This window comes from Argopecten irradians, chromosome 14 (assembly GCF_041381155.1).
Source record: "Argopecten irradians isolate NY chromosome 14, Ai_NY, whole genome shotgun sequence".
NCBI classification, from domain to species: Eukaryota; Metazoa; Mollusca; class Bivalvia; order Pectinida; family Pectinidae; genus Argopecten; species Argopecten irradians.
The window spans coordinates 38,878,836-38,995,370 of NC_091147.1; the positions used below are offsets into that span (position 1 = coordinate 38,878,836).

The 116,535-nt window shown below is 35.1% G+C and overlaps 7 protein-coding genes and 1 pseudogene across 9 annotated transcripts in view; 3 read left to right on the forward strand and 5 right to left on the reverse strand.

Moving 5' to 3' along the window:
* LOC138306955 (transcription intermediary factor 1-beta-like) overlaps positions 1 to 508 on the reverse strand; it is a 4,546-nt gene extending 4,038 nt beyond the window's left edge. The window contains exon 1 of the mRNA XM_069247551.1: positions 383 to 508. The gene's annotated coding sequence lies outside the window, so the exon portion shown is untranslated. The remainder of the gene's footprint in view (positions 1 to 382) is intronic.
* A 4,596-nt stretch (positions 509 to 5,104) lies between these two features.
* On the reverse strand, positions 5,105 to 8,587 carry LOC138306954 (transcription intermediary factor 1-beta-like). The gene is made up of 2 exons (XM_069247550.1): positions 8,510 to 8,587; positions 5,105 to 7,337 (listed from the first exon to the last, which is right to left on the reverse strand). The coding sequence occupies exon 2, from the start codon at positions 7,306 to 7,308 to the stop codon at positions 5,332 to 5,334; it is 1,977 nt and encodes a 658-aa protein (XP_069103651.1). The 5' UTR covers positions 7,309 to 7,337; positions 8,510 to 8,587; the 3' UTR covers positions 5,105 to 5,331.
* A 1,559-nt stretch (positions 8,588 to 10,146) lies between these two features.
* LOC138307192 (uncharacterized) lies at positions 10,147 to 11,859 on the reverse strand (annotated as a pseudogene).
* Positions 11,860 to 25,875: 14,016 nt separating this feature from the next.
* On the forward strand, positions 25,876 to 29,241 carry LOC138307524 (transcription intermediary factor 1-beta-like). Its single transcript, XM_069248319.1, is given in 3 exon segments — positions 25,876 to 25,934; positions 27,106 to 28,025; positions 28,028 to 29,241. Coding segments are annotated over 2 exon segments (1,977 nt in total). The 5' UTR covers positions 25,876 to 25,934; positions 27,106 to 27,134; the 3' UTR covers positions 29,114 to 29,241.
* A 12,543-nt stretch (positions 29,242 to 41,784) lies between these two features.
* LOC138307582 (renin receptor-like) lies at positions 41,785 to 52,208 on the forward strand. Of its 2 annotated transcripts, none has more exons than XM_069248385.1 (8): positions 41,785 to 41,915; positions 42,974 to 43,104; positions 43,615 to 43,755; positions 44,622 to 44,720; positions 45,345 to 45,533; positions 46,245 to 46,394; positions 47,324 to 47,437; positions 48,378 to 48,437. In XM_069248385.1, the coding sequence occupies exons 1-8, from the start codon at positions 41,858 to 41,860 to the stop codon at positions 48,420 to 48,422; spliced, it is 927 nt and encodes a 308-aa protein (XP_069104486.1). In that variant the 5' UTR covers positions 41,785 to 41,857; the 3' UTR covers positions 48,423 to 48,437. The 2 variants fall into 2 exon arrangements, with proteins under 2 accessions (XP_069104486.1, XP_069104484.1); XM_069248383.1 differs by lacking the exon at positions 48,378 to 48,437 and adding an exon at positions 48,677 to 52,208 and having other exon boundaries at positions 41,786 to 41,915.
* Positions 52,209 to 59,231: 7,023 nt separating this feature from the next.
* Positions 59,232 to 88,879, reverse strand: LOC138307910 (growth hormone-regulated TBC protein 1-A-like). Of its 2 annotated transcripts, XM_069248837.1 has the most exons (11): positions 88,755 to 88,868; positions 85,333 to 85,356; positions 73,013 to 73,167; positions 72,045 to 72,091; positions 68,000 to 68,111; positions 65,695 to 65,813; positions 64,231 to 64,327; positions 63,778 to 63,841; positions 62,662 to 62,770; positions 61,418 to 61,603; positions 59,232 to 59,610 (listed from the first exon to the last, which is right to left on the reverse strand). In XM_069248837.1, the coding sequence occupies exons 1-11, from the start codon at positions 88,790 to 88,792 to the stop codon at positions 59,530 to 59,532; spliced, it is 1,032 nt and encodes a 343-aa protein (XP_069104938.1). In that variant the 5' UTR covers positions 88,793 to 88,868; the 3' UTR covers positions 59,232 to 59,529. The 2 variants fall into 2 exon arrangements, with proteins under 2 accessions (XP_069104938.1, XP_069104939.1); XM_069248838.1 differs by lacking the exon at positions 85,333 to 85,356 and having other exon boundaries at positions 59,235 to 59,610; positions 88,755 to 88,879.
* Positions 88,880 to 101,958: 13,079 nt separating this feature from the next.
* LOC138308244 (general transcription factor IIF subunit 2-like) lies at positions 101,959 to 110,347 on the reverse strand. The gene is made up of 8 exons (XM_069249232.1): positions 110,241 to 110,347; positions 109,047 to 109,126; positions 106,959 to 107,125; positions 105,660 to 105,695; positions 104,465 to 104,549; positions 103,621 to 103,717; positions 102,901 to 103,044; positions 101,959 to 102,311 (listed from the first exon to the last, which is right to left on the reverse strand). Exons 1-8 carry the CDS (start codon positions 110,316 to 110,318, stop codon positions 102,189 to 102,191), a joined length of 810 nt encoding a protein of 269 aa, XP_069105333.1. The 5' UTR covers positions 110,319 to 110,347; the 3' UTR covers positions 101,959 to 102,188.
* LOC138307193 (replication factor C subunit 4-like) lies at positions 110,324 to 115,527 on the forward strand. The gene is made up of 5 exons (XM_069247826.1): positions 110,324 to 110,411; positions 110,497 to 110,640; positions 112,372 to 112,450; positions 114,280 to 114,359; positions 115,404 to 115,527. Exons 2-5 carry the CDS (start codon positions 110,516 to 110,518, stop codon positions 115,525 to 115,527), a joined length of 408 nt encoding a protein of 135 aa, XP_069103927.1. The 5' UTR covers positions 110,324 to 110,411; positions 110,497 to 110,515.
* Positions 115,528 to 116,535: the final 1,008 nt, after the last annotated feature.

The following is a 116,535-nucleotide window of genomic DNA, read 5'->3' on the forward strand; positions in this document are numbered from 1 at the left end:
GACTACATAAAAAAACAAATTTAACAACGCTTTCAAACTATCTCGTCCCCAAAACACATTTCCAAGATTTTGGAAGCAGACATTTGATTGATCCGAAGTTATATAATGGGATGTTTTCAGATCATTGACCTTGATCAAATGGAGTAATAATATCGTCTGTATTTGAATCAGATTGTATATTTTTGTCATTGTTTTTCTCTACTTTCGGTTTCTACTTCGTTAGCGTTACAGTACAGACTTGAGGATTAATTTCTCGATTGATGATGTCAATACACTATACTTAATGTTATACACAAGATAGCCCAGTGATTAAACTATGATATCTAGTTCTTCGAATGAAAAATCATGTATACACTGTGTATATGAACCGCACAATACTCACCACTCACAGTCACCAATCGGATCCCCTCGGAGAAATTTCCGGTAATCTTCGGAAATAAAAATATATTCCGAAGGTTCACGGAAATTATTACTCCGAGATGTCGCGATTGTCACAGTCACCACAGATCACTCCCACAGATACGGAATGTTACAAAGGGAAGTAACTATATATCTGAAATATGACCACAATAATTCGTCCGTGTTGTTGAAGACGAATGCAATGCATGACGAATTTTAAAAGTTGTTGCAAAAATATATTTCTTGCTTAGCTATTGCATCTATGTGTATACTGTTTGCATATATTTTAGTATAATAACTGTACTACATGAATAATTTTGTTTTATTGCGTTTTGCTAGGTTTATTGTGCGATTGGACACATTGTTTAGTGATTTTTTTTTATCATTTTCCGGATTTTCCTATAACATTGTAGGTTTGTAACATATTGGTTGAATATCTATAAAACAAGCAGGTTTGGAACAATTTCCAACTCGATTGCGGCTTAATTATTAATAGCTAAAATCAATTTACCTCTCTTTTTTTGCAAAGTTTTCTAAATATGCTATTTTCATTTTTCTTTGTTATAACATATACTATAGTGAAAATAATTGTGATCTAGGGACATATACGGTATCAGTAAACAAAAGAAATATGCAATAATTCAGAACATTTTGCCATTATGATAGGAATCCCCAATTTAAGGTATATAAAAAAAAATAATTGAGAACTAATTTTTGCAATTTGGGGCAAAAAATCATAATTTTATTTACAAATATTTGATTTATTTTTTCTGTTAAGCGCAGAAAATGGCATGTTCTGCAGAATAATTATTGATGTACTATCATACAGGTATATTTTTACAGTTAGAAAACTACATATGTATATTTAAATTTATAAAGCATGTGCCGTAAATTATTTTCATAAATTGTCCAAATATACTGTCTTCTGCCACCTGATGCTGTCAGCCCATTCGGCAAACCTCGGATGATTCCGGTAAAGCCCTGGAATGATGGATGTGCGTATAATTTTTCCCTTTATTTTGTATACATGATTGGGCAATATTTTTGGGATGATGTGTGTTGTTATGATTAGAAATTCAGCCGTATGAAGAGAAACACGCTCGTCTTTTATTAATATTTTTTAGTAACACGACATTAATATGTAGAGACATATGTCATGAGGCTTCACTAAGTTTTGAAAGTGGTTGGGAAAGAAGGTTCTTAGTTCACGTAAGGTTTTGTACATAGTGATTATTTGTTCGTATAGTTAGAAAGCTTTAAAGATTCTGTGTTGGCTGTTTAGGGGTAATTATATAGTAAAAGAAACTGTATGCAAAATCGAAATACATTATCTAATAGAATGATTTTTCTTTTCTATCGGTTTTCTATAGTAGTTCTGGGTTCATCGACTCAAGACCATTACACAAGTAATCCAGAGAACGGCTGAACAATCAGGAGCATCCCAAATAATATATTTGTAACTGAAAAGCAAATATTGTATGAAATGGTATTTATAGTATGCGCATCAGATCAGAAGAAAGGACATTACCACAGACTAACAGGTTAAAAACATTCAATAAAAAAATAAAGGATGGCGTTTTCTTTACACGTACATTTTGATTTTCGTGGATTTCGCGAAAAACGTCAAACATCAGTATACAGTATTAGAACCATATGACAAACAAAATCACTTTGTTATAAACATAAACGTTATACATATAATGATAGGAATGGATTCGTCGTTGTAAGAGTAATCGTTATAAAACTTCGGTATGAAATCGCGAAATTTTTTCAGCGCGAAAATGAGTTGATTTACAGTAAAATCCTACAGAAGTCGCGAATTTTGACTTAATCATTAATTAGCAGTCATATTTAGTTTCTCCATTTTCTTTTATTTAATAAGGATTCGCAATTACGTGATTTTGTGGAATATCAAAAGAAGTCCGCCTATGTTTAAATGTTCAAATTGTATTCATACGCACCGAATTGGGTCACGTTCTGTACACAAGTTATTGGGAAATAAACAGATCTGCCCCAACTCAGTTTATCGATACAGAAACAGTGGCAATTATAAGGGGAAAGAATAGAAAAACAGTAAAAACCAATCTCTCAATGGACTGATGAAGATCGCTAATTTAATTTAATTTTTACTTTAACAATATTTCCATTAATAATACATGTTCCGGATTTCTTAATATGAAGTTTCTCTTGATTGTCTTCGAAAATGTAAATAAAAGATAAATGACTTCATCTCTGGATGGATTTTCACATTTGACAAGACATATTCTTGCCGGAAATGAATTCAAGTTGTACCAAGCTAACCTTTGCACTTTGAATACTTACCACCACATAGTACAATAATTGCATTTTAACACATAACTAGCCCTGCCTTTTATAAATAAGACATATGATAACGCCATGTGACATCACATGTAGTATTAATTAGGATGTCATAATCAATATGTGACATCACATGTAGTATTAATTAGGATGTCATAATCAATATGTGACATCACATGTAGTATTAATTAGGATGTCTTATCAATATGTGACATCACATGTAGTATTAATTAGGATGTCATAATCAATATGTGACATCACATGTAGTATTAATTAGGATGTCATAATCAATGTGACATCACATGTAGTATTAATTAGGATGTCATAATCAATATGTGACATCACATGTAGTATTAATTAGGATGTCATAATCAATATGTGACGTCACATGTAGTATTAATTAGGATGTCATAATCAATATGTGACATCACATGTAGTATTAATTAGGATGTCATAATCAGTATGTGACATCACACGTATTATTAATTAGGATGTCATAATCAATATGTGACATCACACGTATTATTAATAAGGATGTCATAATCAATATGTGACATCACATGTAGTATTAATTAGGATGTCATAATCAATATGTGACATCACGTGTAGTATTAATTAGGATGTCATAATCAATATGTGACATCACGTGTAGTATTATTTAGGATGTCATAAAGTAATATCACTTGTAGTATTAATTAGGATGTCATAAAGTAATATCACTTGTAGTATTAATTAGGATGTCGTTATCAATATGTGACATCACATGTAGTATTAATTAGGATGTCATAAAGTAATATCACTTGTAGTATTAATTAGAATGTCGTTATCAATATGTGACATCACATGTAGTATTAATTAGGATGTCATAATCAATATGTTACAGCACATGTAGTATTAATTAGAATGTCGTTATCAATATGTGACATCACATGTAGTATTAATTAGGATGTCAAATAATCTGACATCACAGGTAGTAATAATTAGGATATCTTAATGTGACGTCACATGCAGTATTAATTAGGATGCCAAAATCAATATGAGACATCACGTGTAGTATTAATTAGGATGTCATAATCAATATGTGACATCACGTGTAGTATTAATTAGGATGTCATAATCAATATGTGACATCACATGTAGTATTAATTAGGATGTCATAATCAATATGTGACATCACATGTAGTATTAATTAGGATGTCACAATCAATATGTGACATCACATGTAGTATTAATTAGGATGTCATAATGTGACATCACGTGTAGTATTAATTAGGATGTCATTATCAATGTGTGACATCACATGTAGAATTAATTAGGATGTCATAATGTGATATCACATGTAGTATTAATAAGGATGTCATAATCAATATGTGACATCACGTGTAGTATTAATTAGGATGTCATAATGTGATATCACATGTAGTATTAATTAGGATGTCATAATCAATGTGACATCATGTGTAGTATTAATTAGGATGTCATAATCAATATGTGACATCACATGTAGTATTAATTAATCAGGATGTCATAATCAATATGTGACATCACATGTGACATCACATGTAGTATAAATTAGGATGCCATAATCAATATGTGACATCACATGTAGTATTAATTAGGATGTCATAATCAATATGTGACATCACATGTAGTATTAATTAGGATGTCATAATGTGACATCACATGTAGTATTTATTAGGATGTCATAATCAATATGTGACATCACATGTAGTATTAATTAGGATGTCATAATCAATATGTGACATCACATGTAGTATTAATTAGGATGTCATAATCAATATGCGACATCACATGTAGTATTAATTAGGATGTCATAATCAATATGTGACATCACATGTAGTATTAATTAGGATGTCATAATCAATATGTGACATCACATGTAGTATTAATTAGGATGTCATAATCAATATGTGACATCACATGAAGTATTAATTAGGATGTCATAATCAATATGTGACATCACATGTAGTATTAATTAGGATGTCATAATCAATATGTGACATCACATGTATTATTAATTAGGATGTCATAATCAATATGTGACATCACATGTAGTATTAATTGTGATATCATAATCAATATGTGACATCACATGTAGTATTAATTAGAATGTCGTAATCAATAGGTGACGTCACATGAAGTATTGATTAGGATGTCATGATCAATATGTGACATCACGTGTAGTATTGATTAGGATGTCATGATCAATATGTGACATTACGTGTAGTATTTATTTGGTATGACACTTGTTTAAAGAATTGTATATGGTATATCAATTTTTCCCACTTATGAAATAAATTTCGTACTAAATACTCACGTGTGTAAGATCTATATCTAACGTGAGGTGGTGAAAAATAAGAAAGGCTTGTTATATATCAATGAATATAACATCTTTAATTGATCTTACATAGTAACATTATATTTACATATAAAGTGGTTCTACTGTAATCCGGATATGAAACTTTAGAAATAAAAGATGAACAGACAAGCGTCAGTAATTATTTTTTTGGAGATGATGTTTAATACATTCTTTTCCTTGTTTGTTGTTTATTGCATTGTGATTTATAGTAATGTATCACAGTTTCCATTAATTTAGTACAGTTGAAATATACGAATGGAGTTACGATCATCCGCAGTACTACATTCGTTGGAAACCACAAACTTTTCACCATTTACAGCTATTGCACTTGGTTTTTCTATTCCATGTGTAGATGTCAACAGTACCCGGACACGTGTCCCGTCCCCAGACATTTGTACGACGTTTTGTGAATAAAAACCACACACGTAAATGTTTCCCTCACTGTCTATGTCTATTCCATTAGAACCTCTAACGACACCAACCTTCATCACGTCCGTGCGTCGTTTGTCTGGCGACAGTCTGGACACGGCGACTTGTCCGTTTTTGTTGCTAAAAGTACTGACGAGTATATCATCTGTCTCAGTATCATGTGCCAGGTTCCAGCATATTTTGTCATATTTGTGTAACATGTCAGTGTCTCCGTCCTGTGTTAGACTGTACACTTCTCCATCAGAGCCACTCACTACAAACTTCCCGTCTGTATGTGTGATACCACGTAATTCTTTGTCTATGTTGATGACAGATGACAGGGATAGTTTTTTGTCCTCCACTTTTACCACATGTACACCTTTACCTCGGACAGCGACTGCCACAGTAGTGTTGTTCACCAAACACATATCACAAGGATCTCCAGGAACGGTCAACTGATCCAGGTACTGTCCTTCGTCTGTAAACAGTTTCAGTCTCTTGTTTCTCCAGTCACTAACTACTATGTTGTTATCTGGAAGGTACACAATTCCACATATCCTAAGAGTCGATTTATCAGCTGGAATACGTACGTTGAACTTCCTTATCTCCTTCGCTTGGCGTTCTGACAGCGGTTGTGGAAGGAACCCAGGATCAACAGGAAAACGTCGCCGCAGTTTCTCAATCACAATCTTCCCCAACATCTGATCACCTTGAGTGCCAGGTTTAGGAACCTGATGCTGAATACAGACGGATGTATAGGGCTCCCTCATGTCTTTGATCAGGTCCTGACATGACTCGATCTCGGCCTGTCCCCTCTGATACATCATTATAACCTCCATGGGGTTGTTTTCCTCTACAGCTTTGACGGAGGACTTCATAGTATTTTGCATACCCTTCATCAGACGATCACATTGCCGTAACCACACCTCGATGTTCTCTTTCTCATCCTTATACTTTGTGACCAAATCATCCGTGACGGCTTTCTGACATTCATCTAGTTCTTCCTCGATCCTCTGGCGTAGATCTGTGATGCTCTTCAGAGCATTTTCTTGATTTTGAACTAAGGTATGGATCTGTTCTTCAAAGTCCTTCACTAACGACTTCATGGCTTCAGCACCTTTCTTCAGCATCTCTTTCATGTCTCTTAGTCGTGTCCCACTTTTTAACCTCTCTAAATATTCCTTGGCTGTCATCACCACTTCCTGTTCACACTGCCTGTGGTATTTGATCATGCATACATGGCACCCAAGACGTTGGTGCTTTTCACAATACCAAAGGATTTTTTCTTCATGTTGATCACATTTCGAAAGAGATTCCTCCGGTTTTGACCTGCTGATATCATACTCACTGATATCTAAGATATCACAGTCATTGTGTATGATGTCATGATGTTGTTCCTTACAGTTCTCACAAAAATGAGCGTTCATCATTTTACACCAAAATTTGGCTGGATTAGTCGGGTTACCTTTGGTTTGGCAAGGTTTGCAGTATGGTAATTCAGATGAACGTTCCTTTAGCTGGATCAAGTCCTGGATTACGACATTAGTCGGGAACTGTTCCGCCCATTTCTCCTTTGGATCAGCTTGATTGACAGGGGAGGTCGTCCTCCGACAGATTGGACAGGGAAATGATGTATCTGACATCCTCTTCCCAGATATTTCCTTGGCGATGTAAGTCCCAAGACATTCCTGACAGAAGCTGTGTAGACAAGGTAGGGACTTGGGTTGTTGGAGTCTATCAAGGCAGATTGGACACTCAAGTAAATGTAGGTCGAGTTCTGGAGGACGTCCGCCTTCAGCCATTGGAGTTATCGGTAGTGATCAAGGTCGATCTAAAAATTAATCATCATAAAGGTAATTAAATGTAATGAATTTGGTATCATGTTTGCTAAAAAAGAAAAAGTGCATTATACTATATTTGTATACATGTATATATTTAATTCATTCTATCATATAGCCAGTTAATTTCGAGGGTATGATGTTTTTACCATTTCACAGGACATTCATATGACTGCAAAAAGTATGCAAACAATTGTAGATTTGAGTTCTGCAAGTCCACATGATTCAGTACATATTTCTGTCACCAAATAACCATTTCATTATGTTTACTGAAATCTACAATTTTTTTTTTTGCATATTTTACCAAAATTTACAAACAACACAAGTTTCACAACATTGTAAGAGTCAACAAGTAATATCTAAGGTTAGGACAGGTGCATACATAGACTCTTTTTAGTAACAAGTTATGTCCAACTACACCTAAGAAGTGATATATAGGCATACAAAAAATCACACGTTTACACGGGGTCTTAAACTTTAAGTAAAACTAATATAACAAATTCAGCTAAGACTTGATATATGAATCACAACTACAGTTATTAATAAGCAGGAAGATAATTAAATTTGTAAATATTTTTCTCAATTTGACATAAAGACAGATCCATATGATCAATTCGTTAAATAAATGGAGGATCTGAAGACATCACATACAAATGTATGGGTTCACGTTCTGTACTTCAGATTAAATGCATTTTATACATAATTGTTACATTAAGTGAAAATGACATGTCGTCCCATTATACATATTACGTTAAGATTTGTTATGCTCTTTGGGCGAAATGACTACATGAAAAAAACAAATTTAACAACGCTTTCATACTATTTCGTCCCATGAAATACATTTCCAAGATTTTGGAAGCAGACATTTGATTGACCCGTAGTTATATAATGGGATGTTTTCAGATCATTGACCTTTATCCATTGGAGTAATGATATCGTCTGTATTTGAATCAGATTGTATATTTTTGTCATTGTTTTTCTCTACTTTCGGTTTCTACTTCGTTAGCGTTACAGTACAGACTTGAGGATTAATTTGTCGATTAATGATGTCAATACACTATACTTAATGTTATACACAAGATAGCCCAGTGATTAAACTATGATATCTAGTTCTTCGAATGAAAAATCCTGAATACACTGTGTACATGAACCGCACAATACTCACCACTCACAGTCACCACAGATCACTCCCATAGATACGGAACGTTACAAAGGGAAGTAACTATAGATCTAAAATATGATCACAATAATTCTTCCGTGTTGTTGTAGACGAATGCATTGCATGATGAATTTTTAAAGTTGTTGAAAAATATTTTCTTGCTTAGCTATTGCATCTATGTGTATACTGTTTGCATATGTTTTAAAATAATAACTGTACTACATGAATAATTTTGTTTTAATGCATTTTGCGAGGTTTATTGTACGATAGAACAAATTGTTGAGTGATTTTTTTCATCATTTTCCGGATTTTCCTATAACATTGTAGGTTTGTAACATATTGGTGGAATATCTCGAAAACGAGCAGGTCTGGAACACTTTCTAATTCGATTGCGGCTTAATTTTAAATAGCTTAAATCAATTTAACTTTTTTCTGCAAAATTTTGAAAATATGTAATTTTTATTTTTGTTTGGTATAACATATACAATTATATAGTGAAAATAATTTTGGTCTGAGGACATATATAACGTATCAATAAACACAAGAACAATGCAATAATTTAGATTGTTTTGCCATTGTGATAGAAATCCCCATTTTCAGGTATATTTAAGAAAAAGAATTTCCTTTTTTAGGCCAAAAATCATAATGTTTTGCAAATTTTTGTGGTATTTTTTTCTGTTCAGCGCATAAAATGGAATGTTCTGCAGAATAATCATAAATACAAATATATTTTTACAGTTAAATAACTATATTTAGATTTATAGTATGTGCCGTGAATAAAACATCACATGTAGAATGTTATAATCAATGTGTGACATCACGTGGAGTATTAATTAGGATGTCATAATCAATATGTGACATCACATGTAGTATTAATTAGGATGTCATAATCAATATGTGACATCACATGTAGTATTAATTAGGATGTCATAAAGTGACATCACGTGTAGCATTAATTAGGATTTGGTATTATGCAATTGTGTTGGTAGCCAAAAGGGAGCGCGTTGGCCTAGTGGTTTAACTGTTCCGACATATTACCACAAGCCCTCCACCTCTGAGTTGCAAGGCTGAATCCCACGTAGGATATATAGTTGCCAGGTACTGGCCGCTGGTAGGTGGTTTTTCTCATGGTACTCCTGCTTTCCTCCACCAATAGACCTGACACATCCTTAAATGACTTGGCTGTTAATGGGACGATATCTACAAAAGCGCACTACGGTATAACTAGAAACATTTCATTTCAGTTATAATTCAATTTGTCCATTAATGTAAACTATGTGATAAATATAACATTACACTCGTGGCTGTGGAATATGAAATGTTGGATAGTTGGGTATGCAACTTGTGTAAAGGCTCGTACGTGGTATATCAAATTATACCACTATACATTCCCACAAATGTAAGATCTATATCTAACATGAGGTTGAGAAAATTAACAAAGGCTTGTTATATATCCATCAATAGAACATCTTTAATTCAGCTTACATCAAGTGGCTCTACCGGATTCGTAGACGAAAGATTAGAAAATGAAAGATGAACAGACAAGCGTCATTAATTACTTTCTCATTTTAATCATCATACAAGTTATTTTTTGGGATGTGATGTTTAATGCATTTATGTAAAGTAACTTAGTTTCCATCAATTCAGCAAAGTTGAACGATACGAATGCAGCTTCGGGCATCCGCAGTATCACTGGCGTTGGCAACCACAAACCTTTCACCATTAACAGCTATTACCCTTTGATTCTGTGTTCCATCTGAAGATGTCAACAGTTCCCGGACACGTGTCCCATCCCCAGACATCTGTACGACGTTGTGTGAAAAACAAACCACACACGTAGATGTTCCCTTCCATGTCTACATCTATTCCAGCAGAACCTCTCACGACACCAACCTTCATCACGTCTGTGCGGCGTTTGTCTGTGTGAGTGGACACTGCGACTTGTCCCTTTTTGTTATCACCAGTACTTACAAGTATGTCTCCTGTCTCTGTATCATGTGCCAGCTTCCAGCATGTTGAGTCATATTTGTGTAACATGTCAGTGGCTCCGTCCTGTGTTAGACTGTACACTCCTCCTCCACCCCATCCTCGATACTCCAGGGCTTCCGATCACTAGCGATCTCTACACCCCTGGACTATCTCATAGTGAAATTGAAGGCAGTTCAGCCGAAAACATTTGACCAATCACAGGCCAGCAAAGATTTCCTTTGAAGACTACAGAGAGAGCGATGACCAATATCGAAGCCACACAGTCGACCACAGTGTACCGTTATACGCTCTTTTGATATACATCAAATGACTAAATTACCTGTTCTATTCTGTTGCCTCCAATTTTACTATGAGATAGTCCAGGGGTGTAGAGATCGTAAGTGATCGGAAGCCCCGGAATATCGAGGATGCCTCCACCCTCACTCACTACAAACCTCCCGTTTGTATGTGTGATACCACGTAATTCTTTGTCTATGTTGATGACAGAGATAGTTTTTTTGTCCTCCACTTTTACCACATGTACACCTTTATCAGAGACATTGACTGCCACTGTTGTCCACCAAACACATATCACTAGGGTTTCGTGGAACGGTCAAATGATCCAGGTACTATCCTACTTCTGTAAACAGTTTCAGTCTCTTGTTCTCCTAGTCACTAAGAACTATGTTGTTATCTGGAGATCATCATACGATCTGTAAGTAATCGTAACCCCTGGAGATCCTCATACGATCTGTAAGTGATCGTAACCCCTGGAGATCCTCATACGATCTGTAAGTGATCGTAACCCCTGGAGATCCTCATACGATATGTAAGTGATCGTAAACCTGGAGATCCTCATACGATCTGTAAGTGATCGTAACCCCTGGAGATCATCATACAATCTGTAAGTGATCGTAACCCCTAGAGATCCTCATACGATCTGTAAGTGATCGTAACCCCTGGAGATCCTCATACAATCTGTAAGTGATCGTAACCCCTGGAGATCCTCATACGATCTGTAAGTGATCGTAACCCCTGGAGATCCTCATACGATCTGTAAGTGATCGTAACCCCTGGAGATCCTCATACGATCTGTAAGTGATCGTAACCCCTGGAGATCCTCATACGATCTGTAAGTGATCGTAACCCTGGAGATCCTCATACGATCTGTAAGTGATCGTAACCCCTTGAGATCCTCATACGATCTGTAAGTGATCGTAACCCCTGGAGATCCTCATACGATCTGTAAGTGATCGTAACCCCTGGAGATCCTCATACGATATGTAAGTGATCGTAACCCTGGAGATCCTCATACGATCTGTAAGTGATCGTAATCCCTGGAGATCCTCATACGATCTGTAAGTGATCGTAACCCTGGAGATCCTCATACGATCTGTAAGTGATCGTAACCCCTGGAGATCCTCATACGATCTGTAAGTGATCGTAACCCCTGGAGATCCTCATACGATCTGTAAGTGATCGTAACCCCTGGAGATCCTCATACGATATGTAAGTGATCGTAGTAACCCTGGAGATCCTCATACGATCTGTAAGTGATCGTAACCCCTGGAGATCCTCATACGATATGTAAGTGATCGTAACCCTGGAGATCCTCATACGATATGTAAGTGATCGTAACCCCTGGAGATCCTCATACGATATGTAAGTGATCGTAATCCCTGGAGATCCTCAAACGATCTGTAAGTGATCGTAACCCCTAGAGATCCTCATACGATCTGTAAGTGATCGTAACCCCTGGAGATCCTCATACGATCTGTAAGTGATCGTAACCCCTGGAGATCATCATACGATCTGTTACAAATGATCGTAACCCCTGGAGATCATCATACGATCTGTGACTGGATATCGCCATACGATCTGCAAATGATCGTAACTCAGTCCTGGAGATCTATATCGAGGATGATGATAAAACTGTGCCTTATTTAGTTATCACTTTTGATATCGCCATTGCCATCAGAACTTTTCAATCTTTACTGACATCATCTGGTACTGATCCGTCATAATACCAGAGATTTACACTTGTAAATGTATTTAAATCTCTGATAATACATATTTTTGACAAGAAAAACGAACCGTGTTTTAATTGAATCAATCTATATCAGTGATCATCTATATATAGTATTATATACCACTGTTTTCAGTTAAATTATCGAAACATATTTTATCACAGTCAGATTAACACAAGGATTTATAAGTTGCCAGGCTTACCGTTTTCCTGAAGCGGGCCGTCATTTCATGAGATGTATTTTTGTTCTTTTGACTCGATAAGACAAGTATTTATTGAGAAAAATGTTTTTTTTATTCCCGGTTTATAATCGTCTCCCGTGATGTTTCGTAGTGTTTAAAATCCTTTAAAGAAGATTTAATATTTCTAAAAAAAAAGTATATAATACAGAATTTTCAGTTTAAAATATGAACTAACAATAACTGTACAGTACAAGTGAGAATGATTTGTCTATTCCTTGTTTTAAGGACGGAATATTAGAAAAAATTTGGTATTTCATTATTTTGTCTTGACAGACTGGTATGATTCCGGATGCTAACGGTTTTTATGTTCTGCATTTTAGTATCACCCTCCATGTGCAACTTCCGGTTATATACAAATGGACGATGGCGATTCATTCTATATGGCAAGATTCCCTGCTATTTTTAGATCGGTCTGTTGGCAATCAGGCTAAAACTAAGAATTTATCGACTATATTGACCTGACATTATGTTTATCTTAATTTAGGTCATCGCGCTTGCTAGAGTAATGTATACATTTGTAGACGTTTTAATTGCAGTTACATTTTATATCTATTGTAAAAGTACCGTATGTATTGTTACGCTTCATTTATAAATATATGTACATATGCAGTCCTGTCTTTATTAGCCTATATCAGTATATGTTCTTAAGTCATCAGAAGCATAGAATCCACTACAGTATGGACTAACGAGCTCTATACAGCTGTTCATAAAAAAATGTCAGAAGGATTTAAAACTGTTTTATTTTTCGTCTTTTCTTTAAGATGCTCCACCGCAGACTGAGCATAAACGATACTCATCATTTAAACGGTAATTGTTGTTTAATCGTGTATTTATATAGTGTTTAATTAACTCAAAAATAATATGAAATGATTTATTTTGCTTTTGATGCATGCGCAATCAGTACTTCATTCCATATATAGCAAAGTGACCCAGACCTTTTTCGGGATGCAATTAATTACTTTCAATATTTTTGTCTTGAAGTAAAATTAGAAGCTCAAACTTTTTAATGGTGGTAATGGTGTAAAGTAAGTAACTTTTGTAATTGAACCAGAAACTATTATTTGTTTTTTTTTTTTTGCAGAGAATGAAACTCGGCGGCGCAAAATTTACATACATGTGAATATATGTTTCTTGTATAGCATTGAATGCCACAATGTACCTACATAATCATAAATTGTATGTATTGTGTCGTTGCATATTATATGTACACGAATGTAGGATGAAAAAAAAACAAACAAACAAACAAAACTTGTATATGCCCAAAGTCCGTTTTTCTAATGCAACTAAAGATATTTATATTGACATATACTACGGATGTATGTAAGCTAACCTTTACACCCTAGTGCACTTGGAGTGCACTACATTTAAACTAGGATTTTACAATATTTAAACTACAGGTAAACTTGTAATGCACTACGCCCAGTCAGGTATGACCACTAATTATAAAACCCCTATACAAATAATGGGCAATGCCATTGAACAATGTGTTAGATACATGTACCCGTAATTTCGCCTATGGGTATTGATTTACCTGGTATCGCCTATGGAAACGGTTGCTTTAGTGATATATTTATAACTATCTGAGTGGTAGTTCAGTTATATTTGTATTACTCGATATAGCAATTGAATTCTCTATTGTTAATTCTCTTAGACTTATATAATTAAATGATTTAATGAGATTAATATTTATCATCATAATATGAACAATCTTACATTAAAGCTTTAAAAATAAATGTCGATGGGTCTAATAATTTACTGTCTTTTTAGTGATATGTTTTAAACCAGAGTTTATTTTTTGTTTAAACATATATTTCTAGACATACATGTACAATATCACCTCTTAATGTTTTGGATATATTTTGATAAAGATATATATACTTACATATATTTCATTTTGATTATTCATTGATTTAATAGTCAGTTTGGGTGATGTGTATAATATAGACATTAGATCTACTTGTATATTGAAATCACGCAAAAACGTTGTGACAGTGTACATGTATTAAATGATAAATTTACAGCGCTGGGAAGTGATGACTACATTAAAACCACGTGGAGTATCATATACAATTTATGTTGTCAAGAGACATTTTAATCATAGATCTGTTTTAGTGTTTATACAATATGCACATATTAAATAAAACGTTGTATCTTATACAGATCAATTAATTTTTTTTTTTTAATTTTCAACAGCAAATTTAGATTACACACTTCATATCATTATGACATGTACATTTTGTGTTCATTTTATGTAGATGTATGTACATGTAGTTGTTGTGTTTGATATGAGCAATGTATATATGTCATGTATACAATGTACATGGGGATACAGGTATACCTGCATAATTGATTTATATATAAAACAAATACTGTGAATTCTAGGCACACGGGTCAGTCGCCACCTGTGTGATGACACCTTACCTAAGATGATGATCAGTCAGTTTAAGGGTTAAACGTACCTCCACGAACAATTTAACTGTAAAGTATATTGTGTAGCATACTCAATAAACGTTTGACGTCATGGTTGGATTGTGAAAACATAATAAAAGGTGAGCAAAATGGATTTCGAAGAAAAAGGAGTTGTCAGTAACATATCTACACTCTGTATAATATCATTACCAATAGAAAAACACCAATCTTTCAACGTTTAAAAACACATTTCTACCACATTTTCATAAAAACGGCTACTGCCGTTGGAAAGAGCGATAATTTTCCTTTCAAAATCAAATCATCTTACATTTCTATACAAAGAGCCGGTGTAACGTTGAAAATGGACCCCCGTTGAAAACTAACCTCGAGTCATTTTTTCAACGTTGAAAAATGACCCCGAAAACCGTTGAAAACTGAACATTAAGCACACTTTTTACACGACCCGTTGAAAATAGACCCCGTTGAAAAGTGATCCCATCAGAACTCGTTCTTACACAACAACACAACACGACACCAAAACACCACGAAACCACACAGCATCACACAGCACATCAACACACCAACAACACAACAACACTACACAACAACACATCACACAACACAACAAAATAACACATCACACAACATAACATCACACGACACAACAACGCATCACACTAAACACAACATCACACAACACAAGACAACATTACACAACAACACGACACAACATCACAACAAAACAACACAACACACAACACAACTACACCACAACACACAACCACGCAACAACAACATCCAACAACAATACTTCACAACAAAACATCACACAACACAACATCACATCACACAACTAACACAAGAACAAATCACACAAACACGCAACAACAACACAACACCACAACAACATAACACGCGTCACAACACAGCACAACATAACAACAAAACATTACACAACAACACACAATACAACCACAATACACAACCACGCAACAACAATACAACACCACCCAACAACAACACAATAACACAACAGACAACAACAACACAACACAAAACACAGCCACACAGCATACAACTACACACAACACAACAACACACCAATAGCACACAACACAATAACATTACACACACACATAATAACACAACAACACAACGACACACAACACAACAGCACATCAACACAACAACAACACACAACCACAAAACAACACAACACACACACAACCATACGCAGAACACAGCATAACTGATCCATACGCAGATATATAATACATGTATTCTTGTATTGCAGGGAATAAATATATATTAACAATTACTGAATACCTGACAAACGTAAAATCGTCGAAAATATAATCATAAAAAAAATCATTAGTACAAACTTTTCAAAAGACCATCCGTTGATAGTTTGCTAAGGTCATTTTTCAACAGTCATTTTTCAACAGTCATTTTTCAACGTTGAAAACGGACCCCGAATGCCGTTGAAAATTGAACATGCCGTTGAAAATTGACGGTGCCTAGGGTCAATTCTCAACGCCAGGTCTGTTGAAAAATGACCGTTGAAAAATGACCTTGGCAAACTATCAACGGATGGTCTGTTGAAATAAAACTGTTGCACAAACCAGAAACATATATACATAGAGATTGGCAATTTCGCCAATTTTACGATAGGCAGATGTACCTCTCTATGTCCCCAGGGGCTTTTAGATAAACTCTTAAATAGTTAAATACAGCAGAATAACTTTGATATGTTATAAAAGTTAAGTAATTTTCAGATGGTTTGAGTACGATTTTGGAAAGAAAAAATAATATCTTAACTTATATGTTAATAAAACAAAATGCACTTCCGGTTTTGAATGCCTGATTTTCGAAAAACCAGGTAAAATTGCTCATTTTCATACTTTCAAAATTCATATTAAATAACATCAATTGGGAAAACTGATTACATCAAACCATGATATAATGTTTAAACTTTGTGTTGATGCAAAAGTATCATGTTTAAAAGAATACACTTAAATGTAGTTAGCCAAGGGAAAATGCCTATAAACTGGAGGTCCCTCTGCCTGTCAACATAGACAAAGAAGGAGTTTCCAATCTCTATGTATATATGATTCTGCACAAACATAATTCTCGAATTCTGTTATCGCCATTCCTAATATAAGCGACCCTTCTATGCTGGTATTTAAATTGCGTAATCACCTCGATTTGAATTGAAATTTGGTATTGTTATCATCGTATCAAATACCTCATTTAAATATTTTGTATGTTTATTATGGAGAATACAAAACTTTCATTTTTTCTATAGTTATTTTGTTCGCCCGTGTAGATAATGTTAATTTAATTGTTCTCAGACTGAGGAATTGCTATATGACACTGAGGTAACGTAGTAAATAAAAAGGAATTGTTATGTGGTATTCACTTCCGAGTACCAGTGGATAGTGTTACAAAACTATAATTATGGGATATTAGTAATTTGTTTCTTAATGATTTTTTTATGATTATATTTTCGACGATTTTACGTTTGTCAGATATTCAGTAATTTTTAATATATATTTATTCCCTGCAATACAAGAATGTTTTATATATCTGCGTATGGATCACTTATGTTGTGTTCTGCGTATGGTTGTGTTTTGTTGTTTTGTAGTTGTGTGTTTTTGTGTTGTGTGTTGTTTGTTTCTGGTGTTGTTGTGTGTTGTTTTGTTGTTGTGTGATGTTGTGTTGTTATGTTATGTGGTGTTGTGTTGTTGTGTTGTTGTGTTGTTGTGTGTGTGTTGGTTGTGTCATGTTATCGTGTTGTGTGGCATTGGTGTGTTGCTGTGTGCTGTGTGGCTGTGTTATGTGTTGCGATGTTGTGTGTGTGTGTTGTTGTTGTTCCGTGTTTGTGTAAAGCGTTGTTACGTGATGTTTTTGTGATGTGTTGTTGCGTTATGTTGTGTACTGTTGTGTTGTTGTCGGGTTTTGTGTTGCTTTGTATTGTTGTGTTGTTAGGTGTTGTTGTATTGTTGTTGTATGTTGTATTGTAGTTGTGTTGTGTGTTGTTGTGGTTGTGTGTTGTGTTATGTGTTGTTGTTTGATGCTTTGTTGTTATGTTGTGATGTGTTGTGAGGTGAGTTGTGTTTTTTGTGGTGTTGTGTGTTGTTGTTGGGTGTGGTGTTGTGTTGTTGTTGCGTGTTTGCGTGATGTGTATTTGTGTTAAGTTGTGTGATGTGCTGTTGTGTGATGTTGTGTTGTGTGATGTTGTGTTGTGTAGTGTTGTTGTTGGATTTTGTTGTATTGTTGTTGCGTGGTTGTGTGTTGTGGAATTGTTGTGCTGTGTGATGTTTTGTTGTGATGTTGTGTCGTATTGTTGTGTAATGCTGTCTTGTGTTGTGTGTTTTGTGATGCTGTGTTTAGTGTGATGCGTTGTTGTGTTGTGTGATGTTATGTTGTGTGATGTTATGTTGTTTGATGTTTTGTTGTGTGATGTTGTGTTATTTTGCTGTGTTTTGTTGTGTGATGTGATGTGTTGTTGTTGTGTGGTGTTGTGTTGTGTGTAGTGTTGTGTAGTGTTGTTGTGTTGTTGTTGTGTGTTGGTGTGCTGTGTGATGCTGTTTGGTTTCGTGGTGTTGTGGTGTCGTGTTGTGTTGTTGTGTAAAAACGAGTTCTTATGGGGTCACTTTTCAACGGGGTCTATTTTCAACGGGTCGGTGTAAAAAGTGCGCTGAAAGTTCAGTTTTCAACGTTTTTCGGGGTCATTTTTCAACGTTGAAAACTGACCCGAGGTCAGTTTTCAACGGGGGTCCATTTTCATGTTTACACCGGCTCTTTGTATAGAAATGTAAGATGATTTGATTTTGAAAGGAAAATTATCGCTCTTTCCAACGGCAGTAGCCGTTTTTATGAAAATGTGGTAGAAATGTGTTTTTAAACGTTGAAAGATTGGTGTTTTTCTATTGGTAATGATATTATACAGAGTGTAGATATGTTACTGACAACTCCTTTTTCTTCGAAATCCATTTTGCCCACCTTTTATTATGTTTTCACAATCCAACCATGACGTCAAACGTTTATTGAGTATGCTACAATATACTTTACAGTTAAATTGTTCGTGGAGGTACGTTTAACCCTTAAACTGACTGATCATCATCTTAGGTAAGGTGTCATCACACAGGTGGCGACTGACCCGTGTGCCTAGAATTCACAGTATTTGTTTTATATATAAATCAATTATGCAGGTATACCTGTATCCCCATGTACATTGTATACATGACATATATACATTGCTCATATCAAACACAACAACTACATGTACATACATCTACATAAAATGAACACAAAATGTACATGTCATAATGATATGAAGTGTGTAATCTAAATTTGCTGTTGAAAATTAAAAAAAAAAAAATTAATTGATCTGTATAAGATACAACGTTTTATTTAATATGTGCATATTGTATAAACACTAAAACAGATCTATGATTAAAATGTCTCTTGACAACATAAATTGTATATGATACTCCACGTGGTTTTAATGTAGTCATCACTTCCCAGCGCTGTAAATTTATCATTTAATACATGTACACTGTCACAACGTTTGCGTGATTTCAATATACAAGTAGATCTAATGTCTATATTATACACATCACCATAAAAAACTGACTATTTTAAATCAATGAATAATCAAAATGAAATAATATGTAAGTATATATATCTTTATCAAAATATATCCAAAACATTAAGAGGTGATATTGTACATGTATGTCTAGAAATATATGTTTAAACAAAAAATAAACTCTGGTTTAAAACATATCACTAAAAAGACAGTAAATTATTAGACCCATCGACATTTATTTTTAAAGCTTTAATGTAAGATTGTTCATATTATGATGATAAATATTAATCTCATTAAATCATTTAATTATATAAGTCTAAGAGAATTAACAATAGAGAATTCAATTGCTATATCGAGTAATACAAATATAACTGAACTACCACTCAGATAGTTATAAATATATCACTAAAGCAACCGTTTCCATAGGCGATACCAGGTAAATCAATACCCATAGGCGAAATTACAGGTACATGTATCTAACACATTGTTCAATGGCATTGCCCATTATTTGTATAGGGGTTTTATAATTAGTGGTCATACCTGACTGGGCGTAGTGCATTACAAGTTTACCTGTAGTTTAAATATTGTAAAATCCTAGTTTAAATGTAGTGCACTCCAAGTGCACTAGGGTGTAAAGGTTAGCTTACATACATCCGTAGTATATGTCAATATAAATATCTTTAGTTGCATTAGAAAAACGGACTTTGGGCATATACAAGTTTTGTTTGTTTGTTTGTTTTTTTTTTCATCCTACATTCGTGTACATATAATATGCAACGACACAATACATACAATTTATGATTATGTAGGTACATTGTGGCATTCAATGCTATACAAGAAACATATATTCACATGTATGTAAATTTGCGCCGCCGAGTTTCATTCTCTGCAAAAAAACCAAATAATAGTTTCTGGTTCAATTACAAAAGTTACTTACTTTACACCATTACCACCATTAAAAAGTTTGAGCTTCTAATTTTACTTCAAGACAAAAATATTGAAAGTAATTAATTGCATCCCGAAAAAGGTCTGGGTCACTTTGCTATATATGGAATGAAGTACTGATTGCGCATGCATCAAAAGCAAAATAAATCATTTCATATTATTTTTGAGTTAATTAAACACTATATAAATACACGATTAAACAACAATTACCGTTTAAATGATGAGTATCGTTTATGCTCAGTCTGCGGTGGAGCATCTTAAAGAAAAGACGAAAAAAAAACAGTTTTAAATCCTTCTGACATTTTTTATGAACAGCTGTATAGAGCTCGTTAGTCCATACTGTAGTGGATTCTATGCTTCTGATGACTTAAGAACATATACTGATATAGGCTAATAAAGACAGGACTGCATATGTACATATATTTATAAATGAAGCGTAACAATACATACGGTACTTTTACAATAGATATAAAATGTAACTGCAATTAAAACGTCTACAAATGTATACATTACTCTAGCAAGCGCGATGACCTAAATTAAGATAAACATAATGTCAGGTCAATATAGTCGATAAATTCTTAGTTTTAGCCTGATTGCCAACAGACCGATCTAAAAATAGCAGGGAATCTTGCCATATAGAATGAATCGCCATCGTCCATTTGTATATAACCGGAAGTTGCACATGGAGGGTGATACTAAAATGCAGAACATAAAAACCGTTAGCATCCGGAATCATACCAGTCTGTCAAGACAAAATAATGAAATACCAAATTTTTTCTAATATTCCGTCCTTAAAACAAGGAATAGACAAATCATTCTCACTTGTACTGTACAGTTATTGTTAGTTCATATTTTAAACTGAAAATTCTGTATTATATACTTTTTTTTTAGAAATATTAAATCTTCTTTAAAGGATTTTAAACACTACGAAACATCACGGGAGACGATTATAAACCGGGAATAAAAAAAACATTTTTCTCAATAAATACTTGTCTTTTCGAGTCAAAAGAACAAAAATACATCTCATGAAATGACGGCCCGCTTCAGGAAAACGGTAAGCCTGGCAACTTATAAATCCTTGTGTTAATCTGACTGTGATAAAATATGTTTCGATAATTTAACTGAAAACAGTGGTATATAATACTATATATAGATGATCACTGATATAGATTGATTCAATTAAAACACGGTTCGTTTTTCTTGTCAAAAATATGTATTATCAGAGATTTAAATACATTTACAAGTGTAAATCTCTGGTATTATGACGGATCAGTACCAGATGATGTCAGTAAAGATTGAAAAGTTCTGATGGCAATGGCGATATCAAAAGTGATAACTAAATAAGGCACAGTTTTATCATCCTCGATATAGATCTCCAGGACTGAGTTACGATCATTTGCAGATCGTATGGCGATATCCAGTCACAGATCGTATGATGATCTCCAGGGGTTACGATCATTTGTAACAGATCGTATGATGATCTCCAGGGGTTACGATCACTTACAGATCGTATGAGGATCTCCAGGGGTTACGATCACTTACAGATCGTATGAGGATCTCTAGGGGTTACGATCACTTACAGATCGTTTGAGGATCTCCAGGGATTACGATCACTTACATATCGTATGAGGATCTCCAGGGGTTACGATCACTTACATATCGTATGAGGATCTCCAGGGTTACGATCACTTACATATCGTATGAGGATCTCCAGGGGTTACGATCACTTACAGATCGTATGAGGATCTCCAGGGTTACGATCACTTACATATCGTATGAGGATCTCCAGGGGTTACGATCACTTACAGATCGTATGAGGATCTCCAGGGGTTACGATCACTTACAGATCGTATGAGGATCTCCAGGGGTTACGATCACTTACAGATCGTATGAGGATCTCCAGGGTTACGATCACTTACAGATCGTATGAGGATCTCCAGGGATTACGATCACTTACAGATCGTATGAGGATCTCCAGGGTTACGATCACTTACATATCGTATGAGGATCTCCAGGGGTTACGATCACTTACAGATCGTATGAGGATCTCCAGGGGTTACGATCACTTACAGATCGTATGAGGATCTCAAGGGGTTACGATCACTTACAGATCGTATGAGGATCTCCAGGGTTACGATCACTTACAGATCGTATGAAGGATCTCCAGGGGTTACGATCACTTACAGATCGTATGAGGATCTCCAGGGTTACGATCACTTACAGATCGTATGAGGATCTCCAGGGGTTACGATCACTTACAGATCGTATGAGGATCTCCAGGGGTTACGATCACTTACAGATTGTATGAGGATCTCCAGGGGTTACGATCACTTACAGATCGTATGAGGATCTCTAGGGGTTACGATCACTTACAGATTGTAATATGATGATCTCCAGGGGTTACGATCACTTACAGATCGTATGAGGATCTCCAGGTTTACGATCACTTACATATCGTATGAGGATCTCCAGGGGTTACGATCACTTACAGATCGTATGAGGATCTCCAGGGGTTACGATCACTTACAGATCGTATGAGGATCTCCAGGGGTTACGATTACTTACAGATCGTATGATGATCTCCAGATAACAACATAGTTCTTAGTGACTAGGAGAACAAGAGACTGAAACTTGTTTACAGAAGTAGGATAGTACCTGGATCATTTGACCGTTCCACGAAACCCTAGTGATATGTTGTTTTTGGTGGACAACTGGCAGTCAATGTCTCTGATAAAGGTGTACATGTGGTAAAAGTGGAGACAAAAAAACTATCTCTGTCCATCAACATAGACAAAGAATTACGTGGTATCACACATAACAAACGGGAGGTTTTAGTAGTGAGTGAGGGTGGAGGCATCCTCGATATTCCGGGGCTTCCGATCACTTACGATCTCTACACCCCTGGACTATCTCATAGTAAAATTGGAGGCAACAGAATAGGAACAGGTAATTTAGTCATTTGATGTATATCAAAAGAGCGTATAACGGTACACTGTGGTCGACTGTGTGGCTTCGATATTGGTCATCGCTCTCTCTGTAGTCTTCAAAGGAAATCTTTGCTGGCCTGTGATTGGTCAAATGTTTTCGGCTGAACTGCCTTCAATTTCACTATGAGATAGTCCAGGGGTGTAGAGATCGCTAGTGATCGGAAGCCCTGGAGTATCGAGGATGGGGTGGAGGAGGAGTGTACAGTCTAACACAGGACGGAGCCACTGACATGTTACACAAATATGACTCAACATGCTGGAAGCTGGCACATGATACAGAGACAGGAGACATACTTGTAAGTACTGGTGATAACAAAAAGGGACAAGTCGCAGTGTCCACTCACCAGACAAACGCCGCACAGACGTGATGAAGGTTGATGTCGTGAGAGGTTCTGCTGGAATAGATGTAGACATGGAGGGGAACATCTACGTGTGTGGTTGTTTTTCACACAACGTCGTACAGATGTCTGGGGATGGGACACGTGTCCGGGAACTGTTGACATCTTCAGATGGAATACAGAATCAAAGGGTAATAGCTGTTAATGGTGAAAGGTTTGTGGTTGCCAACGCCAGTGATACTGCGGATGCCCGAAGCTACATTCGTATCGTTCAACTTTGCTGAATTGATGGAAACTAAGTTACTTTACATAAATGCATTAAACATCACATCCCAAAAAATAACTTGTATGATGATTAAAATGAGAAAGTAATTAATGACGCTTGTCTGTTCATCTTTCATTTTCTAATCTTTCGTCTACGAATCCGGTAGAGCCACTTGATGTAAGCTGAATTAAAGATGTTCTATTGATGGATATATAACAAGCCTTTGTTAATTTTCTCCACCTCATGTTAGATATAGATCTTACATTTGTGGGTATGTATAGTGGTATAATTTGATATACCACGTACGAGCCTTTACACAAGTTGCATACCCAACTATCCAACATTTCATATTCCACAGCCACGAGTGTAATGTTATATTTATCACATAGTTTACATTAATGGACAAAATGAATTATAACTGAAATGAAATGTTTCTAGTTATACCGTAGTGCGCTTTTGTAGATATCGTCCCATTAACAGACAAGTCATTTAAGGATGTGTCAGGTATATTGGTGGAGGAAAGCAGGAGTACCATGAGAAAAACCACCTACCAGCGGCCAGTACCTGGCAACTATATATCCTACGTGGGATTCAGCCTTGCAACTCAGAGGTGGAGGGCTTGTGGTAATATGTCGGAACAGTTAAACCACTAGGCCAACGCGCTCCCTTTTGGCTACCAACACAATTGCATAATACCAAATCCTAATTAATGCTACACGTGATGTCACTTTATGACACATCCTAATTAATACTACATGTGATGTCACATATTGATTATGACATCCTAATTAATACTACATGTGATGTCACATATTGATTATGACATCCTAATTAATACTACACGTGATGTCACACATTGATTATAACATTCTACATGTGATGTTTTATTCACGGCACATACTATAAATCTAAATATAGTTATTTAACTGTAAAAATATATTTGTATTTATGATTATTCTGCAGAACATTCCATTTTTATGCGCTGAACAGAAAAAAATACCACAAAAATTTGCAAAACATTATGATTTTTGGCCTAAAAAAGGAAATTCTTTTTCTTAAATATACCTGAAAATGGGGATTTCTGTCACAATGGCAAAACAATCTAAATTATTGCATTGTTCTTGTGTTTATTGATACGTTATATATGTCCTCAGACCAAAATTATTTTCACTATATAATTGTATATGTTATACCAAACAAAAATAAAAATTACATATTTTCAAAATTTTGCAGAAAAAAGTTAAATTGATTTAAGCTATTTAAAATTAAGCCGCAATCGAATCAGAAAGTGTCCCAGACCTGCTCGTTTTCGAGATATTCCATCAATATGTTACAAACCTACAATGTTATAGGAAAATCCGGAAAATGATGAAAAAAATCACTCAACATTTTGTTCTATCGTAAAATAAACCTCGCAAAATGCATTAAAACAAAATTATTCATGTAGTACAGTTATTATTTTAAAACATATGCAAACAGTATACACATAGATGCAATAGCTAAGCAAGAAAATATTTTTCACCAACTTTAAAAAATTCATCATGCAATGCATTCGTCTACAACAACACGGAAGAATTATTGTGATCATATTTTAGATCTATAGTTACTTCCCTTTGTAACGTTCCGTATCTATGGGAGTGATCTGTGGTGACTGTGAGTGGTGAGTATTGTGCGGTTCATGTACACAGTGTATTCAGGATTTTTCATTCGAAGAACTAGATATCATAGTTTAATCACTGGGCTATCTTGTGTATAACATTAAGTATAGTGTATTGACATCATTAATCGACAAATTAATCCTCAAGTCTGTACTGTAACGCTAACGAAGTAGAAACCGAAAGTAGAGAAAAAACAATGACAAAAATATACAATCTGATTCAAATACAGACGATATCATAACTCCAATGGATAAAGGTCAATGATCTGAAAACATCCCATTATATAACTACGGGTCAATCAAATGTCTGCTTCCAAAATCTTGGAAATGTGTTTCGGGGGACGAGATAGTTTGAAAGCGTTGTTAAATTTGTTTTTTTATGTAGTCATTTCGCCCAAAGAGCATAACAAATCTTAACGTAATATGTATAATGGGACGACATGTCATTTTCACTTAATGTAACAATTATGTATAAAATGCATTTAATCTGAAGTACAGAACGTGAACCCATACATTTGTATGTGATGTCTTCAGATCCTCCATTTATTTAACGAATTGATCATATGGATCTGTCTTTATGTCAAATTGAGAAAAATATTTACAAATTTAATTATCTTCCTGCTTATTAATAACTGTAGTTGTGATTCATATATCAAGTCTTAGCTGAATTTGTTATATTAGTTTTACTTAAAGTTTAAGACCCCGTGTAAACGTGTGATTTTTTGTATGCCTATATATCACTTCTTAGGTGTAGTTGGACATAACTTGTTACTAAAAAGAGTCTATGTATGCACCTGTCCTAACCTTAGATATTACTGTTGACTCTTACAATGTTGTGAAACTTGTGTTGTTTGTAAATTTTGGTAAAATATGCAAAAAAAAAAATTGTAGATTTCAGTAAACATAATGAAATGGTTATTTGGTGACAGAAATATGTACTGAATCATGTGGACTTGCAGAACTCAAATCTACAATTGTTTGCATACTTTTTGCAGTCATATGAATGTCCTGTGAAATGGTAAAAACATCATACCCTCGAAATTAACTGGCTATATGATAGAATGAATTAAATATATACATGTATACAAATATAGTATAATGCACTTTTTCTTTTTTAGCAAACATGATACCAAATTCATTACATTTAATTACCTTTATGATGATTAATTTTTAGATCGACCTTGATCACTACCGATAACTCCAATGGCTGAAGGCGGACGTCCTCCAGAACTCGACCTACATTTACTTGAGTGTCCAATCTGCCTTGATAGACTCCAACAACCCAAGTCCCTACCTTGTCTACACAGCTTCTGTCAGGAATGTCTTGGGACTTACATCGCCAAGGAAATATCTGGGAAGAGGATGTCAGATACATCATTTCCCTGTCCAATCTGTCGGAGGACGACCTCCCCTGTCAATCAAGCTGATCCAAAGGAGAAATGGGCGGAACAGTTCCCGACTAATGTCGTAATCCAGGACTTGATCCAGCTAAAGGAACGTTCATCTGAATTACCATACTGCAAACCTTGCCAAACCAAAGGTAACCCGACTAATCCAGCCAAATTTTGGTGTAAAATGATGAACGCTCATTTTTGTGAGAACTGTAAGGAACAACATCATGACATCATACACAATGACTGTGATATCTTAGATATCAGTGAGTATGATATCAGTAGGTCAAAACCGGAGGAACTGGTCCCGAAGTGTGATCAACATGAAAAAAAAATCCGTTGGTATTGTGAGAAGCACCAACGTCTTGGGTGCCATGTATGCATGATCAAATACCACAGGCAGTGTGAACAGGAAGTGGTGATGACAGCCAAGGAATATTTAGAGAGGTTAAAAAGTGGGACACAACTAAGAGACACGAAAGAGATGCTGAAGAAAGGGGCTGAGGCCATGAAGTCGTTAGTGAAGGACTTTGAAGAACAGATCCATACCTTAGTTCAAAATCAAGAAAATGCTCTGAAGAGCATCACAGATCTACGCCAGAGGATCGAGGAAGAACTAGATGAATGTCAGAAAGCCGTCACGGATGATTTGGTCACAAAGTATAAGGATGAGAAAGAGAACATCGAGGTGTCGTTACGGCAATGTGATGTGATCGTCTGATGAAGGGTATGCTAAATACTATGAAGTCCTCCGTCAAAGCTGTAGAGGAAAACAACCCCATGGAGGTTATAATGATGTATCAGAGGGGACAGGCCGAGATCGAGTCATGTCAGGACCTGATCAAAGACATGAGGGAGCCCTATACATCCGTCAGTATTCAGCATCAGGTTCCTAAACCTGGCACTCATGGTGATCACATGTTGGGGAAGATTGTGATCGAGAAACAGGAGCGACGTTTCCCTGTTGATCCTGGGTTCCTTCCACTGCCACTGTCAGAACGCCAAGCGAAGGAGATAAGGAAGTTCAACGTACGTATTCCAGCTGATAAATCGACTGTTAGGATATGTGGAATTGTGTACCTTCCAGATAACAACATAGTAGTTAGTGACAGTACAAACAAGAGACTGAAACTGTTTACAGACGAAGGACAGTACCTGGATCAGTTGACCGTTCCTGGAAATCCCTTTGATATGTGTTTGGTGAACAACACTACTGTGGCAGTCGCTGTCTGTGGTAAAGGTGTACATGTGGTAAAAGTGGAGGACAAAAAACTATCTCTGTCATCTGTCATCAACATAGACAAACAATTACTTGGTATCACATATACAGACGGGAGGTTTGTAGTGAGTGATTATGATGGAGGAGTGTACAGTCTAACACAGGACGGAGCCACTGACATGTTACACAAATATGACACAACATGCTGGAACCTGGCACATGATACAGAGACAGGTGACATACTCGTCAGTACTTTTAGCAACACAAACGGACAAGTCGCTGTGTCCAGACTGTCGCCAGACAAACGCCGCACGGACGTGTTGAAGGTTGGTGTCGTGAGAGGTTCTAAAGGAATAGACGTAGACAGGGAGGGAAACATCTACGTGTGTGGTTTTCATTCACACAACGTCGTACAGATGTCTGGGGATGGGACACGTGTCCGGGAACTACTGACATCTACAGATGGAATACAGAAACCAAGGGCAATAGCTGTTAATGGCGCCAAGTTTGTGGTTTCCAACAGTGATACTGAGGATGATCGTAGCTTCATTCGTATCTTTCAACTCTGCTGAATTAATGGAAACTGTGTGATACATTACAATAAATTACAATAATATAACAACAAACAAGGAAATAATTAACTTTTAAAAATCACATTCGAAAAAATAAGTTGTGAGATGATTGAAATAAGACATTAATGACACTTTCTGTTCACTTTCACTTTATAAAGTTTCATCTCAGAATTCCAGTAGAACCACTTTAATTATGTTGACTGATGTTACTATTAAAGAATTAAAGATCCGTTTATATAATTTGATATACAACAAGGCTTTGTTAATGTTCACCACCTCACGTTAGATATAGATCTTCTTACACTCCTGGCTATGTAGTATGGAAATAATTTCTAAAATGGGATCATTTGATATACCACGTACAATTCTTTACACAAGTTACATACCCAATTATTCAACAACATTTATATGTTTCAAATATTACACAGCCACGAGTGTAATATTCTATTGATCACATCGCTAACATTAATGACTAAAGTTTCACCACAGTTTCCATTTATTTAAATGAATTAAATCATAAAATGAAATGTTTTCTAGCTTATACCGTACGTGTTTTTGTAGTACTTGGGGCACCAAACATGCAGATTGTGGAAATGCATCACTTAAACCCTTATATTAAACTTTTTTTTCTTTAAAAAAAAGTCCCACTATGTTTCATATGACATAACATTGAATATGTACATTAGTATCAATTGGGGATGTCCCATAATATACCATATTTGCATGTTTTATAATCTATAGCCGTCATTTCCTGACAGAGTAATGTCAAAGAATGAATTCGATGTCTATGCTTTGTAAAGTTGAACCAGTCAAACCATCGCTCCCAATCTCCATGCCATAAACACTAAGTAAACATAAATGGCATGTGTTATATTGGTGACAGAATATATGTACATGTGAAACCTGTGTACTTGCACATGTGATCCTGAAATCTACGATTTTTTGCATATTTTACTAAATTTAAAAACAACACATACAATCTATTAGTCAACTGTAAAAACTAAGGTTACGGTTCTAAGGTTTAAGTTCTATTCAAGTACACCTAAGAAGTGATATATAGGCATACAAAAAATAACAAGTTTAAACATGGGCCTAATTATAGACTACCGCAGAACCAAAAGATTCGCTATATACGATATATTGAGGTTTGCCACTGTCCAGGTTAAATGGAGTTTTCAAGTCCTGGTCACCTGTCACTGAAATTTTGAAGAATGGCTAGCATCTGGCATACCTGTGAATAAAAAAAGAAATAAAGATCTACCATCATGCTAAACTTTTAATGTGGGGTTCCATCTTATGTTGAATTCCGCGCCAAAAATTGACCAAAATATTCATGAAATTCCAATATGATTACCCTCCCCCCTGTCATGACACACACTTGACATAATTTTGATTTATCCTTTACATATTTTACATCTTCATGTATTGCCCAACCCACACATTAAACATTTGAAACTGATGCGCCCTGAATACCCAATCAGCAGGCTTATGACATTCACCTAATTTATATAAAATCTTGTGCCCAAAAGGGGACATATTGATTATGACATCCTAATTAATACTACATGTGATGTGATTATTGATTATGACGGTCCCTAATTAATATACATGTGATGTCACATATTGATTTATGACTATCCTAATTAATACTACAATGTGAAAATAAAATCACGTATATTGATTTGAACTAATTAAAACGATGGAAATCATTGATTATGAATCCTTTAATACTACATGTGATGTCACATATTGATTATGACATCCTAATTCGCGAAAATACTACATGTGATGTCACATATTGATTATGACATTAACTGGCTATAATAGAACATGTTGAATATATTGATTATGAATCCTAGAATTTACTTGTTTTTAGCAAACAGGATTTACCACGTTCATAATATTTAATTGCTTTTATTATTATTTATTTTTAGATCCACTTTAAACACTACCAATACGTACAATGGCTGAAGGCGGACGTCCTCCAGAACTTGACCTACATACTTACTTGAGTGTCCAATCTGCCTTGAAAGACTCCAACAACCCAAGATCCCTACCTTGTCTACACAGCTTCTGTCAGGAATGTCTTGGGACTTACATCGACAAGGAAATATCAGAGAAGAGGTGTCAGATACCTCATTTCCCTGTCCAATCTGTCGTGAGGACGACCTCCCCTGTCAATCAAGCTGAACCAAAGGAGAAATGGGCGGAACAGTTCCCGACTAATGTCGTGATCCAGGACCTGATCCAGCTAGAGGAACGTTCATCTGAATTACCATACTTGCAAACCCTGCCAGACCAAAGTACTACACTTGACAAAGCCAGCCAAGTTCTGTGCAAAATGATGAACACCTCATTTTTGTGAGAACTGTAAGGAACACTATCAAGACATCATACACAATGACTGTGATATCTTAGATATACAGTGAGTATGATATCAGCAGGTCATAACCGGAGGATCTCTTTCGAAATGTGATCAACATGAAGAAAAAATCCTTTGGTATTGTGAGAAAGTCACACGACCTTGGGTGCCATGTATGCATGATCAAATACCACAGGCAAGTAACAGGAAGTGTTGTAAGAGGGCGACAGCCAAGGAATATTTAGAGAGTTTAAAAAGTGGACAAAACTAAGAGACATGAAAGAGATGCTGAAGAAAGGGGCTGAGGCCATGAAGTCGTTATAATGAAGGACTTTGATGAACATCCAAACCTAATGGTTCAAAATCAAGAAAATGCTCTAAAGAGCATCACAGATCTACGCCAGAGGATCGATGAAGAACTAGATGAATGTCAGAAAGCCGTCACGGATGATTTGGTCACAAAGTATATAAGATGAGAAAGATAACATTTGACATCCTCGTTAATCGGCAATGTGATTCGTCTGATGAAGTGTATGCTAAATACCACATGAAGTCCTCCGTCAAAGCTGTAGAGGAAAACAACCCCATTGAGGCTATAATGATGTATCAGAGGGGACAGGCGCCGAGATCGAGTCATGTCAGGACCTGATCAAAGACATGAGGGAGCCCTATACATCCGTCTGATAACTTCAGCATCAGGATCCTAAACCTGGCACTCATGGTGATCACATGTTGGGGAAGATTGTGATTGAGAAACTTGGGCGACGTTTCCCTGTTGATCCTGGGTTCCTTCGACTGCCCATTTGTCAGAACGCCAATGAAGGAGATAAGGAAGTTCAACGTAAGTACGCATTTCCAGCTGATCATAACGCTGTTTGATACATGGGCTTGTGTACCCTCCAGAATAACTGACATCCTAAGTTAGATTCACCTATTGATTATGACATCCTAATTAATACCTAAGTGATCGTCACATATTGATTATGACATCCTAATTAATACTACACGTGATTCACATATTGATAATGACATCCTGAATTAATACTACACGTGATGTCACATATTGATTATGACATCCTAATTAATACTACACGTGATGTCACATATTGATAAAGGACATCCTAATAAATCCACACGTGATGTCACATATGATAACGACATCCGAGAATCAATATTTGATGTTCACATATGAGATCCAAATTAATACTACAACTGACGTGATGTCAAGCATATTGATTATGATATCCCTAATTAATACTACACGTGATGTCGCATATTGATTAGACATCCCGAATTAATAATACTACATGTGACAGGATCACATAGGTTGATTATGACAGTACCTAAATAATAGACTACACGTGATGTCATCATCTTGATTAACGACAATCCTCATCAATACTACACGTGATGTCACATATTGATGTAATGACAATAATCAATACTACTACAACGTGATGTCACATATTGATTATGACATCCTAATTAATACTTCACAGTGATGTCACATATTGATTATGACATCCTAATTAATACTACACGTGATGATGTCACATAGTGAAAACGGACATCCTAATCATACTACACGGATGTCCACATTGAAAACGACATCCAAATCAATACTACTACATGTGATGTACATTGACTACATCCTAAATTCGTACGATGATGTCACATTGATTATGACATCCTAATTAATACTACATGTGAAGTCACATATTGATAACGACATCCTAATTAAATACTAACACTGTGATATCACATTATGACACATCCTAATTAATACTACATGTTGATGTCACATATTGATTATGATATCCTAATTAATACTACATGTGATGTCACATATGGATTATGACATCCCCTAATTAATACTACATATGATGTCACATTATGACATCCTAATTTATACTACATGTGATGTCACATATTGATTATGACATCCTAATTAATACTACATGTGATGTCACATTATGACATCCTAATTAATACTACATTGATGTCACATTTGTTATCATCCTAATTAATACTACATATGATGTCACATTATATGACATACTAATTATACTACACGTGATATCACATTATGACATCCTAATTAATACTACATGTGATGTCACATATTGATTATGACGTCCTAATTAATACTACATGTGATGTCACACATTGATTATGACATCCTAATTAATACTACATGTGATGTCACATATTGATTATGACATCCTAATTAATACTACATGTGATGTCACATATTGATTATGACATCCTAATTAATACTACATGTGATGTCACATATTGATTATGACATCCTAATTAATACTACATGTGATGTCACATATTGATTATGACATCCTAATTAATACTACATGTGATGTCACATTATGACATCCTAATTAATACTACATGTGATGTCACCATAATTAATGACATCCTAATTAATACTACATATGTACACATTATGACATCCTAATTAATACTACATGTGATGTCACATTATTTACATCCTAATTAATACTACATGTGATGTCACATATTGATTATGACATGTCACTACATCCTAATTAATACTACATGTGATGTCACATTATGACATCCTAATTAATACTACATGTGATGTCACATTTATGACATCCTAATTAATACTACATGTGATGTCACATATATATGGATGTCCATTATGACATCCTAATTAATACTACATGTGATGTCACATATTTGATTATGACATCCTAATTAATACTACATGTGATGTCACTTATTGAGTGTCACATTATGACATCCTAATTAATACTACATGTGATGTCACATATTGATTATGACATCCTAATTAATACTACATGTGATGTCACATATTGATTATGACATCCTAATTAATACTACATGTGATGTCACATATTGATTATGACATCCTAATTAATACTACATGTGATGTCACATATTGATTATGACATCCTAATTAATACTACATGTGATGTCACATATTGATTATGACATCCTAATTAATACTACACTACATGTGATGTCACATATTGATTATGACATCCTAATTAATACTACATATGTGATGTCACATATTGATTATGACATCCTAATTAATACATGTGATGTCACATTGATTATGACATCCAAATTAATACTACATGTGATGTCACATATTGATTATGACATCCTATTAATACTACATGTGATGTCACATATTGATTATGACATCCTAATTAATACTACATGTGATGTCACATATTGATTATAATCCTAAGTTAATACTACATGTGATGTCACATATTGATTATGACATCCTAATTAATACTACATGTGATGTCACATATTGATTATGACATCCTAATTAATACTACACATGTGATGTCACATATTGATTATGACATCCTAATTAATACTACATGTGATGTCACACATTGATTATGACATCCTAATTAATACTACATGTGATGTCACATATTGATTATGACATCCTAATTAATACTACATGTGATGTCACATATTGATTATGACATCCTAATTAATACTACATGTGATGTCACATATTGATTTATGACATCCTAATTAATACTACATGTGATGTACATATTGATTATGACATCCTAATATTAATAATACTACATGTGATGTCACATATTGATTATGACATCCTAATTAATACTACATGTGATGTCACATATTGATTATGACATCCTAATTAATACTACATGTGATGTCACATATTGATTATGACATCCTAATTAATACTACATGTGATGTCACATATTGATTATGACATCCTAATTAATACTACATGTGATGTCACATATTGATTATGACATCCTAATTAATACTACATGTGATGTCACATATTGATTATGACATCCTAATTAATACTACATGTGATGTCACATATTGATTATAACATCTAATTAATACTACATGTGATGTCACATATTAATGACATCCTAATTATATACATGTGATGTCACATATTGATTATGACATCCTAATTAATACTACATTGATGTCACATATTGATTATGACATCCTAATTAATACTACATGTCACATATTGATTATGTCAAACATATTGATTATGACATCCTAATTAATACTACATGTGATGTCACATATTATTATGACATCCTAATAATATACATGTGATGTCACATATTGATTATGACATCTAATTAATACTATTGATTATGACATCCTAATTAATACTACATGTGATGTCACAAACAATGAACATCCAATTACTACATGTGATGTCACATATTGATTATGACATCCTAATTAATACTACATGTGATGTCACATATTGATTATTAATTAATACTTCATGTGACGTCATCTATTGATTATGTCAACCTAATTAATACTACATGTGATGTCACATATTGATTATGACATCCTAATAAATACGACATGTGATGTCACATTATGACATCCTAATAAATACTACATATGATGTCACATATTGATTACAACATACTAATTAATACTACATGTGATGTCAAACATTGATTATGACATCCTAATTAATACTACATGTGATGTCATATATTGATTATGACATCCTAATTAATACTACATGTGATGTCAACAAGAGTTTCCATATGTCTTATTTATAAATGGCCGTATGCCATTGCTGGACTGGAAAATGTTACTTTATGATAATAGGGGATAAAGTTCGAAAGTTTCTGGTAGTAAGGGGTTAATGGTCATTTGGCGAGTTTGGTACAATTTGAATTTTCTTCCACCAAGGATATTTCTTGTCACATTTGGTGACAATCCCATGCAGAACTCTATTACTAGTACCAATTTAAATGAATTAACTCAATTTCACGCTATTGGGCACTGCTTCTCCTACCCCAACGGTGTCAGAGCTAAGATTCAGACTCAGTTCCCTTTCCCCAAAGAACGCTTCTGACAAACTTTGATTACAATCCATGTAGAACTTATGACTAGTAGTGATTTCAAAGAAATGTTGACGGACGGACGAGGTTAGTCAACAATACATACAGTTAGTCAAGGATCAACCTAGACATGTTTCAGTTGAACCAAACTGGTGAAAGTTGAGAAGATCACAGTGTATGAACGGAAGTTTATAATATTTTTTAAAATTTCGTAGTTGCGAGTCTGTATATCGGTACTCGATCACTAGCTGAGACAATATGAAACGATGGATAGTGGATATTTTTGCCAATTTTATTTATTCTATAAGTTTTTTGTTGTTATCTTAAGTTATAAACGGCGTCATTGATAGCAATTGGAACTGTCAGTGACTACTTCTCTAACAGTGTCTCAACATATAACCACTACTTCTCTGACAGTGTCTCAACATATTACCACTACTTCTCTGACAGTGTCTCAAACATATTACCACTACTTCTCTCACAGTGTCTCAACATATTACCACTACTTCTCTGACACTGTCTCAACATATTACCACTACTTCTCTAACAATGTCTCAACATATTACCACTACTTCTCTAACAGTGTCTCAACATATTACCACTACTTATCTAACAATGTCTCAACATATTACCACTACTTCTCTGACAGTGTCTCAAACATATTACCACTACTTCTCTCACAGTGTCTCAACATATAACCACTACTTCTCTAACTGTGTCTCAACATATAACCACTACTTCTCTGACAGTGTCTCAAACATATTACCACTACTTCTCTCACAGTGTCTCAACATATAACCACTACTTCTCTAACTGTGTCTCAACATATAACCACTACTTCTCTGACAGTGTCTCAACATATTACCACTACTTCTCTGACAGTGTCTCAAACATATTACCACTACTTCTCTGACAGTTGTCTCAACATATTACCCACTACTTCTCTGACAGTGTCTCAACATATTACCACTACTTCTCTAACAATGTCTCAACATATTACCACTACTTCTCTAACGGTGTCTCAACATATTACCACTACTTCTCTAACGGTATCTCAACATATTTCTACTACTTCTCTAACAGTGTCTCAACATATTACCACTACTTCTCTAACGGTGTCTCAACATATTACCACTACTTCTCTAACAGTGTCTCAACATATCACCACTACTTCTCTAACAGTGTCTCAACATATCACCACTACTTCTCTAACAGTGTCTCAACATATTACCACTAAAAGTCGAGCGCAAATTAGTTACACCCTTGTTCACACAGAATGAACTACGTTCAGACTACAGGTAGACAAGGAGTGCACAAGATAGGTAGACATGCACGGATCAAATGCACAAGATTTAGACTACAGGTAGACAAGGAGTGAACAAGATTTAGCTACATGTGATAAGAAGAAACAGAATTTGTAACAAAATTAATTTAAGGGATATAGAAGATGAGTTTCACTTTATTTTGATTTGTCCATTTTATATTGATCTCAGGCGCCAATTAATTAAACAATATTATTACAGGAAAACGTCGATATTTAAAGTGATATAATTGCTTAGTATAGAAAATGTCAGAGAGTTATCAAATTTAGGGAAATACTTGTATCTAGCTTTTAAGAGACGATGATCGAAATATATATTTAAAGTTGATATTTCGTTTACATTTTTCAATGTCTAAACTACATTGTAAATATAATTGTAATCATAAATGCAATTAAATTAAATTAAATGTAATGTGTACATGTTTTGAACCTATAAGTCTAAGGGCTTTTGGTAAATAAAAGATTGATTGACAGATTTTCAGATTTTATACCGCTCTCAGACATACAAGTATATAACAGAAGGTTACTATACATAATGTTTTCTCTCATATACCTACTCGTGTAATACTGGCTGGTCTAGGGCAATACACTCATGCTATCCATGCAATAAAGCCTCGTGACGTCACAGCGTCAACATAATTACTATTTTTGGGGTACAATTTAACGATTTATTTTTAGAAACTAGGCTGGATTTACTTAAAAGAAAATATCAAGCAATTTTTCATGTATATAGAGTTGACTTGCAGTCAAATTTTCTTTCAAATTTATTTCAAAATGGCGGAAAATCATTGTAATGAAATTGCAATAAAACGTCGAGGTATGAGAAAAAAACATACTCTTTCATACGTGAATATGAAGGATGGGGATATTCTACCCTCGGGTCACATAATGTTGTAAAAACCTCGGCAAGCATCAGGTTGTACAAAATTTGTAACCCTCGGGTAGAATAACCCTAAATCCTAGCTACTGTTGTATTGGAAAAGATATCGCCTTCTGACTGACTTTCAGAAGGCGATATCTTTTCCGCTACAACAGTGGCTACATTTACCTATGTCCTTGATATCCAAATATGAAAGAGTCTTATAGTCATGCATGTATATAAAGGGCACATAGCGTGACAGTGTATTACAATATGTATTAGTGCACGTGATGTACATGCTCAATCAATAGTTTTTATCTTTCAAAAACTTACATACATTTTTCGAAAAGTTATGTTACATACAGTAAATAGGCCTCCATTTTGATAATACTATGATTTCTATAATAGTAATTTCAGATATGCATTTCTCTTAAACGTTTCATCATACAGTATACATTTTGTACATTCGATTCAAACATCAGTAAAACACCGATTCCAAGTTCTATATTACTTCAGGAATCAGTCCATCTTCCAGTTTCTATAGGTAAGTGCAAGTTTGAAGTTCTGAATTTTATTATTATTTGCCTATCCGTTGACTTAAATAATTTCACAAAATGTTTTTCAAATTCAAAATAATTTTTAAAATTAGAATTTATAGTTTGATGATTTCTCTATATCACTGAACCAACCAACCAACCCTTTTTTTTACAAATTGATCTTAAAAATTAAACTTTGCAAGGACGTATATGAATATAAATCCTTGATCTTTATTTTACGATAGATTTAAGTATGCTCTATTATATGTACTGTAATGTACATTTTTATATAGGACCAATTTGGGCGATCAGGGCCCAGATGTGCTCCCAGAGTCGTATAACTGACACCGTGAGAGTGTTTATATATCGGAGTTAGGGGCTTTATGATAAATAATTAATTAATAAGTGTTGCGTTGGTTTAGTGATTATCTTGATGACTAGTGCGCCCAATTTCGAATTATGGGGTGCCCAAAATGTATCAACACGGTGCCCAAACTTCTGTCAATTAGGAGTTTGTTAGGGATGTTTTCTGTTCTCGCGAGAACCTTAACAAGATGAGTGGTATAAAAGAGAGTGCGTATGAGAGGATGAGCGAGTCTGACGAGAGCCCGAGTCTGGATGATAGGCTGGATGTGATACCTCTGTATTCTTTACATATATTCTGTTTGGATTTTAATACACTATTGGAAATTTACAACTGTGTTGTTTCTTCACTGAAGTGGTAACCCAGCACAAGACGACCCGATCTATTTATCTTTTATGTGACGTGACAGACGACAGCCATCATGCTGTAGGAACTCAGTGATTTGAGAGGAAACACATATATATACATATAACACGGAGTCTGATCAACTTCTCGTAGTCAAATTTATCAATGTGGTAATTATCATCTTGTTTCCAGTCATGTCACTAGTTCCGGGTACCACAGTTTGTATTGGCATAGCCCATTACCCTTCCGGAGCAAAATATAAAGGTTTCTTAAAAACATTAATAACATCAGAAAATGCATACCGATGACCTAAAATAAGGTTACGACACCAAACATATGCAAGATTTCCTGCGTAATATATGAAAACATTTGAGAGTCAATTCGCTGTTTTGCCGTCTGGCGCAATGATAATCAACTACAGCGCGGTACTTATAGGACGACGGCGGGAAACATAATACGACCCGCTTTATGAAAATAAACATTTTATTTATTCTAATCAAATCGTTCAGAAGGTGATGATAAATATAGTATTAACGGAAAGCTAATAACTTTTGCAACTCTACAAAAGTATCGATCTTGTTTTACATTCCCATTTTAAAAATTAAAAGCCGTTTCGGAAAGGTAGTGGGCCTTTAAAGTATTATTACGATCTCGGCAACTATCAAACACGTACATACGTATGGACTAAAACACAACGAAAATCGTCGCAGTACATTTATTCTGGTAGTCCTACGTACATTAATAAACACCAATTTCTTCGAAAATATGTTTAACATTATGCATCCATTTGAATTCCATCATAGTATTTGTTTGTATAAGTTAAACATCAACTTATATACATGCGCATGTATATTGCTAGACAGATTATTAGTTGTGATCATTATGTGCCAGAACATAATTATTCTGTTTTTAAGCTCTATATAGTTATGGAATCTCCCTAATTCGCCATATACTATGTATCACACGTACTTTCATAATACCAATTAAGTATACGTTTGCATATAGCTGTAATATTTTCGTGACCCCCTACTTCTACGTACTGAATACGGTAATACTGCTAATACCGAGAGAATCATTTGTATATTTTTAATTAACTGAATATAGATACCGTAGGAAGAGGAATGATTCTTAAAAAAAATCTTAAAGGCTTGTAAACAGCAAACATAGCATTTCTTGAATGTTTTAATAATTTCAATTTCTTTTTTATGAAATCTCTCATTTTAATTCATCAATATAGAGTCTACTCCTAGATACGTGTATGAAAACGAATCTACTTTGTGAAAAAATAACAATCTTTGTTTTAGACTCTATTTGTGTTTACTTAAGCAAGGTTTCTCACTTATAAATAAAAGTTAGAACAAGGTAATTTACAAATGGAGATGAAAGCCTTGCTAAAATTAGCCAATTATTTCAAGCTGCATGGTTTAGAATAAATCAAGGACGTATATGAGAAGGATAAGTCACACTGGGTTTTGGGGGAGTACAACGTAGGAGCTTTTGTGTTTGTGCACTGACCGTGACGTTGGGCGACGACCGTTTTCCTTTGATATCTGCCGGCGCAGCCTTTGATGTAGCTTGCGGGTGCGAGGGTTACCGTCTTACTTTCTGAAGCGGGGCCGTCATTTCATGAGCTGTCGTACTTTTTAACGAAAATTTAAGACATACTTTCTAATTTTCCGTCCTTAAAGCAAGTTATAAACGTAAAATTTAATAAACTTTACATTGGTGTTTCGTTTGACTTGATAAGACAAGTATTTGTTGAGAAAAACGGTTTTTATTCCCGGTTCATAGGCGTCTCGTGTGGTGTTTAGTAGTGTAAAGAGACAGTCACGAATCCTTCTCACTTATAAATCCTTGGAATAAATGAATGAATTGACAATCTCTGAAGTAGGCCTATTTACACTTTGCCAACTCACAAACCCCGCCAGGCACGGCGGTGCACTAACCCGAGCATTACCAGTATACTTTGCGCGATAGATCTCTCGGACGTTTTCATAGAGAAAAGCAAAGACGCGATGAGTTCCGTTTGATCTGACGTCGTGTCACATGGTTATCCAAAATGGCGACTGACAGGAAACTTCCGCTATATCTTGCTGGAATATTTGGATTGATTATAGGTAAAGTATATAGATTAAGCATTGCTATTTTCACGATTTAGTATGAACAATATGAAAATAACACAGCCATTACCATTCAACGATTGATACATGGTCTGTTTGTTTGTTATTGGATGGCAGTTTCCGCTGATCGCCAATGAGGGAATGACCTTACCTGGCTAACAACACAAGAATTTCGCTAGAGAGAAATACATATCGTTGGCTCTTTCTCGCGAAATTAGACATTGGTTAATATGGGATCAGTTATGACTACCATCTAACTTATAATCTATATTTTGGATATTCCTTTGCACCGACCATTTTATAATAGATAACGAATATACGTACGCGTCGACAAAAGTCATTTTGTATTCTTCTGTACTGTCTTGGACTAACGTTAGATGTCAATATTATCAAACTTCAGATCTACCGCAATACGTTTCTGGACCCGAATGGATACATACGCATGTTCACCTAGGTCATGATCATGCGAAGTTCAAATAAATTGAAGCGATATCAATATGTTAACAAAAGAAATATAATCTAAATTTCTAAATTATGGCTGGATCAATATACCGGTATACTGGTATGTGCGTACCGGTGGCGGTTTTTTTGTAGCATATCGATATATACATACATATTTAAACATGCTGATACATATTTTAACATGCTGTATATCGCTGCATCGTTTTAAATTGTATAAACGCCCCCTTTGATTTAACAATGTTTAAGATTATGTGATGCCTCAAGCTCTAATATCAGCATTGTATCCCATATTACATGAACTTGTGAGTGTTTTACATGTGAATCATGGCATAATAATAATGCGTCCCAAAGGATGAAAAATGCATATATATATGCATGTTAAATTTTGTTTACTGTAACAGATTAATGTGTCATGAGTACAGAAAATATGGCTGACTTTTTTTCGTCCACAATTTACATTTTGGTTTATTAATATGTGCCCCCCCCCCCCTTGTTACAATTATTTAAGCGCTAATTACAGTGAATACAGTAGTTACTTTGTATACCATGGCCAGTTAATTCCAGATCATCATGATTTTTGTTTTTATTTACAGCTCATGCGGTCTCTCAGGAGTTGGTGGTGACACATGCCCCTAAGTATGTTCACTTTCAAGAACAGTCCGAACAGTTACAAACCAGTGATGTACCAAGAGTTATCTCCCATACCCTTGGAGTTCCAGCACAGGTCAGTATTCTCGTACTAGATAGTGTTAATGAAGATATTTTCATGAGAGCTTAATTTCTTGATTTTCTTGTATTAATCTTTCACTGTGTGTTGTTATTTTCATGAAAAATGCAATTTTAACAACAAAGTTTATACCCGTACAAAATATCACGTGCGGAGGAAATTTTCGCGATCAAGCGTCCTATGCATAATTAACGTAAATTTTCTCCTTGCGTTATTTTCCATATTTACAGTACTCGGGCATCCTGTTGACCTTTGACCTTTGGTAGATTCAGAAATCAGGTCATCATTTCTCAGAAAGCTGAAGTGATGACTCATTTAACATATTCATCAAGGAAGACACATTTAGGCACTTCTGGATCAAATGCAAGGGCAGTCCATTATTAAATTTTAGGGGTGAATTAGTTAAATTTTGGCCCACTTTTGATCATGAAGTTAACTTCAAAAGCCAACAATCATGAAATTCATTACCAGGTGTACATATATACAATTTGACTTTTTTTTCTTCAGGAGGTGTCTTGGAATGGCCTTAAGCAGGGCTCGTTGTTCAAACGGCCCAAAGCTAACGTGTTGATCTCAGTGACTGGATACGATGGCATCAAACAGAATCCACTCCCTCTCAAAAGTGTTGCCAAGTACCCCGTCACCAATGTAAGTATAACGATAACAGCTTTGGCTTAAATGGATAGTGCAAATGTGGTGATTTGATATTGTTCCTGGAGGTTAACCTTGTCAATAACCATATTTAAAATTAGACTCGAAGGATCCCATGTGTGAATCCTGATCTGGCCGTACATTTTTAGGCTCCTACTAGTTATTTATGCTGCAATATTATTGTAGCTCAAAAGATTTTTAGACAGATAATGGTGTCGTCTTTGGAGCTACAATTTGTGCTTATTACTGCTAATGAGGCAAAGTAATGATTATGCAAAAGACTTTTAGACAGATAATGGTGTCGTCTTTGGAGCTACAATTTGTGCTTATTACTGCTAATGAAGCAAAGTAATGATTATGCAAACCATTATCAAAATGTTTGTATGCATATTATTGTACTTGTTGTATATCACTTAACTGCTAGGAAATAAAACTGAAATGTACAAAGTAACAAATTCACAGCAAGACTTTATTTTTTTTCACATATAAATATGACGGTCTATTAGAAGCAAAATTATACGACAAGTCTACAAATTATGAATTTGACGTCTTGTGATTGGGTACGGTAGATTTTAAGAATGGTGGTTATGTTTGTTTTACACAAAAATAATACATAAGTACATGTATCCATAAAATAATTGGAAACCTACAAAAAAAATATAGAAAATAGTGCCCAAGTGATTTTCTGAGATGGTCGCCACTACGACACATAGGAACCGTTATATGTAAATACACCGTACTCGGCCGAAAGGTATAGAAGACCGGGTACATATATTGGTTCTACACTTATTTGTTTAAGTAATAATTTATTGGTTTGTACAATTAACCTGACTCATTTATAATTATAATTTTCTCTTTTGTAGGATGTAGCGAGTGTAGATATCGGGGAGTTGATGAACAATTTACAGAACGCCTTCTTCGACCAGACCCCTCTTCTCCTTGACGCTGGAGTGGACAACAGCGTAATTAATTAATATCTCTAACAGAATATATTATACAACTGATTTTAGTAAACAATGCAGTTAAATTTTTCAAAGAGAACTTGACAGCTGTGTGTTTTTACTGTGTATAACGGGTTGACTATCTAACGTACCTCATTGAGATAAAATGTTACAGGTTGACTATCTAACGTACCTCATTGAGATAAAATGTTACAGGTTGACTATCTAACGTACCTCATTGAGATGAAATGTTACAGGTTGACTATCTAACGTATCTCATTGAGATAAAATGTTACAGGTTGACTATCTAACATTACCCTATTCCTGATGATCATAACAGCATTTAGTTCCCGGTCATTTGGTACAAAATTCCCAATTGATAACTAAAAGAAATGAGAAAATTATGCTTATAATCTTAAAATTACATGTGTAATTGTTTTCATGCAATTAGCAGTAGTTAAGGTTTGACATGAATTAGCGCTTGAATGACAGCTTGAAAAGCGACAAGCGCTTAAATAAAATTACCACTGAAATAAGTACAATGTATGTTTATTGTATTTTAGAGTTAGTATCGTAGAGTCAGACTTTGTTAAGATTACAGGCTATTTTTGTAACTAAATAATTTGATGACTTTCTCTGTTGTAGTTTTTCGATGTACACTCGGACTTTGATGTATTCCGTAAGATCCCCAACACGATGCGCCATATGGCTGACCGTTTGATGGACGTAGACTCGGTCAGTCGGACCCTGGCCACTGGCACACTCAATACTTCTTCACCAACTCACCTAAAGCTGATGGGAGAGCTACAGATGATCCAGGATGTCTTTAACACTGTACACAAACTTACTCTATATTTGGATTATTATAACCAGGGTTACTTTGATGATTCTGTTAATCTATGGTGGCCCTGGCCATGTATATGTTAGCATTAGATGGCACTGATAGTGTATATTTTGAGAGAAATCATGGCCTTGACAATGTGTATTTTATAAAATATGATGGCCCTGACAATGTACATTTCGTGAAATACAGTGGCCCTGACAATGTTTATTTTGCAAATTATGATGGCTCTGACAATGTATATTTTGCAAAACATGATGGCCATGACAATGTATATTTTGTGAAATATCATGGCCCTGACAATGTATATTTTGTGATATTTCATACTGTGGGGAATATGTTAGTCCAGGCAGTCTCTATACAGGGGAATATGGTAGCACTGACAATATGGACTTTTCAGAATTGATAAAAGTTGAACCCCTGCTGTTGAAGTCGGAATGAAAAAAAAAATACTAAAAATTTCGTCCAATTTAGACAATTATTCATTAACTATAACAGGAATGTAAAGGACATCGAGAACATGCAAATATACATATGATAACTTTCATAGTTTAGTAATTTCTTGTGGCAAACATCTCTGCAACTTTATTTTAGTGCTTTTTTTTTCTCTGTTCATAAATTTTGTAGACATGTTCTTGAGTAAAACTGACCTTCCCGATTAGATTTGATGTTGATTCTAATTTTCATTCCACCATTGTTAACAGTTGTCCAACAAACCAGAGATGCTTTTGTCTAAATCTCCGGATCTTCTGTCCTTCAACATCGGTGGTCTGAGAGACGTTGCTGAGAAACACGGAGCTGGATCTTCGGAGGTGTCAGATGCTTCAAGCCTTGTAACAGATTTCATCCATAAGGTATGATCATGTATTTTCAAGTCTACAAGTTTGATAGAACCTTTTGATAAAAGGCTAATGGATGTTGATATATGATGTTACCAAGTACAAAATATCTCTGTCAATATCAGACGACAAATGACCAAGGAAGCATGGGTACTAAAAGGTGTAAAGCAGGTAAAAAGTTGTCATCTAAATTTAAAGTTTGACACTTTAGACAATGCTGTTGATTTACAATATGCTGTAGAGTGGTACAAGATCGCGAAATTTTGCCCTACACATAATGTTTTGTGACGTGTTGTATTTTAAGGATAAGACAAATAAAAGAGCTCAGTTAAATCTTGATCTAGAAAATAACGCCCACGCGCATGGTTTACCGTAAGAAATCATGAAGTTAACCACCCGCGATAATTTCCATGTTTACAATACCGGGAACCAGCTTCATCATTCAACTTTCCTTATCTTTAAGAGGCTCCTAACCATAAAATTGTCCATAGGAAAGCATTACAGAGATTAAGAAAGTCTCCTTTAGTTAACTTTAGACTTTATTTTCTTAACTGTAATGCTGTCAAATAGGGAATTTCATGTTTACAAGTCTCAGTGTTTGTTAAACTAGGGCCTGAGCATATATTTACTTAACACAAAATTTTATGTGCCCTTTTACTGTAAATTAACTTTCTTTCGCGGCTACTACTTATCGGGATTTCCATTTCAAAATATTTTTGCGGAGACTAAGTTTCGCAGATTTAAAATTGAATGAAGATATGTTTGAATTTAATTGTGCTAGAATTGCCCTAGAAATCAATTTTTGGATATAAACTTTTGGGAATTTACCTTGATCGCGAAATTCACGAAAATAAATTGCACGCGAGAGAAAGTTAGTTTACAGTATCCATATTTTGCTCTGCAGCTTTCTGTGATTGCTTTTACACAAGTTTTGATTTCTTCAGATTACCGACGACTTCCGTCACCTTTATAAAGACAATGTTATAGTGGAGGTATTGACCTTGACCCCACAAACTCCAGGTTACATAAGGAAGGTCCGCAGTCTCAAGGCCGCTGAGGTAAGTATTCATCAATATTATCAGAGCTTGATTGGGATTGATTTATTTTAAATCTTATTAACAGTCTGGGTCATTTAAGGTGGTGACAATATGAAGAGATGGAGGAAAGTCGCGATAGACTATTCGAAGACAACTGCTGACCTAGGCCGTTTTCGTTTATTCGGAACAACCGGTTTGACCGTTGGTTAAAGTAATTATTTCAAGTATAAGTCCTGACGGACCTGCAGTTTTTGATACAGGCCTGTGAGGGCTTTGCCAAGGCTCGTCTGAAAACAATGTAAAATCACCAGGTCCGTCTTTAATTAATAAATGAACAACGAGGTCCATCAGCCAAACCGTATAACCGAAAACGGCCCTACAGTCATTACGTAACTGTCCCAGATAGGATTCAACCTTGTCACACAAAGGTGGAAGGTTTATTGGAATTAGTTCAGACATCTTAACCACATGACTCCTTATGAGGAGAATAACTTTTGGAAATGATTTTTCATATCATATTCTAAAATTTAGCAAAGTTTCATGGTATGATTAAGAATATATCGTAAATTTTCAATTCTGCGGTTTTTAAACTCTAACAGACGATATTCCACATATGACCTTGTCCTATACGATAGACCTTATTAATGTTTTGACAGGTGACCGGTGACATTCTTTATATGAACTTGTCTTATGCAATAGGCTTTATTAATGTTTTGACAGGTGACTGGCGACATTCAGTATTAATGTTTTGACAGGTGACCGGCGACATTCAGTATTAATGTTTTGACAGGTGACCGGCCACATTCAGTATTAATGTTTTGACAGGTGACCGGCGACATTCAGTATTAATGTTTTGACAGGTGACCGGCCACATTCAGTATTAATGTTTTGACAGGTGACCGGCGACATTCCTGATATGAACTTATCCTATATACGATAGTCCTTCTTAATGTTTTGACAGGTGACCGGCGACATTCCCGATATGAACTTGTCCTATATACGATAGTCCTTCTTAATGTTTTGACAGGTGACCGGCGACATTCAGTATTAATGTTTTGACAGGTGACCGGCGACATTCAGTATTAATGTTTTGACAGGTGACCGGCGACATTCCCGATATGAACTTGTCCTATACGATTGACCTTCTTAATGTTTTAACAGGTGACCGGCGACATTCAGTATTAATGTTTTGACAGGTGACCGGCGACATTCCCGATATGAACTTGTCCTATACGATAGTCCTTCTTAATGTTTTGACAGGTGACCGGCGACATTCCCGATATGAACTTATCCAAGGATTACGATGAGGACTACTCAAGTATATTCAACATCATTCTGTGGTTCATGATCGTCCTGGCCATCGTTTTGTTCGCCGTCTGCTACGGCATGTGGAACATTGACCCCGGCAGGGATAGCATCATATACAGAATGACAACCACACGACTAAAGAAGGAGTAGATCTTCATAATACTGGTCTCCATTATCAAGTTTGTACAAGTTGTACAAATCGGCTTTACTTGTATGGTATGAACAAATCTTCTGTATTGGGCAACAGCTTTCCAGCAGAATGGTTATGATTGATACATATTTGATGTAATTTTATCGCAAAGGTCAAAGGTGAATGAATTATGATTCTCCAATTACACACATTTACCAATGACATAAAACTTGTTTGTGTATTATCATCCAACCTGTTATGTACAACTAGTACAAATAATTTAATATTACACATATTTTGTACAACTAGTACAAATAAGATAAAAGAACATTCAGTTTGATAATTGTTTCCACAAGATAGACTTCCATTATATATGTGTATGTATTAAGTTGAAGCATTCAAATGATGGTATTGTCAATTTTAAAATTTTCTTAAAAGATTATAAATTTAGAAAGAAATTAAAAAAATAACCCTTTTTTTCTTTTGTTTGATGGGTTAACGCTTTCAGACTTTATACAATTCATAATTTGATATAAATCTGTAAAACAAATAGTGTAAAACTTAACCATATGTGAGTGAGTAGAAATGTATAGAAGGTGTATCATTATGTATCTAGTCTTGTCTGATGAGGACAAAATTAATGGTGATTTCATGTCGTTACTATTTATTAATAGGAATATTTTAATTTTGATATGTTTATAATTCTGCTGATTATGTTAAGATTATGAAATATATATATATTGGTGTGAATGTTGTTGTATTTGTTTGATATTCCAGTCCCCTTACTCTATAAAAAAATCCACCCATGTAGTCACCAGACGTAAGTTGTCGTGTAATTAAGTTTTCATATTTTTGAATGAAAGGTAATTCACAACTGAGGAATTTCAAAATTGTCCTCGTTCTCAGCTTCAAAACAACTGATTCTAAATATGAAAATTCTATTTGTTTAGCCAAAAAAATAAAAAGGTGAGAAATTTTATATTTTAAATATCACAGGTTTGTAATGTTCATTTTATTGCAAGAACTACAATTTGCGAAAATAACCTTTTTTTTTTGCTCGTGTATACATATGAACTGTGGTAATATATTGATTGTTTAAAGGCCATAATTACGAGAACTTCAGTAAAGTAATAAAGTTTACAGAGTCTTCTATAATTCAATTACATTTTCGACAGCAAGAAGACAAGTCAAGTGTGGGAAATCGATGTTAAATGATCTATTTGTTAAATCTGTGAAATAATGACTACAGTTCTCATCTGCTGACTACATAGACATAGCTGATGATGTGATAGTATGAATGTGTGTACGTTGATATTATAGTCACTTCCGTAATTATTGGTCATTGTGTAATTATCATTGATTAACATTCCGTGGTTTTAATTATAACTAAAAATCTGTGGTGCATTTAGTATGCAAGACAAACATAAAATCCTGTTGATTTCAAAATGTAGATTCAAACTTATCTAGAACGTTTAACTTTTGAAAGCAATCTTGTGTAATGAAACGAGGATATGATTGTTGTATAGGTGTCTACAGATGTTATTCCGATGACAAAAGTTAGTTTGGTATACTGTGAGCTTGAGATATACTACAAGTTTGATATTCATTTTCTGTACAGAGTCCTGTGGTATTCAATGCTGGCTTCATTCACGAGCCAAAAATTGAAAAATAAAAATTTAAACATAAAAGAACATTTATGCTTGATAAGACATAACTTCCATATATTCAAGTGCTTCAACCTGTTTATGAATCGACAATTAAGATTTTCCAGACAGTTATGAATGTTGATCTCTATTTGTTATTATATATCATATGATTGTAATCAAAATTGCTTGAAGCGATGTGGTATTGTTTTAAAACCCATTTACATGTAATAAATACGAGGAAGGTCATTACGATGTGTGTATTATACTAGATCAACATGTTACATGTTATGTGCGTGTGTTGAACTTTTGTATATCATCAAGTCATTAATTAATAACCAAATTATGATTTTGATAATCATGCTTGAAAATGATATAACAAATCATGAAAAAAAATTGAATTTATTGCAAAAAAAGTTTTTCCATCGAATGAATGATTGTTAAGCATTGTTGTATCTTGATCAGATAGCTGAATAGTGTATAGTACATTATTTCGAGTGTTGTGTGGTGCCGTAATTTTACAAAGTTGCATTTTGGTGAAAATTGTCCATGATTTCCAACAATTCCATCATTCCTATGTTATAAACCAGGGCAGTATGTGATGAAAGAGATGTGTTGTTATTGTAACCAAGAACAAAGCTATTAGGTTGTTATAGATGTCTCACTTTTCCTCATATGATATTTTCATGTATTGTGCGTTATTGGTGGGTAGATTTATCATAAAAATAAACAAGTATACAAAAGAGGAAAGAAAGTGTATGTTGTTTTTAAACCAACTTAAGTCCTGTTAATTTTAATATTAACAATATGTTACCGTTCTGGCTTATTATCTGTTCCAAAAGGCCAGGTCAAGCTTATTCCAAAAGGCCAGGTCAAGCTTATTCCAAAAGGTAGAGTTAAGCTTATTCCAAAAGGCAAGGGCAAGCTTGTTTCAAAAAGCCAAGGCGAGCCTGTGTCATCCTATAGTGGTTAATAGGGTTGTAACGATTCATCGATATAATCGATCTGAAATTTCACGATACAATCCTATCGTCAGTTAGACTGTATCGCGATATGTCTAGCAATAGTAGTATGCACCCTATAATTGCTGAATAACCTCTCCTTACAAACAAAAATAGCAGCCCAGCTGAGAAATTTAGATTCAAAATAGGGCACAGAAACTGTTAAAAGTGTTTGTGCTTTGATTTAGATGTTTCAAGTTGTCAGAAAATGAACTCAGGTTAATCAAAGACAATTTTAAACTTGTCGGTAATATTAAAATATAAAATAAACATTTGCTTGAATTTTTGTATTATGTATCGCAATACCTCATGTATCGCAACACAATATCGCGATACGTATCATAACGTGAAATTCCCTACGATACTCAGCACTAGTGGTTAATTGGCAGTACGAAGTTTGGGATATTGCATGACTTTAAGGTAATATGAATGAAATCACTTTGAAAAATAACTCCGGAGATATTACCTCTGACTTCATCATTTTATTGAAATCATACTGTGCAAACAACACCTGTACCTGGTTATAACGAGATGATTACCTGTATACAAGGTTATAACTATTACCTGTACGATTTGTTCCTCATGTTATGACTTAAAAATCTGTGTAATCATGAAATACAATGCTATTGTAGAACAAACTTATAAATCTGTGTAATCATGAAATACAATGCTATTGTAGAACAATCTACTTATTAAAAAAATGTACATGAGCTTTTTGTTCAAAAACTTTTAAAAGATTGTTATCTTTGATAACAAAACAAAACACATTTTCCACATTAGAAATAACAGAAAGCTACAAGTATGTTTCTTGTTCAATGTAACTTCTCTGACCTCACGATTTCTAAATGCATCATATATATTTGAAAGGCAATACAATTTCATCGATAATCATTGTTAAAATGTGAGACTGCAATATGTTGGCTAACTTTGTTCATATTGGTCTCAATATCCAATATACATATTTAAGGACCAAGGGAAAATGAAAGTTAAAAAAAAACTACATGCATTAATCTATAGTACATGTACTAAACAAAAAGAGCAGTAAAAAACTTGGATTTTCAAAATACAAGTTGATGACTAGTAATGATTTAGAAACTTGACCAACAGATGGACACAATGCCATTCTCTGAACATCAAAATCAGGAGAGCTTAAAAAAAATTAGATGTAACTTAAAAACATGATATTAATGCAATGGTCATATATCAATTTACATGTATCTATGGCAAAACTGATAAATTGCAAATTAAAAGCGTACAGATAAAACTGACTGATTTCAATATACAACCACAACTGTAGTTATACTATCTGATTACTGTAAAATTAAAATCCACCACAAATGTTTCAAGCAGAAATTAACGAAATGTAATTTTATGGCAAACAATTATATAAAAATGGTTAACAACGTCTAAAATTTGTTCTAAAAGCACCATACGTTATCAAACTCTGTGTGCCAGCACGTTAACATTACATACTAATATAACTGTACCGCAGTCATTGGGTGATGAATTTTGATGAAAGTTTTAGACACGTTATGTTACTAATTCTTTGCCAGATTTTGTTCCCAGTTGCAGTTGACAAAGTAACAAATGAAGCTAAACCATCACTGGGATAACATATATATATACAATCTCACAAGTTATTGTTCATGGGATAGATATGCATCAATAGGTCCATAAAATATTATGTTTCAACAATTTCCCCGGAGTCTATCAAGAGCTTAAGAGATCAATGTATTCCATCTTTGTATCTTACAGAGTTATCTCCCTTGCGGGTAGGTATAGATTGTGATATCATTATTTCTGAAAGGTAAGATGTTACTCACGCAAGCACATGATGTCACAAACAATAACTACCAGCAAGGGCAGATAACTCTGTAATACGCAAATACAGAATAGAGCTCCTAGCAGACAAAGGTGACGGACTAACAACTTTATTTGGATATGAAAGCTGCAGATTTTAATCCAAGATAATATAGCACAAATATGCTATAATCTTCAAACTATAAATTCTCAATAACTAAGTATTTGGCCCCTATCGCGCTTGCTATAGATAAAATTGATTGTTTCATGTGTAGATATAATTACTATACAAGCAAATTGATCCCTGTTTTCAAAACTACCTGATGACATTATCTCGTAATCCGGACGGTTTAGGCTGGGAACGAAGGTGTCCGGATTAACGAGGGTCCATTGTACAGTCTCGCTAGAAAACTAAACAGACTTCATCATGATATGAAAGATAAAGTAGGGTTTCATCGATACTCCAGGGGTTACTATCACTGACGTTACATCCACCCCTGGACTATCTCATAGTAAAATAGGAGGCAACAGAACAGATAATTTAGGCCATTGATGTCAATTGAAATAATTGAATACTGTTACACTGTGATTGACTGTATGGCATCACTCTCTCTGTAGACTTCTTAAGAAGTCTTTGCAGGCCCTGATTGGTTCAGAATTTTTCTCCTGCGCTGCTTTCAGTTTTACTATTACATAGTCCCGGGGTAGATATAACTTATTTTAACCCCTAGAGTATTGAGGATGATTGGTATAATGGCGTAACAGAATACCTGAGCTATAAAGATATAGGATTGTCACCAGTAATAAATAAAGACAAATTGTTCAAATAATAAAAAAAACAGAAATACCTGCAAGACAAAACTGACACATGAAAATCAGACGCATTAGAATAAAACGAGACAGACATGGGTAATTATTCCATCATATTACAAAAATCATCACGATTATAAATTATGTTAATAAATGGAGATCTAAGCTAACATTGATCATATGCTTGTTCAAATTTTATAGATACAATTGTACCTAATCAATGTTCATAACTCTTTTAATTCCAAAAGTATCTCCTAGATCCAAGACAAACTTGACAACAAGCATTCAAAAACACTCAACCCAGTCACTAAGATACATGTAACTTATAATTCATTCACCCCTAAAACGACCCATATGAACTCTTCCAATTGAAACTTTGGAACAGTTCATTATGAATTGTAAGGGGGGTGAATGAGTTAATTTTTAGACAGTTTTTTTATTCGTGGTTGCTGTGAATCCACAAACATAAGAATTTTGTTCTTATGGTGTTTTTTTGCAGCCATTACTGATACAACAGTTATGGATGGATTTTTGAGGACTTTTTTAAATGATGTAAAGATTATACTCTTCCTAATTTGGTTTTATTTCGTATTAATTTGAAAACTATTTCAAAGACAGCAATGCCCCTTAAAGAAGAAATATTAAAGGCCCACTACCTTTCCGAAACGGCTTTTAATTTTTAAAATAGGAATGTAAAACAAGATCGATAATTTTGTAGAGTCGCAAAAAATTATTAACTTACCATTAATACTACATATTCATCACATTCTGAACGATTTGTTTAAAATAAATAAAATGTTTATTTTCATAACGCGGGTCGTATTATGTTCCCGCCGTCGTCCTAAATACCGCGCGGTAGTTGACTATCACTGCGCCAGACGGCAAAACAGCGAATTTACTCTCCACTGTTTTCATATATTACGCAGGAAATCTTGCATATGTTTGTTGTCGTAACCTTATTTTAGGTCATCGGTATGCATTTTCTGATGTTATTAATGTTTTTTAAGAAACCTTTATATTTTGCTCCGGAAAGGTAATGGGCCTTTAATACATTTATATTACCAACACAAAACAATGATTTACATGCACATGGCCACATTTCTTGAGATTTTGTTTCAAAATCCACCTTATTTTACTACCAGTTCTCTGTCACTAATTTACAACACGGAAATCATAAAACACCAGATTATATCTCCTAAACATAAGGAGTGGATATACCAGATTATCTCCCTTTAGTTTGAAATATAAACCTAGACATACAAAATTATCTTCCCTTAGTTTGAAACATAGAACCAGACATACTAGATTATCTCCCCATAGTTTAAATCATAGGACCAAACAAATTAGATTATCTCCATTATTTCTTGAAATATTGGACTTGACTTTTTATCCCCTTAGGTTGATACCTATATCCAGAAACCAGATTATCTCCCCCTAGTTTGATCCATAGAACCAAACAAACCTGATTATCTCCCTTAGTTCTGAACATAAAATCAGATATACTGGATTATCTCCCCCTATTCTAAACATAGAACTAGACATACTAGATTTCTACCATAGATTGAAGCAAAGTAACAAAAAAATCCTCAAATTATCTCCCTTATTTCTTGACATATTGGACTAGATATTATATCCCCTTTGATTGATACCTATATCAAGAAACCAGATTATCTCCCCCTAGTTTGTAGCTTAGAACCAGACAATACTATTAGTGTTAAGTGTTCAGTGGCCAGTCTACTATACTGGAATGACTAGCTGGAATGAAGCAGCAACATATGTATAAAATATAGATTTCTCTTTAAAATGTTATTATACGATATGCAACAAAAATTGATTATCCAAATGAGAATTATAAAAAAAAACAAAAAACCATATGGCAACAACATCTAATAAACTACATGTAATATATAAGCAAATCTGTATAAAGATAGTGATATTTGATACATAAAATCTCTGTGAATAAGACAAAAACTAAAAGTAAATTATTTCAAACATGTCGTCACTTCATTTTTTAAGGAACCTTTTATTGAAGCCTTAATCCTGGTTGAATTTTTTTTTAATTTTTAGTGACAGCATTAAATAGAATGTCTTTATAATAGATTTTCAAAAACAAATTAAACATTGCCACATTTCATTATGCTTAATATTCAGACATAAAAACATTATTGCAGTTTTAAAGGGTAACAATTCACATGGGACTAATTTTAATAGTTATCTAAATGACATAGAATTCCACTGGATCTTTTTCTAATGATAACTAACCCGTACTCTTAACTTTATTGAATATTCACCTGGGACAATTCTCTATCAATAATTTTCGTCATCATGATCCAATATTCACATGGGGACTATTTTCTAGTAATAATATAAAATATTCTTTTTTTTAATGTAAAATGCAAATTTTGTTTAAAAAAAAAATAAACACATAAATGAAACATTATTTTAAGTTTTAAACTTATATGTCAGTGTGCTTTTTGTTTTGAGAATATTTAATCCACAAAATAATAAGAAATAGATAAACATATCATATGTTCTTCTTTGGTCATATTGTTAAATTCTCATTCAAAATCACAAAATTATTGATATTCACATCAAACCATTTCCTAAAAATCTGTCTTCATCATTATTACAATATTAAGTCTAAGATTGATCTAATATTCACACAACACCAATTCCTAATGTTAACTACGCTTTGCATTTAACAGGGACTATTTTCTTCATAACTGCTGTTCTCAAAATAACCTGTAATTCACTAGGGACTAATTTTACATGGGACTTATTTTCAATGATAACTTAATTGTTTTTCCCAAAATTGTATATTATGATATACAATAACCATGGCACACTTCTATTTTATAAATAAAATATCAATCTCGATTAACTCATTCACCCTTGAACACATTTAGACTCTTCTAAATCAAACACTAGACAAGTCCATTATGAAATTTCAGGGGTGAATGAGTTATGTCTAAAAAAAACATTCAGCGAAATAAAAATAAATTAAAATAGCAATAAAAATCAAACAATGAATAAAATCTGGCAATATGGCTATCATCATGAGAACAAAATTTAGATCAGTATACATTATCAAACATTGATTGGTAACTGTAGAAGCTAGAGATCTGACTAAGGTATCAGCGTCACATTCGAGGTATAACATATTGAGACATTTAAGATACTGATGTGACACTATTTAATATAACTAATTCTACATCATTTTATAAATTATCAACACAAAACAGTACATTAATGATTCAACTTATGGACTTAATACATTATATATATTATTGATTTGATGTAAATCGTATTAACGTATTCGGTCCTCATGTCCCTATTAGCGCCCCTCGTCCCTCTTGAGGCCTCAATTACAATTGCCTGCGCATAAAAAAGGACCAAAACTACACAAAACTGTATAGGTTTGCTATCATTTTGTCTTATTTAGAACCGTTGTATTCTTTTTTCAAATTTTTAAATGCCCTGCACGGGTGCTTATTGGGGTCAATTACAGTAAGGCATGGAGGGTATTACATGTCTTGAGTGGCTATGTAATATGTAATTTATTTAACCAGTTCAAGAATTTGATATACCATGAGCCTTGAGTATGTAGCCACAATTGTAAGATTCTATTTATCACATAACTAGTTCATATGGAAATATTATATAGACAAAACATTTCAATTTCATTTCTATATAACAGTGGTGAAATCAGATAGGATTTGTTGTTTCCAACTATTGAGACAATCATTTAACATCATATTTTCATTATGACGTCATTGTTATTTGTGACGTCACAATAGTGCTATTCCACGTGTCTTACGATATGTATGACAATGGTCGTAACACGTGGCTGAACGGACCAGTTATGTGATAAAAAGACATTTTTATGATATGAAAGAACATTTCCAAAACATCATTAAATCATGACATCATTCTACATTGCTCATCATACCGGTATTACATAATTTTATACGACTGATATGACAACATTTCATATTCTTGATCCGACATTGGTTTGTATAGAGAGTATTCCTTGTTTCTTGATGAATACCAGTTATATTTCACCGAGTGAGGTGGAAACTTTAATATTTTTCACGAGTGCAAAGTGAGATGAAATATTCCTGGTAATCAACAAAAAAGAAGGAATATTCTATGTATTACATTTGTTTTCTCAATTCCATTTACAGAAGACCATCGCTACTTAGAGTCCTGCCAAAGGTTATTCCGCAATTTTATTTTGCAGAGTTATTTGCCCTTGTGATTATAACGTTGCATTTTTGTGAGCATAACGTCATATTTCTACACAAAAGTATTACATCATTTTCGCGCACAAACTAATAACCTAACAATCAAAATTATATTTTCACTGTCAATGCTGCATTCTGATTGGTCACCGTAAAACTTTATAATTCACAGCAAAAAATTGTAATAAATTAATATATTATTGACACATGACATATGTCAATAATATTAAACTATCACACTGCAGATGCATTTTACATCACTAATATGTAATTTTTTGGCTTAACTGATATGATATCCTTTCATGCAAGCAACATACTTCTTTCGGTAACATACTGACATTTTATAATTATATAATTATTGATGTTATCATTTCACATCATTCATAATTTCGTTTATGACCTCATTTTACATCATCGATGTAATTTTTTGACATAACCGTGATTTTATAATTATACACGAGCCATTACTGCATTACTGATGTAATTTCATCTATCACTAATATGACACAATTAAACAATAATGACACAACATTTTATATTCCTAATGTGACGTCATCTTATGGATCATTTGGATATGACATCATTTTACATTAATGGTATTGCATCATTTCAGATAACTGATATGACATCATTTTAGATAACAAATATGACATCATATTACATAACAGATATGACATCATTTTAGTTAACTGATATGACATCATTTTAGTTAACTGATATGACATCATTTTAGTTAACTGATATGACATCATACTAATGATAATGATATGATTAATGACATTTACTGTACTATTACATAACTGATATGACATCATTTTAGTTAACTGATATGACATCATATTACATAATTGATATGACATCATTTTAGATAACTGATATGACATCATTTTAGATAACTGATATGACATCATTTAAGTTAACTGATATGACATCATCTTAGATAACTGATATGACATCATATTACATAATTGATATGACATCATATCAAATAACTGATATGACATCATATCAAATAACTGATATGACATCATATCAAATAGCTGATATGACATCATATCAAATAACTGATATGACATCATTTTAGATAACTGATATGACCTAATTTTACGTAACTAATATGACATCATATTACATAACAGATGTGACATCATATTAAATAACCAATATGACTGATATGACATCATTTAACTCGCTCCATACACTCAGCTCTCAGAGCTTTTATTTTTGCCCGTGGAAATGGCCCAAGTTCTGTAAAGCACTTCTGAAAACATAAAACAAAAAAAACAACATTACAATTATTGATAAAACTAGAAATATCAGTGAGACATAAATCCCCTTCTAAGTATCAAAGCAGGATGCACCCTTGATACTCCAGGGGTTACTATCATCATCCTTATATTCACTCCTGGACAATGTCATAGTAAAACTGAAGGCTCTATGCTTTCACAACAAATTGATGAGATTTTTCAGTCTTTTGGTGTACATCAAAAGAATTGAATAATGATAAACTGTGGTTGGCTGTGTGGCTTTGAAGTTGTGCGTCACTATCCTTGTAATCTGCAAAAAAATCTCTGTAGGCCTGTGATTGGTCAACTTTGTTTTCTTCTGAACTGCCCTCAGTTCAGCTATGAGATAGTCCAGGGATGGATATAATGACAGTAATAGTAACCCCTGGGATATCAAGGGATGCAGCAGGACGAGACGGGGCAGGCATGGGTCACAAAATGTATTTCCCAATTTTTTGTGACAATACTCTTCAGCTCATATCATATCAGTTTATCATACATTTCCCTTTCATTCAAGAATGGCAATTTAAATGTCTAACTGGGCCAAACTCCTCAAATTCTAGGGTGATCATGTCATTATTTATGCAAAATCTATAGCGCCTCTCTAGAATGCCTCTGACCAAATTCATTCTGTATGTTATGATTAGTAGTGATTAAAAGGGAATAACCGATGGACAAATGGACGAGTAATGGACAAAGATTATGAATACTATTGTATTTGCTATCACTAGCGCCCCTCCCCCTATAAGTGCACTTCCCCTTTTCTGGAGACGGCGTTGAAGTTGTATAAATGCCCCCATCCCTTGGACTTAACAATCTTGTTGTATCCCAAATAACATGAACTTGTGAGTCTTTTACATGTGAATCTAGAAATAAGAAAGTGTCTAAAAGGTTAATAGGCATATGCAGGTTTACTGTAACAGATTATAATGTAAACTTTATTTATTTTACATCGATTGAGAAACAAGTTATACAACTTATATAAATCACTCTCGATGGCCTGGATGTAAGCCCGCGAGGGGTCTTAGTGTGGGAGGAAACCGGAGTGCTCGGAGAAAACCCACGTGATCGGGCAAGTGTTTCCTGACCTTTTCACGTCCGTGCCGGGGATCGAACCCCGGCCGGCTAGGTGAAAGGCGAGCGGCTTAACCACTACACCTAACAGATTAATGTGTTATGAGTACAGAAAGAGTTAAAATATGGCTGAATTTTTCATCCACAACTTACATTTTGGTTCACTAATAAGCCCCCCCCCCCTTTTGTTACAATTTTTTTGATGCCCTGATAATTACGGCGAATACAGTACCAACATTATGGCATAAAATACTACCTGTCATCAAGATTTCCATTAAAAACTGGCATAGTTAAGATAGGTATTTAAATGTTTGCATGTTATACATCATCCTCGATACTCAAGGGGTTTTGTTCACTTACGATCTATACACCCCTGGACTATCTCATAGTAAAATTGGAGGTAACAGAACAGGTAATTTAGTCCTTTGATGCACATCAAAAGAGCCTTAAAACGGTACACTGTGGTTGACTGTGTGGTTTGAAGTATGGTGTCGCTCTCCCTGTAGTCTTCAAACAAAATTTTTGAAGGCCTGTTATTGGTTCAGATGTGTTCCCCTGAGCTGCCTTTTAGTTTTACAATGAGATAGTCCAGGGGTATAGAGATTGTAAGTGATTGGAACCAATAGAGAATCGAGGATGGTTATCCATTTAACTGGATAGCAATGAAAATTATTCATTATTGTTTTTTTGTAGTACTTGAATTGTTACCTGTAAAAAGACGTGACAATCAACAATCTTTGGATTATTAACGATTTGTTTGAAGAAGTCCATTGTCTCGGTGAAGGTTTTACAGGCCAGGAATTGTTCCTTGTTTTGTATAATCAACATTGCAGCTACCCGTAACAGAATCTTATCCCCCTCGTAGAACAAACAGTCCCAGATCCTCAAGGTTGTCTGAAATCAATAAATGATAAATGCAATTACTGCAAACAGACATTCTTTTGTGGCTTACCCTTACCTACAATTACGCATTTTATAGACTTTTCCACATTTTGTTTTGACTAAAATTTTTACACATAAATAAATACACAAATGTGATTTTTCTTTTACGCACTATTGCGAAAAACTGTGGAAAAGGGAAAAGACCTACTTCTCTGAAAGTGCTTAATTTTTTTTATGCAATTGCATAGAAATGTGTAGAAATGTAACTATATTTCACGATTTCCATTTCATAACCGGTTTGCAAAGATAAACTTTTGCAGATTGAAACATTAAATGGACATCGTCACTCTCAATATAAGTAATGCTTACATCAATTAGTGGAGATAAATATTTGTGAATTTACTTGAAACGCAAAATTGTCTGAAGTAAATGGCATGTGAAAGAAAGTTGATTGACAGTATAATTTAATAGACACAAGAGATATGATTGTCCTGTGATGTAACAGTTAATGTAGTCTCTACACATTTATCACATACGTAATCTAACACAATCAATGAAGTGACATCAGGAAACAAAGACTTGATGACACATCCGGTTATAAGTAAAGCGGACAAAATGGCTGCTACTGCTGGATTTTTATGTTGAAATTGTTTGAAATGTAGTTTTTTGTAATTACCGTATTCGATCCAATAAAACCCATCCTTATAATTCCCCCTTCCCCTTTTTTGGGCTTCAATTTCACTAACCTTGAAATAAATGCAGACTGAAAATATGACAACTGTTGGATTCTTTACTAATTTCTTTTTGCAAATTGATTTATGGCTTACTTAGCAGAATAATTTTATGAAAGGCTAGTCCAAATTTGTTTCTATCAAGTCCCCCATTATTTGCTTTAAATTTCTAAGCATCCTGGGCTCTTACATGGCTCGAAAATGGTATGTGATAATTGTCACATACCTCTCACTTATTTTATATATTACGGAAAAATTAAGTCTCTTTTCACGATATAAAACTCTGAAATCTATAAAATTGTTAGAGCAATATTGATGTTGTGTTATTAGGACGGTTACCTCCACTGGCATGACATCAGCGAAGAGACACAGGAACCACTTGGTGGCGACCAGGCACCACTGTATGTCCATTCTCTTAAGGTGTGCGTGGATCTCCGGGGCTTTCCATCTGTAAAATTCGACATTTGGTGGAATTAATTAAACCTGGAGGTTAAAAGGTCAAATTATATGTAACAGTGACATAGGTTTGGAATCTGACCGAAGTGGAACACTATAAATCTTAAGTTTTCAGTACTACCAGTGCCTTATAGTGTAGGAAATGCAGTAAGGACAATATTTATTCAAACTCTGTTCCCCTTCCCCTAAGGATGCTTCTGGCCGAGTTTGTTACGATCAATGCAAAACTTAATGACAAGAAGTGCATTAAAGGATTTACCAATGTTTACCCCTATTGTCACATGGGTTCAGAGCCAAGATTTAAACAAACTTTGTATATTTCTGATCAAGTTTTGTCAAGCAGAACTCTATGACTTGTAGCAGTCACATTTTTTGTACACAGGGAAATGTCACATGCAGTACTCTGCTAATACATGTTTACACAGGAAAATGTCACATATTGTACGCTGCTAACATATTTTTACACAGGGAAATGTCACATGTTGTACGCTGTTAATACATGTTTACACAGGGAAATGTCACATACTGTACTCTGCTAACATATTTTTACACAGGGAAATTTCACATATGGTACTCAGCTAAAATATTTTTACACAGAGAAATGTCACATACTGTACTCTGCTAACACATTTTTACACAGGGAAATGTCACATGTTGTACGCTGCTAATACATGTTTACACAGGGAAATGTCACATACTGTAGTCCGCAAACATATTTTTACACAGGGAAATGTCATATAATGTACTCAGCTAACATATTTTTACACAGGGGACTGTCACATACTGTGCTCAGCTAACATATTTTTACACAGTGAAATTTCACATATGGTACTCAGCTAAAATATTTTTACACAGGGAAATGTCACATGCTGTACTCTGCTAACACATTTTTACACAGGGAAATGTCACATACTGTACTCTGCTAACATATTTTTACACAGGGAAATGTCACATACTGTACTCTGCTAACATATTTTTACACAGGGAACTGTCACTTACTTAATGATCTCTCCTAAAAGTTCTTGTTCTGCTTGTGTGGCTTTCATATCAGGGGCATAAAAATCTACAAAAGGATGGAATGTATTATGAATTTTAATATATGTTTCTGCATACAAAAAGAATTAAGGAAAGAAACAAGAGATCCAAAAGAGATCTTATCACTATGTAAATAAAATACATTAATTTTACTATGTATTATAGATACAGTTAAGATACTCCACCGCTGACAAACAGTATTTTTTCTTTATCAAAAACAGGGGCAGACAAATTAATATTTTTCTTCAATCATAAAAGATACTTTCTTTACATCATTATCACCATTAAAAATCATGAATTTCTACTTTTACTCGAGCATTGATGTCACTATTTTTTAATTTCATCAGGGTATAAAAAAAATTTGTGTGCAAACTGTGTGAATCCGCAAAGATGTTGCACCTTTTGAGAAAAACGTACCTGGTAGAATATCGTTCATCAGTGTGTCGAGTAACCAAAACACTTTCTCTTCATTTTTCACGATTAATAACAGCAATCCAGCAACAAAGTTTACACCCTACAAGTATACAAGTCTTCATTACATTGAAGGCTATACTTTTGATATACACAAAAATCTTACTACATGAAATTAAATAAACTTTTCATTTCATCATCTAAAACATGGTTTTGTAATGTGATCCATAGAGTCTTTTCAATCAGAAAATCAGGTCAAGGTCATTTGTATTTAAAAACTTTAGGAAATAAGGTCAAGGTCATTTATTTTAACAAACTTCTAGAAACCAGGCCAAGGCAATTTATTCACAAACTTCCAAGAAATATAGTCCAGGTCATTTATATCAACAAACTTAAGAAAATAAGATCAAGGTCATTTATTTTATATCAACAAACTTCAGTAAATAAGGTCATGGTCATTTATTTTAACAAACTTCTAGAAACCAGGCCAAGGCAATTTATTCACAAACTTAAAGAAATATAGTCAAGGTCATCTATATCAACAAACTTAAGAAAATATGATCAAGGTCATTTATTTTAACAAACTTTTGGAAATAAGGTCAAAGTCATTTATTTCAACAAACTTCAGCAGCACTTTTCACCAACCATGTCACATTAATGTCTCAGGTTTCTTGAGAGGTCATTGCATATGGATTTGAAGGCCTCAATTTTTTTTCATTTCACTCAAACTAACCTAGAATATATCAACAGTATACCATATTGGACCAAATAAATGCCTCTGTCCCTATAAGTGCCCTTCCACCTTTTTCGAAGCATCAATTTCTCTTAATGCAAACAGGAAATATGAAAACCAATCTGGTTTATATTCTCAGTGAATGTGAATGTGTATCTATCAGTAATAATTTTCAAGCTAATGTGTTAAAGTGAATAGTCAGGCAAAGAAAACCAGTCTAATTGGCCTTCCAAAAGTCCTTACATAACGTATCAAAACGACGGTCAAGTTCTTCTTACCTTGTCCAGTTTTTACCATTGAAATTATGGAAAAGCCCTGTGTAAATTTAGCACAGTTCTAAAAATTTTGCCCAACTCTTTGAAAGCGAGGCTGTGTGAAAATATCAACACGGACATTGCCAGCCGGGAGAATGTGTAAGGATTTCTATAATACAAATTAATTTCTTCGCATGCAGAACAATTTTGATGGCAAATTTCATTTTCTATTTCATAAGAAATTATACTGGATATCTTAACACCATTTTTACCGGCTTTGCCTTCCTTCGCCTGACTTTTCACTTTAATAATACAATTTTTTTTTTATATTTTTTTTTTTATTTTGAAATCATTTTCATTTTTCTTTCTTCATGTTTTTAACCATAAGGGTTGAATAAAGATTTTCAAGCCAGATTCAACTGAAAGTACAATCCTCATTTTTGTTGGGGGGGGGGGGGGGGGGAGGGAGGAGCTAACACTTACCTGACAGTATCCCTGGTCACTGTTTTTGTGGGAGAGAGCAATCAAGACATTAAATAAAGGTCCCCTCAAGTTCCCGTTGGCACTGAAATATATGTTGTCTGGGAAAGTTCTGTGAAGATCTATAATAAATGCAGAGACAACAAAACATAAATTTACTCTGTGATGCAATATTCATTAAACCATCTCATTCATCCCCGAAGACACATTCAGGTTCTTCTAAATCAAAGACTTAAGATCAGTCCATTATGAAATTTCAGGGGTGAGCACTTTCATATGATCAATATTCATGATATTTTTTCTGTTTGTTCATTTGTTTTTTTACAAAACAATTTTTATGAAGATTTAAAATTTTTTGCTGCAATCTCAATCTGCAGAAATTTTAAAAACATAATCAATTGGAGAACTTAGAAGTAAAAGCAATAAAGAGATTGAGGATACAACACTTTACATATCATAATCTATTTCATGTAAATGCTGGCAGTATCTACATATATGTTTGTTAATATCTGGTTAATGTGAATGTTTAGAAGTCACAATTTCAGGGTTTTATTTGTTTAATGTCCTTTTAACAGCTAGGTTCATGTATATAAGCACGTGCCAGGTTTCTTGGAGGAGGAAAGCCGGAGTACCTTGAGAAAAAAACCACCGACCAGTGGTTAGTACATGGCAACTGCCCCAAATGGGATTTCAGGAAAAGGTGAACATAGAAAATTGAACGCCATACAAAATGTTTAACACTATATATTCCGCGAGCTGTTAGAGTTAGTTAAGGGAACAACCAACTAAATTAAAAAAAAGACCTTCGAAATGGCCCCTGTGTATACAAAATTGAGCCCAGGATAGAATTTTAACTGGCAGCCACTGATTGGCTGGCTGATTGATGTAATTATGACTATTATTCATTAGCGTCTGCAGAGACAAATCGTCACAATCTGGCACAAAAATTGTATGAAATTAGTTGATTTTCTGACAGGCTCTAATAGGGAAAATTATTCCTAGATAACCATGATATGAATTTGGAAATTCATATTGAGATTTCGGTTCAAAATTTCAATTTTGATAATGAATAGGTAAAAATATTAGAATATCAGGATTTTTAGCGCAAAATGCGTCTGATTTCAATGAAGCTACCTGGTTAGAGTTTGAGCAGAAGGACCCAAACTTATTTTCCTTTCTAGTGTCATATGAGAACCTAGACTTTAATTATAGAACACAATAGCTAAATAATATTCCTTTGTTTTAATAATACAGTACAAAACAAAGTTTAACTCTGTGGTCTATGTAAAATTATTTAGTTGGTTGTTCTCTATAAGATATTAAGGGAACAATTGTCGTAACATGTAATTTAATCGTAAACTTTTACAACCTTTGTAATAAGTATGCTAATACGATAGGCCAATACAGCATTTACGATTCAAAACGACAATTTTGAGATTTAAACTTAAAAGTCATGGGTACCACATGCATCCTTTTATAATTTCGATCACAACAAATTTTGAAAATTTTGCAAGGCATCAGACCCCAACTGGTGACCCAATATCTGACCAGAGCTGAATGATTTATACACAGACATGCTTAGGTAATTACCTATCATCAAATTTATTATAGATCACATACTTGGACTTCTATATTGTCATAAATCTATTTATATAATAGTGTATACTGATCATGAGGCATATTTTATTACATTCATTTAGCAATTAACTGTTTACACACTGGTATATAGTCGATACAAATGCTATCTAATAGGGTGACAAATAAATAGAAAATCTTCTGTTAGGGTAAGTTAAACCCATGTCCTAATAGAAGAACCTGATTATATTCAAGTCCTTGCATGGGGATTCACAGGGAAAACTCTTCAGATTTTAAAATAATGGAATGTGACAATGAATACATGTGATTGAAATTCATTTCAAATTGAGCAGTATTTCAATATATCTGATATCATATGAAGTGACTCAACAGTACTTAACTGAACATATAGTACTTAACTGAACATATAGTATATGTGTTCTCTGACATCCTGACTTTAAGTTTGGTATGACTTTATTAAGTTATCGTTCTATTAACAGACAGAGTCATTTAAGGATGTGCCAGGTATGTTGGAGGTGAAAAGCCAGAGTAGCCAGAGAAAAACCACCGACTAGCAGACATATAGCAGTCAGTACCTGTCAACTGCCCCACATGGGATTCGAACTTGCAACACAGAGGTGAAGGGCTTTAGCAAAATGTCTGGGAAATCTTAACCACTGAGCCACTGTATTCCCCCCCCCCCCCCCAAACTAAGAGTTGGTATATAACTTACCAATAGTAATAGCCTCTACCGTGGAGTCATCATGCTGGCTTTTGAGGATGGTCTGGTACAGGCGAGGGTTAGAGGTCATACTTTCCTGTGCTCCACTCACACACATCCATACCTAGAACAGTGGTCGACGCATTTAGTAACTTAAACCCATTCACCCCTGAAGACACATTTAGATTCTTCTAGATCAAAGACTAGATCAGTCCATTATAAAATTTAAGGGGTGAATGAATTTAACTTTCTAGTTTACTGTTTAATACAACTAGAACTGGATGACCAATACCCCCTGCTGTACAAATTATTAATAACTCCAGTAATAGGGGATATTACAGAACCCTATACAGTTAACTCAACTCCCCTTTATGTTAGGGTTCTGTGTACCAAATTTTATCAAAATCGGTCAAGTAGTTTAGGAGGAGTTTACCGGACAAAGTTGTGTCTACAGTCAGACAGACAGATGGACAATCCGATTCGAGTACATCCTTTAACTTCCTTGTGGGGGTATAATCATATTTTTTTGTCAGGGCCAACAATATACATGTACCATAAACCATATTTTTGTTTTTTTTCTCGCAGCAACTCAATTTCGCAATTCATGACTGTATAATGTTTCATTCTTTCAATGTGATTCAGTTTCAGAATTTACAGTTCATAAGCTTAAAACTTTGTAGTTGACACTTTCTTCTGTGATTAATTTTCACAAATTCAGATTACCAATGAAGTATTCAGATGAATGAAAGACCTAGGGGAGCCTGCACATGCAATTTAAGACAGATCCTTCAGTACTTTCTGAGAAATAGCGGTAACAATCTTCAATTATCAAAATCCAAGATGGCGGCCTGTCGGCCATCTTGTTCAATAAACGGTCGGAAAATGCAATATGCACAACAAGGCCCCTAGGGGAACCTGCATGTGAAATTTGAGACAGATCCCTTTAGTACATTTTGAGAAATAGCGGTAACGAGAATTGTTAAAGGACAGAAGGACGGACGGACTGCGGACGAAAGGGGATTGGAAAAAGTTGTTAAATTGTGCACATCGTACCAAAATTATGTGGAGTATCTTTGGAAGTGCAAACAGATTAACATTTAATTTGTAGGTAAGTTTGTTAAGGTCATGTGATTGCAGTGTGGAATCATAATACATGTATACCCGAGTTGTTCATATTATGGTAAAAAAGCAAACAGAGAAAATTGGTTTCATTTTCTACAACGGTTCGTAATCATGTAGCTATGAGACGTGAACATGGAATTGATGGGTCTGAAACACAAGTATATCAGTCCATTCAATTATATGTCACAGATTTATCCAAAATATGTCTTTCGAGGCAGCTGCGTTCTATAATTGAATCAGTATTACACAATGATGGGAACAAATCAATAACATACACCAGAGACCATCTGATCAGTTAATTACACGTTATATCAATGATGTACCTATCCCCCGGGGTTCAGCAGATGTACGCGTTAATTAAACAGGTCAACGATACGCCAATCAAGTAAATAAACCATAAAGGCATTAATTTTCGTGTAGATAATATTATTTGTAATTTCGCACTTTGACATGACATAGTCACGAAAAATTGTTATGTGATCAACAGGTACTTATTATAAGTACCGTATTTGACCCAATAAGCGCCCCTTCCCTATTATGCATACTTATTTTAGATTATGCTATATTAGCATGTAACTATGTCAATTTTTATTATTTGCTATATTAGCATATATGTATACAAGGCATATGCCTTTTAATGACGTATTAACTATGCATGAGATTTATGCATCCTGTGATAATTTTAAGTATATTTTCTGTGATATTTTTGTAATTGTTTATAAATTTGCTTAATTTGTCTGCTATTTTAACTAACAAATGATATTATGTTTTACTAACAGGAGGACCCTGTGGTAGATAAGCCTTTGGCTTAACATGTAAATCCATCCTCAATAAATAAAGTTTATTACTATTATTATTATTACAAGCTAACCGATACTTACATTATATATATAATTGGCTTCTTAGGTAAAATATGTTTTTCGTTTAAATATCAAATACAGTGTATATAATAATGACAATAAAAAAGCCAACCGAATTTTATAACATATATATTAATATCGATGCTGCTATCGTTTTTGCGATGAGATGAGATGAGGAGGTTTTGCAGAGTTATCTCTGTTTTCCCTGTCAACACCAAAATAAAACTTGTATTGTAAGATAGTGACCGGGCATTCTGTTTATCATGTAACTTTTTCATTATACATACAGAAGATGTTATTCAAAACGAAAGCAAATTGTCTGTTATTTACACGATTTCGCTTAAAGCGGAACGCTTCTTTGATGATCAATAAAAGTTGCATTCACTAAACCGAATGAGTGTGTACTCCTTTTTACTACCGTGGGAAATATGTAAGCGACGTCATTCCGATGATTGTGACGTCACTGTTTGGCGGGACTGACTGCCGTTTCATTCACTCCTACTAAAAGTGACGTCACTGGAATGTTGGGGATCAAGTCAACAAATTTAGAAATTGAATCAAACGAAAGAAATTAAACATTTATTTACTGACATCGTAATATTTTCCTATTGCAACTATTACAGGAAATTCTTATTATCCGATATCGGGTTTTGTGCCCGACTAATGTCAATATTACAGCTGAAAATGCATTGTTTCTTGATATTATTCCGCTCCTTTTGTTGATTTTAAATTCGTAAAATGAACTTAACCCGCGAAGGGCGTCAGAACGCTTGTTTTCAACGTGAATAAACACCGTAGTGATAAAGACCTTCCGAGTGAAAATTTGCATCAGGGAAATTGGGACAAAAAAGATGATTTTCTCCAAAAGTAAGTAAGTTACACTACATTAATTTTGCTGGAACACTTAAAAAATCGTTCTGATTTCAGAACAATTGGAATTATGAAGATATCTCTTACAGTATTTTTATTATTATTATTATATATAATGTAAGTTAATTATTCCCTATAAGCACCCGTCCCCAAGATAAAGGCCTCAATTTTAATTTGACTTAAAATATAGAATGAAACTATGAAAACTGTGTAGGTTTTTATTTGATTTCTTCTGTCAATTAATTAGAGGTTTACTCTTGTGCAGTGATTTTGTGAAAGATAAGCCCAAGATTGGTCCTTTTAAGTCCCCTTCATTTTTCATTTTTTTATCCATCCTGGGTACTTATTCGGTAGAATACGGTAACATATACATTTGGTACTGTTATACCAGGTTTACTTTTATAGCTGGATCACAAAAGTCTCAAGTATTTTAAAAATAATTTCCTTATTTTGAATAAAATTCAAAAAAATGACAAAACTATGACTTTTTGATACCGATTAGAATTTGTGAATTTGTACGGTTGTTGTTTGGGTTTTGCAAATTTTACACAATGATTTCTCTGCATTTATTTCAATTCAGAGTAAAAAAAAAAATGTTTTACATGGATTTAACACTAATAGGACACACATGTAATCCAAACACACAAAATGTAGGTATGGACTATTACATCTATCTTGTTACAAAGTTTGACAAAAATTGGATAGTATTTCTGATTTGGTAAGGTTACTGCAAACAATCCAAGCATGACAGAGCAACAAAATTAATAGAGATGGTCAAATAATGCCACTTTTTTGGAAATTGTGTTGGTTGGTCGATTAAGCGTAACCTTTTACAGGTAATTGAAAGACAGCTTGCCCTATAATGCATATGTGTTGGACATGTAAATACTGTATGTTTTAACCTCCAAACGGGTTTGGTTTTTATTAGTTTAAAGTCCGAATTAACAACAATGGTCATGTTAGTTGGTGGAGGAAAGCCAGAGTACCCGGTGAAAAACCACTGACCAGCGGTCAGTACCTGGCAACTGCCCCACATGGGATTAGTACTCTCGACACAGAGGTGGAGGGCTTGTGTTAATATGTCGCGACATCTAAACCACTTTGCCACCACGGAACTCACCTCCAAAAGTAAATACAGTCATTCATATACTCGACATTCAGGAGAAACATATTAAATGTTTCAGAAAAGGAGATGGCATATTTACCATTGGACGGTGTTCATTAGGGATGCCCTTCCGACAGTATCTCTTTACTGGAAAAAAAAAGAAAATCATATTTAATTTTAGCTACATGATTATTGTCCAGAAAATTACAAAAAAGGTATACTTTTTTTGTGTTTTTTGAAATAAGATTTAAAGATGCTCCACCGTCGACAAATGCTATTTTTCTCTATTATCAAAAGCAGGAGCAGATGCATTTTTGTATTAGTTAGACACATATACACATGATTATAATTACAACAGTTATTGTTCAAATGTTGGGTACCGTTTATGCTCTGTTGGCAGTGGTGGATACTGTATTCGACCCAATAAGCGTGTATGTCAGTAAAAGCGCCCCTCATTATTTTTGAGGCCTTGATTTCAATTGGCCAGGCATAAATAAAGACCAAAACTACCCAAAACTGTTTAGATTTGCAATAATTTTGTCTTATCAGCCTCTTTTCATTTTTTCAAATTTTGAAACGCCCTGGGCACTTGTTAAGTCGAATACGGTAATCATCTGAAATGAAATAAACATCTGTAGAAGATTCCATAAATATGTCCGACAAATGTACTACCATATTCGCCGTTATGAGCGCCCAACGGCGCTTATAAAATTGTAACAAAGAGGCTGCTTATTAGGGAACCAGAATATAAGTTCTGGACGAAAATACTCTGAACAAATCAGTCATATTTATCTCTTACCATACTCATGGCACATTAATCTGTCACGGTAAACAGACATATATGTGCTTTCTTTCCTTGGAGACACATTATTACGTTGTGATTCAAATGTGAAAGACTGTATAACATGTTTAATCCATCGGATGGGTGGCATTTATATAACTTCAAAATGGGAAGTGGTGCTTATAGGGGGAGGGGAGCTAATTACAATGAATACGGTATTAGTACTTATGTGGTTGTTGTTATGACAGACAGGATGAATTAGAAAAATAAACAAATTGTTGTTATACCTTTCCTGGATTTTGAGACTCTGTTTTTCTTGTTAACGACACCAGACCATTGAGCTGACCGATGGGCAAGCACGGCCAGATAGCGAGACATGAATTCATCATAGGAGGAATGGTCAAAGTCTCCGTCTCTCTTAAATCCATAGCCGTCCACTTTACTGTAATCAAAAACGATAAATTAGGGCCAAATCACTCAAACTGATTAATGTGGATAAAATTACACCAAATTGGTTAAATATGTTTCATTCTCAGCACATATTACTTTTTGTTTTACTTGGAAAAATACTACTTTCATTGAAATGTAGCATAAAGTATCATACACTCTTAATTGTCGGCAAAATTTTATGTATGATGGCAAATACACTAATTCTAACAAAAAATAATCTTAGAAAGTTGATACACTCTAAACATTTTAGCACAAATCTTGAGACAGGTAGCAAACCATTTCATCCTTTACACAACTCTTGTGAGCGGTAACATACACCCTTTACACTTCCTATACAAATCTGGTGTGAGGTACATGTAGTATACATCCCTAACTCTTTAACATAAATCCAGCTTTAGGTAGCATACACCCTTAAGTCTAGTCAAAAGTCTTTTGTAAAGAACATCTGTCCCTATCTGTACAGATACAAATCATTGGTTAAGTAACATATGCACCTAACTCTAAATTGTGTCAGGTGACGGAGACAATGTTGCTCTAAACTGAAACCATGTTAGGTAGCTTACACCCTTAACTCTAAATTGAAATCTAGTGATAGGTAGCTTACACCATTAACCTAGTACTAGGTAGCATACACCCTGAATTCTAAATTGAAATCTAGTGATAGGTTGCATACACCATTAACCTAGTGCTAAGTAGCATACACCCTTAACTCTAAATTGAAATCTAGTGATAGGTTGCATACACCATTAACCTAGTACTAGGTAGCATACACCCTTAATTCTAAATTGAAATCTAGTGATAGGTTGCATACACCATTAACCTAGTGCTAGCTATATAGGTAGCATACACCCTTAACTCTAAATTGAAATCTAGTGATAGGTAGCATACACTCTTAACTCTAAATTGAAACCTAGTGATCGGTAGCATACACTCTCACATCTTAATTGAAATCTAGTGATAGATAGCGTACACTCTTAACTCTAAATTGAAATTTAATGCAAGGTAGCATACACCCTTAACTCTAAATTAAAATTTAATGATAGGTAATATACACCATTAACTGTAAATTAAAATCTAGTGATAGGTAGCATACACCATTAACTGTAAATTAAAATCTAGTGATAGATAGCGTACACCATTAACTGTAAATTGAAATCTAGTGCTAGGTAGCATACACCCTTAACTCTAAATGGAAACCTAGTGATAGGTAGCATACACCCTTAACTCTAAATTGAAATCTAGTGATAGGTAGCATACACCCTTAACTCTAAATTGAAATCTAGTGATAAGTAGCATACACCCTTAACTAACATGTAAAACAGGTAAAATTCATTACCAGTTCAGGTAGTTAATTATATGGGTTTTTTTTCCAGCAGGAAGCAGGGATAATAACCTTGTTTCTATAGAAACAGCAGCCCAGACGTCTATATACAATCATTATTACATGTATTTTTCGTCCCAGTCAGCAATGTTATTACAATAGTTATGACTCACATTTGACACCATATGTTCCAAACAGCTTTGATTAAAATCGACTTTGGCCATGTCTATTCTTGTTCCCTCTACAGGTAAAGCCCTAACAGCAGTAAGTACCATATTCGACCCAATAAGCACCCATGTCCCTATAAGCGCCCCTCCCCCTTTTTGAGGCCTCGATTTCAATTACCCAGGCATAAATAAAGACCAAAACTACACAAAACTGTATAGATTTGGAATAATTTCGTTTTATAAGCACCTTATCATTTTTTCAAGTTCTTAAACGCCCTGGGTACTTATTGGGTTGAATACGGTATTTCTGTACAAAGTCAACATTATTTGTAAGTAATCAGAAAAATGTACCACAGGATAGAAGAAAACTATTACCTATTGGAAAGTAATTCCTCCATTTTTAATACTACTTCAGTTATTTGATGGTCAGCTGTCTGAATACATGAAGGTCAGCAGTCTGAATACTGCATAGTTGCTAATATTCGAAAGGGTTTTGATTTCGCCAAATTCGTGGTTCTATCCAAAACCTCGAAATTTAATATCTCGTGAAATGTACCAAAATCATGGTTTAAAGTATTATAGAGTCTGTCATGAGAATGGGACTTTGAATGGCTAGAAAGAAATTTTCCAAAAATAAATCACCTCAAATGAGTGCAAAACAGTAAATAGCAAAATTTTACACCCGTTGATTAAACAACTATACAGTACATGAAGGTCAGCGGTCAGAATACATGAAGGTCAGCGGTCAGAATACATGAAGGTCAGCGGTCAGAATACATGAAGGTCAGTGGTCAGAATACATGAAGGTCAGCGGTCAGAATACATGAAGGTCAGCGGTCAGAATACATGAAGGTCAGTGGTCAGAATACATGAAGGTCAGCGGTCAGAATACATGAAGGTCAGTGGTCAGAATACATGAAGGTCAGCGGTCAGAATACATGAAGGTCAGCGGTCAGAATACATAAAGGTCACACAGGTCTGAATCCGTTTTTTTTATACATAAGACTGGTGTAGATTGATCATATAATTTATAGTTTCTTCATTCCAGGTTTTTATGGAAAGCATTTTATATAATAACCCATAAGGAAAATGTTACGGCGGCCTCCCGCAAAAAACCATGTACATGTACTTCGGTACAAGATTTATTACATAAAAATGCATGTGTTCGTGTCAGATGTCTTTTAATCATGTTGTTATAGACTTATAGCGCTGATCAATATGCTGTAAATATTCCAGTTGTGAATATCAGAAAAATAAATTACAGTCAATTTATTAAAGATGCTCCACCGCTGACAGAGTATAAACGATACTCACCATTTGAACTCTAATTGGTGTTTAATCGCGTATGTATGTACACATGTATCTAATTAACACAAATAATAAATTTGATTTTGGTGCATACGTATTCAGTACTTCATTGCATATTGAACTAGTGCCACGGATTTTTTCGGGATGCAATTATTTTTTTATATCTTTATCTTGAAGTAAAATTAGAAGCTCAAACTTTTCGATGGTGGTAATGATGTAAAGTAAGTAACTTTTGTAATACTAAGTCGTCTGCTCTTGTTTTTGATAGAGAAAAAAATACCACTTGTCAGCGGTGGAGCATCTTCAAAAATGCTGAAATCAAGAAATTGAAGTATATTTTATTCTCTTACCGATTAACTAGTACTTAAGATCGGGATTAAGTCGATATTTTGTAAGTTACAAATGATGTATCTTATACCGACAAAGATACCACAAGTGCCGAGATATCGGGAAAAATGTCGAGGTGAAAAAAACACCCAGATATCCGATACCGCTGCAGCCTGCTGCAACAATGCACCATCATCCTTTGTGCCGAAAGCTTGCCATTTTTATCACATTTGCAGGAAAAAAAACTTAAGCATACAAAAAACTGTATACGTGCGTAAAAAAGATAAATTCAAATATAAAGAGGCGATAAGTTATAATGCAATGTTTTCAAATGGACACGCATCGAGCACGAAGCCATCGTGTTGTCACAGACGTAATCTGTTGCTCACAGTACGTCACTTCCGGTAAAAAGGGGAATTCCCTAAAATTGAAAATTCTAAAGGTATGTTTTTGAACGGAGATTACTTTTACGCCTTTTATATGTAAAATGACGCACCGGAAAAATTTTTGCTTCATGTTATAGTATTTGTTACGGTTAATTAATTATTTTATTTAAGGTTTGCTTCCACATTACACTACCTCTTTAACTCTAAATTGAAATCTAGTGATAGGTAACATACACCCTTAACTCTAAATTGAAATCTAGTGATAGGTAGCATACACTCTTAACTCTAAATTGAAACCTAGTGATCGGTAGCATACACTCTCACATCTTAATTGAAATCTAGTGATAGATAGCGTACACTCTTAACTCTAAATTGAAATTTAATGCAAGGTAGCATACACCCTTAACTCTAAATTAAAATCTAGTGATAGGTAGCATACACCATTAACTGTAAATTGAAATCTAGTGATAGGTAGCATACACCCTTAACTCCAAATTGAAATCTAGTGCTAGGTAGCATACACCCTTAACTCTAAATGGAAACCTAGTGATAGGTAGCATACACCCTTAACTCTAAATTGAAATCTAGTGATAGGTAGCATACACCCTTAACTCTAAATTGAAATCTAGTGATAAGTAGCATACACCCTTAACTAACATGTAAAACAGGTAAAATTCATTACCAGTTCAGGTAGTTAATTATATGGGTTTTTTTTCCAGCAGGAAGCAGGGATAATAACCTTGTTTCTATAGAAACAGCAGCCCAGACGTCTATATACAATCATTATTACATGTATTTTTCGTCCCAGTCAGCAATGTTATTACAATAGTTATGACTCACATTTGACACCATATGTTCCAAACAGCTTTGATTAAAATCGACTTTGGCCATGTCTATTCTTGTTCCCTCTACAGGTAAAGCCCTAACAGCAGTAAGTACCATATTCGACCCAATAAGCACCCATGTCCCTATAAGCGCCCCTCCCCCTTTTTGAGGCCTCGATTTCAATTACCCAGGCATAAATAAAGACCAAAACTACACAAAACTGTATAGATTTGGAATAATTTCGTTTTATAAGCACCTTATCATTTTTTCAAGTTCTTAAACGCCCTGGGTACTTATTGGGTTGAATACGGTATTTCTGTACAAAGTCAACATTATTTGTAAGTAATCAGAAAAATGTACCACAGGATAGAAGAAAACTATTACCTATTGGAAAGTAATTCCTCCATTTTTAATACTACTTCAGTTATTTGATGGTCAGCTGTCTGAATACATGAAGGTCAGCAGTCTGAATACTGCATAGTTGCTAATATTCGAAAGGGTTTTGATTTCGCCAAATTCGTGGTTCTATCCAAAACCTCGAAATTTAATATCTCGTGAAATGTACCAAAATCATGGTTTAAAGTATTATAGAGTCTGTCATGAGAATGGGACTTTGAATGGCTAGAAAGAAATTTTCCAAAAATAAATCACCTCAAATGAGTGCAAAACAGTAAATAGCAAAATTTTACACCCGTTGATTAAACAACTATACAGTACATGAAGGTCAGCGGTCAGAATACATGAAGGTCAGCGGTCAGAATACATGAAGGTCAGCGGTCAGAATACATGAAGGTCAGTGGTCAGAATACATGAAGGTCAGCGGTCAGAATACATGAAGGTCAGCGGTCAGAATACATGAAGGTCAGTGGTCAGAATACATGAAGGTCAGCGGTCAGAATACATGAAGGTCAGTGGTCAGAATACATGAAGGTCAGCGGTCAGAATACATGAAGGTCAGCGGTCAGAATACATAAAGGTCACACAGGTCTGAATCCGTTTTTTTTATACATAAGACTGGTGTAGATTGATCATATAATTTATAGTTTCTTCATTCCAGGTTTTTATGGAAAGCATTTTATATAATAACCCATAAGGAAAATGTTTCAAGGGCTTGAAAAAAAACGATCATAGAAAAGTGATTCCTCCATTTCTAATGCTACTATTCTTCATTTATTTGATGGTCAGCTGCTTGAATACATGTCAAGGTCAGCGGTCTGAATAAATGAAGGTCAGTGGTCTAAATAAATAAGGTCAGCAGTCTGAATACATATATGAACGTCAGCGTTCTGAATATATGAAGGTCAGCGGTCTGAATACACGGAGGTCAGCGGTCTGAATACATGGAGGTCAGCGGTCCGAATACATGGAGGTCAGCGGTCTGAATACATGGAGGTCAGTGGTCAGAATACATGAAGGTCACAGGTCTGAATCCGTTTATTTATATCTAAGGCTGGTGTAGACTTGATCATAAAATTCATGGCTTCGTCATTCCCCGTTCTCTTGCAAAGCAACTTTTTGAAGCGATAAATTTTCTGTAAATATAATAACCCATAAAATGAGAGAAAATTAATTACACATGTTAATAAATAAATTAAAGATCATAACTCATTAATTTCTTTGCTTGTCTTTGATAGAGAGTTAAGCAGTAGCTTCAATGAATTTCAGCCTGGGGATTGTTTGCCTGTATTTAGCTTTCAACTCCCAAGGTTTCTATAAGAATAAGAAAATAGGCCAGTCGTGGTTTTCAGCATTAAAACTATTGATCAATATCACCAGTATGACGTTTCTTCATACCTATAATATTATACCTATAATGGACATCTATTATAAAGATAAGACAAACAAAAGTGATTTATTGTGTACATAAAATATCGCAAAATATTCAACGCATTATTTTTTTCCCCATCTATAACAACAAAACTCCATTAGACACTATAAAATCATGACAAACCCAATGGCTGTTAGGTGCATGTGAAGTTTGATATATATCTCAATATGTGTATATGCATTAGAAAAAATACCTATCCTTAAATATGCTCCAACGCTGACAGAGGCTCATAAATGATATTCATCATTTGAACAATAATTGGTGTTTAATCGTGTATATATAAGCCTAATTAACACAAAAAATAACATAAAATAATTTATTTTGCCTTTGGTGCATGAGATATAGTGCCACAGAATTTTTTCGGGATGCAATTAATTATTTTTCATATTTTTAACTTTAAGTAAAATTAGAAACTCTAACTTTTGAATGGTGGTAATGGTGTAAAGTAAGTGACTTTTTTAACTGACGAAAAATACAAAATCTCTGCTCCTGTTTTTGATAGTGAAAAAGTACCATTTCTCAGCGATGGAGCATCTTTAATTGAATACGGATAGATCATAAATTAAACCAAAATCATGATATCAGATATAATGTGTATCATACCTTATACCAAGACACTGTACAGTCAGTTATTTTCATGGACGAAAATTTTCGCGATTTGATCTAAAAAGACCAGAAAAAATCATATGTTAGCGATTTTAAATTTTCATGATATGAATTTCTGGGTAAATATAATTCTGTAGCGAGGGAAATAAATTTATATGTTAACTGTATATGTCTAGGAAAGCTAACTAGTCAAGCTGTTTTGTCCGTATGTGTATTGTGTACCTGTGGTGTGACCTTTGTATGTCTCTATACTGTGGTAGTGTTTGTGTCGTGCATTCATTTCTCGTGCATTCATTTCTCGTGAGGTGTCCTAAATGTGTGTCTGTGTTTTCTCTGTTGCGATTGGCTGTCTAGACTCGGGTATGGGGATAAATTCAGGGTAGAGTGTGTATACGGGGCAGTCCTTCAGTTCCTGCGTGCTGCCAGCTCTGCTAGGTGACTATTTTATCTTTGGTTTTGGTAATTTAGGAACGGGTAGGGATGAAAACGTCCATAGGAAATTAGGTACAGGAATGAGAGGCTGGTTATGATATTTGTGTGGTTGTATGTGTGATGTATGTTCTGAACAGTTACTGTTACATTCGTAACAAATAGTTCACTGTTATATAAACATATTAGTTTGTTCTTCCTCCTAACCAACAGACAAGCAATAATACCCATCTAACCTGGGTTGCTATACACAAGGGGCGAGTCGGGCGTAGTTTAACATCACTTCAAACTGGGCCTGTCTCGCTCCTGTTACAATTCAACCATTTTTCAATATTTCACGGATCAGTTTTTTGCGATCATAGCAATGTTCCACGAAAAATATCATTACCACAAAAATAACCGGCCATATGGTACAATCCAACATTTGATGATAAAAATAGGCAACAGTGACCTTGACCTGTAACCCTGAAACTTGATATTGTACAAACTAGTTGGATGTTTTATTGCATTTGCCAATTTTTTTTTTATATACTGGGCCCATAAAAAATTGAAGCAAATCAGGGAGTGCTTAATAGAAACAAATTTGAACTAGCCTTTCATAAAATTATTCTACAATAGTAAGCATTAAATTAATTTGGAAACAAGAGATCCAAGAGGGATCTTGGCGCCCACCAAAGAATGATCTATGTCTGACAATGGAAAGAGGGATCTTTTCCCTGCTTTTCAAACTTTTTCAAACATACTACAATGAAATTTAAGACAGATCACTTCATTACTTTCTGAGAGACAGCGGTGAAATCCAAGATGGCGGCCGGTAATGGCCATCATATTGACCGATCAGTCCCAAAACAACTATGGCCCAAGAGGAACATATGCATGGAATTTAAGAGATAGCCCTTCAGTAATTGCTGACAAAGGGCGATAACTATCAAAATCCAAGATGGCAGCGGGTCAGCCATTTTGTTGACCTATCAGTTTTAAAATGCAATGTGCACAACTAGGGCCCGAGGGACACCTACTTGTGTTATGGTATTTGAGACAGATCCCTTCAGAACTTTCTTAGAAATAGTAGTACAGACTTTAACTATAAAAATTCAAAATGGCTGCCTGGCGGCCATCTTGTAAAGCGATCAGTCCCAAAATGCAATATGCACAACAAGGGCTCTAGGAGAACCTCCTGATGAAATTTGAGACATATCCCTGCAGTACTTTCTGAGAAATTGCGATAACAAACTTAACTATCAAAATCAAAGATGGCTGCCTGACAGCTATTTTGTTCACCGATCAGTCCCAAAATACATTATGCACAACTAGGGCCCTAGGGGAACCCACAAATGAAATTTGAGACAGATCCCTTCAGTACTTTCTGTGAAATAGCGATAAGAAACTTTAAACATCAAAATCCAAGATGGCTGCCTGTCGGCCATCTTGTTGACCGATCGGTCCTAAAACCAAATATGCACAACTTAGGCCCTAGGGGAACCTACATTTGAAATTTGAGACAGATCCCTTCAGTACTTTTCGAGAAATAGTGATAACAAACTTGAACTATCAAAATCCAAGATGGCTGCCTGGCGGCCATCTTGTTTGCCGATTGGTCCCAACATGCAATGTGCACAACTAGGGCCCTTTGGAAACTTATAAATGAAATTTGAGAAAGATCTTTTCATTGCTTTCTGCGAAATAGCGATAACAAGAATTGTTAACAGACAGATGACGAACCACGGACCATGGGCGAAAGGTGATTGGAATAGCCCACCATCTGATGATGGTGGGCTAAAAAATCAGTTAGGAAACCAACACAGTTTTTATAATTTTAGTCTGTATTTAATTTGAAGTAAAATTGAAGTCTAAAAAAGGTGGAGGGGCACTTATTGGGTTGAATACAGTAATTCTGAACTAACAGAACCATCCTAGTTCCAACTGTTGAGAACATTTAATTTGTAAATCAAAATATAGAGGGCTCACATATGGACCAAATAAGCTGCGAAATATGGTGTACACTTTGACGTGTATAGAATCAATCTTAAATGTAAAATACTAAAAGAAAATCATCGTAATTTTGGGAAATTTTGAAAAACACATTTGGTTTGTGGCTACAACCAACAACACTTTATACATATAGATCAAACCAGAATATTGCTGAGGTTTTTTTTTAAAAGAACAAGTATATTTCAAATTTGATTCAAGTTAAAACCAACACCAGAAGCATTAAAATGTATATCTCAAAATTGATTGCAAATGTTGCAATAAAATTTCCATTTAACAGATAGCACAATATACTACTCATAATAATGTGTATGAAAAGAATGATAAAATGGCATAAGTTCGTACTTTGATTTTTCTAGTGAAAACAATGAATCATAGTATGAAGTCAAAAGCTATGAAATATTTTTATATATGAATTACTTACACCGTCCAAATTACTGACATGATATGTGTAAATAATCAATGGAATGCTGGCACAATATATCCCCCATTGATTTTTACATACCATTCACAGTATATTGGTGCACAGACTGCAATTTTCACCAGCAATATACCAAATGATATAATTCACACCAGCTATATACCAAATGATATAATTCTCACTGGCTATATACCAAATGATATAATTCTCACCAGCTATATAACAAATGATATAATTCTCACCAAATGATATAATTCTCACCAGCTATATACCAAATGATATAATTCTCACCAGCTATATACCAAATGATATAATTCTCACCAGCTATATACCAAATGATATAATTCTCACCAGCTATATACCAAATGATATAATTCTCACCAGCTATATACCAAATGATATAATTCTCACCAGCTATATACCAAATGATATAATTCTCACCAGCTATATACCAAATGATATAATTCTCACCACATCTATACCAAATGATATAATTCTCACCAGCTATATACCAAATGATATAATTCTCACCAGCTATATACCAAATGATATAATTCTCACCAGCTATATACCAAATGATATAATTCTCACCAGCTATATACCAAATGATATAATTCTCACCAGCTATATACCAAATGATATAATTCTCACCAGCTATATACCAAATGATATAATTCACACCAGCTATATACCAAATGATATAATTCTCACTGGCTATATACCAAATGATATAATTCTCACCAGCTATATACCAAATGATATAATTCTCACCAGCTATATACCAAATGATATAATTCTCACCAGCTATATACCAAATGATATAATTCACACCAGCTATATACCAAATGATATAATTCTCACTGGCTATATACCAAATGATATAATTCTCACCAGCTATATACCAAATGATATAATTCTCACCAGATCTATACCAAATGATATAATTCTCACCAGCTATATACCAAATGATATAATTCTCACCAGATCTATACCAAATGATATAATTCTCACCAGCTATATACCAAATGATATAATTCTCACCAGCTATATACCAAATGATATAATTCTCACCAGCTATATACCAAATGATATAATTCTCACTGGCTATATACCAAATGATATAATTCTCACCAGCTATATACCAAATGATATAATTCTCACCGGCTATATACCAAATGATATAATTCTCACCAGCTATATAACAAATGATATAATTATCACCGGCTATGATATAATTCTCACCAGATCTATACCAAATGATATAATTCTCACCAGATCTATACCAAATGATATAATTCTCACCAGCTATATACCAAATGATATAATTCTCACCAGATCTATACCAAATGATATAATTCTCACCAGATCTATATACCAAATGATATAATTCTCACCGCTATATAACAAATGATATAATTCTCACCGGCTATATACCAAATGATATAATTCTCACCAGATCTATACAAAATGATATAATTCTCACCAGATCTATACCAAATGATATAATTCTCACCAGCTATATAACAAATGATATAATTCTCAATATACCAAATGATATAATTCTCACCAGATCTATACAAATGATATAATTCTCACCAGATCTATACAAATGATATAATTCTCACCAGCATATACCAAATGATATAATTCTCACCAGCTATATAACAAATGATATAATTCTCACCAGCTATATACCAAATGATATAATTCTCACCAGATCTATACCAAATGATATAATTCTCACCAGATCTATACCAAATGATATAATTCTCACCAGATCTATACCAAATGATATAATTCTCACCAGCTATATAACAAATGATATAATTCTCACCAGCTATATAACAAATTATATCATTCTCACCGGCTATGTAACAAATAATATAATTCTCACCAGATCTATACAAAATGATATCATTCTCACCAGATCTATACCAAATGATATAATTCTCATCGGCTATATAACAAATGATATATTTCACACCAGGTATATACCAAATGATAGATGTATGTGAAAAGTGAAAGATTGCTGCAATCAAAAGTTAATAGGCATGTAAAATAAAGTTTGAAAGTCAATGAAAGTACTTACATAAATTAATTAACAGAATGAGATACAAGTTTTATAGAATTTACTCTGCATTATACTTAATTATCTAGGGATTAAAATGGGAACTAGCTATAAGGAGATGATATTTCCAAGGTTTTCCAGGAAAAGTCTTGTAAGGATTTGGACAAGGTGAACCTGTAATTAGTCCAATTACCCAGTAAGGATAATTCAGATTGTTGTGGAGGTGGGAAGTGGGGGAAGAATACCGTACAGTTTACCGTAACTGTACTATCGATACACATTATAATTGTGTGGTTTTATGGTAAAGGTATATAGTTTCCGTGCGATATATGACAACATGTTCCCAGAATTCTGTCTTACCCCATCTAATGAAAGCTGAATATAAACGTTGAAGGAAAGGAGATACCATCTAACCCGTACACTACTAAATGTAATTTCAGTGCAATCATGGGGAAAATGCAAAATAAACAATAAGGACTCACTCTGAATGTTCATCGGTCATATTCCTGTCAATCAAAATCATACATGAGTACATTTGTATTTAAAACACCATACTAACAAACATGAAATCTACCAGGATATATAAGCCCTTTACCTAGGCTGCTGGAAGGGAAAGTCTGTGTCACTGTATAGTCGGTTAATTTTGTAGGTCAAAACTTTCGTGTGTTGATCTAAAAACAAGAATATCAAATTTATGCGGTTTGAATTTTTTGTGACCTGGCTTTAAGGGTGTATACGATAATTTGTTTTATGTCTTATTATCAGTCTAGGTTAATATTTAAGGATGAGCCAGGTTCAAAAGTTGGAAGTCAGAGTACCTCGAGAAAAATCACTGACCTACACAATCAGCACTTGAAAATGATATTACATGTACTGTAGTAATTGTGCATCCACCAAAAGCATACATTATCTTTTGTGTTAGTTAGGCATATATTTACACAATTAAATGTAAATTACTGTTCAAATGACGCTCTAACGGAGCATATTTAAGATTTCCAAAATAAATGAAACTATAAACTTTGAAATTAGTTATTTCACATTAATTGTGAAACAAATTTTATAACTCATACAAATCACTTTCAATGGCCTGGTTGTAAGCATGTGAAGGCTTTAGAGAGGAAGGAAACCAGAGTGCCTGAAGAAAACCTGCTGATGATTAGACTGAAGAACCCCGACCTTTTCACATCCAGACCACTGCCGGCTAGGTGAAAAGCAAGTTACTTGGGCCTCACTGATGGCAGAATTGGTGCCTTACCACCTTATAAGAGACAGAACCATTTAACTGCTGCTACTGCAAAAGTATGCTTTAAGCAGGCAAAGTGACATTCAAGACTTTACAGTCACACATGCAAAGAGTGCTTTATATGTATCTATATTTAGGTAGCCACTATCCATTTTCCATAACAATGTAAAAGAAAGTGGAGGTGACGTATCGTTGTGTTGTGCATTCATGGCTTGCATTGCAATTGTCTGTGAATTTTCTTTGATTGCAGCCCGAAGCTTGCCTTGAATGTGATCAGAGGTTGACAGTTTGATTCCCAGCAGAACAGGAAGAATGGAAACACTTGCATTCCATCAATACTGCAAAGGTTCTATAGCCACTTCAAAATGAACTTGTGAATGATCATGTGCATGAAAGTTTTTCTAGGTATTTTTTTAAAGACTTCTAATCCCACACAACATATTTCATCTAAGAGATAATAACTGGAGGGGGAGATTAATCGAGACTGTGAAAACGAAATAACAATCCGAGGGATAATTCATGAACGTCCAACCTGAGGCTTGAAGTGCAATGGACATTCATGAATTCCCCCTGCAAGCTGATAGTTGAAATTTTATTGTAACCTCTTCATAGGTAAAGAATTAGTCTTTTTCTCCCATACACAAAAGCAAAAGTTGAGATAATAGTCTAAAAGAAGCATTTTTACTGCAGTATGGTTCCGTTGATTCCATGTCAATATTGATGACATCATCAACAATGCATACCACGGTTACACTGCATGACACCAATACCACTTCTGATTGCTCAAAAATGCAAATTAAAAATTAGCTGACAATTTTGTAGATCAAGTTCCAGAAACTTTAATCCAGGACATAAGAACTTTAATCTCTATTTATTACTAATTAGGACAATTTCTCAGATTCAGAAAAATCCTTGGGCTTCAGGACCCTGTTTTTTTATGTTCTTAGTCCTTCTAAAGCCAGAGAGCCGGCCCATGTACAAATTAATTCAAACCCCCAAAAATTAGCAATTTTTCTCACTGTCCCCTACATTCTTGATACTCCAGGGGTTATTATCACTATAGTTAACGTTATATCTATTTCATAGCAAATCTAATGGCAGTTCAAGCGAAAAAAATATGCAAGACCAATCATGTATGCCTGCAGATACCTGTCCTGTTAAGATTACAGCATCAATGATGTCCAACTTCAAGGCAACACAGTTAACCATGTGTAACATTATTCCAGTCGACTGATTTACATCAAAGGACCAAACACCTGTCTCATCTATGGTTACACATAGAGCCTTCAGTTTTGCTATGAAATATTTCAGGGTAGGATATATAACGACAGTTATATAGCAACCCCTGGTATATCAAGATTGTGTCCCCTGTCTATGATATGGCATTCTTCATTTTTAATTAACCTGTGTGAAATTAAGTACCATAAAACTAGTTGTAGATTATCAAATTCAATTATGTAGCGGAATTTGACTGGGTCCATCATCAATGACTAGGTAGCTCAGCGATAGAGCATTCGGCTACTGTTCAGTGGTCCCAAGTTCGAATCCTGGTCTGGCTGCTACTTGTACATTTTTTCCTCTCCTGTGTAGAAGAACAGGGAAAATACACATTCCTGTCGAGTGCCCCGACCAGGAATCGAACCCAGGTCTCCGGCGTGGAAATCTACGGCTCTACCGACTGAGCCAAAGAAGCATGCTCCGTCAGCTGAGTGACAGAGACTGTATTCAACACTATGTACAAGTCACACCGACCCGCTCCTTTTACACCTATTACAAACTTGGCACCCAAATTATAAAGAGTGTATATACGAATGTTTTTGAAGGGGAAGACTTTGAAAAAGAAGCGGTGGGGGGAGTGTAGTGAATTGAACTGGGTCGATAATCAGTGACCAGGTAGCTCAGTGGTAGAGCATTCAGCTTGTGTTCGGAGGTCTCGGGTTCGAATCCCGGTCTGGCCCATACATTTACTCCTCTCCTGTTACAAACGTAACACCAAAAAAAAAATTAAATTATAAAGAGTCTGGTATGTCTTTGAAGGTGAAAACTTTTGAAAAAGGAGGGGGGAGTGTTCATAAGTGCTTGAATTGAACAGGATCAATAATCGGTGACCAGGTAGCTCAGCATTCAGCTAGTGTTCGGAGGTCTCGGGTTCGAATCCTAATCCCTGGTACAAATATAGTAAGTCATAGATATCGGACTAGCAGTTGTAGTTAAACTATACATTTATGACAATCATTATGCATGTGGCTACCTAAAATTTAAAATGTCCTACGTTCGATCCTCTTGTCCCAGTATCCATCCTACACATTTTCCCCACGCCCTGAAGGTTACTGTATACATATCCGCCGGATAAACCTCTTGTTACAGGCTTAGAGATTCCCTTTGTCCATTGTTCTTCTATTGATTCGATTGTATAACATTTAATACAAGTTTAGTTATGTTTTGAAATAAATAATATTAATTTCTCCTTCCTTACTTTGTTACTGGCTACAGCTATTCATTGATACCTATCGCATCAAACTCCTTGCTAGAAATCACCGACACTGAAGGCTAACAGTCGATAAGGCGCCATCGGAGATTGTAAATTTGGAGATTGCACAATTATCGGTATGTGTCAGCCATTACTATATAAACTAATTAAGGTGAAAAACAAAAGCTCACCTCTGTATCACGTTGTCAAGAGAAGATTTGCCTGCCATGCCCAGCTGATGGTGACATTACCCGAAACTCCGACCCTCTCTTCCACTCTCGTCATCTGCTGCAGCTGATCGATAAGTAACTCACGCCACCTATATTGATAAAACTCCTATCAGGGGAGGAAACTCTAGTTGTATACACTAGGCCGCTAATTTTCGCCAAATATACATTAGCTACATGTATATATACGTGTTGTGCATGTATTCGTACATTTACATATATAATATATCATGTACACGCACAGGCACATGTTTTTCGTTAATTAAGATAGGCGTACATAACAATGTTTATCATTTAAAGATGCTCCACCGCTGACAAATGGTCTATTTTTTCACTATGAAAAACAGGAGCAGACGATTTAGCATTTTTCTCCAGTTACAAAAGTTACTTACTTTACACAATTCCCACCATTGAAAAGTTTGAGCTTATAATTTTACTACAAGTTAAAAATATGAAAAATAATTAATTGCATCCCGAAAAAATTCCGTGACACTATATCCTATATGGAATGAAGTACTGATTGCGCATGCACCAAAGGCGAAATAAATTATTTTATATTATTTTTTGTGTTAATTAGGCACATATATACACGATTAAACACCAATTATTGTTCAAATGATTAACATCATTTATGCTCTGTCGCCGGTGGAGCATCTTTAATATATATCTGATATTATTGTCTGTTAGTACATTGTACATTGTATGACATGTAATTATAAAGTGCCGTTTTTATAATTTGACTACTGAGTGATACAATGTACAATGTATATAAACACATTATTTCTTTATTTAACTCGTCGTGGAAATGAAAACTTTGGGCCCAGTTTCATGGAAATTTCTAAATTTAAGGAATCCCTTAACTTAAATTCTACTTAAAAAAAGCATTACGGATTTTAAAGAAGGCTCTTTCATATGGAAAATTTTAAGTTAAGGAATTCCTTGAAGTTAAGGAATGTTCATGAATTTGGGCCCTGGTGAATCATCCTTAAACTAAGCTGTTTTTATAACGGACGTAGAAGACGTTACATTAATCCTTGGTTTTTTTATATGAAATGTATATAAAACAGCTGTTTTTATAAAGGACGTAGAAGACGTTACTTTAATCCTTGGTTTTTTATATGAAATGTATAACATAATCTCATATGAAATGAACACTCGTGTAATATAAGATCCTATATACATGTAAAATGTACATGTAACGGTTACTGTATGTACTCAAAGTACTGGTGTGTGCACGTGTTTAAATACTGCTTATATGATACTTTCCACGAGGAATGAATAAAAATAAGATATTTACTACAGTGTAAAACAGTAAATTTATACATGTAGCATGAAAACATCAACATTTTAGTTAGTATACTAGCTATTTAAAGTTTTTTTTGTCTTGATCCTGTGTAGTGTATTGTAAACCTCAACTCTATCTTGTACATACAATGTACATGTAGTTTGAATTACGTTTATTCCACTGGGATATAAGAATTAGTTACAGTTTATATAATTATGGACTCAACAGAGTGCCCTAAGACCATTTTAGACGTTTTAGGAATCTAGATCAAAAATCGGTAAAAATCATACTCTACATAGTAGGCCTACTATCACGTATATAGTACAATGTACTATGTAGACTACATAGTAGGCCTACTATCACGTATATAGTACAATGTACTATGTAGACTACATAGTAGGCCTACTATCACGTATATAGTACAATGTACTATGTAGAGTATGATGTTTACCGATTTTTTTTTATCTTGACCGATACATCTCTAAAAATGGTCTTAGGGTACTCTGTTGGGTCCATATGATTATATAAACTGCATCTAATTCTTATATCCCTGTAGTTTATTCGAGTTGATGTATTGAAATTGACTCATTACACATTGACAATTCGGGTTTATGATATTTATGATAAATGGTATTATGGAGACATTAAATATCGATACAGTATTAACATAGATTACACAGGAAAGCTAGCATTTTATTAAGGATTGATTATCAATTTTGTTGCTTGCATTGACTGATGAAGAAAGTTAATCTCGTGCAAATGTTACATGAACTGCGAAGTGAAAATGTAAATATTCTGTTGTAATCTCACCTTAGGCCATCGATACCGAATTTCTTATGTTATTTATAATCTTTATGATACTGTTGTGTTTGATTTCGTAAAGGTAATGAACATTTAAGCATTTTTTTTATTTTTATTTTTTTTGTAAACTCAAAGTTCTGTTTTAAGAAGTTATAGAATGTCCTCCTTCGATAATTGCATTGGTTGAATGATGTAAATATGTTTCTCAATTCACTGTACTTTGTAAAGAGACTGTGAATAAGGTTTGGAGTTTGTCGTTATCGCGTCTCAAGCTGTTTCCGGACCGACCTCTACTTACCATGAAGTATTACTGAATTTCCATTACTTACCCTGCAGATTTACATGTGTCACTGCAAACACTTACGTTAATCATAATGTACAATGTGTGTTCCAGGGATACGTTTGTATTTGATGTATACATATGTTTTCTCTATACATTGTAAATGTGAAAGTTTGAAAGTTTGAAACTTGGCGCTTGTCATCCTCAATACTCCAGGGGCTCCGATCACTTACGATCTCTACACCCCTGGACTATCTAGTAGTAAAAACTGAAAGCAACAGAACAGAACAGGTAATTTAGTTCTTTGATGCTCATCAAAAGAGCTGTATAACGGTAGACTGTGGTTGACTGTGTGAATTTGAAGTTGGACGTCGCTTTCTCCAAAGGATTTTTTTTCTGGCCTGAGTAAGAATTTTCCCTCTGAGCCTATGAGATAGTCCAGGGATGTAGAGATCGTAAGTGATCGGAACCCCTGGAATGTATCGAGGATGAGGATGTTGTAAATGCGACTCAAACAGGTATTAAAGACAATCTGAATCTTCTGTTGGAATTTTAGTTATTTTTCAAGTTTCCATGAGAAAGTGTCATGATGGATTTCCAAGCCCGACTGAGGACATTTTGTGTGTCATTTTTGTTGAAACGTGCCTGCTATCTTCTTATTGACGGCTCTTTGTATAGTTGTAGAGGGTTATTTTTCGGAAAAAAATATATCGATCTTTCCAACGGTATTAACCGTTTTTATGAAGAAATGCTCAAGCTAGGTGGGGTAGAAGTTTTGTGTTGGGAAGCTTTCCACTCAAGTCTCTTTACGTGTATATTACAATGTAGAGTAGGATTTTTACCGATTTTTGATCTAGACTACTAAAACGTCTAAAATGGTTTAAGGGCACTTTGGTGGGTCCATAATTATATAACTGTAACTAATTCTCAGATCCCTGTGTTCCGTTGTTTTCATTATCCAGTCGACAACAAAGAAAAGAAATGATGACAGCGAGAATCCCTGCCGACCTCCAATCTTCACTTGGAAACTGTTCGACAGCTGACCAACATGGGAAATTCTGCCGCTCGATCATACCCTGTTACACATGTAGGTGCATCTGATGAGTGGAATAATCTTATTCGGATCTCCGTGTCAAACGCCTTCTCAGAGGCTATGAGTTTGAAGTAGAGGAGGAGTTCCACTCCATCGACTGCTCCAACTAAATGATACGCAGGCTAGCAGAGCAATCCGGTCTGCTCAGGATAAGTTCTTATGGAAACCTGTCCGTTGATCTCGAAGCTTGGGATCAACAGTTTCTTTAATTCTCCCTAGTACCACTCTCTTGAGCACCTCTTCCGGCACTGACAGGGACATTGTGGCTCTTTAATTCGCTACTGCATTTCACTAGGTCCACTTTCTTTGGAAGCTTGGTGTTTTACGCCGTCCGTGTACTGAACCAGAATCTTCTATTTCTTCTAGATCTTGCTCAAGAGGTTGTGTAGTGCACGACGTTTCCACGTCTGCTTTGATGGATTCAGCAGTATCTCCTCCAGTCCTTCAGTTTTCCCGTTCCTCCGTTTCTGTTTCTAATCTCGATAGCTTGCCAAAATTGATGATCAGCTGGTCTTCTGCTTCTATAATATCTGGTTACCTTACAGTACATACCTTATAGAGGACCAGTCTCTATGGTTACCTCTCAGTTCATACCTTATAGAGGACCAGTCTCTATGGTTACCTCTCAGTTCATACCTTATAGAGGACCAGTCTCTATGGTTACCTTTCAGTTCATACCTTATAGAGGACTAGTCTCTATGGTTACCTCTCAGTTCATACCTTATAGAGGACCAGTCTCTATGGTTACCTTTCAGTTCATACCTTATATAGAGGACCAGTCTCTATGGTCACCTCTCAGTACATGCCTTATAGAGGACCAGTCTCTATGGTTACCTCTCAGTACATTACTTATACGGGACCAATCTCTATGGTTACCTCTCAGTTCATACCTTATAGAGGACCAGTCTCTATGGTCACCTCTCAGTACATTACTTATACGGGACCAGTCTCTATGGTTACCTCTCAGTACATAACTTATAGAGGACCAGTCTCTATGGTTACCTCTCAGTGCATAACTTATAGAGGACCAGTCTCTATGGTAACCTCACAGTTCATACCTTATAGAAGACCTGTATCTATGTTACCTCTCAGTTAATACCTTATAGAGGACCTGTCTCTATGGTTACCTCTCAGTACACACCTTATAGAGGACCAGTCTTTATGGTTACCTCTCAGTACATACCTTTTAGAGGACCAGTCGCTATGGTTACCTCTCAGTTCATACTTTATACAGGACCTGTCTCTATGGTCACCTCTCAGTTCGTACCTTATAGAGGACGAGTCTCTATGGTTACCTCTCAGTTCATACCTTATAGAGGACCTGTCTCTATGGTTACCTATCATTTCATACTTTATAGAGGACCAGTCTATGGTTTCCTCTCAGTTCATACCTTATGGCGGACCAGTCTCTATGGTTACCTCTCAGTACATACATTAAAGAGGACCAGTCTCTATGGTTACCTCTCAGTACATACATTATAGAGGACAAATCTCTATGGTTACCTCTCAGTACATACCTTATAGAGGACCAGTCTCTATGGTTACCTCTCAGTTCGTACCTTATAGAGGACCTGTCTCTAGAGGTCACCTCTCAGTTCATACCTTATAGAGGACCTGTCTCTATGGTTACCTCTCAGTACATGCCTTATAGAGGACCTGTCTCTATGGTCACCTCTCAGTTCATACCTTATAGAGGACCTGTATCTATGGTGACCTCTCAGTTCATACCTTATAGAGGACCAGTATCTATGGTGACCTCTCAGTTCATACCTTATAGAGGACCAGTCTCAATGGTTACCTCTCAGTACATACCTTATAGAGGACCTGTCTCTCTGGTTACCTCTCAGTTCATACCTTATAGAGGACTAGTCTCAATGGTTACCTCTCAGTACATACCTTATAGAGGACCTGTCTCTCTGGTTACCTCTCAGTTCATACCTTATAGAGGACCAGTCTCTATTGTTACCTCTCAGTACATACCTTATAGAGGACCTGTCTCTATTGTTACTTCTCAGTACATACCTTATAGAGGACCTGTCTCTCTGGTTACCTCTCAGTACATACCTTATAGAGGACCTGTCTCTCTGGTTACCTCTCAGTTCATACCTTATAGAGGACCAGTCTCTATTGTTACCTCTCAGTACATACCTTATAGTGGACCTGTCTCTATTGTTACTTCTCAGTTCATACCTTATAGAGGACCAGTCTCTATTGTTACCTCTCAGTACATACCTTATAGAGGACCTGTCTCTATTGTTACTTCTCAGTACATACCTTATAGAGGACCTGTCTCTATGGTTACCTTTCAGTTCATACCTTATAGAGGACTAGTCTCTATGGTTACCTCTCAGTTCATACCTTATAGAGGACCAGTCTCTATGGTTACCTTTCAGTTCATACCTTATATAGAGGACCAGTCTCTATGGTCACCTCTCAGTACATGCCTTATAGAGGACCAGTCTCTATGGTTACCTCTCAGTACATTACTTATACGGGACCAATCTCTATGGTTACCTCTCAGTTCATACCTTATAGAGGACCAGTCTCTATGGTCACCTCTCAGTACATTACTTATACGGGACCAGTCTCTATGGTTACCTCTCAGTACATACTTATAGAGGACCATCTCTATGGTTACCTCTCAGTGCATACTTATAGAGGACCAGTCTCTATGGTACCTCTCAGTTCATACCTTATAGAGACCTGTATCTATGTACCTCTCAGTTAATACCTTATAGAGGACCTGTCTCTATGGTTACCTCTCAGTACATACCTTATAGAGGACCAGTCTCTATGGTTACCTCTCAGTTCATACCTTATAGAGGACCTGTCTCTATGGTTACCTCTCAGTTCATACCTTATAGAGGACCTGTATCTATGGTGACCTCTCAGTTCATACCTTATAGAGGACCAGTCTCTATGGTTACCTCTCAGTTCATACCTTATAGAGGACCTGTCTCTATGGTTATCATTTCATACTTATAGACATCTAGTTATAGAGGACCAGTCTCTATGGTTACCTCTCAGTACATACCTCTATAGAGTACTCTCAGTCTCTATGGTTACATGGTTACCTCTCAGTACATACCTTATAGAGGACCAGTCTCTATGGTTACCTCTCAGTTCATACCTTATAGAGGACCTGTCTCTATGGTTCACCTCTCAGTTCATACCTTATAGAGGACCTGTCTCTATGGTTACCTCTCAGTACATCCTTATAGAGGACCTGTCTCTATGGTACCTCTCAGTTCATACCTTATAGAGGACCTGTCTCTATGGTACCTCTCAGTTCATACCTTATAGAGGACCAGATCTATGGTGACCTCTCAGTTCATACCTTATAGAGGACCAGTCTCATGGTTACCTCTCAGTACATACCTTATAGAGGACCTGTCTCTCTGTTACCTCTCAGTCATACCTTATAGAGGACCTAGTCTCTATTGTTACCTCTCAGTACATACCTTATAGAGGACCTGTCTCTATTGTTACTTCTCAGTACATACCTTATAGAGGACCTGTCTCTCTGGTTACCTCTCAGTTCATACCTTATAGAGGACCAGTCTCTATTGTTACCTCTCAGTACATACCTTATAGAGGACCTGTCTCTATTGTTACTTTCTAGTACATACCTTATAGAGGACCTGCTTCTCTCTGTCTACTATAGAGGACAGTCTCTATGTTACCTCTCAGTACATACCTTATAGAGGACCGTCTCTATGTTATCTCAGTCTCTATTGTTACCTCTCAGTACATACCTTATAGAGGACTGTCTCTTGTTACTCTCAGTACATACCTTATAGAGGATACCTCTCAGTCATACCTTATAGAGGACCAGTCTCTATTGTCTCTGTATACCATCTCTCAGTTCATACCTATGAGACATCTCTAGTTACTCTCAGTACATACCTTATAGAGGACCTGTCTCTATTGTTACTTCTCAGTACATACCTATAGAGGACTGTCTCTCTGGTTACCTCTCAGTTCATACCTTAAGGGACCAGTCTCTATGTTACCTCTCAGTACATACCTTATAGAGGACCAGTCTCTATGGTTACCTCTCAGTTCATACCTTATAGAGGACCTGTCTCTCTGGTTACCTCTCAGTTCATACCTTATAGAGGACCTGTCTCTCTGGTTACCTCTCAGTTCATACCTTATAGAGGACCAGTCTCTATGGTTACCTCTCAGTTCATACCTTATACTGGACCAATCTCTATGGTTACCTCTCAGTTCATACCTTATAGAGGACCTGTCTCTATGGTTACCTCTCAGTTCATACCTTATAGAGGACCAGTCTCTATGGTTACCTCTCAGTTCATACCTTATAGAGGACCTGTCTCTCTGGTTACCTCTCAGTTCATACCTTATAGTGGACCTGTCTCTATGGTTACCTCACAGTTCATACCTTATAGAGGACCTGTCTCTCTGGTTACCTCTCAGTTCATACCTTATAGAGGACCAGTCTCTATGGTTACCTCTCAGTTCATACTTATAGAGGACCTGTCTCTATGGTTACCTCTCAGTACATCCTTATAGTGGACCTGTCTCTATGGTTACCTCTCAGTACATACCTTATAGAGGACCAGTCTCTCTGGTTACCTCTCAGTACATACCTTATAGAGGACCTGTCTCTATGGTTACCTCTCAGTACATACCTTATAGAGGACCAGTCTCTATGGTTACCTCTCAGTTCATACCTTATAGAGGACCTGTCTCTCTGGTTACCTCTCAGTACATACCTTATAGAGGACCTGTCTCTATGGTCACCTCTCAGTTCATACCTTATAGAGGACCTGTCTCTCTGGTTACCTCTCAGTTCATACCTTATAGAGGACCTGTCTCTCTGGTTACCTCTCAGTACATACCTTATAGAGGACCTGTCTCTCTGGTTACCTCTCAGTTCATACCTTATAGAGGACCAGTCTCTATGGTTACCTCTCAGTACATACCTTATAGAGGACCTGTCTCTCTTTGGTTACCTCTCAGTTCATACCTTATAGAGGACCTGTCTCTCTGGTTACCTCTCAGTTCATACTTTGGGAAGATATCTATTAGGTATCAGGCTCAATTTGTTTCATTTTCATAAGGGACAGTTTGTTCTTGGTGAAGGAGTAATTAACAATTTGTGATTATGTCCTTGATACTCCAGGGGTTACTATCACTGACATTATATACACCCCTGGACTGTGTGGCTTTGAAGTTGGGTGTCACTCTTTCTGTAATCTTCAAAGGAAGTCTCTGCAGGCTTGTAATTGGTCAGGTTTTTTCTGCTGAACTGTCTTATTTTTTTTTTAATTAGATAGTCCAGGGGTGGATGTAACATCATTGATAGTAACCCCTGGCATATTGAGAATGGGATAAACACATAATGTATGTAATATAACTAGATAAAGTATGAAAACCTGAGGCCGGATGATCAACATAACGACAAAAATTAAGGCAGCGTCAAGAAGGATGTCACAAAGAAGAAAGTCTGAACAATGTGTGACACAAAACAAATGTAGAAGATTATGTTCTCCTGATTGTTTCATGAGGAACTATGTAGATTACTGCCAGAGCGACAAAACTGCTGAAAATATAACAAAAATATGAAACATGTTTTTTTACTTTTAATTACCTCACGATGAATGCACCAAATTCTCAATTAGAGCACTAACAGTTTCAAGTGTTCAAAATACATGCATTCGCTATATCAAACCTAATATAAATGATACAAAACATACAATATCCATACTTATCATTATTCATACAAATATTCAATCTTTCATACTAAAACATAAATCTCACAAAATATACAATATCCATACTTATCATTATTCATACAAGATATTCAATCTTTCATACTAAAACATAAATCTCACAAAACATACAATATCCATACTATTAAATCATTATTCATACAAGATATTCAATCTTTTGTACTAAAAGGTTAAGTCAAACCTTTAGAGGTTACAAATGCCTTCAAGAATGTTTAACGAGAAAGCCTTATATACTACTACATGAGTTACTGGTATATATATAATACCATTCAGTATTTCAATTTTATAAAATCATACAAAACATACAATATCCATGCTAAACATAAGTCTCACACAACAAACAATATCCATACGAATCATGAATCATACAAAATATTCAACCTTTCAAGTCTGTCATTCATCATTCAAAATCATTTTACCTTACAAAGTCATCATAAATCATACGAAACACCTCATCTCACTTTCATGATGTTCCATTTAAATCTTCAAATTCAAATTTTGATACAAACCAATTAACAAAAACATCAACGTTAATTCTTGAGTCAAACCTATAGAGGTTACAAATGCCTTCAAGAATGTTTAACTAGAAAGACTTATATACTATTACATGAGTTACTGGTATATATATATAATACCATTCAGTATTTCAATTTTATAAAATCAGTGTATGAAACCCTATTAGAATCTTTGTCACATAAAACCATTGTTTTCTGTATCGCCATACAAATTCATGTAGTACACTGCTACAGGCATGATAAATCAACCAACACACAGTCGGATAAGACAGGTAAATCTTACCAATACTGTACTGACAGAGTGTCAGATAAGTCAGGTTAATCTTACCAATTCTGAACTGACAGTGTGTCAGATAGGACAGGTAAATCTTACCAATACTGAACTGACAGTGTGTCAGATAGGACAGGTAAATCTTGCCAATACTGTACTGACAGTGTGGCAGATAAGAGAGGTAAATCTCTCCAATACTATACTGACAGTGAGTCAGATAAAACAGGTTAATCTTACCAATACTATACTGACAGTTTGTCAAATAGGACAGGTAAATCTTACCAATTCTGTAATGACAGTGTGTCAGATAGGACAGGTAAATCTTATCAATACTGTACTGACAGTGTGTCAGATAGGATAGGTAAATCTTATCAATACTGTATTCAGAGTGTGTCAGATAGGACAGGTAAATCTTACCAATACTGTACTGACAGTGCGTCAGATAGGACAGGTAAATCTTATCAATAGTGTACTGACAGTGTGCCAGATATGACAGGTAAATCTTACCAATACTGTACTGACAGTGTGCTAGATAAGACAGGTAAATCTTACCAATACTGTACTGACAGTGCATCAGATAGGACAGGTAAATCTTACCAATACTTTACTGGCAATGTCACATAAGACAGGTAAATCTTACCAATACTATACCAACAGTGTGTCAGATAGGACAGGTAAATCTTACCAATAGTGCAATGTCACATAAGACAGGTAAATCTTATCAATAGTGTACTGACAGTGCATCAGATAGGACAGGTAAATCTTACCAATAGTGTACTGACAGTGCGTCAGATAAGACAGGTAAATCTTACCAATACTGTACTGACAGTGTGTCAGATAGGACAGGTAAATCTTACCAATCTGTACTGACAGTGTGGCAGATAGGACAGGTAAATCCTATCAATAGTGTACTGACAGTGTGTCAGATAAGACAGGTAAATCTTACCAATACTTTACTGGCAATGTCACATAACACAGATAAATCCTACCAATACTGTTCTGACAGTGTCACAGATAGGACAGGTAAATCTTACAAATACTGTATTCACAGTGTGTCAGATAGGACAGGTAAATCTTACCAATACTGTACTGACAGTGCGTCAGATAGGACAGGTAAATCTTACCAATACTGTATTCAGAGTGTGTCAGATAGGACAGGAAAATCTTACCAATAATGTATTCACAGTGAGTCAGATAGGACAGGTAAATCTTACCAATACTGTACTGACAGTGTGTCAGAAAGGACAGGTAAATCTTATCAATACTGTATTCACAGTGTGTCAGATAGGACAGGTAAATCTTACCAATACTGTACTGACAGTGTGTCAGATAGGACAGGTAAATCTTATCAATACTGTATTCACAGTGTGTCAGATAGGACAGGTAAATCTTACCAATACTGTACTGACAGTGTGTCAGATAAGACAGGTAAATCTTACCAATAGTGAACTGACAGTGTGCCAGATAGGACAGGTAAATCTTACCAATACTGTATTCACAGTGTGTCAGATAGGACAGGTATATCTTACCAATTCTGTATTCACAGTGTGTCAGATAGGACAGGTAAATCTTACCAATACTGTACTGACAGTGTGTCAGATAGGACAGGTAAATCTTATCAATACTGTATTCACAGTGTGTCAGATAGGACAGGTAAATCTTACCAATACTGTACTGACAGTGTGTGAGATAAAACAGGTAAATCTTACCAATAGTGTACTGACAGTGTGTCAGATAGGACAGGTAAATCTTACCAATACTGTACTGACAGTGTGTCAGATAGGACAGGTAAATCTTATCAATACTGTATTCATAGTGTGTCAGATAGGACAGGTAAATCTTACCAATACTGTACTGACAGTGTGTCAGATAAGACAGGTAAATCTTACCAATAGTGTACTGACAGTGTGCCAGATAGGACAGGTAAATCTTACCAATACTGTACTGACAGTGTGTCAGATAAGACAGGTAAATCTTACCAATAGTGTACTGACAGTGTGCCAGATAGGACAGGTAAATCTTACCAATAGTGTACTGACAGTGTGTCAGAAAGGACAGGTAAATCTTACCAATACTGTACTGACAGTGTGTCAGATAGGACAGGTAAATCTTACCAATAGTGTACTGACAGTGTGTCAGAAAGGACAGGTAAATCTTATCAATACTGTACTGACAGTGTGCCAGATAGGACAGGTAAATCTTACCAATACTGTACTGACAGTGTGTCAGAAAGGACAGGTAAATCTTATCAATACTGTATTCACAGTGTGTCAGATAAGACAGGTAAATCTTACCAATACTGTACTGACAGTGTGTCAGATAGGACAGGTAAATCTTACCAATACTGTATTCACAGTGTGTCAGATAGGACAGGTATATCTTACCAATTCTGTATTCACAGTGTGTCAGATAGGACAGGTAAATCTTACCAATACTGTACTGACAGTGTGTCAGATAGGACAGGTAAATCTTATCAATACTGTATTCACAGTGTGTCAGATAGGACAGGTAAATCTTACCAATACTGTACTGACAGTGTGTGAGATAAAACAGGTAAATCTTACCAATAGTGTACTGAAAGTGTGTCAGATAGGACAGGTAAATCTTACCAATACTGTACTGACAGTGTGTCAGATAGGACAGGTAAATCTTATCAATACTGTATTCATAGTGTGTCAGATAGGACAGGTAAATCTTACCAATAGTGTACTGACAGTGTGTCAGATAAGACAGGTAAATCTTACCAATAGTGTACTGACAGTGTGCCAGATAGGACAGGTAAATCTTACCAATACTGAACTGACAGTGTGTCAGATAGGACAGGTAAATCTTACCAATACTGTACTGACAGTGTGTCAGATAGGACAGGTAAATCTTACCAATACTGAACTGACAGTGTGCCAGATAAGACAGGTAAATCTTACCAATACTGTACTGACAGTGTGTCAGATAGGACAGGTAAATCTTACCAATACTGTACTGACAGTGTGTCAGATAGGACAGGTAAATCTTACCAATACTGAACTGACAGTGTGCCAGATAGGACAGGTAAATCTTACCAATACTGTACTGACAGTGTGTCAGATAAGACAGGTAAATCTTACCAATACTGTACTGACAGTGCATCAGATAAGACAGGTAAATCTTACCAATACTGTACTGACAGTGCGTCAGATAGGACAGGTAAATCTTACCAATACTGTACTGACAGTGCGTCAGATAAGACAGGTAAGTAATCTCACCAAAAATGTCCTAATAAATTGTGGCATAAAACAATAATATGTGTTAAATGAAGTGGCTCAGATATGGCAGCCAAAGAAAGATCCATGTACTTTGTTATCAACAAATGAGAAAATACTATCAATGATAGCGTGTTCAGCTTGCAGTTTTGTTGTCAGCCATCCGAGGGTGTTGGTTCTTTATAATGTCTGTACTCGGGTTTCAGCTCCCACATGTTCCGATGTGGTGCCTTCATGTTGTATGTACATATCTCTTTCAGTATCTCTTTCAGGTAGGTCTAAACGAAAACAAACAAAAAACAACAAATTATGTAAAAACTTTCTTTAGTATCTCTTTCTAAACAAAAACAAACAAATGAGATAAGTCTACACAAAAACAACCAGACACTTTAGACACAAATTATTTGAAATATAACAATATCAAAGAAATACCCCGGTAGATTATTTCTTGAATTTAACCTTAAGAATAACATTTCTGAAATGTGAATGCATTCAAATAATTGTTTAGACATTTTGATATTTTTTATCTACATGTTTAATTCATCATGTATCACAAACATGAGAATATCAAAGAAATGTACAATGTATATAATGTCAAGAAGTCAACCCTAGGAATGTCATTTCTGAAACATGAATCCATTCAACTAGGTCTTTAGATAATAAGCTTAAGACAATAAGATAGTTGCCAGGCTCAGATTTCTCGAAACAAAAGGGCAGACTTTAGTCAAAACTTAAGTTTTGCTCCTTATGTAACTTAAAAAAAACCTTAAGAATTAAGTCAGTTTGGGACTTAAGTTTGCTTCGAGAAATTGGGGCCTGGTTATTAAATAATGGGGTAAAACTTGGTGAGCCGAAAAACAAACTTACAATTGGCTGTTTAGTCAAAGTCACCAGATCTTTTACATTGTAATACTGATGTTTTTCAAACGCATTGAAGAGCATGTCCATAACTTTGTCTTTGTCTGCTCGCAACCTCTTCCCTTCGTTCTTCACCTTTTCATCATGTATCAACTGTAAGGGGAGATAACTTGTTATACAACATCACAGCTAATAGAAAACGATAATACTTTGTCAGGGTTGTGATTAAAGAAATTGTGATAATTAACATTTTCGGTGATTTGCAGTGACAGGTATATACATGTTAATCTACAACACATTAAAATTTTGGTTACAGACAGGTTTACGTACATTGAATTTGTGGTTAATGACAGGTATACATACATTGAATTTGAGGTTATTGACTGTATACATACATACATTGAATTTGTGGTTACTGACAGGTATTCATACATTGAATTTGTGGTTACTGACAGGTATACATACATTGAATTTGTGGTTACTGACAGGTATACATACATTGAATTTGTGGTTACTGACAGGTATACATACATTGAATTTGTGGTTACTGACAGGTATTCATACATTGAATTTGTGGTTACTGACAGGTATTCATACATTGAATTTGTGGTTACTGACAGGTATACATACATTGAATTTGTGGTTAATGACAGGTATACATACATTGAATTTGTGGTTAATGACAGGTATACATACATTGAATTTGTGGTTACTGACAGGTATACATACATTGAATTTGTGGTTACTGACGGGCTTGTAGGACGTGACGACAGTGTCAATCTGTATGACTTCCCTCTTTGGACGGTTGGTCGTCTCTGTGAGTGATCTGAAAATATAAAACATTACAAGTACAGATCAGCACATGTTCACATTAAAAAATTAAATTGATCTTTCTTGTGAAATAACCTTTCAGTGAATGATTTCATGTTTCTTGTATAATTACATTTCAAAAAAGAATTACATGTTTCTACAGAAATTGCATTTCAGAAAAGAAAATGCATGCATTCTGAGAATTTCTCTTTTTAAAGAATCATACTTCATAGAAGAATCATACATTACTGCTCAGAAAAGTAATATCATTTTCATCTTTCTGCTGATTTCAGATAAGACATTTTTTTTTCAGAGAAGAATTTTATGCTTCATATTTCAAATCAAATTAAACCCATTTTTCCATTCTTAATCAGATACTGTACTTGCCATAATTAGCGCCCCTCCCCTTTTCTGTGAAGGAGTTGAAGTTGTATAAACGCCCCCATCCCATGGATTTAAAAATGTTTTTACATGTGATGCCTCTAGAATCAGCATTATATCCTATATTACATGAACTTGTGAGTCTTTTACACATGAATCATGACATAATAATGTGTCTCATTGGTTAAAAGGCTTATGCATATTTACATATTTACTGTAACAGATTAATGTGTCATGAATATAGAATGAGTTCAAATATTGCTGATTTTTTTCGTCCACAACTTACATTTTGGTTCATTAAGAATCGCCCCCTATGTTATAATTTTTTAAGCGCCCAGGGCGTTAATTACAGCGAATACAGTATTCATAAATTCTACGTTACCGTTTCAAATCCAGGTATTTATTATCTTTGATCAAAGGTGTACATTCAGCCCGTTGGATTACTCTGCCCTCCAGTGCAATTTTCTCTGCAAGACAAATTCTACGTTTTATTTTGTGACAAAAAAACATGTTCTCTTGTATAATAACAGTTCATCATCATATTCATCATTCATTTTATGTTTTTTAAGTTTTTTGACAAAAAAAAAAAATTCTCTTCAATAGTTCATTATCATCATTCATCTTTAACTCCATAAATCTAAACTATACCGTTTAATTGAAATACATAATTTTATGTGATTTAAAGATGTATTGGAAACCATGTTCATATACAATGTATCATTATCATACTTAAAAAAAATACCGTATTTCTGGACAATAAGTCGCACCTGAGTATAAGTTGCAAAAGCCTTTTTACGTTTTTTTACACTTCAGTTTTCGAACATATATAAGTCGCACTTGTAAATAATTAAGTCGCACCTAAAAGTTGGGCCCCATGTACCCACGTAACCCTCTGTATATACGATCGATCTCTAATGAAATATGGTAATTATTATTGATCAATTAGAACAACTAAAACTGTTTGTAAACTTGTACTGTAAATAAATAAGTAAACACCCCTTCCCCTTTGTGAGGCCACAATTTCACCTACATTGACTTAAAGGCCCACTACCTTTCCGAAGCAAAATTTAAAGGTTTCTTAAAAACATTAATAACAAAAGAAAATATATATAGATGGCTTAAGATGAGGTTACAACACCAAACATATGCAAGATTTCCTGTCTAATGTACGATAAAAGTGGAGATTCATTTCGCTGTTTTGCCGTCTGGCGCAGTGATAGTCAACTACCGCGCGGCATTTAGGACGACGGCGGGAAACATAAAACGACCCGCGTTATGAAAATTAACATTTTATTTATTCTAATTAAACAGTTCTGAAGGTGATGATAAGTGTGCTAGTAAACGTATAGTTAATAACTTCTGCGACTCTACATCTGATTAGCCTATATTTGCGCATATTAAGCACCCATTCATTTTTTTCCCCGACCTCGGTGCTTATTGGTTCAAATACCATAATTTAATATGTATATATATATTGAAACTGTAATCTTATATAATACAATATTGTTATTTTGCATAAATATATAGAAACCTTTAAAATTTACCCTATCATTAAACAAGAACAGATAACAAAATACCTGAGGGCATGGATTCTGATGTCCCTGCTTCACCTTCTAAAACAAAAAACAAAATTTGTCAGAATATAAACAGGAGTTATCTACTTTGACTACATATTTTCCAGTTATGGAATACTAATGTTACTCTTAACACATTCATCCCTGAAGACCTGCGTAAAGTGCACACCCCAAGTTTTTACTTGAAAATATACAGGGAAAAAAGTGCACACTGCACACACAAAATTAGCTGCAATATTGTAGCTCAAAAGACTTTTAGACAGAAAATGGTGTCGTCTTTAGAGCTACAATTGGTGCCTATTACTGCTAATGGAGCAAAGTAATAATTATGCAAACCATTATAAAACGTTTGTTGGCATTTTATCGTACTTGTTTGATATCGCCAACCTATTAGGCAATAAAACTGAACCACATAAAATATCAAATTCTCATCGAGGCATTATTTTTTTTCATAATACATATGGAGGTCTTTCTGAAGGGTATTTATACGGCAAGTCCACAAGTTGTGAATTTGACGTCTTGTGAGCGGTACGGTTGATATTAAGAATGGTAGTTATGTTTATTTGGGAGAAAAATAATATGTAAATGCATGTATACGCATAAAATAATTGGAAACCTACAAAAAAGTATAGAAAACTGTGCCCGAGTGATTTTCGGAGGCAGTGCTCCACTACGACACATAGGGACCAATTTGTACCTGGCCGAAAGGTATAGTAGGCCGGGTACGTATATTCGTTCTAACACAAAATATGTTATATCAGGGTATGATTGAAAATGTTGCGATATAAATCAAAGGGATATAATCATAGTTGTAATCTTGCACTTTAAAAATTTGTATTAATTCTATTCTTTGTAACAAAAGATGTCAACACTTAATGCAAGTCGTCCCTCATCAATGTTTCTGTTATCATCAACACGACTCATTGGAAAATCTCGGTATTGATTGATCTTATAAAATAAATTAAACAGCTAATCAAAATAGCTCAAGCTTGACCTTTATTAGATTCTGTCCAGATGTTAATATTCTTGAGAGTTTTAATTTTGCTAAATTTTTATATTCATTTAACTTCACAAAATAAATGCCTGTGGAATTTATCAAAATAATGGGTTTACACTTCAGCTTATCGTGTAAATTAAGCTTTAAAAAGTGACGAAGATAATTCATGAAAATGAACCCTCACAAATAATTTTCAAAGAGTAGATCATGAAAATTTACACCCACAAAATGCCACAACGGTACAGTATTGGTAAACACATTTGGACAATAAACTAAAAGTCTGTGTAAAACTAACAGTGCTTTACCTTTGGTGGTAGGCAATGGTACTTGTGAAAACACAACAAGGTTCTGGTTTCCGAGTCCTGTTAGCTTCATTTTGTGTTCTTTGGGACATGGCTGTTCGCCTGGCTCCTTCTGAGCGGCTAAACTGTCGTTTAGTGTGAATACAACATTTGGTTTCTGATCAGGAAATCTGCAAAAAGGAAAATGCTAATTCAGGAATATAACACATGTTTATAATGTCACTGTTTACAAGCTGAGCCCTGAAGACAACAATGAACTTTTCTTTTACACAATTTACTCTTAGAGATTAGAATATTTCATGCTTTTGCTAATAGGAGGCTACAATCATACAATGTAATGTAAAAGGTGCACATGTCAGGTGTGAATTATAGAATCTCAGCACATTAAGTCAAATATGACTGATTTTATTGCTGCACCTTAGAAATGCTTTAAGTCATTGCTCAGTTATTATGTACCAAAATGCCCCCTTTAAGCCATGCCCCTGGATCAGAGTTCCATCAGTATGATATCTAAACGACATTGTTAGTAATAGGCAGGGCCATGTAGGTGGTAAACCAGTAAATAACTAATTTTCTTTCATACCTACTGGTGTAATACTGGCTGGTCTAGGGCAATACACTCATGCCGTCTGAGGCTGTATTGCATGGCTATCCAAAAATTGCTATGCTTAGTTTCAGAGAAGAAGTTGTTTATATGGAAATAGCCAAATTGACCCCTTTTGGCCCCGCCCCTCAGGACCCTGGAGGGTCAGCCCCATTATTTGTACAATTTTGAATCCCCACCCTATAAGGATGCTACCATTGCAGTATGGATGCTATCCCATGCTTAGTTTCAGAAAAGAAGTCGTTTATATGGAAATAGCCAAATTGACCCCTTTTGGCCCCGCCCCTAAGGACCCCGGGGGGTCAGCCCCATCATTTGTACAATTTTGAATCCCCACCCTATAAGGATGCTACCATTGCAGTATGGATGCTATCCCATGCTTAGTTTCAGAGAAGAAGTTGTTTATATGGAAATAGCCAAATTGACCCTTTTTGACCCCGCCCCTCAGGACCCCGGGGGGTCAGCCCCATCCGACCAGGTGAGCTAAAAAAACATATGGAGAATATTAGAAGCTAGGGCTGTCACGGGTACTTAATTTTGTCCCCGGGTACCCGAATTTTAGTACCCGACCCGTACCCGGGTACTCGACACAGATCTACTGCTTTTGTAACAAATTGAGTTACGTTATGTTTGCTGTTTAGCAAGATTGGTTGATCGACAGAGATTCGATGAAATCATATGTGAGTTCAGTAAAGATAGCTTCAGTCGTTAATTGTCTACTTCATTTCTATTTGACATTCATAATTGCTAATGAGCTGCCGTAAAGTGTCAGTCTAACCAGCGTGTCTGTAGCATATACCAGTCCCAGAGGAAATGTTTTTGCACATGCGCAACAGGAAGTACTACATTCGGACGGTCTCTTGTGTTATCCGATATGACTATAGTGTGACCTATTTAAGTGCACATGTCCGTCAAGCATCAAAAGACGGTCATGAGAAATAAAATGTATTGAAAAGATAAGGTGTCATCCTTGGTGAGTGAAAACAAAAACAAATGAATTGGATTTTGTAATACTTTTGATATACGTTCTAGACTTGTTTACGTACATCCAGACGAATTGTTCCTATTTTGACGGGTACCCGGGTACACTTTTTTTGACCGGTTACATCCCCAACCCGACCCGTAACCGGGTACTCGGGTACTCGTAACAGCCCTATTAGAAGCATCAGCTGATGAACAATGCATACATATATGGTGTTGTTATACAAAATGTTATTCCAAAGGTTTAAAAATGCATTTATACTTTTCCTTTATTACTTTAAATTTTCTTTAAAAATCCTGTGCAGTAAGGGGTTGATAAAACAAAATGGATGAAAGCCAGAGTACCCAGAAAACAACATCAGCATAATGGCAACTCTGAGTCTCAACTTGTAATTAGATGAAGGACTATAGTCTTAATCTCTTGGCCAGTGACCAACATGATTGACACCTCCAAATAAGGAAAATAATTACTAATAAGTACTAGGCTAGCTAATAAAGAAACATACTTAGAGGTAGTTATCTTCAGTTTTCCAACATCATGATTCCCTGTGCTTTTCTTCCACTTCTGTGATAGGTACTTTGGGACCTTAAAAACAAGAATTATAGATGTTGTTTTATTTCTATGTACACCATTTTGATATGTCTGGATAATAAATTGCAACTATGTTGTTGATGTAAATAAACATTTTTTATAAATTTTTATCACATAATCCGCCTGATATCCAGTGATTTCACCCGTGTGATATTTTTGCAAATGTCACTAGTGTTATATCATAATATATATGACCTGCATTGATTTTCATTGGCTGGAAATTCATTGTGATGTCAGACAAAAACAGTTAAATGACGTCAGGAAAAAAATAATTCAACCGATCTGTTTGGGGCGAAAATGCAAATTTCCAGAAAGAGTCTCGAAAGTCCACATTTTAACTATTTTTTTTCGTAAATAGTCTTCTTGTCATGTTCAGAGTATCAATTAAAAGGTCTTCTTATATGCTATATTTGTGATCCGCCATTTAAAGCAGCCATTTGCATTTACAACAATAGGCTCCTGCGCTATTCGCTGGTCCGATTTTGCCAAACAAACTGTTGGAGTACCTGGCATAGTCCCTACTGAACATGATAGCATGCTTATTTGGTGCTATCAATGCAATTCTCACGAGTTCTATGTCTTCTCCAGAAACATACATTTTTCTCTTATTTTACTGAAATTTACAAGCAGCTTCACAAATTACATATCCAGCCAGGGTATATACCAACAATTAATGAAGTTAGTTTTGTTCAATTGCAGCACAGTAATGAGTTGTAGGCTTGCGAAATATCACTGGTTAAAGCCTTTACATGAACCTTAATATATTCCGTCAAAATGTTTTGATAATGTTCTGATCAAATATCAATTTATCATTTGACATTAAATCAGATTTATTTTGGTCACAATATTCAAGTGATTTTTTTACAGTTTTTGGCGTTAAAGCTACGATGTAAGCTCTGGATGATGAGTGGACGATTCCTGCTCAGGACGAAATCTGTCGAATTAAGCTAGAGTAAAGGCGGTCGCGGTGTATTCTCTAATTTCTTTTTGTAACACAGCATCAAAATGGGTCCTATCTTTTATTGCTATCGTATGGCAGCTGTTTAAAGGGATAAAACGTTACGTGGGAAATAAAAAGTAAAACAACACAATCAAAAGAAATACAAACTTTGACCAGCCATACTCCTCGGGCAGCTGCCGCAACATCAACATCCTTAGGTGCATGAGCTCGCTCTAAGTCCTGCATGGTCCTCAGTCGTTTTGTGTATGGAACTCTTCAATCACGAAGATGGATAAAGTATCAACTTCCTGTTTATTCAGACTTGGCGGGAAATAAGTGGTATGCAATATTTGTGTGTTTATAAAAAAAAAAACTTTACGCATAAGGAAAGCATTGAGCATAAGCATTTCTCATTGCCTTACAGATAAGGAAAGAGGACCAACATGCATGCATTTTTGAAAGGAGGCAGTGCCGCTTTAGAAAGAGCCAAAGAAAAGACAGCGTCTACAAGTGCTGATAAAGACGAACAGTCCAAGAAGACAAAACAGGTTCCATGGGTAGAAAAATAGTAAGACCATTACTACAATACATGTCAACGGTAGAAATCGTCATAAGATTAACAAGAAAGTATATAGTATACTGAATAGTTAAACAGGTTGGGCACAACCCTGCATATGGGTAACAGTTACCCATTTGAGTAACAGTTACCTGTTTGCAGTAATCAATAAGTTACCCAATTGACAGGTCGGGGAGAAGTCCTGATTTGGCTATTATAGCCAAATACGGCTATAATAGCCAAATATAGCTATATAAACAGTGGCAAAACGCATTGATTCTTCCAGAAGAGGTATATGTTGCAAAAAGCGAGAGTTTTACGCGCTATGTACGTTATCTTTGTCCTAAGTTGACACGATAACAAAGTTCAAATGAAAAACTTACCTGTGCATTTTTCTGTAAAATCATCGTTTTCCTAGCAGGAAATTGCAATTGTTGTCTGCATTTGCTTATTAACCAATTTCTAATCCATCTGAAGGTCACAATAACTTGCATATGTTCTCCCATATTTGTGCCAATCGAGTCAGAGTCGCTTCAACCGGAAGGGGATTTAGACGACTTTTTTTTCCCCTTTTTGACCGGCGGCCGAAAATGTCAATGGGCGGACTTGGGTATGGTTCAAGTTCTCCTTCAGTTAGAGTTACTCCCCTTTGTTCATTCTGTTATTATGGCGATAAAAAACCAGGGATTTTACAGAAAATTGCACAGGTGAGTTTTTGATTTCAACATTGTTTTTGTAATAACTAAGAACATGGATCATATTCCAATTTACTGTAACACTCGCTTTTTGCTTTAAAATACATTTTTCGGCAGATTCCATGTGTTTTCCCACTGTTCATATAGCTATATTTGGCTATTATAGCCGTATTCGGCTATAATAGCCAAATCAGGACTTCTCCCCGACCTGATTGAGTAATATGTGAAAAGAAAACGCATAATGTTGTTTAAAAAATTATTATCAAAAAAGGGCGTCATAATTTTTAGAATGCCTTACAACTGATCAAAGACTATGTTTCTGTGGGTGAAATATCAAATTCTGTTGTCTAACTTTGTAAGATGACAATTTAGGTGCTCTTCATTGACTTCAGTGTATAGCTATCAGGGAAATTCAGTGCAAATGTCATGGTTGAATGAGTTTTACCTGTGTTCTATTTTTAGCACCATAGTAAGCAATGGAGGTGGTTTATTTTGTGACTTTTACCAAAATTGAGACAATGAAGTTTGTCCCATTTTGATTAATAATGTACTATGTTATGTGAGTAATGGTGCCATGTCAAAATTATTACGCTCTTTTTTTATAAAAAAAAGTTTAAAACAACTTCATGCATTTTTCTTACACAATATTCCTCATTTGGGTAACTTATTGATTACTCGAACAGGTAAATGTTACTCAAATGGGTAACTGTAACCCATATGCAGGGTTGTGCCCAACCTGTTAAACTTGCATTCTTACAGATTACAGTAAATTGCATGGACTTATTTGATTTGATGTTACATCCAATGTAGTTATATAGTCCTAATGACAACATGCAGATTCTTTAACATAATTGTAGCAGAGTTCACACTGTTTACAAGCCGTTGTAAGTCCTGGACTTGTAAGGCCGTTCTATATTTGGTCTCATCCTAGAATATCCAGACTTTAATTCCAATATTAGATAATCTGATATATTTATGAACATAGATGTACCACAATCAAGCTCATTTGGCATAAATAGAAATAACAGGTGCAATATTTATTATTCAGTCGGCCTCGTAGTGTGGATGATGTCGCTTACCAAGATGAAGTGGTAGCTGTCCTGAAGAAATCCTTGCAGTGTTCCGATGTAAGAGCTACATGTGGCATATATGTGCATCTGTCAAAAGAAATGCATTCACACATGATAGGGCCAAACGAAGGACTAGATAAACCAGTTACTCATACAACTCCCAATACCCAAATCCACCAAAACCCCAATTCAACCAAATCTTCTCTTTTCAATGAAAATTCATATATATAATTCAAATCTTCTGAAATTATTCCAAAATAGTTCAAATAAATACACAAATATCTACTAAGTTTTGGTAAAATTCCTCCAAATTTGAATTGAATTAAAATCGTATTTGAAAAAAAATAGTTGTATGATCAAGTATATTGAACTGTAATAGATATAAGTTCATTGCTGCTTTTAATAAATACATTTGAAAAATGAAATGAAAAAAAAAAATCTCATTAAATTAAGATAGATTTTGGTCTGGATATTTCTCCTGAATGAGGAATAAGAGGAGGTTACCTTTACAGGGTTTCTCCAAAAATTTAGCATAATTTTATGTTCTTTAATCAATTTGTAAAATTTGACTAAATTTGGGTAGAATTTGTTAAATTTGAGTAATTTGCTTTGCTACATATAAATTTCATGTCTTTTTATTCTGTGTTTCAATGCTGATCACCTTCTCTTTATGTCAAATTTGATCACATTTTAAAATTATGACAGCAATTGAAGTAGGATTTTTTAAGGCAAGTCCACAACACTAATTTTCAAATTTTGATGAGTCTCAGTACACAGAAATATAGAGGGTTCTCAAAATTTTGGTGTGAGTCCCAGTTGTCTAGGTGAGTCCTGTAAATCACGGTTATGAAATGAAAATTAGTTACTACTATGATGTCTGTTAAATCAGCATTTCATCACCTATGAGAAATGTATATATACGTACCAGCAATATTTATGTAGGAGTTTTAAGGCGAGTCCAGAAGACTAAATTTTAATGAGTCCCAGTACAAAGAAATATAGAGAATTCTCAAAATTTTGGTGAGTCCAACAGGAAAGTCATGAGTCCAGGACTCGTCTAGGCGAGTCCCGTAAATCACTGAACTTTTATTAGCCAACCATCATCAGATGGTGGGCTATTCAAATCGCTTTTCGTCCGTGGTCAAATTTCATATGGTTCCTCTGAGGCCCTAGTTGTGCATATTGCGTTTTGGGACTGATCGGTCAACAAGATGGCCGCCAGGCAACCATCTTGGATTTTGATAGTTAAAGTTTGTTATTACTATTTCTCAGAAAGTACAGAAGGGATCATTCTCAAATTTCATTTGTAGGTTCCTCTAGGACCCAAGTTGTACATATTGCATTTTGGGACCGATCGGTCAACAAGATGGCTGAGCGTCTGCCATCTTGGATTTTGATAATTACCGCTATTTCTCCGAAAGTACTGAAGGAATCTCTCTCTCAAATTCCATATGTAGGTTCCCCTTGGGCCCCAGTTGTGCATAGTACCTTTTTGGACTGATTGGTCAACAAGATGGCCAACTGCCTGCCATCTTGGCTTTCATTGTTGAAGTTTGTTACCGCTATTTCTCAGAAAGTACTCAAGTGGTCTGTGTCAAATTTTATATGTAGTATTTTTTAAAATGTTTGAAAAGCAGGGAAAAGATCCCTCTTTCCATTGTCAGACATAGATCATTCTTTGGTGGGCGCCAAGTTATCTGTCCTTGCGGGTAAGTATTGATTGTGACGCCATGTATTTCAGAGGGCAACGTCATACTTTTCGGAGAAAACGATGTGAGTTGTGCTAAAAAAAAAATGACGGCACAATGGATATCTGTCTGAAAGGGAGATAACTCTGTAATATGCAAAGACGGAATAAATATTGAATCATAATTTGTGCTTTTTAGTTGCCCAACTTGCTGTTCTATGGCCCTCCTGGTACTGGTAAAACCTCAACCATCCTCGCTGCTGCCAGGGATCTGTTTGGGTAAGAAATCTCCTAATTATGTAAATTAGTGCTGAGTATCGTAGTGAATTTCACGATACGACACGTATCCCGATATTGTGTTGTGCAACATGAGGTATCGCGATACATAATACAAAAATTCAAGCAAGTGTTTATTTTGTATTTTAATATTACTGACAAGTTTAACATTGTCTTTGATTAACTTGAGTTCATGTTCTGACAACTTGAACAATCTAAATCAAAACATGCGCCCTGTGTATTTCATGGTGCCGGCGTAAATGAGTGGTCAGGCATGTTTGTGGTATTACCGCAGTAGGTCACCGTCTGTTTACATATTTTAGTAACACTGTGTTTCCGTGCCTTTGTGAATCCAAAATGTTTCCATACTTGACTTTTGAAAGACACTGGGGTGTCAAAGAAAGATGGTTGCTTCTGTGCCCTCTTTTGGCTGTAAATCTCTCAGCTGGGCCGCCATTTTATTTGTAAGGGGGAGGTAATTCAGAAATTACAGGGCGCACACTACTATTGCTAGACATATTGCGATACAGTCTAACTGACGATACGATCGTATCGTGAAATTTCAGATCGATTATATTGATGTATCATTGAATTGTTACAGCCCTAATGTAAATGTTGATGAATTTCTAAACAGAATGACTAAAGTCATTAAAAAAATTCTGACGTCTTGTCCCAATGAATATATTGCTCCAGGTTATATTTCACCTGTGACGTATGAAAAAATATTACACAGGAAAAAAATCACTGGATATCCCAATAACAGATGGATTATGTGATAAAATTTAATAACACTTTTGAAATATATATTTTATAAAGGATTTTGTCGATGTACATGATGACATATACCATCTGGTTTATTTGGTTGTAATTTTTCTGTAGAAAAATGGAGAATACACGTTCCTGTCAAGTTTTCCCAAAAGGAATTGATCCTTGGTCTTCTATATGATAAACTACTGAGTCTTCTGGCCAAGCCAAAGAGGCATACTGTATACAAAACTGATTTTCTATACCAATTCATTAGCAGTAATTACGTTTGTTACCTTCTAGGCCTGAGATGTTTAGAAGCCGAGTTTTAGAACTGAATGCATCAGACGAGAGAGGAATAGGTGTCGTCCGTGATAAAGTGAAGAGATTTTCACAGCAGACAGCTAGTGGGACAAGATCAGAGTAAGTGTAGTACTTATAGTAACAGCAGACAACTAGTGGGACAAGATCAGTGGGACAAGATCAGAGTGAGTGTAGTACATTTAGTCACAGTAGACAGTGGGACAAGATCAGAGTAAGTGTAGTACATTTAGTCACAGTAGACAATTAGTGGGACAAGATCAGAGTGAGTGTAGTACATTTAGTCACAGTAGACAGTGGGACAAGATCAGAGTAATGTGTAGTACATTTAGTCACAGTAGACACTAGTGGGACAAGATCAGAGTAAGTGTAGTACTAGTCACAGTAGACAACTAGTGGGACAAGATCAGAGTAAGTGTAGTACATTTAGTCACAGTAGACAACTAGTGGGACAAGATCAGAGTGAGTGTAGTACATTTAGTCACAGTAGACAGCTAGTGGGACAAGATCAGAGTAAGTGTAGTACATTTAGTCACAGTAGACAATTAGTGGGACAAGATCAGAGTGAGTGTAGTACATTTAGTCACAGTAGACAATTAGTGGGACAAGATCAGAGTGAGTGTAGTACATTTAGTCACAGTAGACAATTAGTGGGACAAGATCAGAGTGAGTGTAGTACATTTAGTCACAGTAGACAGCTAGTGGGACAAGATCAGAGTAAGTGTAGTACATTTAGTCACAGTAGACAGCTAGTGGGACAAGATCAGAGTGAGTGTAGTACATTTAGTCACAGCAGACAGCTAGTGGGACAAGATCAGAGTAAGTGTAGTACATTTAGTCACAGCAGACAGCTAGTGGGACAAGATCAGAGTGAGTGTAGTACATTTAGTCACAACAGACAGCTAGTGGGACAAGATCAGAGTGAGTGTAGTACATTTAGTCACAGTAGACAGCTAGTGGGACAAGATCAGAGTGAGTGTAGTACATTTAGTCACAGTAGACAGCTAGTGGGACAAGATCAGAGTGAGTGTAGTACATTTAGTCACAACAGACAGTGGGACAAGATCAGAGTGAGTGTAGTACATTTAGTCACAACAGACAGCTAGTGGGACAA

Bases quoted from the DNA above. Each gene is read 5' to 3' on its own strand.
- LOC138308244 (XM_069249232.1), bottom strand. From the start codon at position 110,318: ATGCAGGACTTAGAGCGAGCTCATGCACCTAAGGATGTTGATGTTGCG. The intron at 107,126-109,046 runs GTATGTTTCTTT...TCCTTTTTGCAG, and splicing joins CTGAAGATAACTACCTCTAA to ATTTCCTGATCAGAAACCAA. The intron at 103,718-104,464 runs GTAACGTAGAAT...TTATATTTTCAG, and splicing joins AAATACCTGGATTTGAAACG to ATCACTCACAGAGACGACCA.
- LOC138307910 (XM_069248837.1), bottom strand. From the start codon at position 88,792: ATGGCAGGCAAATCTTCTCTTGACAACGTGATACAGAG. The intron at 68,112-72,044 runs GTAAATATGCCA...CCACTGTTCTAG, and splicing joins CTAATGAACACCGTCCAATG to GTATGGATGTGTGTGAGTGG. The intron at 61,604-62,661 runs GTAACCGTCCTA...TATTGATTTCAG, and splicing joins CTGATGTCATGCCAGTGGAG to ACAACCTTGAGGATCTGGGA.
- LOC138307582 (XM_069248383.1), top strand. From the start codon at position 41,858: ATGGCGACTGACAGGAAACTTCCGCTATATCTTGCTGGAATATTTGGA. The intron at 41,916-42,973 runs GTAAAGTATATA...TTTTATTTACAG, and splicing joins AATATTTGGATTGATTATAG to CTCATGCGGTCTCTCAGGAG. The intron at 43,756-44,621 runs GTAAGTATAACG...TCTCTTTTGTAG, and splicing joins CCAAGTACCCCGTCACCAAT to GATGTAGCGAGTGTAGATAT.
- LOC138306954 (XM_069247550.1), bottom strand. From the start codon at position 7,308: ATGGCTGAAGGCGGACGTCCTCCAGAACTCGACCTACATTTACTTGAG.
- LOC138307193 (XM_069247826.1), top strand. From the start codon at position 110,516: ATGCATGCATTTTTGAAAGGAGGCAGTGCCGCTTTAGAAAGAGCCAAA. The intron at 112,451-114,279 runs GTAAGAGCTACA...TGTGCTTTTTAG, and splicing joins AATCCTTGCAGTGTTCCGAT to TTGCCCAACTTGCTGTTCTA. The intron at 114,360-115,403 runs GTAAGAAATCTC...GTTACCTTCTAG, and splicing joins GCTGCCAGGGATCTGTTTGG to GCCTGAGATGTTTAGAAGCC.